Source organism: Chelonus insularis, unplaced genomic scaffold (genome assembly GCF_013357705.1).
Source record: "Chelonus insularis isolate UGA/USDA-ARS -01 unplaced genomic scaffold, ASM1335770v1 contig_130_pilon, whole genome shotgun sequence".
Lineage (NCBI taxonomy): Eukaryota > Metazoa > Arthropoda > Insecta > Hymenoptera > Braconidae > Chelonus > Chelonus insularis.
In genome coordinates, this window is record NW_023276371.1 from 104034 (window position 1) to 223838 (window position 119805).

General features: G+C 28.7%; 20 protein-coding genes across 44 annotated transcripts; 11 read left to right on the plus strand and 9 right to left on the minus strand.

Moving 5' to 3' along the window:
• Window positions 1-2151: 2151 nt before the first annotated feature.
• On the minus strand, window positions 2152-16779 carry LOC118071506 (homeobox protein PKNOX2-like). 3 transcript variants are annotated; one of them, XM_035090714.1, is made up of 6 exons: window positions 16358-16779; window positions 6336-6765; window positions 5564-5764; window positions 4858-5149; window positions 3836-4008; window positions 2152-3432 (listed from the first exon to the last, which is right to left on the minus strand). In XM_035090714.1, exons 2-6 carry the CDS (start codon window positions 6642-6644, stop codon window positions 3085-3087), a joined length of 1323 nt encoding a protein of 440 aa, XP_034946605.1. In that variant the 5' UTR covers window positions 6645-6765; window positions 16358-16779; the 3' UTR covers window positions 2152-3084. The 3 variants fall into 3 exon arrangements, with proteins under 3 accessions (XP_034946605.1, XP_034946590.1, XP_034946597.1); XM_035090699.1 differs by having other exon boundaries at window positions 3836-4017; window positions 16358-16778; XM_035090706.1 differs by lacking the exon at window positions 16358-16779 and adding an exon at window positions 12954-13871 and having other exon boundaries at window positions 3836-4017.
• A 406-nt stretch (window positions 16780-17185) lies between these two features.
• LOC118071501 (tsukushin-like) lies at window positions 17186-19556 on the plus strand. Its single transcript, XM_035090685.1, has 6 exons — window positions 17186-17519; window positions 17690-17961; window positions 18161-18420; window positions 18518-18812; window positions 18910-19071; window positions 19198-19556. Exons 1-6 carry the CDS (start codon window positions 17363-17365, stop codon window positions 19519-19521), a joined length of 1470 nt encoding a protein of 489 aa, XP_034946576.1. The 5' UTR covers window positions 17186-17362; the 3' UTR covers window positions 19522-19556.
• Window positions 19557-22087: 2531 nt separating this feature from the next.
• LOC118071084 (brain-specific homeobox protein homolog) lies at window positions 22088-26301 on the plus strand. The gene is made up of 3 exons (XM_035090042.1): window positions 22088-22837; window positions 23011-23260; window positions 25774-26301. Exons 1-3 carry the CDS (start codon window positions 22493-22495, stop codon window positions 26022-26024), a joined length of 846 nt encoding a protein of 281 aa, XP_034945933.1. The 5' UTR covers window positions 22088-22492; the 3' UTR covers window positions 26025-26301.
• A 7959-nt stretch (window positions 26302-34260) lies between these two features.
• CdGAPr (GTPase-activating protein CdGAPr) lies at window positions 34261-54973 on the minus strand. 3 transcript variants are annotated; one of them, XM_035089509.1, is made up of 7 exons: window positions 54559-54973; window positions 49768-50010; window positions 40230-40367; window positions 39611-40012; window positions 38362-38692; window positions 37922-38255; window positions 34261-37778 (listed from the first exon to the last, which is right to left on the minus strand). In XM_035089509.1, the coding sequence occupies exons 2-7, from the start codon at window positions 49837-49839 to the stop codon at window positions 34535-34537; spliced, it is 4521 nt and encodes a 1506-aa protein (XP_034945400.1). In that variant the 5' UTR covers window positions 49840-50010; window positions 54559-54973; the 3' UTR covers window positions 34261-34534. The 3 variants fall into 3 exon arrangements, with proteins under 3 accessions (XP_034945400.1, XP_034945409.1, XP_034945416.1); XM_035089518.1 differs by lacking the exons at window positions 49768-50010; window positions 54559-54973 and adding an exon at window positions 44534-45513; XM_035089525.1 differs by lacking the exons at window positions 49768-50010; window positions 54559-54973 and adding an exon at window positions 42995-43476.
• A 1730-nt stretch (window positions 54974-56703) lies between these two features.
• On the plus strand, window positions 56704-65624 carry LOC118071188 (peptidyl-tRNA hydrolase 2, mitochondrial-like). 3 transcript variants are annotated; one of them, XM_035090213.1, is made up of 4 exons: window positions 56704-56916; window positions 56996-57187; window positions 57257-57450; window positions 65458-65624. In XM_035090213.1, exons 1-3 carry the CDS (start codon window positions 56770-56772, stop codon window positions 57437-57439), a joined length of 522 nt encoding a protein of 173 aa, XP_034946104.1. In that variant the 5' UTR covers window positions 56704-56769; the 3' UTR covers window positions 57440-57450; window positions 65458-65624. The 3 variants fall into 3 exon arrangements, with proteins under 3 accessions (XP_034946104.1, XP_034946094.1, XP_034946084.1); XM_035090203.1 differs by lacking the exon at window positions 65458-65624 and adding an exon at window positions 60525-60629; XM_035090193.1 differs by lacking the exon at window positions 65458-65624 and having other exon boundaries at window positions 57257-57521.
• LOC118071182 (tetratricopeptide repeat protein 28) lies at window positions 57682-65585 on the minus strand. Its single transcript, XM_035090180.1, has 9 exons — window positions 65204-65585; window positions 64324-64984; window positions 62457-64184; window positions 61238-62393; window positions 60477-61150; window positions 59445-60313; window positions 59116-59353; window positions 58818-59033; window positions 57682-58745 (listed from the first exon to the last, which is right to left on the minus strand). Exons 1-9 carry the CDS (start codon window positions 65225-65227, stop codon window positions 58102-58104), a joined length of 6210 nt encoding a protein of 2069 aa, XP_034946071.1. The 5' UTR covers window positions 65228-65585; the 3' UTR covers window positions 57682-58101.
• Window positions 65625-66193: 569 nt separating the features above from the next.
• On the minus strand, window positions 66194-68599 carry sea (scheggia). Its single transcript, XM_035090662.1, has 4 exons — window positions 68363-68599; window positions 67757-68191; window positions 66715-66935; window positions 66194-66621 (listed from the first exon to the last, which is right to left on the minus strand). Exons 1-4 carry the CDS (start codon window positions 68508-68510, stop codon window positions 66439-66441), a joined length of 987 nt encoding a protein of 328 aa, XP_034946553.1. The 5' UTR covers window positions 68511-68599; the 3' UTR covers window positions 66194-66438.
• A 955-nt stretch (window positions 68600-69554) lies between these two features.
• Window positions 69555-71475, minus strand: Snr1 (SWI/SNF related, matrix associated, actin dependent regulator of chromatin, subfamily b, member 1). Its single transcript, XM_035089940.1, has 6 exons — window positions 71367-71475; window positions 70536-71008; window positions 70332-70459; window positions 69945-70257; window positions 69680-69856; window positions 69555-69601 (listed from the first exon to the last, which is right to left on the minus strand). Exons 2-6 carry the CDS (start codon window positions 70985-70987, stop codon window positions 69562-69564), a joined length of 1110 nt encoding a protein of 369 aa, XP_034945831.1. The 5' UTR covers window positions 70988-71008; window positions 71367-71475; the 3' UTR covers window positions 69555-69561.
• Window positions 71476-72013: 538 nt separating this feature from the next.
• Window positions 72014-80439, plus strand: SppL (signal peptide peptidase-like protein). Of its 3 annotated transcripts, XR_004690831.1 has the most exons (8): window positions 72014-72309; window positions 72976-73039; window positions 73119-73285; window positions 73405-73712; window positions 73783-74126; window positions 74619-75044; window positions 75106-75284; window positions 80369-80439. XR_004690831.1 is itself a non-coding variant. In XM_035089918.1 (7 exons), the coding sequence occupies exons 3-7, from the start codon at window positions 73257-73259 to the stop codon at window positions 75172-75174; spliced, it is 1176 nt and encodes a 391-aa protein (XP_034945809.1). In that variant the 5' UTR covers window positions 72014-72309; window positions 72976-73039; window positions 73119-73256; the 3' UTR covers window positions 75175-76054. The 3 variants fall into 3 exon arrangements, 2 of the variants coding, with proteins under 2 accessions (XP_034945809.1, XP_034945819.1); XM_035089918.1 differs by lacking the exon at window positions 80369-80439 and having other exon boundaries at window positions 75106-76054; XM_035089928.1 differs by lacking the exons at window positions 72976-73039; window positions 80369-80439 and having other exon boundaries at window positions 75106-76054.
• LOC118071015 (protein orai-2-like) lies at window positions 77443-79893 on the minus strand. Its single transcript, XM_035089952.1, has 2 exons — window positions 78609-79893; window positions 77443-78110 (listed from the first exon to the last, which is right to left on the minus strand). Exons 1-2 carry the CDS (start codon window positions 79218-79220, stop codon window positions 77619-77621), a joined length of 1104 nt encoding a protein of 367 aa, XP_034945843.1. The 5' UTR covers window positions 79221-79893; the 3' UTR covers window positions 77443-77618.
• Window positions 80440-81126: 687 nt separating the features above from the next.
• On the plus strand, window positions 81127-87881 carry Osbp (oxysterol binding protein). 4 transcript variants are annotated; one of them, XM_035089815.1, is made up of 11 exons: window positions 81127-81421; window positions 82480-82545; window positions 83770-83975; window positions 84126-84379; window positions 84558-84750; window positions 85827-86134; window positions 86220-86452; window positions 86533-86809; window positions 86884-87266; window positions 87343-87563; window positions 87645-87881. In XM_035089815.1, exons 1-11 carry the CDS (start codon window positions 81294-81296, stop codon window positions 87785-87787), a joined length of 2412 nt encoding a protein of 803 aa, XP_034945706.1. In that variant the 5' UTR covers window positions 81127-81293; the 3' UTR covers window positions 87788-87881. The 4 variants fall into 4 exon arrangements, with proteins under 4 accessions (XP_034945706.1, XP_034945715.1, XP_034945731.1 ...); XM_035089824.1 differs by having other exon boundaries at window positions 84129-84379; XM_035089832.1 differs by having other exon boundaries at window positions 81129-81421; window positions 85845-86134.
• A 1472-nt stretch (window positions 87882-89353) lies between these two features.
• 14-3-3epsilon (tyrosine 3-monooxygenase/tryptophan 5-monooxygenase activation protein epsilon) lies at window positions 89354-92836 on the plus strand. The gene is made up of 5 exons (XM_035089625.1): window positions 89354-89533; window positions 89623-89985; window positions 91569-91875; window positions 91963-92306; window positions 92502-92836. Exons 2-5 carry the CDS (start codon window positions 89922-89924, stop codon window positions 92555-92557), a joined length of 771 nt encoding a protein of 256 aa, XP_034945516.1. The 5' UTR covers window positions 89354-89533; window positions 89623-89921; the 3' UTR covers window positions 92558-92836.
• A 2182-nt stretch (window positions 92837-95018) lies between these two features.
• LOC118070413 (arp2/3 complex-activating protein rickA-like) lies at window positions 95019-97381 on the minus strand. Its single transcript, XM_035089004.1, has 6 exons — window positions 96879-97381; window positions 96575-96810; window positions 96387-96518; window positions 96142-96303; window positions 95691-96077; window positions 95019-95612 (listed from the first exon to the last, which is right to left on the minus strand). Exons 1-6 carry the CDS (start codon window positions 97051-97053, stop codon window positions 95454-95456), a joined length of 1251 nt encoding a protein of 416 aa, XP_034944895.1. The 5' UTR covers window positions 97054-97381; the 3' UTR covers window positions 95019-95453.
• Window positions 97382-97523: 142 nt separating this feature from the next.
• On the minus strand, window positions 97524-99741 carry Mdh2 (malate dehydrogenase 2). Its single transcript, XM_035089017.1, has 5 exons — window positions 99481-99741; window positions 98859-99074; window positions 98505-98777; window positions 97785-98114; window positions 97524-97703 (listed from the first exon to the last, which is right to left on the minus strand). Exons 1-5 carry the CDS (start codon window positions 99553-99555, stop codon window positions 97575-97577), a joined length of 1023 nt encoding a protein of 340 aa, XP_034944908.1. The 5' UTR covers window positions 99556-99741; the 3' UTR covers window positions 97524-97574.
• Window positions 99742-99872: 131 nt separating this feature from the next.
• LOC118070377 (dnaJ homolog dnj-5) lies at window positions 99873-103701 on the plus strand. Of its 4 annotated transcripts, none has more exons than XM_035088961.1 (6): window positions 99910-100082; window positions 100624-100989; window positions 101059-102683; window positions 102760-102975; window positions 103081-103313; window positions 103390-103701. In XM_035088961.1, exons 2-6 carry the CDS (start codon window positions 100638-100640, stop codon window positions 103502-103504), a joined length of 2541 nt encoding a protein of 846 aa, XP_034944852.1. In that variant the 5' UTR covers window positions 99910-100082; window positions 100624-100637; the 3' UTR covers window positions 103505-103701. The 4 variants fall into 4 exon arrangements, with proteins under 4 accessions (XP_034944848.1, XP_034944852.1, XP_034944857.1 ...); XM_035088966.1 differs by having other exon boundaries at window positions 100624-100962; XM_035088957.1 differs by lacking the exon at window positions 99910-100082 and adding an exon at window positions 99873-99899 and having other exon boundaries at window positions 100624-102683.
• Window positions 103687-104448, minus strand: LOC118070425 (DNA polymerase epsilon subunit 4). Its single transcript, XM_035089027.1, has 2 exons — window positions 104013-104448; window positions 103687-103939 (listed from the first exon to the last, which is right to left on the minus strand). Exons 1-2 carry the CDS (start codon window positions 104247-104249, stop codon window positions 103790-103792), a joined length of 387 nt encoding a protein of 128 aa, XP_034944918.1. The 5' UTR covers window positions 104250-104448; the 3' UTR covers window positions 103687-103789.
• A 63-nt stretch (window positions 104449-104511) lies between these two features.
• Lkb1 (Lkb1 kinase) lies at window positions 104512-106833 on the plus strand. Of its 3 annotated transcripts, none has more exons than XM_035088989.1 (7): window positions 104512-104649; window positions 104704-105211; window positions 105300-105420; window positions 105491-105676; window positions 105756-105892; window positions 105978-106321; window positions 106450-106833. In XM_035088989.1, the coding sequence occupies exons 2-7, from the start codon at window positions 104856-104858 to the stop codon at window positions 106608-106610; spliced, it is 1305 nt and encodes a 434-aa protein (XP_034944880.1). In that variant the 5' UTR covers window positions 104512-104649; window positions 104704-104855; the 3' UTR covers window positions 106611-106833. The 3 variants fall into 3 exon arrangements, with proteins under 3 accessions (XP_034944880.1, XP_034944886.1, XP_034944871.1); XM_035088995.1 differs by having other exon boundaries at window positions 104513-104649; window positions 104760-105211; XM_035088980.1 differs by lacking the exon at window positions 104512-104649 and having other exon boundaries at window positions 104656-105211.
• A 589-nt stretch (window positions 106834-107422) lies between these two features.
• On the plus strand, window positions 107423-110823 carry LOC118070829 (excitatory amino acid transporter 1-like). 2 transcript variants are annotated; one of them, XM_035089663.1, is made up of 9 exons: window positions 107423-108489; window positions 108562-108571; window positions 108665-108707; window positions 108775-108814; window positions 108896-109076; window positions 109154-109387; window positions 109512-109703; window positions 109837-109971; window positions 110061-110823. In XM_035089663.1, the coding sequence occupies exons 1-9, from the start codon at window positions 108168-108170 to the stop codon at window positions 110197-110199; spliced, it is 1296 nt and encodes a 431-aa protein (XP_034945554.1). In that variant the 5' UTR covers window positions 107423-108167; the 3' UTR covers window positions 110200-110823. The 2 variants fall into 2 exon arrangements, with proteins under 2 accessions (XP_034945554.1, XP_034945552.1); XM_035089661.1 differs by having other exon boundaries at window positions 107423-108571.
• LOC118070881 (uncharacterized) lies at window positions 110511-111863 on the plus strand. The gene is made up of 3 exons (XM_035089736.1): window positions 110511-110823; window positions 110895-111216; window positions 111353-111863. Exons 2-3 carry the CDS (start codon window positions 110908-110910, stop codon window positions 111632-111634), a joined length of 591 nt encoding a protein of 196 aa, XP_034945627.1. The 5' UTR covers window positions 110511-110823; window positions 110895-110907; the 3' UTR covers window positions 111635-111863.
• Window positions 111864-112774: 911 nt separating this feature from the next.
• Window positions 112775-119605, plus strand: LOC118070844 (sex-lethal homolog). 8 transcript variants are annotated; one of them, XM_035089695.1, is made up of 7 exons: window positions 112775-112875; window positions 113317-113476; window positions 114147-114474; window positions 114548-114723; window positions 114793-114906; window positions 115326-115486; window positions 119186-119605. In XM_035089695.1, exons 3-7 carry the CDS (start codon window positions 114310-114312, stop codon window positions 119425-119427), a joined length of 858 nt encoding a protein of 285 aa, XP_034945586.1. In that variant the 5' UTR covers window positions 112775-112875; window positions 113317-113476; window positions 114147-114309; the 3' UTR covers window positions 119428-119605. The 8 variants fall into 8 exon arrangements, with proteins under 8 accessions (XP_034945586.1, XP_034945616.1, XP_034945591.1 ...); XM_035089700.1 differs by lacking the exon at window positions 112775-112875 and adding an exon at window positions 113013-113152 and having other exon boundaries at window positions 113948-114474; XM_035089677.1 differs by lacking the exon at window positions 112775-112875 and adding an exon at window positions 113013-113152.
• Window positions 119606-119805: the final 200 nt, after the last annotated feature.

Below are 119805 nucleotides of genomic sequence, written 5' to 3' on the forward strand. Positions count from 1 at the left end.
CTTATCTCTAAATTTTTTTTTTTATTTCCAATCAAAGTGGGAATGATACGAGCATTTTTTCAAGCACCTGCTGTCACTTTAACAACATATGAATTAATGCATAGCATAATAGGAAGACAAATGTAATAATAAATATTTTAATAATTAAATAATGTAACAATTCATTCGAATTAAATCTAAACTACTTTTCAAAAAAAAAAAAAAATATCATTTAATGGCTAATTGTTACAAAAACATAAATAATGTATTTAGTATATAACCATCATTCCAACTTTGATTTGACATTATCAACATCCTCGCAAAATTAAACAATTTCTATTGAAATAATGCACGCTTAGTTAATTATTTATTCCACATTATTTAAAAGTTAAAGTACGCGTACCCAAAGGCAAATATTTTGAAATTTAAATTTAAGATTTAGAAGTTAAAATTTTTCCTTTTTTTTTTTTTCTATGCGTGCGTTAATTGGATACATTTTTTTGTAACATTGTTATTTTTTTATATCAGTCAACGCCGTGCATGCGACGTGCATTGTACGATTCTACTTAAACAATGAATGTTTTATTTTATTATACATTCATCTACGCGTTTTTTTTTGTAATTTGTCAGTGTTCATAATTTGTTCTATTTTGTATCAAGTGTCTTGCAGATATTTCTTATTCTTTTTTGATGTATGCAAGTTATGAATTTAATTGGGAGGCTGGGCACCGCCCACCGAGCTATCACAGTCGTCTGGTGCCGCAGCACATACGTATACGTGAATCAGCCTTAAAAACTACATTTCTTACACATTAACATTTGCTATTAATTGCAAAATTCACTTGAGCTCAGTACAGACACGCCACAGGTTTTACCTATTATTTATTTTTTTTTCTTCATAACTTAATTTACAAAAGATCAAACAAATAAAATTTCGTTGTCATTATACAGTTTATCATCTTTTATTTGTCATTTTATGAAACACTACAAAGTAGCTGCCTTTAATTAAAAAATAGTATTTTATTTATTATGAAAGAAATTTACCTTTTTTTTTTCTAACGTAAAATACTCTAATCATTGCACAACTTTATTTTCTATTTAATTTCAAATACATTTATTGGAAGTTTAATTTCTAATAGTACTCCAAAACCTAGATGAAGGTAAAATTGTTTAATTGAACCAATCAAATATTGAGAACTAAATAATTGTTTTTTATCAAAAGTTTCAATAATGATAATCAATATTACATTAATTAAAGATCATCCACTCAAAACAATAAACCATAATTTGGAATTAATTGAAATTCGAATAATTATGAACTGAATTTTCATCTTAATTATATGGATTTCAATTGACTATGAATAATTAATTAATTTTATAATAAATTTATAAATAATATTATGTTAACGATCATAGAATATTCATTTGTATTAATGAACAACATTTATTTAATATCTTTAAAATATTTTACATAAACGAAAAAAAAGAATAATTATCATTTGAAATAATAATGTTTCAATTAATAAGTGAATAAGGTTAATAACAAAATTATAACTACTAATAGTAATTATAAATTACCATTAGGTAAAAATTAAATGAAAAAAATTATAATTAATTATTAACACGTAAGAGGTTTGTATTTATTGGTCCAATTAAGACAACTTTCCCGAACAAATGAATCTTACAAATGAATAATGCATTAATTTTATTTCCATTCAATCTTTATCGGCTTTAATAATGAGTTTAAACTCTTATCAGAGGAAGATTGTAAATTGCAAGCGCACTCGAGTTGAGTAGTGAACGGAAGTGAAATCATGTGTTGGACGGAACTCTCATATATATGCGAAGACAAAATGAATAGTTTTAGCATGGAAGCTCTCTACTCCATTAAAACACTCGAGTGTTGATAGTTGTTATGGTAAAATATTCACCAAGTATCTGAGATTATCGTATGGTAAGAAATTAACGTAATAAAACATAACGATCGTATGCAGACAGCAGTTTCTATATAAGATGTACGTAAATATTATTAATTCTTATACTCTACAAGTGGCGTGTACGTATGTCATGTCAAAAAGATGTTGAATTACAAGGAAGAAGGTAATATATTATATAATAAATGTGTATGTAATTTGTCATTTATGTTAATCATTTTGTTTTTTTTTTTTTTCCTTTTTAGTCTTAAAAATCATTATTAATAAGTTTTATTTTATTATTTTTTTTTAAATATAATTTTAATAACTGCTCAGTATAGTATATGTACAGCAGTACCGAGGCCCATTAGCTGCGGCACATGCACAGAGACGACACTTAGAGTTTAAAAATATAATCGTTATATATTTTAATTTAAGAAGTGTTATATTATTAATATTATTATTATCATTATCGTTAATAATTAATATTAATATTATTATTAATTTTATTGTTATTATCATTATCTTGGAGGGACAGCACTTTGCGTCACGACGATGCAGAGCTGAAAAAGACTACGTGTAAAAGTTACCACACTCTCTGATGGCACATTGTATTATTTATCACTTATGTTATTTATATTTATAAATTCAATCCATTTTACTCCAACAAATCTCATTATTTATAATTAATTATTCAATTATCTCACACTATTTCAAAAGAATTATTTATAAAATCATTAATTGACGTAATTTAGATAATAAATTTCATGAAAATTGATATACAATTTAATAATGTTTTCTTTTTTTTTTGTATTAATTGATAAATTAATAAAAATATTGAGAATAATGAAAGTAATTTAGTCAATGATTTGATGATAACTGGTAATTTATCATCATATAAGAGAATTTGTTTTTAAGTAAAACATGAATTTTTGACTGATATTTGATTAACTAAATAATTATGACTCGTTTCAGTCTGTAAAAAAAATTTAATAAACTTTGATTTAAGTGTCATTGACAGCCGGCACGAGAGCGTGATAACTCCAAGCCACGTATCCCTGATATTCGCGTGATTAATTACGTATTTGACAGTTAAAGCGTTATCTAACCTCGGAAACCTTAATACTGTAGTGAGCAACTGGGTTCGAAGGTACCGTAGAGAGGTTGTCGACATAATAATTAACGGCAAAGGTCAGTGGAGATCATCCTCATCACTTTCATTGCCGTCTTTAGATCTGTCAGCACCTCCATCACCGTCGCTAGAACCTGAGTCGCTTCCTGAATCTTCTGACTGCCAACCGCCTGGTTGTGGTTGTGACTGCTGATGCTGCTGTTGCTGCATTTGATGTTGCGGTTGTACAACGTGTTTCATCACTTTATGTCTTTTACTACTACGAGGTAGTGCTTCAGCACCTGCTCCATCCAACATTGGTTGTAAAATTCGCCGACGTGCGTTGATGAACCAGTTATTCACTTGAAGTAACGTTAAATTTGTTTGAGTGGCAATCTGACGCTTTTCATCATCTGTTGGATACGGGTGCTAAAAGTAATTAATTTATCATTAATAGTTAACCGAAAAATTCTTAAGAATATTAAATAACCAATGCTTCTTTAAATCAGTTCAAGTATTTGAAACATTTCACTTTTATCTCTGCATAAATTAATTATCTTACTTAGAATAATTAATGACGTTGCTCATCTACCAACCGGTAAAAAATTGTAAGCATTTATTTAACAGAAAAAAAAACCCGTTGTGATAATAATTAAAAGGAATGACTTGAAAAATTGGTTAAGATCTTAATTAAAGGCCGTAGTTAAATGAAGTACCATTGAGTTGAATAAATTGAGTAAAATTTTTTAAATGAAATAAAAGCTAGTGAGCTAATTAAATAGAACAAAAAATAATACAAATAAAATGAATGAGAAAATTTTTGTTTACTTACGACTATGTGTTGAAAGAGCCATGCGCGCATTATGCTTGTGGCTTGTTTCGGTAGCACACCCCTTTTTTGTCTTCCTTTACGAATCCCGCCATTACCACTGTTGTGACTTGAAGGAGCTGTTCCACATCCCTCATCTTCATCCTCACTAGGGGCTGGTGAAGGCGAGCCTGGAACTGTAATATCTACAAAACATTATCCCATTGACAACATAGAAATATTAGTTTCTTAATAATTATTTGATAATAAAAAATCAACAATGATTAATAAAGTAAAACTTTTCGATATTAAAAAGTCAGTAATAAAGCTGAGGATTTTTTTTTTAATACGAATGACAAATTTTTAGAAAAAAGGAAGGATCTCTAACCAAGATATTTTTCATAATTTGTATGACAAACGTCTCCATATTCATTTTCGCGTTCTTGTAAAGGTATGAGTCCCCAATATCCAACGTCTTCGACGTATATTCTATCACCAAGGTACACATCATTATCAATTAGGGGATCTGATAAAGGATCAGTGAGTGGATCTAGGGAAATTTAACAAAATTAAGTTAAAAAGGAGGTTTGAAGTCGTTATAAAAAAACAGAATCATCAAGAAAAAATATAAAATTATTTAACCAAATAATTCAATTTATTTTAAGTCATTAAAAAGAATTTATCACTTTTATAAGATCACTTTACTATATTTGATATCCAAGTGAACAGTAAACTTTTTTATTATCCTAATAAAAATTAGCAGCAATAAAATTTTATAAATATTTGTTCATTAAAAAATTCTTTCTTTAAAAAATTAATTCTCTCAGCAATTTATAATTATTACTACGAATAAACGTATTAATTGCAATTAAGTAATAAATAAAATCAATTAAACCATCATTAAACCCAAATTTAGAAAAATTGTGTTGCTTACAACATACTTAAATTAATTAACCATCAGTTATCCTGCACTTTCAAATTCACATTCTCCAGTGCAGCAATAAATCAGGCTCTTTCCAATAAATAATGAAAAAACATGATCTCACCTTGACCAAGATAAATATCATTAACAGATGCACAAGGATGCGCTCCAATTTGTGAAAGAGGTGTGCTGCCATGAATATTAGACGGTGACAGAGGATCATCTTGATCCTGACTGTCGGATCGAATGGAACGTTGAGCAACAGAGGATGATCTAGCTGAAGAAGGCCTCTCGACAATTCCTTCAACCTGGACCATATCCTGGCTCGTGCTGCCGTTGTCCGACAGCGTATCTCCTCTGCTCACTCCGAGTCCGTTAGTTCCCGGCTCAACATCATTGCCTGTAGATGACAGCACCTGGCAAATATATGTCGTATCTAACCGTCAGAGAGCAGGGGTGGGATTCTATTGTATCTTAAGAGGTGTACAAGTACCTACTCTATTAATGTAACTTTAAATTCAATCTCCTTGTAATCCATTCACTTTCAATCTACGATTATTAGTTAATTAATCAACCACTAAATACTTGGGTTAATAATTGACAAATCACCGAAACTAATTACCCCCCCGATAAATTGACAGGAATGTTGAATGAAGTGATAATAAAATACACAGATTAAGCAAAAGGTGAAAAGAGATAAGCTACAAATGTTAGATCTGAATAGTTGAATAATTACTTTAGGCTTTCATACACCTCTTTGCACTAGAGGGATGTCTAAATAGGTTTAAAGGATCAAAGGTTTGTACCCCGAGCAAGATAAAACAGCTAACCTGTAATGGGCTGCTGCCATTGCTTCCACTTGATGGACCCATATCGTGCCCATGATGACTGTAGTCGCTTCGTAATAAATTTTCGCTCTGCATTTTCCCCTTTAGACAACCAATATACCTGTTGCAAAAGTCTTTGCACAATTCCTGAACCTTTTCCAACTCCAATAAATGAATTCTCAGAACTTGAATAGCCTTTATCATCTAAAACAAATAGTTTGTTTTATCGTTAGCCAGTTGTTTTCTGAATACCGTTTTCATTTGTTTCCTTTATATTTTATTTCTACAAGTTTCAAATTCAATACAAAATTCTATTTTATATTTGATTGTTTTTAAAATTGTTTGATAGTAACTTCTATTGAAAATTTTCATGAATAAATTTATCATAATAACATCTTTATAATAATAATCTACTATTGTATTCTATGTGATGAACAGTTTCATATAATAATGATTGCTCTCTAATTGACTTTTCATAAAACTAATTAGAAACCCTGATGAATATAAACTATTGTCATCAATTAATTAAAGTCTGTTTTCAATTTAATTAGATTGAAATATCCAAGTTGATTGCAATAATTGAAATATTTAATTATGATACTTCTAAAAAATCTTTTTAGGAAATTAATCAAAAAATGAATTTGAAAAATAATCAATTGAATAAACCTGTTAGAGCGAAAACTTGAATTAATCACTCATTTAGAGTTTCATTATTTTGTATTAAAAAAGGCATTCATTTAAGTAATCAACAAAGTTTAGTTGATTTGCTGCTTACCAAACCGTCAATCTCTGGGTCATTTATTAAGAAAGGTTTTCGGTCTCTTTCTTGGTGTTGGACAAAAGCCTGAATATCCATGTTGAAACTTTCGGACGTTGAATTGTCGGAACTTTGCGTTGCTTGTTCGCATCTTTCAAAAAGTAACGCCAGCAAGGGAAAAAGTGGATGTTTATAAACAGCTCTTTTATCAGCTTCAAATTGTGCTTGGTCTTGGTGAGTTGTATAGTCGGCTACCCCGCTTGCAGGGTCCTGATCATAGCCAGGAGTCACCATTGCTAGCGCCACGGCGGTGCTACCCTCTTGCATCCTATCATTCCTCCGTTACAGACTCCATCGTGTTTTACCAGCCACCACTTGAGAGGCTTTAGCTTGAGTTCGAGACTCTCCCTCACAATCTACTGCTCCTTCACTGCCTTATCCCTCTTTCCTAGAAAATATAAAAGTATATAAAACATCAGATCAATACACTCTAAAAGTATCTACATTCATATTTTACAATGTACATAGCAGAGTTTTTTGCTTTGATTACATTTTTGTTGAATAAAAAGTTTTCTTGAAATATGAGATGAAAAGATTGATGGAGGTGAGGATTTTTTAAACAAATTAATTTGAAATAACCATAGCTTTTTCTAATTCAGTAAAAAAGTACTTGGATATATAATGAAATATTTTGTTGTTAATTAATTGATAATGGAAGGACAAAGTTTGTTAGTTAAAATATAAAAAGAGAATATTTTATTTAAATAATTCAAATTCATTTTGGTTTCAATTATTAACTATTTCCTACAATAAAAATATATTTTATTGGTTGAAATAAATTTCATTTCGAAAAGCAGTTATTTGTAAACTCTAGGATTATAAAATTTTATTTGCTGTTTTATCTTTTTCCAAATACTTCAATAATCTATATTTCTATTTTTTCATTAAGCTATACTGAAATATCCAGATGTCACAAGTTCAACTTTAGTTTAAAATTAATTTTACCAAAAAAATATTTTTATTTCTCTTTCTATGTCTGAAGTATATCATGTAATATTCCGTAAATACATCCTCTATATGAATCTCTAACCCAAGCAATACATAAAGCAATATTTTATTTATCTTAGTTTTACTGCCAATAAAAATACATCAACATAAGACTACATTTACGTAGGTCATAATGTCTAACAACTATTGCTTTTTTCCCGGGCATTTTCGTTGCGAAAGTGGCCTTAACTTTCAGAACAAGGATCGGCATACCGCGAAGCACCCGAACAAGCGCCACTGCATTTAAATGTCATCATTAGGCGGCCTTCGCCAGTATAACGCGACTGGCGTCGTCGACTTGCTTCTTCTTTCCTTTTTCCTCACGCGTCATACTGCATGTCGAGCAATTCTTCGTGTCGTCTCTTTGAATTTCCAAACCCCTGGGAATACTATCCGACCTCGTTGCCTTCACCACCACCACCACCACCACCACCATCACCACCCTCTAGCTTTACACACACTCTATAGGGATCTGAACTCGCGCGATTCTACATGAATAAATAAAATACTGCGGTATGAAGCAAAAAAATTTCATAAATAATAATTAAATAAAAAATAAATGAAAAAATCAATCATAGAAAAGATAATGAATTATTCAGTTGAGTGCAGTTACTAAAAATGCAGAATGTCATTCAAAGTATCTGAGTAATTTTAGTTTTTTTTTTTTTCACTTTAAGTATATTGTATGATAAAGTGCAGTTATTACTTACATGAAATTTTATTTTAATTTATTATGATTATATTTATTCATTACTTTTTCAATCTTAGCTGAAAATAGAATTTTACTCCAAAATCTGCTTCAATTTCATTTTATCAGCAAAATCGTTTTTAGTGTAATTTAATTTTTTTTTGCTACAAAAGATTATGATTTTAACTACTTTATTTATCTTTTTATAATCAATTAAATCTTTTTTTATCCATTAAATGATTTAATTATAAATAGATACATGGATAATAAATATTTAAAAATAATTGTAACCTTCAAATAATACAAAAGTACAATTTTATTTAAAATACTTTCGATAATCAGCTTAACTAATTATTCCTAAGCAATCGAGTTTTTTATAAATTATAAAAAAAATCTTGACACTAAAAAATTACCTTTACTTTATTCTTTTAATTTTTGGAGTACTTTTATTTTATCCTAATTTTCCCGAAATTTTGATTAAAAAATTATTTTATTTAATATCGAAAACCCATGAAAATATTCACGTAATGGAAAAAAATTAAAATAATAATTACCATAAAAAAGAAAGAAAATTTTTTTAGCCTGCATCACTTGCAAGTCAAACGCGAAATAGAGACTCGGAGTAAATGCGATCAACATTCTTTTCTATGCATAATCATTGTCGAAACGGAGCGGAACGGTGCGATTTACTTAATCGTTCCCTCGACGTGTTTCATTAACATTTCAAAACTCTCACAAACACGGTCATTATCATTTTATAGGGATGATCGGTTCTTGTTTTCGTTATTCGACAGGTAGACTATCATATAGAAGCCATCAAAAAATAAAGCCTATTGGAGACTCATTAATTGAGCCACTTATCGATCTAAAAGTTGAAAACTTTGAGTATCTAAAATTACATAAAAGTTATGTAATTACTTGTTATTAGCAATTAATTAAGTGGCGGTATCGATGAAATTCCTATTAATCATAAAGATGTCGGTATAGTTTGAGTATCACAAAATCATGGTTAATATTACTTGCACGAACTTGAGGTCACGGTTTGTAGGAAAGTCATTTTTCTACGGGCAACAAACTTCTTTGCAAGCGTGCGAGAGTACTTGTTCCTTTATCGGGTTGTACCCGCTGCAACTCGCATTAATGAAACGCCTGGCGCGCGACGTGGTTACAAAGAACGATTAACTTATTCCAGTGATTAAACTTGCTTAACTTGCAACTCTCAAAATACGATAACAACTTTCGTCATTTTTAATACATACATATCAACTTTTTACCTTCAATTCTTTCATTTACTCAAATTACCATTTTTTATTATACCATTCTATATTAACAACAATATCTTATCAACAAACAAAAATAATTCGTTTGTGTACAAAAAAAAACAATCACTAAAATAAAATATTATTTTTATTATCAATTATAAAATATTTAAATTATTTATTACTTATTAATATTAATGATAAATAAACAAGAATAATAATAATAATAAAAATGAGAATTTTATTTGTATTTTTCTTTTTATTATAAAAAATAAATGAGCAAGATATTTATTTATTAACATTGAAGTTCCTAGAGTACTTGTGGTAAGTAATAGTGGGTTTAACATAATGCTCTACGTACAATGAACTCAATTTTAATAATAATAATAATAATTTATTAATTGTATACCCAACTGAGCTTTCAGAGAGTAAATAATATAAGTAAAGTACAAACCTTAATTTTAATAACTCAAATAATTAAAATGAAAGTTTTAAATGATCATTAATAAATATTTAAATGACTTTTTTTGTTTAGCACATGTATAATGCATGATTTACATTATTAATGTTAATAAATCAAATTTAACTTGTTCGTTAAAATAATTTTATTTAATAATACTTCTTTATAAATACAGTAAAAATAATAAATTCTATTAATCTAATCAAAATAATTAATAATAATTTTTACCTAATATCTAATATACTTTTTAATTAAAATAAATTAAAGTAATTATTACTGCGATTTATTCATCATTTATATAAAAAGTCAGTTATTTTTTATACTATAAACACAATATTTATTTTGTTTATATAAAAAAAGAATCATTAGTAAAAAAATCAATATAAATGAAAAATCTACGTAATAAATTGTTTATTATCAAATGAATGATTATTAATAAAATAGTTATTTCAAATCATTAGTACCACACTGTAAATTTCAGTTTTCCAAAATGCATTATTTTAATGTGGATAAGTGTGTTAAATATGACGTCATTCATTTAATTAACATTGTAGTCACTTTTTACACACTTAAATTTGCGTTAAAAGTGACTACAATTTTAATCAAATGGGTGACGTCATATTTAACACACTTATCCACATTAAAATAATGCATTTTGGAAAACTGAGATTTACAATGATTGAAAGAAAAAAAAAACTCAATCATCTATAAAATTTAAATAAAATTCGTAAGTTATTGAAAGATGAAAAAATTGCAGAGTCAAGTGAAAAGGACATTATGAACTAGAGAAAGAGGAAGGATATATATGTATATGTATGTATGTATATAAAAGGAAAGGGTGTACGACGCCATTACTCGCAAGTGGCGCTTGCCGAGCACATCTTTCCGACGAACCCGATATTTATCGTCGCAACGTCGCATGCCGGTTCGCCGTTTTCATTTAAAAATATTATCGCTGACGGCAAGGATACTTTGGTCAGTTTTTTGCTTCCATACGCTGTATCTACTTCTTTGACTTTTCGTACTTTAATACGAAAGAAGAGAGAAAAGCATACGGTAACATATAGAAGTATAAAATATATATAGAGAAAATGAAAAACCATACATACACTCGAAAGAAACTTTTCGCTTGAATCTCTTTTCTCTCTCTCTCTCTTATCCTTTCCACCTCTTTTTATACTCTTTATTCTCTCTTTTTTGGCTTCAACTGTTCACCCATAGACCACGTAGTCCACCCCATTCCACCACATATAATATTGCTTTTGGATTCTTCGAGACCGCGGGTATTTTGACGCAGCTGTTGCCGAAAGAACTAACGAACTAAGAGATTTTCTACGACCATTAAATTAAGGCTTTACCATTTTTAAATACAAGATTAACGTAATGGCAAAGATTAACTATTAAATGCAAGTCTATAGAAAATTACTTTTTAAACTTTCTATCCATTTTGATAGATAAAATTTTCTTTTATTATTTTACTTCTTTCTTTTTACAAATGATTTATAGAAAATCATTATCATATGATTTATCTTGTAGTTAATAAAATTATAAAGCTATTTTTATTCAATTTCAACATCTGAAAACTTAAACGTTAAAAATAGCAAAAATTACTAATAATAACTTTCCTGCATGATAATTTTAGAATTAATAAAGTTCATGTTGAAGATATAATATAATTTTAAAATAATTAAATTTAATTTTTTTTCGAAAAAAGTTTATATTTAAAAAGGGGATTTAATTTAATCAAAAGAAACTTTAGATTTATTTTTAAAATCAAAATATTCTTTTGTTCAAATAAGAAGAAAAATAAAATCATCAATAACTCATTTAAATAATTAATATAATCAATAGAATACTTATATTACTGTTAGTAAAGATATTCTTTCAACTTTAAAACTTTCAATTTTTATTCTTACACGTTTTATTTCGTCTTCAAAAATAAAAGAAATATTTCTGGTTTAAAAACGAGTTGTAATATAACAAATTGAATGACAAAAACTTATTATATTAAACCGGAATCATTGAAAGATTGAATAAAAGACTATTGTATTAAATTATAAATATTTATTTAATAATTCTCTGTATCTCATTTAATTGTATTTTATTTCAACTTAATTTAAAATTGAAAAATTTTATTTAAAAAATATATAAAAAATAATAATAAATAAATAAACTCTTTAAAAGGTATCACTAATATAAAAATGTTTAAAAAAAAGTCATCAACTATTATAAATTATCCCTGGACACACGCGACAACAGTCTAATAATGAGTATCACCGGTGTGGGAAACACCTGTCTGATTAGATTGTCCTGAGCACGCACGTTAAAAGTCAATACTTATAATTGCTGATCAAGTGATCAACTTGTATTGTATCCACTTTTTCAAACAAATATCAAGTCATTAAAATAAAAACGGTTGAATTACTGGCAATAATAATAATACGATAAAATTTTTATAAATAAGAACAGTAATAACACCAATAATTAAATTGAAATATGATTGAATAATGAGAATTATTTAACATTTAAAATGCAACATGAGATAAAATGATATAAAATTATTTCATTAAAACCTGTAAAGTGATAACAGTACTTTTATTACATAAAAAATACTCAACATTTATTGTCGAGTATTAAATGGTTTTAAATTCAATATAATTCTTTATGAATTGTTTTTTTTTTTTTTTAATCCTTATAGTTTTTTTTAATAAACTTTAAAATTATTTTATTTATTCTTAAGTATAAATTTTCATTGATAGAAACTTTTTTTTTTTCGTTCGTTTAAAATTTTGATTAAATTAAAATATAAACTATTTTAGAATTTAATCTTGATTAAAACCAGTAAAACTTTTATCTGCCTAAATAAAAAGTTTCCAGAATACTGTATTAAACTCTCTAGCCAGAAACATTGATTCTGCAAACCTTAGTCACTAGATTTCTCTTCATAATATGTATCACAATATCCTTATAAAAATCGTTTACAAAATAAATCTATACTCAATTGAAACTCTCATTTACATAATAATTCAGAACTCTCTTACTAATAAAAGTTGAATTAAATCCAAGAGATTGGAATCAACTATTACATTTATCTATAACCTAAAAATCCAAACTCAAGGATAACAATTTTCAATCTAGTTCTACGAGACAGAAAGATTAATTTGATTGATCGAGACACTTACCATATAACTCATAATACTTAATTTTTTTTTTTTGCAATAAATATAAAAAGTATTATTTATTGTCAGTATATTAATCAAACTCTACTATTTCACAACTATATCACCATAATAATATTCAATTATTTCACATTACATCAACGGTTGATTTTTATTTTTTTGACTCCAAATTTTCCAAAGTATTTTTCGTTTTATTTTTTTGATAGATGTGACTTTTGATAAATATAATTAGAGAAGAATTGATGTGACTGAGTATTAAGAAAGTCGATCGATAGTTAACCACGTGCTGTGTAATTTGAACTGAAGATACACACGACGCGATGAAGAACGTGAACAATGGTGTTTACGATCTGTCAGACTCGTCCAACTCGTCGGATCCTCCCCCCAAATTCCACCACTACTTCACAGAACACCTTCAATACTACACACCACCACTACTACTATTGTAACTGGAAAACTACCACTACTGGAGAACATATAGCAGGTACTAGTACGTGATGTTGAATGCGTGAACACTCCCCCACGAATGGCTGTCGATTTTTCACACTGCCCGTTGGCCTGTCACTCGCACGTCAATAATGCTTACACATTTCGTCCTGGTATCTCTTTCTGTCTCGCCGCTGATGCTTCACTTTATTCCCCCTCTATATCTGCCGCACTGCTATCTCTTTCACGCCAGGACAATCATTTTTGCGGGGACGATAGGGAGGCGCCGTCAAACTGGACGGGGTCACACATACATTCTTACACTTTTGCTTCAACTCACTAGTATCGATACTTTTGCCTTCACTAACACTTTTACCAACTCAATTTTCGTGTGTTCTCGCTTTCACGATCTGCGCAGTCTCGCTACTGAAATTTATATTTCACTCGAAACGAAAGAATTTCGTACAAAAAAAATTACGTATTCTCTTTTTATTTTGGCAATCATTATTTTTGATGATTTACTTATTGTATAACTTTATTTATTTTATTTGGAGTCGTTTTTTTTTTTTTTCTTTTTTTGTTGGAGCAGTAATTACTGATAAATATTTCAGAGAGTATTTATTCTCAGAAATTAATCAGAAAAATTTATATTTGATTTTTTTGATGATAATTTTCAAGTACAAAAACTATTCTATCGTTTGAGAGTAATATAATTTATGTTTATTGGTGATTTTATTTATTTATTATTAGTTTAAAACTTTATTTGAATTACAAATGATTTAAGAAGAATCTCTAAAATTTAATGATAATCAGAAAGAAAAAAATTCTTTAAAATGACCTAAAAATTCTATATTTCATTTGCTCACATATTTTTCTATTTACGTATATATTTTTATCACATCAATCAATAAATATATATTCTTCATGAATAATAATAATCTTCCTTTATTTTCACAACAACAACAACAACTGAAATGTTAGGAAATTAATCAATTAATTCCATTAAGAATTGAAGAAGAAATTATTCCTTAATGAAATTTCTTTGTCAGAAATATTCGAAATATTTTTCTTTCAGATGTAGTTCAGTTGTTGATGGTAATATCCAAGTACTAAACATTTGGAGGGGATTAAGATAAGAAATTTTATTGACGAAAAATTAATTCACAAAAAATATTCAGTCAATATACCCGAAACCCATACCAAAATAAACTCAATCAATATTGATAATTCGATTGTGCTCGGAAAAATATTGAATCATAAATTCACGAGAAAATTTTTCGTAATTTTATTACGTTAACTCATTGTGATGAATAATGGAGATATGAAACAATAAATGATGTCACAATGAATACTACAGTTAACGGAATTTTAATCAGAGGAATCATTTTTTGTCGCTAAATTAATCCCATTCAATATAATTAATTGATTAACAATAACAATTTATTTCAACATTAATCAAAAAAAAAACGTTATTACTTGTATTATTAATTGTTTGAATTTTAAAAAATTATTACACGAAATTTATGGCTTTTTTAACCTCATATTTTTCTTATAAATTTCATTTTAAAATAATAAATCATTAATTATTGAAAGATATTTGCTTTTTTTAGTAGTATGATTGAAAGACTTTAAATAAATAATAATATAAATTATCAGAGTCAATATTTATATAACATTATTTACTTTGTCTTTAATTTCACACTTTTGATATATAAATCAAAATTTCATCACAACTATGATCTATTCGATATGATTCATTACGTTAGAAAGCGCAAGCTCAATGAATTTACGCATCCTCGTGAGTAATCTGTGAATTTCAGACAAGCGGCGCTTAATTACCCAATTGACTGTGTAGAATGCATAAACCTAAATTAGTAAATATGTATAATAGATACATACGTAGACGATGCGCAACGAGTCGCGCAATCGTTGCTTCAATTTTCCCCGGTCCGAATTGCATTATCGATTGCGAATCACAAGCTTCATCTCACAACGCTTTCATACGTTTATTTATCACGTTCAAATATTTATATATTCATTACCATGATTTACTATTTATTTTTTTTTTCCAATCTTTCGATTTATATTCCATTTTTTCTCGATCAAATCTTATCGATACACAACAAGTCTTGATATTTTTCTATGACAACATAAATAATTGAATAATATTATAATAAATTTTAAGAATATGTCAACTAATGTATTAATTTTACTGATAAAAATTCATTAAAATACATGAATGAAAAATATCTTTCTGTTTACATTAAATATAAAGCATACCAATATGAATAACTCAAAGTCTATATGTTAGGTATCGAAAAGATAAGTAAGACCTGAAAAAACAAACAACTTAAAACTGCACCAGATACCATAGAAGTGTTCATCAATCCTATTTATCTAATCTTTTTATAGTTAAATGGTATCAGTTCTTCATGTCGCGTCATCACTTTTGGTGATAGACAATAGATCAAATTACATTGATATTATACAACAACGTATATGTAATAACTAAAGGCTAACTCAAAGTTATAATTGTTTACAATTATGTTGATTGTTAATAAGTAGCCATGTGTTTATTTTGTACAATTTTAATTTTCTCTTATTCTTATAATTTTATAATTATTGAGCTTATTTCTTGTTGATAACATAATAAGCTCATGCCTCGAGGACTTCTTAAGCTTATTTGAACTTTTTGTAACAATAACAAACTCCAAGTCCGATAACCTCTAAAACTTGCCAACTTCGTAATATTCACGTTGAATTATAATCTAAATTTAATTGAAATTATGACTATTTAATACTTTGTTATACATTTGGTGACATAAAACTTCTAAAATGATGTACAGATAGAAAGTTTTTCACTCATATCTGCACATGAGAAAAAGCTCCTCAAGACCTAACCTCAACATCTAATGAATTGATGGTAAGATCTCGTGTTATTGGTACGAATATCAAGGAAGCCGGGAATCATTCATATTTACCTGAATGTTGTTATTTTGGAGTATCAAATAGAAGCTATTGAATCTCTTCAATCACCGATATTTACTTTACAAAAAAATTTGTTTAATTCAATCTTTTAATTCTTCTCTTACTTTAATTCTACAGATCTGTGGATTCTCAACTCCTCCCAAATATATACGCAATCGTTTTACTTGGAATCACTTATATTTTATATCTGGAAACAACCACGTGTAGACGAATGAGATAATGAGAAGGCAGATAAACAATAAGCGTGTCACGAGATCAGCAGTTGAATCACGTTCGCGTCTTTACAACTCAACTCTATTTACGTCGACAATAAATTAATATAATTGCAACATTTTTCAACGCGCGGCCTCCGTACAACCCGACCAACCTCTCCTTCTACTGTCTCATCTTTTGTGACGTCACCGATTCAATACTTTTCGTATCTGAGCTTATAATACGCAACATGCTGAATTGAAAAAACAAGATGGCGACACTTACATTAATTATTACCGTCGGTAATATCAATGCATTCCCCAAAAAAAATCCTTTTTACCGACAGTGAATTTGTTGTTTATCAACAGTAAGTACAAACGCGGGAAAGTGAATATTTTTTCTAAACAATTGTTGTGAAATATTTTGTTATTTAAATTATGTCTAAATTTAAAGGTTTTTAAATTTTTTCCTATTTTTAAATAGTTATCTGTAAGTTATTAAATCTAGACTAATTAAATTTGAAGAAAGTTCGAAAATATCTGAGACATACAATTTATTTTTAATTGTAATTTCTTGGAAATCATTAATCATTTGATTCTAGATAATCTCTTATAAAGGACTAAAGCATTGTTTCGGAGTACATAAATCACCTTTATGTGGCCACCTTTATGACTAATTCTTAATCATTCAGTATCTTATCACGGAGTAACGTTATCTTTCGTCAACTACGATATGAGTGAATCTGTTCACACTCACGAGGATACATTAGAAGAAAAGTTGTACAAAAATAGTAGACTTTAAAAAAAATGTACCGTTGTTTTCTTATTGCAGTCGTGATTCTTTTCACAACTGCGTTTTGTGATGCTTTAAGTGTAAATAGTGGAAGTGTAAGTAGTCCTAATGATACATCTACTTCTGGAGATACCCCAAAACTTCACATTTGTGATATTTGTCAGTGTACAGGTATGTTTTCATGTCAAAAAATATTTACATGTCTTTCTCTACCAAATAACTGTTGAATGTTTTTCTTATTGACTTGAAAAAATGAATTGTTGGCATGAGAAGCTATTGAATCAGTTTATAAGGTATTTATTGATTGATACTTGTACCTATGACAATATCTTTTGCTTCAGCTGACACAGTAAACTGTTCCGGTCGTCAATTAGGCCATCACTTTGAGAACAGTTTGTGGCCTGTAACTCCATTGCAGCTCGTAACTTTTGAAGACAATTCTATTGTGCACCTCAAACCTTTCCCTAATGTCACCATCAATAAACTAATCCTGCGTTACAATAAAATTAATAAAATTGATGATAAAATTTTCAAGGAAATACGAAATTTATCTCAAATTGATTTAAGCCATAATCTTATTTCTTCTGATGTACTTAAACCAGAAACTTTTCAGGTATTTATGATGATAATTTTTTGTCTTTTTATTTAATGATAAATTTAAGTCAACAGAAACTGCTTTCATAAGATTAGTTTAGCGATTCTTTCATGTTGATATTTGTACGTGGAAAAAAATATTGATAACGAATGTATTTTAAAATACATGATAGCTCAATTACTGTACTTTCAATTAATTGATAAATCTATTTTTTTAGGGAAGTTTTTCAGAAACAGAGTGGAATCCACTACCAAATTTAAAAGTACTAAATCTGGGACATAATGAACTTCACTCTTTGAATCAAGATTTATTTGTTCACATACGTGATCTAGAAGTTTTAATACTCAACGGCAATCCTCTTCAAGTTATTGATCATCCTACTTTGAGTGCATTGAGCAGTCTAACTTATCTGAAAGAACTTTGTCTTGAATCCTGTGGTCTTGATTCGCTTCCACATTATATGCTTCATACCCATAAGTACTTATCTGATTTGATGAGTCTTGAAATAATTTCTTTTTCAAAAGTATTTATCAACAAATAAATAATAATAATAAATTTGTTAATCTTATTCTAGACCATTCTTAAAAAAATTGTATCTAAATGGTAATCGATTTTCATCTATACCTACTACGTTAGAAGAAGCTACTGCATTGGAATATTTAAATCTTGATGAAAATCCTTTTGTCATTATTGATCAATCAAATGGATTTCCTAAACTTCCAGCACTTAAACAGCTTAGAATATGTTCTACACAAGACTTGATTGAAATTGGTCCTGGTGCCTTCTCTAAATTGATTTCACTCGAAGAATTGTATTTATGTAATAATCCAAGACTGAAACACATTGATGAAGATGCTCTTGTTTTTCACGTAAACTTTTTAATACATTTTTAATTTATCTATTTATCAGAATAAATACCATGTATGATCTTTTTTTGGATAAAAAATACAATGTATGATTTTGTAGGGTCCCAATGGTGCAATTTGGCCACCGATAAAAAAGCTTGACATCTCCAACAATGCTTTGAAATACCTTCCAGCGAATCTGCTTCTAGGACGTTGGGGCAAGTTGGAAAAATTATCTCTCACCAATAACGACTGGTCTTGTGACTGTGAAAATCAATATTTGGTAAATATTCATCCATCATTTTTATACAAAAAAAAAAGCAAAACATTTTTTTTAATGAAATAAAAAGACATTTATTCGACAAGTTGGATGTTTAAAGAAAAAGTATTAATAATTTGTCACTTACAGATAGGAACACTTATTCCAAACCTCGGCAAAACTTTAATGCCGGACGATTTGGGTAAATTATTCTGCTCAGCTCCTCCAGAGCATGCTGGTAAAAATCTGACATCATTAAGCCACAGAAAATTACGATGCCTTGACCTTTATGGAGCACGTCCTGAACGTGATGCTGCTATTCTCGTTGGTGTTTTAATCGGTCTTCTACTTGCTCTTCCTCTTGGGCTTATTCTCTTTCTACTTTGGAGACGAGGATTTTTCTTTTGTGGCCCACAAACTCCTGCTAGCTTTTCAAGAGCTTTTTACAAACGAACTGCTAATGATGAGAGCTAAAATAGTCAATTTTTTAATATATTAAATTTAATATAGTTGGAATAAATTAAAGTTCCCTTCAATTGATCATGATTCAAACAAATCCTTAACTTTATCTGTTGAGTATGATGTACTTACTGTTTTTATACCTTTTTATTAGAATAATAATTTGTAATGAACAAATAAATTTACGGAAAATTGATTTAAACAATAAGGTCTTAAGACATTAAAAGGTCGATTAAAAATTATTGAAAAATAAATTCAACTCTAAATTAAATCCTTGATAACTTGGAAAGTTGAGGAAAAAAGTTGACTCGTTAGCGTCTGGTTTTTCAACTTTATCCTCAGATATCTAGGTATTAACGCTTCTCAGCGTCGGCGATTTGTCGAGTTATATCGTTGACAGGATATTGTAAGTACAAAAGAGCTTGCAGACGAGGATAAAAAAATGACCCTCAATCCAGGGAATAAAACTGTGCATCTACAATCTATCAAGACAAGTAGACAGGTTTTACTAACGAGTCTCAAGGGGGTGCGGCTTTCCTTCCCGAAGTGGAAATTCGAAGCCAACTCTACAAACCTTGGGACGCATGCAGGATACCAAATTAAAGGGGAGACTTATATAGAAGACTAAAGACGATGATGTCTCGAGCTGTTAATGTAGACACGCGCCAATAACGCAATTATACTCCATTATTTACTCAATAATCACTGTTGCAATTGCTCGTTTATTGCTGACACGCGGCATCCTGGTAAATATTTTTGTCCACAGGTTTTTGTAGCATTCATAGTGAAATTCAATTTATCTCCTTGCTGACCTGTAATCAAAGTTAATTTATCCGTTGATAAAAGTTGTATTAAACTATACAATAGAATGTATGGAAATAATAATTACATGAATTTAAATTATTAGTCATAATTTTCGTTAATATTAAACATTTTATGAAATAACTTGGTTGCAATTAAGTGCTTCAATAAATTTTTGACGTAATATTTCATTATTAATATCAAAAGAATTTTAATATACACTTTATATAAATGTGAAACAATTTCACAATAATGAAGATGTTCAAAAGGATAAAAGATAAATTCCAACTCAATAATGAAGCAAATGTAAAAAAAAAAACTAAATTAATTTTTTAATTACATAAATAATACCTCTTCTTATTATTTCAATGCTGTATTCTGTAAACTATCTGAAGTAATGAAACTATCATTGGATAAAGTAAATTCTCCAAAGAGCAAGTATTCCATTAAACATTGATCCAATTGCTTGAATAATAATTAGCCAATTAGTAGTTTTCCTAGTTATTAGATCAAAAACCGAAATTTGTAATAAATAAATTGACGAATCACATAATTTGTAACAGCTTTGATAGTTTGTAAAGCGGCTTCACTGATCAATCTTGCGGAATGACCTCCTATAATTTGCATCACCACAACGGCAACCAACGTTTCTATATGGACTAAAGGGTTGAGTGCGGGTTAGCAAGGAGCATACAATACATAACACTGTGGTAACGTAGTTCATCTCTCATGCATCGTGCATAAACTGCATCTGTACGTAAACATGTAGGTATATCACTTTAGATCACAGGAAATGTTCTGTATACTATGCCATAAGCAACAGTAATCTAATCCTTCGTTTCCATCCTTGTTCACATGCTTGTGTATTTTTATTTAAAGCTTTTCTTGTAAGATATTCTCTTTAACAACGATGATAAATTATATCTATAAAATTAAATACAAATTATTATATTGGAAGATTACTTGGAAGATTATAATTGAAAGATAAACTTACCTGTCAAATTGTTTCATTTTAAAATGAATCATCAATGTTACAGATTTATTTTTGAGAACACTTTACTAAAAATAAATAAAATGCACTAAAAAGTTATAAAATTAAAAAAAAGTTCATGAAAGCAATAAACAATGAATTAAAATCAATTGTGTCGATAGAAAAAATTAAAATTCTTTGAAACATTCATCAATTAATCAGATATTGAAATTATAATGAGGTTACTTAACCTAATTTTTTTGTGAGCAGTATCATATTGTTGAATGTAACGCTGATTAGGGCATAATAAAATTTCTCGCTTATATAAATGCTAATAATCAATCAATAATTAAACAACTCTCTCTGCATATAAAAATTTGATCAACAATAAAATATGAATGATAAAACAGCATCGAATCAGGCAACAATATATCGTAGGCATCATATAAACAAACAATTGTTAAAGGAATCCACATTCTTGTATACTCGTTCTATGTGTAGATTTATCAGTTTGTGCTACTGGACCAGAAAGGAAAAGAAATTCATGAGGATTTCATACACATACACATAGCTTCTTCTCGAATCCGCGAGCATGGAATTTCACAACGGGTTGAGTTTCTATGGAAACGGGAATTAAATGTTCCCGCCTATTGGGAGGTAGTGAGCCAATGGGAATGAAGCGCGGCGTTGCAGTGCCAACGAATCAACACGAGGCGTCGCGACTACCCACTTGGCTCATGAAAAAGCACAGGGTGAAAAGGACCAAGTGAGAGAGAGATGATATGAAAGCACAAGGGGAAGAGGAAACAGACGAGCTCAATCGGCAGGTTGACGGACCGATAGGGGGTTAAATGATGCCAGTGGCTTACATTACTCTGCCAACGTTAACACGTGTTGTCAACATCTTTAGTTGAAAAGGAAACAAACGAGTGATACAAGTGCTTATTAGGTCATCTATTGTTTAAACCAAAAATTGTCAACACTTTTTAATGAGATTTATCATGAGATTAATATTACTTACGTGAACCAATTGGTGTGCTTTTTTATTGAGATCTGTCTAGTGAATTTATCAATAATGAAACGTATAATTGCGTTGTGCAAGTGACTTAATGGTTAATTTCAGGTTGTGAATACGAACATGAAATTGTAAAAGATACTGTAAAATAATTATTGTAATGACTACGTAAGTTATTATTAATATATTCGAGTATCAATATGATGCAGTCAACGTGCCAACCACATCAACCTCAACAACAAAATGCAACTTCTGCAAGTCGAACATCTTTCTTGATTGAGGATATTTTAAGTCGTAGTACTGTTGATGCTGCTGGACATACTCATCACGGACAGTTGCATCACCAACTTGCACCAACGCATACTCCTCATCATCAACAGTATCAACAATTTTCTAGTCTTTTGCCCGGTTATCCGACGGGTCCTCCAGCTGCTGCGTTTTTTCTTGGACCTTTGTTTGGAACTACTAGCATGGGTGTTGGTGTTGTTCCTGGTGTCAGTGAACTTGCAGCTTTAAAACACTGCCGCCGTCGGAAAGCCAGAACTGTAAGTATTCATCATAATATTTTTTTCGTACATTTAAAAAAAAAATTCCAATAAAAGCCAAAATAACCTAAAAAAAGTTGTTTTCAGTAATTTCTTTCATTATGTTATCATCATAAAGTAATAATCGGTATTTATTACAGTCAATTAGAAGTAATGATTGATTTTTTCTTTAGGTATTCAGTGACCAGCAATTAGCAGGTCTTGAAGCCAGGTTTGAAGCCCAAAGATACCTGAGTACCCCAGAGAGAGTCGAGCTTGCGGCTGCCCTTCATTTGTCAGAAACACAGGTCAAAACTTGGTTCCAAAACCGACGGATGAAGCATAAGAAACAACTGAGAAAGATGAACAATGGAAACAATAATAATAATATTACCAATACGCAACAATGTGGAGGACAATCGTCTTCAGTCACTTCTCCTGCAGGTTATTCATTATTTACATTTATTGCTCATTTATTGACATCTATAATATCTTGAAAACTTCAACTCAATAATTCTAAAGTAATATTCCAAGCTCAAAAAGAAAAATCAACCAGTAAATTTATGATTTTATTTATTTATAAAAATTGAAATGAAGAATATTAATTTTTTTTTTGTTTTTTTAGCAGAAATGGTTGAATTAGCATTTCTAATTGGTGATAAAGTTAATAAAATTTCTACTGATCCTGATTAATTGAGCAAAATGATTAGTTAATCATTAGGTAGTGAATGAAATCCTTCAGTTGAGTTAGAAAATGTTTCATCTATGTCATCCTGTCGTTAGAAAGTTGGTCATATACATTGGATAGGATAATATATGGGAATATACGTCGTCCGATCTATTTCTCCGGCCAAACTAACCACTGAGTCCTCCGACATCGTTAACCACTTTGCACCTTCGACAATAAACCTTTCTCCTCCGTATTTCACTCACGAGCCTCAACATGTGTGACCTGTTAGAACCATCTACCAAAACTAAATGAAAAAAAAAACAGAAAAGTATTTTTATTAAACTTTAATTTAATCAATTTGACTATTGAATTATCGAAGTATTGGCATGTAATACTCTGTCCCTTCAATACCTTTCATCTAGTCAATGTTTTTTATAAATAGTTAACCTATGATAACTATGATTCAACTTTTTAGCATTTATTACTTCTTTTACATTAAATATCATTAAAATTTGATAGTATATATGATTCTGTCATAAAATGTCTGAAAGTTTGTAAATATCCTTCTATGGATAACTTTGGAGAATACCAATAAGTTAAATAACAAATGCCACTCACCAAAAAAGGACATTTAGACATTGATGATCAATGTCTATATCTTCATTAATAAAAGCAGTTCTACTTTTATCATGATATTTAACTTTCATATTAGAATTTTAATTGTCATTTTTATGAAGATTGTGTCATAGTTATGAGAGAATAGTTAGAACTTTATTCTTAGCAAATTATTGAAGATAGGACTTTTTTTATTGTTATATTAATTAAAATAAGTTTTAAAAGAACTAGATGATAAAATGAAAATGTTAACAGCCAATATTTAACAGTAATTTTTCATCATTTAGATGATAAAAATAGATAACTGTAATATGATTAGCCTCTTCTAGAAAGCAAGAAATAATTTCTCTTGGCTCTTTTGCATCCATCGCGTTTGATAATTGCAGATAACTACGCGTCTCTTCAGAATACTTGTCACGATCTGAAGTCACCACATCGCATCTGTCTAACCCCATTTACTTGCTCGTAGCCAAGATGGCTTCGTTCTCCTTCACTGGGGGTGGCTAACGAAGTTACCCTGAGACATCTTCCTTGGCAAGAAGACCAAGAAGACATTGAGGGAGGGAGAGTGAGAGAGGTTGCAACAGAGTTAAGAAGGACTCGTCTATCTAAGGAAGATATCAAGTCTTGAGACTCAAACCTTGAGCAAGAAAGAGAGGGAGAGGAGTGAGAGTACCTTCTGCAACTTTCAAGTGGGGAAGTCAAGCAAGCTCCTTTTCGTCTTTTGCATCTTCTCACTCTTGCTCATGTATAGTTCAACATACTCCACGCCTCCTTATATTCCATGATTTCTCGTCCCGATTCGCGGCTCCTTCAAGAAAATTAGTCAATTATCGGCTAAGTGCTCGGCTACACCTACCTTCACAATTACAAGAATATTTAACTCGTAACCGTGTACATTAAAATGAATTCTTTTTCTTTTGACTATTCATCAATGATATTATTTCGTTATCAACTTTAGTCATACATTCAGAAAAGGTCATTTTAATATTTAAAAAATAATAATAATTTCTTTTTCAAAAGTCAGGACAGAATATTATTTCATCTAAATGTATTGTAATATGATGGAATATTTGAGAATAATCATCGAAGTAGATATGATATTGGCTTAGTCAGACAACGCTGCAAGTGTCTAGTGATAAATCATTTAAAGTGTTTAATAATTGAACCCCTAAGTGTTAACAATGTTGAACAGCATGTACAAACTATAGCATTTTGGTAAACAGCAAAAAGCGTTTTAAAGTCGTCTACGAAATTGCCATAGTTCGTTTATGATGTTTAACATTGTAACCACTTTAAGTGTTTTGTTTCTAAACACTTGGATTTGCTGTAGATTGCAGCAAATGAACTTGTTATGTTGAATTCAATAAAGCCTATAATCTACTAATACTTGCTCTTTCATTACATAAAATAATCATTTTAATATTAATTATCTATATTAAACATGATATTACAATTTATAGAGAAACAGCTTTTAATTATTTATTCTTAATTAACGGATTAATATCAAATATCAATTATTTAAATGCTTCAATTTCGAATTTTTTGCTTTTATATGAATAAAATGATTCATTTATGTACATGAAAATAGTTATTTTATTACATTTATTGTAAAATTATAATTAACAGAATGATTGGATAATTGGTAATAAAAATCTGTTTGTTGTTTCAGAAAGACCAGTTGACTTTTCATTGAATGGCGGTCGTGAATCCCGGGCAAGTAGTGATGCAGCGGCGGATTCAGACTCTGATGAAATTGATGTCCTTGGTGATGAAGCTCCATCGCCTGTTCAATCATCTACACACAATATATCTCTAAGACGTTCATCATCATCACCTGGTAGTTTTATTCGGCCTTCACATTCAACAAATTTGTCATTTGCATCACATCAAAATCAAGCTCTTCAACGTCAACATCGCTGAGAAATAATTCACTACTTATTATCCAAAGTTCATTTATTATTCTTGAAGACTTTACAAATAATCTATGTATTATTTTATCATTTATTCATGATTATCATACTGAAATTTGATGATAAAACTTAAAAAAGTTTCATTAATTTGCGTCCAATGAATTTGGAAAAATTGAATAAAACATAATTTTAACTTGAAGAAAATGGAAGAAAGCATATTGAAAGTGTTGCAATGCAAAGAGCTGAACATTTTTAGTATTTCAAGTGAATATAGTTGTTTTTAGAGAAGTGTAGAGTGTAATCTGTGATTTAGTTCTCTGTAGCTAATGAAAGAATAGTTCAAAAGAAGTTTATCATTTGATATTAATGAATCATTTTAAGTTACTTTTAATTATTGAAGATAAATAAATTAAAAAAGTAAGTGAAAAAAACACTAGGATATTAATCCGCATTATTAAATTGGTAAATTAATTATTTAATTCTTAATTAAAAGATGATAAATTCTTGGTCTACGTTACTGTGCTAAAAAGATCAAGAATATATTGTTTCATAAAGATTAGTTATTTATTATTTATAAACTGGGATTACCGATATTTCATGTGAAATTTTTGTTGATAAAGTTTTTTCTTTTTATTATTAAAAGAGTTTATAAATATATCTATTAATCATTTAATTTATTACGAAACGAACTGATGTAAAAAATAAGTATTTTTGCAATTTTGGCAAATATTGAAATTGCAGTTGGAGTTAGAATGAGATTTAAGAAAAAAAAGAATAATTATTTCATTAAATAAAAAATTATATATTAACTAAACTTTACTACTATTTCGTAGAACAAAAAAATGATTTTAGAACAAAAAAGTGCACATAAATATTTCTTACGACATTGTAAATAATCAGTCACGACTGACACATGTCAGAATCACTTAAAATGCTGTAAAAAATAAAAAAAATGATAATAATACTCATAAAGTTTGAATAAATTAAAATTAATATTATTTTACTTTTTTTATTTAATAAAAATACGATATCATTGATAATTATTTATTACTTTTAATTAATAAAATATAATAATTTTATTTTTTTTGTCTATTAACATGGAAAATGTTTATTCGAAATCTGATTATATTTTTTCTCTCAATTAATGTCAGAATTATTTAAAATATAAAAAATTATAAAACTGTATAAACAGTATAATTAACAAAACAATTTATTTTATAAATTCTTAACAAGTTATTTGATTATATATAATCTGCGATTGAGTAAAACATTTCATTACATACACTTCAAATTTAATAGAAATTTAATCTTTTCTTTTGCGAAATAAATTGTAAAGCTATAGGCTGTTAGATAGAATGAACTTAAAAAAATGTAAATAGTGAAAAATATGAAAGAAAAAAAGTAGTAAATCAAGATGGAAGTGCCGACGGAACCTGTTGCGGCAAGTAACAAAACCACGATAATTTTCGTGAGGGTTACGGAGGGATCTCGAGTCGGCCCTGATGGCGCCTGGATTGCGGGGGTGGAGTCATGAAGAATACGTCATGCTTGCAGTTGGAGGGTGAATCCTAATACCCAGATAATGGGAAGTAATTGCGAGGGATCAGAGCTACCTACTACACTACTACATAATTCTCATGAATGTACACATGTATGTTCTGTTCTGTTGTAGTCCATGATGATGTGTGGAGGAAATAGGAACGTGAGTGTACACTGAATATGATGTTAGAGGGTACAAGAGGAGGGAATGAAAAGCGCTAGAAGAGGAGAGAGGGTTCTCGTAATCGCGTTATCGGGACGAAATCACGGGGCACGTTCTCAAATGCGAGATATATCGCTGGAGCATGGAACCATTGAGCGTATGGAATATATACATGTATCACAGAGGATATATCATGAATAACGTTGAAAAAAAATTTTGAAAGAATAATTCAACTCATCATTCGTGTTGAAAGCACTTCAGTTATATCTAGCAAAAGTAATAAACAGTGTAAATTTGTTAAATAAAAAAAACCATTTTTTTTCTTGCTGCCAATTGATTTTCAACTAAACTGAATATGTGAAGTTTGAGGATAGAAAAATATTCAATGAGAAATCGTATCTTTTGTGTGATTTTTATATTTATATTTTAAATAAAAGAGGTCATTTGGAAAATGATAAATTATTTAAAAGCTAATAATGTAATGATATTATAATTATTTAGAGATTGATAATAATTATATTGAATAAACATCAAATGATTTTTAAATCTTAACATTGAATGAGTTTTTAGAAAATATTAATAAAACAATAAATCTGAAGCGTTTGCAAAAGCTAATTGAATAATATGAAGCTAATAAAAAGGACGAAAAAAAAAAATGTCAAGCATTTTTGATAAGACGAAAAAAATTCAAACAATATACTTTTATCTAAAATCTCCTAAGGTCTTTTATTATTTGAAGACTCATCTCACCCAGTGAGCTTTTGAAGTCTCCGACTCGTTGGTATATCTTTTATCTTGCTTACCCGTCGATTGTAGAATGAAACTCTGGTCTGTATATATAGTTACTCATAAATTAATGAGATCACGGGCCATTTATGATGTTTATTAGATTTAGTTAAGACGCCTATTATTACAGTACGTAAATAAAGGGGAGAAATAGCGTACCCCCTTCATTTGCTTATAGCATGGAATGCGGCAAAAATAATCAAATAAAGGACAATGAAGTGACTGGTACTACAATAGCTCAAACGCGTAGAGAAAGACAGGTAAACGCGCTGGAGGATCAAGGGAGAAAAAATGTGAGAATAAAGTTGAGGAAAAAAGAAACGATAGAGAAAAGCTCGAGGGGATGCGCAGACTAAATGCAGTGGGCGTGTTCTCCATTACTTTCATTATTTTCTCGCAGGAGGGTTGTTCGACCGATATGCACTCACATAATGTGAGTGAGCGAGGGTTATTTCTATAATAAAGTCGAAGGGGTCAGGATCACAGGTCCCGAAAGGGATCACACCATGGGTGACATGTACACAGGTATACCTTAATAATCTAATCATTGAATTCCAACGTCAATTATGGGGAGAAAAGTGGACAACAATTGTCAAAAATCCAATAAGATAACTAATGAAATAATTAAAATACACTCAAAGTATTATTATGTCTAGTTAATCTTTTTTTTTTCCAACAAAAAGTGGTAAATAGAAAAATTTATAGTGAGGTTTATTAATTAAATAATTTTTTTCAATGTTATTTTATTTGAATATTTAATATTTTTAATGTTAACCATTTTTGAGTTACATTCAAACTATTGGAATAATTTTTTTTTTCATTGGAAATAATTTAAACTGTAATCAAAATAAATTCACTGCTAAAATTAATTTAAATGAAGGCATTTTATTTTGTTATTGATTATTAACTGATGAAATATTTTTTGTTTAATAATGAAAGTAAATTATAGAAGTTTATAAAATATAAAAACATATTAAAAAGTTTAAATACACAGATAAAAATAAATAGTTAAGTCTTAGCTGAATAATTGATGATTTTATTGACATATTGAGTATTGAAATTTTAGTGAATTGAAATCACTCAACTTATTTATGTTGTTTGAATGAACATCAGTAGAATGTTACTGAATTTTTGAATCAATGAAATGGTAATTCATTTAAATAAGTTAATAGTTTCTTAATGATTTACAAATTCCCTTGAGGAATCAGCAAAAATATCACTGATTCAATTTCAATTTTATGAAAAGTCTAAATATTTTCTTTAAAAATAACTTTCTCTATTTCAATTAGAAAGAAAGTGATCCAAAAATTTTCCATCATCCAATAATATTTATCTAAAGCAAAGACAATACACTAATCATCTGGATAATAAGGAAATGGATCTTCCAATTGTGCTATTACCTTATTGGACTTCAAGACAAGTGTACTTCCGTACTGAAGATACGAGGATTGCTTAAAAAAATATCAAGAGATTCAGAAGCAAGACGAGCTGTCAGAATAAAGACTAAAGACTAAATAGTCGAATGGCATATAGACGTAACACAGAGAACAACAATGTAAAGCCCCGTTAACTTAACAAGCTGTCAAGACGTCGGCGCGTGTCACTCGACTTCTCATCCGTTTGATAAATCCTGCAGTTCTTTGTATCAACTCTCTTTCTTTTTTTTCCTACTCCAATTGCTTGGATAATTTGTTGTACTTTGGTTGAGTATTATATTCTCCAGCAAGCTGGTATGGTAAGTGATCAAGGATAAAAGAAGAGGCGGAGAAAAAAGGGAGAATTTTATACTCTATCTACAGCTTTACTTGGGCCACGTGCCGCTTAACTTGATCACCAAGCAATCTGGCCTCGTTTCAACCTTCGGTTACTTCAATACTTCCACTAACAAATAACATTGTCGACGACATACGAGGGTGGTACTGATTCGATTTGCCTGTTGTCAAAGTGGAAATGTTGGAGCCACCGAGTGACCAGAAGACGTGACGATTCAACTGTCAGAGCAAAGAATTGGATAAATTATATCTGGAAACAATCAACAAAAGGTGAGATACTTTTTTTCCTTTATTAACCTTTAGATCATATTTCAAGTTCATTAATTGTCTTTATCTATCCCCTATAATCTTTTTTGCTATCAATTCCCTTGATATTATAAATAATAAATACTTTCTTCGTAATTTTGTTATATTTTTTGAACACAAATGAACATCTAGGCTATTGATATTCAACTCAAATATTTTATGATGAAATTTTCAATTTAAATATAACATATTGAAGAGTATTTTTAGATATTTTATTTTTATCATAAATAGAAGAAAATTGTTTAAATGGAATGATGGAAATTTTTATTACTAGTTTGGTATTTAAAAAAATGCAATAATTGATATTGAAAAGTATAATGAACCTTCAATGCCTGATCAAAATGTCATAGTACTACTGAATGAGAATGGAATTGATTAACACAAAGTGCTAAATTAAATAAATAAAAACAAACTAAATTAATTAACGAAATTAGAAAAAAAATCAGTACTATTAATTTAATATTTAAATAAGAACCATTTTCTGCAAACCAAAATTTAAAAAAAGTTTTCTGAAATTATTTATAATGTTATTAAATCAAAGAAGACGAGAACCCCATATTCTAAATAAGTAAAAGAATTAAAATAATTTATTCATTAAAGTAAATCTTTTTTTTTTCAGGTTGAAAAATTTATTTTTATTAGAAAATTTATTTTCCTAACGATTAAACGTACTAATTATAATGTCTACAACAAAGTAAGCTAGCTTTTGATAAAGAAGGTATACACTCTAGGGATAATTTGAAGATATACGTGCCATAACGTGAGAGAAGCAAGTCGCGACAGAGCGTTGACGAGGCGAGAACTTCCAATTAGTCGCTGGTTATTTAGTTACAACCGGCCACGAGATATCATCAAGAGTTCAGAGCTGTTTCGTGCCCTTGTAGGATAAAGAGGAGGATGAGGACCAACACAGAGAGTGAGAAAAACTCCGACAATGGGTAAGATTCATATCTACACGGCGTGTTTAAAAATAATTACTGTGGAAGATTCAACGATAGTCACGGAGTCGCCTTCACCTATGAACCTAAACCCCCTGATCTCCTGAAGAGGCCCTCGTTTTGCGGCATAAAGGCGAGCTCAAACCATCCCCCTCTCGTTCATTGCTAGAACTCTAACACTACGGGAACAAGCCTACACCCTTTCCATTTTCTTTCCTCTTCTGCTCTTCCGGCACTTGTCGAGTGGTACTCACCTTTCAACCACTCTATCACCAACGTTTAAAGAAGTAAAGACTGGAGACTCACTCGATTTCTCCTTTTTTTGTCTTCAGTATATTTTTCTTCGTACATACTCTAAGGGTGACAGGGTGAAAAAAGTTGACTCTTGATCACAATGTGTCGTAGCTTTTTCAAATCACTAGTAGTGTTCTCATTTTTGCTCTTATGCTTGATAGAATAGCCAACGAGACAAAGTGAAATTTAATATCAGATAAAAAAATTATCAGTGAAGCTGCGTTGAAGATGAAATAAGTTATTTAAAGTCTTGGTTACATTTCATTTTATCAAAATATCACAATCTGATAAAACAATGGGCGAAAATACATCTAATAACAAAATATTTTGTCATGGAATATCAACATTAATGGTTTTTGGCGATTAATTATTTAGCGGAAAATTATTCGTAACTTTTTCTTCCTTGCCGGTGGAAATAAAGCTCGTTAATCACTAGCTTTGAATTAGTTGTTTTCGAGTATCGCCAGAACAATTATAAATTGAATTTTAAATTATTATGATACCTAATACACAAATAATCTACTTTAACTGCTAGTTAGATGAGTAAAAAGAACCAATAAATATCAATATGTTACATTTCGATTTTATGAATCAATTAGGCAATTTCGCCCCTTCTGATGTAAGTGGTCTTTTGAAGCTTTCTATCAATCTTCAATAAAATCATTTGATTCTTTGTATACAACTTTGTCTTTTCATTAACATCAGTCCTATTTACTTTCACTACAATATTATCAACATTTAATATAAAATTTAAATATTATTTGAAATAACATTTCAGTATATATGTTTTGTTATAGTATATTTTTAGTTTTCGAGTTAAATATTTAAAAAAAAAATTATTTATATTTATAGACATCAGAAAATTATTTATACATTGTTAAACTTTCTTTAGAATTCATTGTAACTCACAGTTCAAATTTATTATTCGATATTTCTCATAATACATAACATTCTGAATAAAACTAAATAGGGAAAATACTGGATAATAAAGAATTATTGAAATACAACAAGTAATACTAATAATAATAAAGTTTATTATTTATTTATTATCATCCACTATTGAAGACGATCTTAAATCATTGTCTAAAGCTTCATCATACCTAAATATTTGTATACTGTGTAATTATTTCACTAAGCATGCATTAGGTATGTCACAATCAAATAATTAAATATAACGTTATTCTTTTATTAATCAATTAATTAGTTTAACTTTATCATTATTAATTAATAAATTACTTAATTAATAAACTTCATAATGTCACAGATAATACGTTTGAACGTCAATATAATGATTGAGAAATCTTCAACTCTTATTTCATTTTTTTTAAATAATTATTAATCTAAAAAAAAAAAGTCAGAATAATTGAATAATTAAATGCCAAGATAATATTTTCTTTAAGGTTGATAAATTTTATCAGTTAGTACGAAACAAAAAGCGCTTTTGGCTTTAGCTTGTATAACACAATATATATTTTAGCTAGAATAACTTTTTCACATTTCTTTTAATTTTATTCTTATTTAAAAATCAACGAGCACAACTTTATTATTATTTTGTTTTTTTTTTGTTATGTCGTTTACAAATTTCTCTAGTTTGTTTATAATTGTTTTTAACAATTAGGATCACTTAAGCTTTACTCCATACAAATTTTTGGGATCTTCATTGGCGATCTAAGCAGTGTGTGAAACTTAATATATTATGTATCAGCCTTAAAATTAAATCATAATATTTTTAATAATAATAATAATATAAACAATAAGATTAAAAAAGATCTTTTTAATCTTAACGGTGGACCTGTCCTACCGCTAAACAACAATCTATTTTTTTTTAATATGAAAAACATTTATTTCAACTTTATTAATTTCAAATAATGTATTGTTTATTGATCATATTAATTAATTAATAAGTAATTATGATAATAATAAAATGCTGCTTTTTACTTATGATATTTAATGATAAACAAAATTAAAATAAAATTGAATGAAAGGCCAAAATTGGCAAAGCGTATTAGGCCGAATACAACAGTAAGACAATGTTTGTTGTTGCTTAACATGACATGTCTTTAATTATTATCTTATTATTTTTAATAATCTCATAAGCTATACAAGCTTTAATGCGTATTAAATGGTAATTATTGGTAGGATCATGAAATATATAGCAACTATAAATGGTTGTTGTCAAAGAAAAAAAGAAATCTTTTTCATTGATAAATTGATTTAAAATGGGTATTTTAAATCTATGGTCCATTGGATAATGACATTTCAAAATTTAAATCTCATTATATGTGCGTCTTATTGTTTAATAAATGCATTAATATAATTAAAGGTCAAAACACATTGTAAGAATTAAAATTTAATTCTAAAAAAAGTTTATAATCTTTATAAGATTAAGAAGAAAAACTACAATACAAACTCAACATTTTGAAAAGATATTTTTTATGTATTTTTCTTTAGTAAACAAACCAAATGAATATCTTATCCTCTTTACATAACAGAAAAATCGTTAAGGTTATTCTTAAAGGAATGTAAAAATTTCCTCTAACATCAATGATAAACAATTTATAGTAACTTGAAATCAACAATATCGCACATACGTTATATCTCTAGCCTTCAAATAGTTAGTGACAATTGATAATTTTTTTTTTTACTTGTCAATTAATACAGATTTAAATTTGTGGTGTCAACTGATTTAGTATAAATCTATTTTAATTTTCTTTAATTAAAATTAATGAAGAGAAGGTCTGGAAGCACGCTGTTTCAGTCGAGCTAGCAGTGCTTGTTCTCCATCATCCTCGTTCCTTGAACTTGAACCTCGAAAACTCTCACTTCTATATTTATCTCTAAGAAACATTCGTCTTTCCTCTTTGTACCTTTCGATTCTTTCTCGGCATCTAGGATCACCAAGATCTAATCCTAAATTTCTAGATTGCAATTTATCTGTACTTTGTGAGGAAGACAATAAATCAACACCAACATTGGGAGTTGAATTGTGTTGAGAATCATCAGACATTTGCTTTGGCGGCATTCGTGTTGATTCACTGGTCATACGATTAAATTTATCTTCATCTAATGAACGGCTTAATGCTGCTCGTGTAGACCGAGCATGACGAGCACGCAAACATGGTGGTAAATATTGAACTCCATTGTTTGATTCATCAGACTTTCCTCTACAATTATCATTTTCATTCCGCATTTTCTTTTCTCTCATGTCACGATTTATTTCTGATTCAAAACTTCTTCGATCTCTTGCTGCATCAGTCTCATATTTTCGTCTAGAGTGGATGGGAGTTTCGCTTCCAACACCACCAGACAGTCTTTGCAGTGCCAACTCTTGGAGTATTGCTGCTGTATCTCTTAACACCACTGACTCATCAATAGGTGAGCTTGCATTTGAAAACGAGTACGAAGAATCAAGTGAGTTGGTTTCAGATGCACCTTCTGGATCGTGAGCTATTTCGCAAGCTTCTGCTGCGTGTTCTGAAGGGATCACAACCTCATCATTATCACGAATTTGAGTATTAGCGTTTCTTTTTAAACTCTCTTGCACAAGTTTAGGTAAATACAATCTATTTAATGGTTGAGAGTTTCTTGAACTTTGACTAAAACTATTTCTTGTATTTTGTCCTCTATCGAAACATTCATTTCTATCATCAGAAATATTCCTTCTTTCCATATTAAGATAATTACTTGTGCGATTGCACTCGTTGTCTTTCTCTGGATTTATTGATTTGTAATTCAGAAGGTTATCCTCCATATTAGCCTTTGAAAACATTACTTCTGTCGATTCATTCAAGTTATGTCGGTAGACATTATCATTATCTAATCTTAAACTATAGCTGCAACATTCATGCTCGTGTTCCATTCTTCCAGGATCCATATGTGACGTTGAATTTATTACACTATCCGTACAGGGTCTATCATTACCATTTCTACGATCACTTCCACATCTTCTTTCATCCAAGCTTGACATTTGGGAGTTTTCATCTTGATCAGATACTTTATTGTCTTTATTTTCTACATCGAATGACATTTCGCCAGACTCTTGTACCAATACAGGGCTTTCAGTCAGTTCACTTACACCAATACAAGATGTATCAGTATCTACAGTTGATCCCATTGTAAGATCTAGAGATGTTCTTGATATATTATCAGACGTAGATCTTTGTCTAGGTGGATCAGTAGCAATGGCAGGATTTAAAGTACCTTCAAGAGGATCTTTAGGACTACTTGCTTCACTCGTCGGTGTTGTAACAGATTCTGTTGTTCTTTCAATCATTACCCATTCACCTGAATCATTCGTATTTGATGCTAATGGCTGTGTATCAGTACTTGTGAACATTTTGTCAGAACTGTCGCATATAACAAAACCAGAATCAGGCAAGTCTTCAATTGTTTGTTCGCAAGACATTGGAGAATCCAAATCAGTTGCACTGGAAGACGGTAAACCTGCAGGCTCATTTCTACAATGAATTATTGAGTTACCAATAATAGCATCGTTTCCTGAATTTGATCCATCAGGAAGACTTTGGTTAGTATCGCAAATTGATTTATCATCATCTTGGAAGCTCATAGCAGATGTATTAGAAAAATTATCTTTTTGAGCTGTACACTGAAGATCAAGTGCATCACAAGACGTCATTTCTTGATCCTGAGATGTTTCAATTAAATTTTCTGATGACTTTTCTACATTATTATCAATTGTTGATTCATGACTTTTATAAGTATCTATTCTCTCGCACGATTTAACATTAATAGTATTTAAATTAACAGACAATCTTTGACTAGGATCTAGAGATAATTCTTCAGCAGAAACACCTCTTTTCGACACGTCAGTATCACAGGTTTGATCATCTAAGTCAAGTGGCAGAGTAAAACTTCGGAAACTTATTCTCGGACTGTTCCCGTTTCTAGGAGATATCGAAAGAGGTGTTGTTTGTAATGTAGATGGGCTAAGGGGCGTGGAAGCTTCAGATAACAACGGAAGATAACCTGGAGTTGCTAATGATGACGGTGATTCCATTCCATGTACATCCGCTGATACCATTACTTGATCTGGACTTTGGCTATCAATGAATCTTAATTCAACATCACAATGAAGTCGTTCTTCAAGTCGTGATCGTTTCCTTTTAGATCCACCACTTGCAGCGATACAGGAAGGAATTTCGTTCCTTTGTCGACGTGGTGATGCTTCAACTGACGCAACACCTCCACTCTCTTCCTCAGAAAACATTCTCATTTCACGTTCTTCTAAGTCGAAGTTCAATTGAATTTCTGAGAGGTCAAGTGGTGATGCAGAACTTGGAGCGTCTGCTAAATGATCAAAGTAAGAGTCATGAGAAACTGATCGACTATGACCACAAGGTCTATTTGGTGGTGGACCCATCAAAGGACCTATACTATCTTCACCATCTAGACTGTCTGCACTCTTGACTGGTCTTAATCTTCTCATTGCATTAAGAGAATTAGATAAATTTTCACTCTGAGGTGGAGTACCAACTTGTCGAGTTTTTCCACGAGTTCCAAACCCACCTCGACTAAAGATTGCTCTCCAGTTCAATGATGGCGAACGTTTAGAACCATTTCTCTTTCTTGGCAGTTCAATTACTGTGTGATAGTGAGCTGGTAGTCCCGCAGGACCAGCACCAACCTCAATATATTCTGAATCATTCCGCAAAGTTCTATTTCTCGCTTCCTCTAGGCTAAGTAATCGTGCTGGTGTTGTAATAGCTAAAGATTTAGGTCGACCTACTGGACCATCTCCAAATATTAATTCAGCATAACACACGAGGAATTCTGTTACTACGGCTTGGACTCCAACTCCTTGGAGAGCTGCTACACCTCCAACTTCAAGTTCTTTGCATCTAAGAAGATTTGGAGCCCAAACAATAGCAACGTTGCGAGGTGTCATGCCTGTTTCTGCTCCACGAGCTGCTACTCTCACTAAATGACGCATTAAATACTCCAAAGTCCTAAAAAAGTTGAATACTTATAGTAAAATAATTCAACTTTTATGAATATCAATAAGACTATTGAAACAAAAAACAACATTCTCTTTTTGAATGCAAAAAAAAATTGTTGCCCTTTTCTACTTCAGGATATTAGCAATGCTTACCTATAATGTGGAGGCGGTAACTTTCTAACAGCGTCCCTCATTCTCCTCAACCTTTCAGCATCAGTATTAGCTTGAACAGCATTGACAAAGGTGGAGTAAAGCTGATAAGTGCATAATGGATTAGGTAGCTCTCTAAAGTACATTTTTAATAAGGATGCAACTGAATGGATATCTTGAAGTATACTCTCATCTGAATGCAAAGCAGGCACCCGATCTTCATCGAATGCATGCCGTAGTCGTTGAATATTTGAGGTCACACCACTTAGACGATAAATTCCATCAACCAAACCATGGGTTTCAATAAATTCAGCACAGCACGTCAATACAGCTGGCACTGAAACATAGTTTTTTTTAATGAGTAACAATTACCTTTTTAATCAAAACCTGAATACTTTTACTCCACTAATTGTTACTATTTTTGATTCATTGAAATAAATTACCTTCTTGGCCAGAGTTTAAGAGATGTTCACCAAGATCACATCCAAAGACTCGTTCTTTGAGAATTCCAGACTGTTTTAATCGCCTCCTAGACGGTCTGTTGAGAATAAAAGACCTAAAGAAGGCAATAAGCTTGCCGTGTTTCCTGAGGACTGGCTTAACAGGCAGTTTTGAACGAACAGTTGTAGATACAGTCAAATGACGAGGTACTTTATCACCAATCACTGCTACACATTCAGCTGGGAAAAAACCCACCGCAAAACCTTTTTTGCCTCTCCACCAGTTACTTTCTCCCGGTGGTGGCATGTCTATCACTGATATCATGTCTCCGACCTAAAAAAATTTATGAGCGAATGAATGTTACGTATTATGTACTGCAAAAAGTGTTGTGTTGATTCACTTAACATAAACTTTTTACGAAAGAAATGGGCCATGAAGTATTTTTATTGAATTCTAAAAAAATACTTAACATAAATAAATGAACTAGTATTGTATTTTAACTTCAATAAAAAAATAAATCCTATTGATTTAATTTTCTTTTTTTGCACCAATTTTCAAATGAACCCACATGAGTGGTTCAGTAGAAAAGTACTTAGCTTTTAATACCCAAGTACTTCTCCGAGTCTGGGTTCATTCAACAATACAACTTCTAATGACCAAGTCTTTATTACTTATTTAGAAAAAAAAGAAAAAAATTCGTTAATTAAATATTTTTATTTCAGCAAGTATTGAATCAACTTTAAAATGGCAATTATTTTCTTTAACTTGTAAATTCGATTTAATCACGTTTAATAGTCTATGATTACTGTTCTTCCAAAAAGACTCTTACAACTCAATATTCAGTAGTCTAATTACCGCAAGAAGTGTTTAAACTTAACACACAAAGTTTCAAAAAGTATAGAGTAGTTGAAAGACTTGAAAATTAAGATTGAGGATGTTGAAGCGTTCATCTTGGTGATACAGATTAATTTAAGAGGTTGGTCATTGATTTTAATTAAATGTTAGCAGACACTTCTTCGTGTCGAACAATACATTGTCACTAGTTGTCACAATCGGTAGAGATGATTGTTATTGGCTAACGCAAGCCACCATTTCCCACGCATATATTGGGCAATGAACGCCTAACGTGCTTTCGCTTATGGAATGTCTGATTATAGCTTAAGTAAGTGACCACCCAGTTGCAAATCGCATCATCATTCATGACCCAATTCCTCGAATAATTCGTCTGGAATTTCTAATGAGTGTTGTTACCTGAAAGGATATCTCATCCTGTGCTTGAGCTGTATAAGGTTTTACTGCGTAAGCAGCCGCAACAGCAGGTGTATTGATTGGACATGAGTCTGATTCAGGAACTAAAATTCTACGTCCACGATTATCAAGTTGTAGCCAATTTAATACAGGTCCACAGTTCAATCCTTCATGATTTAACTGAGAAAAATGATCTAGATAAGCTGCTAACAATTCTTGAGCATTCTCTGGTTGACTGTCCGGCAGCTTTGCCAATGATGAAAACTTGCGATCGAAGATACAACGATGCAGTTGTCTGTCAAACATAACAAAGTTCTCATAAGAACGTTGAAGTGTCCAACATATATCTCCAGAAGTCACTCGGACTGCAAATGTTGAATCATTTGGCACTTCAGTTACCGAGACCTATGAATAGAATATGTAAATGAGTTTATGGATGTTTTGAATAGATGATTACTCAACGACAATATTTTTGTTGTGAATTTATGAAAACATTTATCTGAATGCTACACAATTTTTTTTTTTTTTAATTATATAAATACAAACTCTAATTTAAATAAATGTAAATAAATGTTTTCACTATAACACAACATCAATTACAAGAAATGATAAATAAACAAACCTCAAGACCACCAAGCTCAACATGCTCATAGTGAAAATGAGCACACTCATCTAGCTTTGGAAACCTTGCTACACTACCCATGTTGCTACCCGAGCTGACCGGAGTATCAAAGTCCTCTGTCCGATTACATCCTAGGCCCTGTAAATTAAAATAAAATTCTTTATTAGTTTGATATATATAAAAATAAGAATAATAAATGTATTAATTAAATGAGTATGTTAAATATAGAAATTCATATTTTTGTTTCTATTCGTAATGATCGAGTTACTTAATTACGCCTATAATAATAAAAGACGTTAAACTTTGCGGTAGCAATTGAAGTCAGTGAATGATGAATCATCATGTCTGGTGAATTCCCTACTTGAAATACACTTGAATATTTTTTTCATCTTATCTGGTTAATCTCTTCAATGAGTTTTATTTATCCTCGGCAACTTAATGACCATTTAAGATTAACAAATTACTCAATGACAGTATGTTGTTTGTATAACAATGAATTCCAGTGTATAAATACCATCTTTTAAATAAGAAAAGCTTATTTATCTGATTTTCTTTTTAATTATCCAAGAAAATTCTTTCTACCAAGATTATTTTTTTATTTATCTAATTATTATTGGTAACCTAGACTATAAATTTGATCAATAGTTTGTCCTTTATTTATCCTCGATAAAAAAGAGTAAAATAAAAGTATTAGTGGATGTGTGTTAAAAGATTGTTTCATTAAAAATAAAAGTTTTGTAGTCTAGAACAGTTTAATGTCAAATTATGGAGACTCCTGGATCTGTAAAAAATGACCTATACAACTTGATAATGGTGAAAGACGAAAATAGGATAGAAAGGAAATAAGAAAGTTTAATGAAGAGATAGATTATAAAGAAAAAAATAAAGAATGAAGGTCTTTTGTCAAATATTATGCGGGTCGACCACACGATCTGGAGTCTGCGCAGCTTTAGTGCATGACAGGGAAGAATTTATCGCTCGAAATTCGTTTTAGGAAACATTCAGAAGCCTGATTATTCAAGGCTAACATCTTTAATTCAAGAAGTAAATAATGATGATGATGATGATGGTGATGATTTTAACTTTTTCTGTCCACGTCATTCGTTTTCTTTTTCTTTCATTTATTCACATAATATTTTCCGCTCAATTAGCAATTAAAATTATTCAGGTCAATGAGTTGCATTAGCGAACTGTCCAGCTTCGTATTGAGTTGTTACTGTTGGTACCATTAAATCGAAAGGAAAGTGTCTCAGTTGAAAACTCTTTCAACCGAGACCAGTTGGTACTTCCTTCTCAACTAACAAACAATACACTCAGGGAGAGGCGAATGAAGACGAGTCGCTAAAGAGAAGCAGTAGCAACAGCTTTCAATTGCGGAAACCCTCTCTTTGCAATCTCAGAACACTTCTTTTCTTGTTGTTCACCCAACTATACGTCTTTTCAAGCTTTCAAATTCTCTTGTGAATATTTTTCGCGTTCTTTCTTTTTTGATTCCTTCAAGTAATTGTCAATTAAAAGCACATCATTATTTTTCAATATCATTCAATAAACTTCCTTCAATACTTATTTTTTCTTGATACTTTAAGTTTTTATTGCTTCTGTTTTTTTCCCCTTGATGAAGCACAATTTTTTTTTAGGTCCAAATTGATTATTGTGATTTTCTATCCACTTGATTTTTCTTGGCCTATTTTTTTTTGTACTGTAATTGATCACTAGAGTATGATGTTATCTGCTAAATGTCAATAAAGTCCAATTTTCGTTATCAAGTTATAATTCTATTTTTTTTCTAATAATTCTTGGGGTACGTTGTTATTTTTTATTAGAATTAACTGATCCAACTCTAAAAATAGTGAAGCATGTTTTATTTTTAAAAACGTTTATCTTTATTGTTGGAAAAATAAATGATGATTGGAAATGCAACATTTACACCAGTAGTAATTAAAAGATTGTATTGATTCTCACTATATGAATATAAATCACTTTCAATTATCAATTCAATATTCAATTAAATATTTGACACCACAAAAATGTTTTTCAATCTTTTTATTTTTATCAATTTGATCTTTTTTCATTTGTTAAAATAATCATTAGTCAAAATATCTTTCATTTTTATCCAATGTTTCATTTACAAACTTCTATTTTCAACTTGACAACACAAGTGATAATTAAAATTTTTTGCTGACTATTCATCACAACTTATTCATTCATTCATAAAAAAAACTTCAACAATGTTCACTAATAATATCAAATTTCATTACATTGCATTATTTGAACAATTAATTTCATTTTTTTTTTCTTAAATCTTGACAAAGCTTGGCAATTAAATTCCTTTTAGTGTTTCTTGTTTGCATCCATTTTATCTCTATCATGTTGAACAATCAAGACCGAACAAGAATCTTTATGTAATTCAAAAGACTAAAGTCTTCGTTACGTTACAAAAAACATATCCGTCATGCCAGATTGAATATTATAAGAGCTAACTGCATTACGTGTGTAAACATTTAAATACATTCATACCCAAGTTCATTATATATTTTTTTAAACTCCACATAATTATCATAATTATTGAATATCTTCTGTTTTGCCATCTGCAATCACAACTTCTTCTGAGTGGACTTGGACACTTGTTGATTATGAAGATGACTTGGAGAACGAATGAAAAATGAATGAAAGAAGTAAGCAAATGTCAGTAATGTAGTATCTTAACATGTCTAGATGTAACGTAAAAAATATCAAGATTTATCTTATGAATGCAGTGTACGTACGATGCACGGAAACATGACTACCTCATCCGCAATGAGAGATTCACGTTGCCACCTGGCACATCATCAATGCAACACAGCACAACGCCAAAGAGCATCAGCGCTCCAGGGAATACCCGGGTGTCACTGGATCGCTGGTCATATCATCGCATCTCTTCCTCCACGCCTTGTAATCTTTCATCCTTTACACGCAGTAATATTCCTACTCTCTTTTTCTCTCTTTTTTCTCTGTCTACCTTTCCCCTTTTCCTCATGGGCATCGCGACGACGCAGTGCACGTCGTGCCGCATGCGTAAACGTCTGGCTTAGCTTCAGGCATTGATGGTCTATTCCACTTTAGGATTACATATAAACACTATGCTACTTTATACTCACGTCAAATGAATAATTATATTTTTATGCGTAACACATACCAACAGACGTCACGTTTCGTATGTCATCAAGGAAGAAAGCTATATTGCTTAAATTAAGTTTATTTTCTAATCTAACACTTTTTTTTATTCAATCCTTAACTTCCTGTGCTTCTCTATCTATTCATTTATACACCTGCAGGATATGAAAGTTAACTATTTTTTATTTTTTTCTATTTTTAGAAAATTCAGTCTTTTCTTTTATCATTTTTCATCTTGGAAATCCAATTTTTATTTATTATGTTTTAAAATTGAACATAAATTGGAGAAATAATAAAAATTTTTGACAAATTTAATTTTAAAAAGTACTAATTGCTGTTATTTAAAAAATGATTATTTCTGTCACAATTGTTGAACATTTTTCCTATTTTTTCATCTATATAATCCTCAAATTTCAAAATCACACTCAATTTTTTGTACCATTTGCTCACTTCTATTTTTAAAAATAATTGTCAATAAAAAAAAAACATATCTCTCTAACACAGTTTGAAAATATTTTATGTCATGTTATCTATCTAGTATTTTTAAATTTGTTATTTCATCACTTAATACTATTCTTGATTTCATTCATTAACTTTTCAATAATTTTATCTTCATTTATGATCATTCATTAAAAATTTTCAAAAAAACATTTTATTTTAAATCCATATCTATCTTTATTAATCGAATCATTAGTTAAGTAGAAAATTAATTTATGCTTCAACCTATAAGTTTATCAGAGTAAACATTTAAATATTTAAATGATTTCTCGATTCTATTTTCTATCAGTTTATATTATAAATATTTATGCATATTAACGTGCTCTAATAGTTTTTTCTTTCAAATATTGATTGATGTTTGAACTTTAAAGATCATTGTTTTTTAAACTTCTTCCTCTTTATAATAATTTTCTACCAACAACAATTCACCGAAAGAAAAACATCTAATAAAATCATTTCCAATCATCATAATTCAACAAAAATATGAATTTTGATGAAAAATATTTATCTTAGACGAAAGAATTTCTTTTATACATAAAAATCCTTAACATCATGTATAATTCTTCCATTTGATGTCCTACATCTACAAAGACATATTCCTGCACTCAACTTTTGTATAAATTTATCGTGGATGTATGAAAACATCTGTATACCTCAAACTGACTTGAACAGCTGCTGCAACTGCTGAGTACACGGCGCATCATCAAGAAAAACTATTCCAATTTCCCACTTCTTCAAGCAGTAGACACGCCATCTCTTAATCTTCTCACGATTACATATAATTCTTAAATAAATTCAATCTCCATAATACATTTCACATATCACTTTTATTTTATTTCTCATCACTTCCACATCTTCTTTAGCTTCCTTTCCTCAACTTTTTTCCCTCTACTTCTTCTTTCATACTCTATTTTTATTTATTCTTTTATTTAAACAAAAAAAAAATGAATACTCCAAGTAGTACGGTCATGAAGTAGGCGTGCGTGAAATAAGAATAAAACTAATTTTATTTTATAACTCAAGCAAGTTTGACGCCAAGAGCCAAAAGAGTAAAAGAGTGTGGGCGCTTCCGTGTCACCGATATTTCATTCCCAGTCCTCCTCTTGTGTCCTTGTTGTTACGACTACGATTCTCATGTTCGTATGTACGATGCCAACAGCAGCAATGTCCTAAGAGAATTGCGGTTTAAAGAGCAATGGAATTGGGTCATTCTTCGAACTTCACTCCAGGAATCAAGTCTGGTATATTCACGGTCGTATGAGCTAGAATCATACGTCAATATGTGACCTGCGCTTGCTCTTCTTGTTTATTTAGCTCACTTCTATCAACTCGATATTGTTGTTGATCAACTTTGTTCCACCAAGTTAGATTATCCATATGCTTTGATGCTCTGTTACATATAACTTCGTATAAATTACAATCTTGTTGGCAAAGCTGACACTAACATAGCTTGTTTGAATTATCTCAGTATAATTTTTATTTATTCTTCTTATTTTTCTTTATCTGTTGCTGCTCCTTATTCATCTTCATCTTCATGAAGTGTTGATTCCTTTCGACATTTGTCATCAGTCTCTTCATCTTCATTTATGTCTGGCTAATTTTTTTTCCACTGTGTTGATCCAACTGATTTACATTTTATCCCATTTTTGCTATAACATTTTAACATCTTTCATATTCATCCATTATTTTATATATTATTATTATTTTTTTAATTTAATTTGCAGCTTTTCATTGTTATCAAAATATTTTTAAACATTAACATTATGTAATTTTAAGTGAAAAAATTTTGTAAGAAAAAAATCAACTTGAAACAAACCATCATGATCATCATCATCATCATGAGATTGCTATCATTATCTTCAAGATCCTTAAAAGGATTTCACAAACTTTCATTAATTAACAAAAGTAACAATATTAAATTCTTTTTTATGTTTAATAAAATTAATTAATAATCTCATAATGACATATAACAGCAAGAGAAGATGAAAAAAATAAGTTCGAAAAGTGACAAAATATTTATTTTTTAACACGATTCAAATGTTTGCTTAAAAGCGAATATGCAAATACTCCTGAGGCATTCGTATGAAAATGAAAACGACTATTAGTAAGAGCGCGCACAGACGACTTACGTGAGTGTGACAGTTTCAGTGGGCGAATATGTAACCAGGGAACGAGCAAGAGAGCTGTCTCCAAATGAGCGAGACAGAATTCCTGAACCGTGTGCTAGTGCGCGCGAGATTCTATCGATTTTCTCTCGCGAAGCAGCATGGAAGAGCGCCTAAAGCTAATAAGTAACAGTCTTCAGCTAGTAGTTGTCTAGTACACCATGTAGCTAAAAGACAATAGATGCTTCCGTACTCCATAGAATTTCATTCAACTATCGAGAAAAGGATCCAAGCTATCGTCGATAGGAAATCGGTGTAATTTAAATAAAACGCGGAAGTCGTCTGATCGGCCGGATGTTCACTGTGTATCATCGTTACATGCTCTTCAGGCCAATGCCCGATAGATTAAATAGAATGCTCGTTATTCCACTCATCATCATCATGTTGGAGGGTACCACAATTTACCACCAAGATAACTTTCCAATCAGCTGATCTAATATGCAAGTATTCAATCATCAATTTCATTTTCAATCAATCCAACATCTTCATATACCTATAGACATAACATCATCACCATCAAGACTAAAAGCTATAAAATTATTCATCTGTATTCCACGAGGAATTGTTGGAAACTCTATTATTAAACGGAAGAAGACGCGACAGCAATAAGAAAAAGTACTGGAGTACACAAATCAAATAAGAAATTCAATTTTACTATACCTCGACTCTGGAATATGATATAAAAAGAGTTTCAAGGACCGTTATGATTTTAAAAAATTTTTTCAACAGTATTTTTGTTTGGATATTAGATACTACACATTGTATATGGTTTACAGAAAAGATATTGCTTTGGAGATACACTGTAAGGTCGCCTTCTTCGTCAATGTAACATAGTTTTATCAGGTTTTTATACTTCTATCGTATTTCTATTTGATAACTCTCTACGACCCTTTGTATTCTGTCATCATTATCCTTTTATTTGAAGATACTCCCTGGATAAAAGTACTGAAAAATCTGAACAATGTATTCAATTATTTAAGTTTATGCAATTATATTCTAATTGAACTATTTTTAAAGAATTTAGGGTTCTATTTAGTTCATCAAGTAAATGGAAATAAATTTGTTGCATAATTTAACTATCAAATATTTATTTATTAATTAAGATCTCTAATATTCTTAATAATTGTATTTTTTCTAATAAGTTTCCATATTATTATCAAACTAAAAAAATTGTTCAAGCAAACAATATTTAGTTCTATGATCTCTTCAAAAATAACTCTTGATAAAATTAACTTTTATTTCTGAATGAAATAATTTCTTTCTATAAATAATTTTATATTTTCAGATCAATTATTCACAACAATAACAGATCAATTAAAACTTATTTTTACTCTAAATTATTTTTTATCAAAATAAAAATGCTTCTAAAGTAAGTAGGAAGATTGAAACTCTATTTCCAATATTTTTTATGTCAATACAAAGAATTGAAAATTATTTATAAATATTTTTGATATAAATGGAAGAAGTTAAAGCTTGTCATAGTATTTAGCATAGTAAATTTAACCTATTGAGGCTTTTATATTTTACTTTTTATTCCAAAAAAAAAAAAATATAAAAAAGAACAACATCTTCTGATACAATGTTAAGTATAATTCTGGCAGAGAATCCAAAGCTAGTATAATACTTTAAATCTGAAAAATTGACTGAGCATCAAATCCCTAAAGATTTAGAACGATAACCGCAGTTGACCCGGAAATAATTCGCAAATGCCAAACTACCGAATAGTTTATATATACAAACACCGAATGATTTCAAGTTGTTTCGTCTAAAAATAATTTTGTTTTACTTACAAGTAAACCTTTACGACTAAACTTTCACGATAATCTATAGTCTGTAAATCTGCTCGTGATCATAGTTTCTGCTTCATACATAACTGCCACAAAGTTTACAATGTTTTATATTTTCATTTAGCTAAAATAAACTGGAAACGTATTCTGTCAATATATAATAGGTTTCAAAGCACTCCAGTTCTCTAAAATGTTCTAAAAAAAAAATTCCTTCACTCTTTGTTTATCATTAAAATAACCAATAACAACTTGGAGACCTAATTGTCATCACCAAATAGCACTCCTGTTGTTAAATATTGAAGCTGATGAATTCCATCCTGTTGATGAAAACAATCTATTTAAAAACTCAGATTATTCTGTGTTAGTATTTTTTAAAATACAATTTTCTATGTTAAATGATATCCTCTCTACCCTACTGCCTGCAAGAAAAAAACGAGTTTTCGTTGATGACATTTCCTCCAAGCATTCCAAGGGAAGATGGTAGGAAGGAAAAGCCCGCATGTTAATCTCCTGAAACGATTACATCCTATCTTGCTTTCAATTAAAGTATCATTTATACAACAATGATTTAATCTTTTCTTGATAGAATTAAGACGTTGATAGAAACTCTTTTTGGTTGTTCTCTACGAGAAGGCATAACAGGATCCTGTGGAACTTCCTCTTATTACAACATAGAATAATAAAACGAGCACTAATCGATGCTGGTAAAGCTCAGGAAGTGTGTAAATTACTGCTAATCTAAATTCATAATCTTGTATATAAAACAATAATTTATTATTTAAGCTCAGCAGTTATCAGATTAATTCTTATTTATTTGTTACACTCAGTGTCATAATTTTTGTATCATTTCAAGCACTCCTATATCACCATGATGATCATTCCATTTGCAGCTGTCTTGAAAATGTAAAATGTAAGCTACCATGGAGACAAATATTCAACTTTCTTAAATATTTAATGAGCTTGTAAAATGTAGAATTGAATGAATGACCTTTTCTAATCTAAATTTTATTACGAAATACCTTTTCAATTATCACCAATCCATCAAAGCTAAACCTGATCTCAGACTTATGTGTTATTTATAACAAATTCGTTGATTAATTATTCAAAAAGTTTGATTAATATTTCAGTCTGTAACCCGTCTTTTTCTCCCTAAAAGTCAATAAATGTAAATAAGTAGTAAAATTTTGATTCAAGTTTTTTTATAATAACAAAAAATCTATAAATTATGCATTTTTGCTCTTTTATTAAACATGAAAACCTGGCTTTTATTTTTTCTCTAAAATTTCTGATAAAATCGTGCAAGAATTCAATTACTTTTTTTTTTCTATGTTTGATAAAAGTAGAAAATAAATTAATATCAATAACTTTTCAACAAGATCCAGATATACCTTTTCCCCTATTATTGTCCATTTGTTTTATGAGTCTAGCCACCTGTCTATTGGTCTAGTTACCCTAGATAATAAATCATACTAGGATTTTCGATGCTTATAGATTTCAGGTATTCATTAAATTATATTTTTTATGAAGTGTTTCGGTTATCAATTTAATATAAACTAAAAAATATATTCCACAAAAATGAAAAGCTGAAAAATATTATCTAATACTACAAAACAGTAATTGAACCTATTTATCTTTTTCATCATAAAAAATATGTTATCAATCATGTAAAATTTGTTCAACTATAGTTATCACTGATACTTTTTTATCAAAATATTAGAAAAAAACGATCATAAATTATTATTTGTTTTTTGATTTAGCTAGCCTAGATTAAAATTAAAATTGATATGCAATGATATAAATTATCCAAAGTTAAATGAATAAATGAAAGGTCAAAGTAGTTAATGTTTAGCATAAACATTATATCGATATTTATGGGTAATCATCGGCTATTATATTGTGTATTGCTTTTATTACTAATCGATATAAGGCACTCACTTTTGCGGTGTGTTGCTCGATGTCGTTAAGCCTCTGCGCACGAGGTTTCTCGGGCGTTGGTCCCGGCATCATTGCCAGCCTCCTTGACGACGTGGATTAACGACAACGTGGTTGTAAAAGAAGACGATGGCTGGACCGCTGCTGGCCCAGTTTCCCACGCGCCAGGTTGACGCCAATATAATCAACACAGTGTTGGAGTTTATACACAATAACTTACTACTCTATTTCTTCTTCCATTCTTAGCTGAAATAAATAGTAATAAATAATTATCCTTTTTTGTTTGTATCTAATTAATTCATTGATTACTCAATTAATTAACTCATTCATAAAATTATCAACTTTTTTTGTTCATTTTAGTTGAGTGTCATTTAATATCAAACATAAGCTAAAAATCATGTTTTTATAAAAGCTCATGGAGATCAAGTTTGGTAGCTTAAATTTATAGCAAGAGAGTAATCAAAAGAGATTTCCAAGGTTCGACTCTCCAATCTACACACCGACCTTGAGTCACTCGTCGTTACTCGTGAAACCATTGGCCATTTATCTTGGTGACTTGTGATATACATACTCAGTATATATGTTATGCATGTGTTCTTGAATGATAAATCGAAGGAATGATTGAAATTGATATGCTGATAAGAGTCCAGATTTGTGGTATAGTAAAAATAAAATTTTTAAAATATAAATAATTTGACAAATTTTATTTAAACTGTTCATTCAATCAATTGACATTATCAAACATTACTTCATCCAACATTCACCAGAATCATTTTATTCTTTATTTTAAAAAATGTAATTAAATGTAGTTCTGGTAAAGATTTTTAAAAAATAAATTGAACACTTATTTCACCAACTGAACATCAAAACACACACAAACTGATGACAGTAAAAAAAAGGTGCTCCAATTCTACAGATTTATCTTGGAACGTGATCAATAAATTTTTCAAGTATCCAAATATTTAAAAAAAAAATTTATCTAATCATTTTCAATAAGATAGAGAGAAAGTACAAAATAACTCTAGATGTAGTAAGCAAATAAATTGTTTTAATTTTTAAAACTTATAGTCAGCAATTTTGACATCACGCCAGAAGTGTTACTGAGTGGTTAACCAATACCATTACTGCAACGAATATCGAAAATCGATAGCCACTAACGTTTGGCAAAAAAAAAAAGGAGATTATCTTAATGCACTTAGTGCAGTATACTCAGCTTCTCCAAAATACTTCTAAAAAAGATTTAAGCATTTCACCTTCTATTTACATTAAATACATATTTTCATTTCATTCTGTTCACTTTTCACTCATTTCTTTCAACAGGAGAACACAACATTGCCGCCGACAAGGCGCCAAATTATGTGCAGTTTACGTCGACACACTCGTTAGGCTTTTTCTCATTCTCTTGAAAACATTGAATTGAAGTATATATAAGAGAAGAGATACTGCAAGAAGAATGATACTAAAAGAAATGAAAAAAGGATTAAAATGAAAGAATAACATAGAATAAGAATAAAAAATTAAAAAAAAAAAAACAAACTTACTTCAAAATAAGAATGAAATAAAAATGAAAAAGATAAAAAGTATTGAGTACATCCGTTCCACAGCTGTGCAATGCTTTTAAAATGCATGAAAAATGATACTAAAAAAAATATTTTATTCGCAATTAAAACTAATTAAATTTATTATAAACTCAGATCTCAACATTAGAATGAGATTGAATAGACCAATTATCCTATTTCAACTATACACATTGTTTTAAAAAATAGCAGGAAAATATAAATATATATATGTAGTAGCTTATAATGAGATTCAATGATTACTAGGATCCAAAGAGAAGCCAAGTGGTAATTGTTGCAGCTCTCTTATTTCCGGCGCGACGACCAACATTGAGAAACCGTTCGAGTTTTACAGTCCCCTCTTTCATTGTCGGCACTTGTGCAGTTGCAACTTAGTCTCACATCGTCCACCAGTGATAGAATCAATCGATTGTTCACGGGAAACCGTAAAAGTTACACATCCACCTGGTTTTTTGAATTATTTCTGTCTTCAATGAGTCATAGTTCTAACTAAGGAGAAAGCTAATCCTATCTCAATAGGCTTTTTTATGATTTTTTATTACATTTGTTCTTATAAGCTTTATCGACATTCATTTACTTTACATTTACTTTTTATTCTTGTTTAAACTTCGCGATTACTCAAAGGTTATTGACATCTCTTTATTTATGTTTATTTGTTTCTAAAAAGAACAGCTGCTATAATCAATGCTAAAATGATGGAAAAAGTAAAAATAGGTTAATAGGAAGGTTTTTTTAATTTTTTTTTTTTTTTTAGATTTGTTGGATACTGATGAATGTAGCTTTGTTTGATATTTGTTTTTTTTTTTTTAATTTGTACTTGTAATTAACATTACCTCATTTTTCTGAATTAGAAATAAAGTTTTTGTTTAGTAGACTTTAATGAATTCAGTTTTTTTTTATTTTAGGAATGACTAAAGAGAAAAATAGAATGAGGATTTTAAATGAGCTGATAAATTATAATTGATGCAATTTTTAAAAAAATTTAAAAATAAAATAAATATTTTAAATGACAAATTATAAATTCCAACATGACCTAATTTTATTAATTGTAATGAAAAGAAAATGTATTAATTTAAAAATGAAATTTTAGTTATGATTTAAGTACTTTCTTTTTTACCTCAACGCTCTGGTTTCTACAAAGGATTAAATTTATATTTTGTTTAGAAACTCGTTTTCAACAACTAATTCAACAAAAGAAAAACAGGAAGAAGATTGTAATGAGATAAACTGAAAATATTTATCATATCTTCAAGTGAAAATAGGCATTTAAATTAAAAGATAGTGTCAGAAATTCACACTTGAGATGTCAAAAAATGACAGTGTCTGAATGATGAATGCAGATAGTACACAGAGCTAATATATTCATGAAAGAAAAATAAAACTTTTAAAAAAACGACCATACTAACAACAACATTTTTATGCCTCTAAGATATAAATATTCCTCTTACGTGACTGTCTCTAATTAGCGAGTAGTTAAAGATTTTTACTGTGGTATTGGAAACATATCATTAGTAAAGAAATCATTTTAAAAATGACAAAATATGCATAGCACTGCAGTGAGTTCTTAAACTCTAAGGTTTAAAATATAATTTTTCACCATTAATTTAATTAAATAAAAAATAGTTTAGTCTAATAAAATGAATCATTCTAAGCACCATACATTTATTCACATTAATTAGTAAACTAGATTTGAGTAATGAAATTAGCAATGGTTCTTCCATCAAGACAATGATGACTACAGTCATAGAGCTGTCTTAATCTATAAATTTTTTTTTTTTTTACAAATCTACTGAACAGCATTCATTATAGTAAATCCTGATAAATCAATTGCTAGCCTATGAAATATTTTAGTCAGGAAATGAGATTATTTAATATGTTCTAAATGACACTACATGAAAGAACAATTTTATTTCAAGTCAGAAGGGAATTAGAACATCCTCTACACTCTCTATACTACAGCTGATTATTACGCTGGACATGATCAGCAATTGTGAGAGCTTTACTCCCAATCCTTATGAATTTTTTATGACTATCAACCGCTTGAATAGTCCCGTAATCTTAGCCTCGATTCAAACACATATTTAATCTTTGAATCTTTAATCTATCTCCAATGAAAGTAGCATCGATCACACTGGTTATCTTGTATACTTCTCTTGATAAATGGCATGCCAGCAAATTGTTCACACATCCGGATAATATTTTAGTTTAGATAAACTTTTTAATAAGCCTATGTTATTTTGTTTTAACAGATAACATTCCTGAGATTCCTTTGTAAGTGATCTATGAGCTGGTGAATAGAATCGACACCAGATGTTGTCAAGAGCAAACAAATGTGGATTGCAAAAAACTCTAAGCAGAGAGTGTTGCAGATGCCGGGGAATGACCGCAGTAAATCGCGCGCGCTTTATCATCCTCTTATCAATCCCGGAATATGACCAGGCGTCAAACCTTCTCTATGTCAGAAACAAATCCATCCTGTTTATCACAATTATGTCACTCTGATATAAAGCACAACACTTCAACCTTCACACAAACATTGAAAAAAAAATATTTTCACACTATTGTTCTTTGTATGTTGGATGATCGCTACATTCCCATGTTCTTCTTTATTATAATGCGTGTATAATGCTCTGATACATTCATTTATACTCCCGGAAAAATGTAATTGGATACATAGTAAACATTTGTCGTCTCTCCAAGTACTGCTACCACATTCAGTAATTCGATAACAAATCAAAGGATACATACTTGGAATTGCTTTTTTAGAATTATTAGAGGAATAATTATATTTACAAACCTGTAAACTAAAGAAATTTTCAATTATTTTGAATAATTTTATTCATAGATTTCAATTAAACATAATATTTTTAGAATAATATTTTCAAATTAAAAGATTACTAACCTAAAATTTTCCCATTTCCATTTTCGTCTCTAATGAATATTCAACTGGAACTTATTTAGATTCAATTTATCACACTATTACACTCAAAATACATAACAATGAACAATAAAAATTTACAGAATGTTTAAAGCTTTAATTCTTGGAGTTTATTGATCAATTAATTGAGTAATTAAACCTTAAATTAACCCTGAACTTCACCACTTAATTTTGAGGTTTGTTAGATACGAAATAGCTCAAATATATTTTAAGAATAAAAATATGAAATAATTCATATTAAACTATTATTATAAAAATAATGAAATAATGAAAACTTACTTATAATCAGCTGCATGTATCCGAGATACCTCTGAGGTTGAGAATCTCTGTTTCATCCAACTTCAAAACGAAAATACTACTTTTGCCGGACACAGTAATGAATGTCGCTGGTACACAATACAATGCACAAGAACTACTGATGATTTTGGCATCACAACCGACATTTCAACAATTGTTTTATTATATTTAAATCACTAACTAGCAATTGAAATTGTTGCCAATAATTAGCGGTATGAATGAAAAAGCATATAATGCTAAGACGTTAATGTTTTTGGCGTACTGTCAGTCGCAGACACAACCTGCTCGACCTGCCCAACCTGACTTCCACCCCGAACGAGTGGGGAATGAAATGCACCGCGCTGCAGAACACCGACTACGCATCAAGTAGTGCGCAGAATGTTTAGAGATGCGTGCGCTGAAGCGGGAAAATTTAAATTTATCATAAAATCGATGAACTTTTAGATCTGTTTACATTTAAATTATCTCAGAATTTTTATAAATATTGTATTGCTTTTGAAATAGTGAGAATAGCTTCATCGTGCTTGCATCTGCTGCTTTTCCTGGATCTTCGATATTCAATTCTTCACAGGATTTGTTAATGAAATCGAAATTTAAACTCAACGTGATTATTTCGGACATTGCCGAGCCTAATAGTGTACACTTATTAAAAATCTCGTCTACTTTAGTTTGATTTTTATAAATAACTTGTCCATCATAGTAGAAAGCATATTTAGTACAAAATTTGATAGTACTTAATTTTTGTAAATGTTCAATAATAGTGTTTCTAAATTTTTCAAAGCTTTCTGATGATAATTGTTGCTAGAATTCATAACAATGATAATAAGAGTATAAATTGTGGAGAAAAAATTCATTTAATATTATTAAGTATTATTAATAAATATTCAAACCTTAATTTTCATTGCTAAATACTCATTTAAATGTGGATAATGAATTTGCTGTGAAACAGTTGAACCGTTAAGCTCTTTAGAACAATCAAGTATAAACTCATTATTGTTATTTGATTCTTTTAAGATAACTGAAATTATTTTATCATCATTTTGTGGTAACGATCTTTTTATTAAATTCAAAAAATCTGTAATGCAACCCCAATAATCTATGTTTTTTAGATTACAATGTGCTATTAAAATCACATAATAATCATTTCCCTTTGTAACTTCAATATTTATGTGTTTAAAGTTATTCTCACGAAAACTTTCTTTATCTTTTGATACAGAGAATTTATCTATAATCTGTAATATTAAAAAAGTAAATAATTAAAATTATTATCAAATTATAAAAAAATATTTGAATAAAAAAAAATAATTTTACAATGTGTGTACCTTTACAACATCATCAATCAATTGTTCTACCATTTCATAAGAATTACAAATTATCGTAACTCCTATTCGGCGCTTTAAAGGAAAAATGATATTTAATTATCATTCAAATACAGAATTAATTTAATTATTATACTTAATATGTTTAAACAATTTTGTAAAAACTACCAGATATAAAATTTAAAATGCTTCTATAACTTTATTTCTCTTTTTCTTTACTCTCTTTCTTTCTTGATTACTTTGAAGGTGATTTTTATAGGTTATTTGGATTGAAACCTTAATTTTTTCAAAATATTAACATAAACATTGGATGAGAGTACTGAATTTTATTAAAAATTAAATTCAGTTACGAATAGAGCATTTTATTATGCCTTGCAAACCATTTTTATTCTCATAAAATGATATTACTTCAATTTTGTCGAACAAACAAAATCCGCTTGATGAAAAACTTGGATTTGTGTTATTAGGTTGGTGCTATAATGAAGTTGCCGCCAATAAATACATGTAGGTTGGTAAAGGTGTATGTTTTGGCGCGAATTGACAGAGCAATCGAAAGTTTATTTTATCAAGTAGAAAAAAATATAAAATTATAGAACTTATAATTGCTGATAAGAATTAACATTAATATGAACATAACAAATATAATGAATCTTAATTATCATCTATTGGACATGTTATTATTTATATTATTAACATTGAATGCTCATTACAGATTTTTTTTATTCACTTGAGTTTACAAGACTACCAACATTATCCTCGTATTCTCTCTCAAGCATACCAATTTTTTATTTAACAGTTTGCTGACACGTTCACTCATAAATTGGTTCAAATTTTATTATTTATTTGATTCTTTTGAGATTATTTTTTAATTATAATGAGTTTATGGGAGATATTCTTAAATGCGATCAATGATGTTAAGCTTGGATTTCTCATTTCAATGGTAGTGGGTTATAGTTTTTATCGACTATCTAAAAAAAATACTGCTCCTGCTAGTCAACCAAAACTTCCAATAGATCATGTGGTTAGTAAGAATATCATAAACATCACAAATAATTTGAAGAACAATGACGATAAATTTAATAAATTTTTTTTAATTTCAGGTTATTCAAGAAAATAGTGATGATGGTGAATATAAGATGGTACTTGTTGTCAGAACTGACTTAAAAATGGGCAAAGGAAAAATTGCAGCTCAATGTTGTCATGCTGCAGTTAGTAATTATAAATCAGCTCGAAAATATAAAGATCTCTTAGCTGGATGGGAGGATTGTGGTCAAAAGAAAATTGCAGTCAAAGTAAATCATTAATTTATTTTCTTTTATATTAGTTGAGTTTTTTTTTTAATTATTCTAAATTTTCAACAGGTTGATTCTCTTGAAGATTTACACACTGTAGCAAGTTGTGCACGATCTCGTGGTCTTATCGTAAACGTGATAGCAGACGCTGGACACACCCAAGTAGCTGCTGGCTCACATACCGTATGTGGTATCGGTCCAGGTCCATCTAATCTTATAGATGAAGTTACTGGGCATCTGAAATTATACTAATTACGTGACAGGTATCAATATATATAATTATATATCCATTTCTTAAATAGATATAAGTAAGACAATAAAGGAATAAGATTTATAAAATTTTATTTATTTGTTAATGCTATCGAAACTACATTTAAAGTCATAGGTACTCGATAAATATTGCTCAAAATACAATATCTCTACATCATGCTATTCTCTACAGTTATACAAATGTGTAGAAAAAAGTAAACTGTAAAAGTATCATCAATTTCAATTCAGTCTTATACATGTAAATAAAAAGAATATTATTTATCAAAGAACATAATTAATTAATAAATCAGTTAGAATTTTCAAGAGAATTATTTGAATGTGCAATTTTTTAATATAACAAAGATATTATGTGAGTAAGATTAATTTAACACAAAGAGTACAAGAGCAAAATAAAAAATGTCATTTAAAAGTTTAAAATGGATCCTATATTACAAATTGATAGTGATTTTTCATTTTTATATCAATTAAAATTTATAGAGATTATAAAATTTAAATTCTGGTGTAGAAGAAATGTCAATACCAGATATTGATAGTTATAATGACAAAGTAATTAATTTATTCTTCTAACAACTCTTGTTTTGCATTTGTACCCTTCAAGTTGAGTATATTCGGAATGAAATTATTGGAGAGTTTTAGTGTAAACTTTATACAGTTGGAGGGAGAACTTTTTTGTGTGTTTTATTTAAGCTAGTTGCACTGCACTGAGATTCAGCAATGGATCTACCATCAGCTTCATCTCTTCGACATAGTTCAGGTTCATTTTGAAGCCAATTTTGTGTTTGGCTTTGTTCTGATCTGGATAACTGACGTTGTTCACTTTCCGTGACATTTTCTACTTCTTCAAGAAGCTTTGATAAAGATGGTGCTAATCCTAAACCAAGATTTCTTTCGTGATAAACTTCAGACATAGTTGGTGTCAATTCTCGCGTTAAGCTAGTTAAAGAAGTAGCTAAATTTCTCATATTATGTGAAATACTTCCGTTTGTTTGTGATGATTCAGCTTGATGATTAAGTTCTTCATTATTAGTTGGCAAGCGTAATTTTCTGGATGTGCTTGAAGTAATTTCTGTTCGAACACTAAGTCTATCAAGAACTGCTGGTGATAAAGTTGATACTGGTTGACGTCTTAAAATGGTATTATGACCGTTTTCCCAATCGGTAATTGAGCTACTGGAGCTTGACTCTGGACGTACTGTTGTTTGTTCATGATACAAATTTCTTATGCGAGTTTGATGGTTTAAATTAAGTGCTACTGGTGGACTTGGTGTGAAAGCTACATCTGATTCACCTGCAATAATAATAATATTTATATAAAATATCTTTTTAAAGTTATAGAAAAATTAAGAAACAACAAATTTACCTCTTTCATTAGGATAAGTTTGACGAGATATAGATACATTTGGCGTTTCTGTAGTTTTTCCATCAGGCTCACCACGATGTCTGACATAATTAGCGAACGCTCCACCCATTCTAGATCTTTCTAAAATTTTGGTTTTCTCCGGTTGCGTTACAGAAACAAGACTTTCCATAGAACTTCCAGAATCTAAACTTAAGCTTTTCGGCGCTTCTTGCGTATCTAAAAGAATTAATGAAAAAAATAATTTCATTCATTTATTTGTTAAAACATTTTTTAGTAGTAAAAAAGAATGTTAATTTACCAAATAATGCAAGTAAAGCTTGAAGAGCAAATTGAACTGCACGTCGAGAAGCTTGTTTTCCACTTCTAAGGGTTACTTCAGATTGACCAACTTCCATTAAATCGAATCCCAAACTTGCGAATAATTCATGAGATCCTGATGCTCGCCAAATTTTTACTGGTAATGTTACTTCTTGACCTTCTGTGATAGAACTAGCTTTTTTCATAGCGGTAATTACATCATCAACAGCTTCTGGTGCCTGTTTAAGAAATAATTAAAATCAGAATAATAACAAAAGCAATTACAAAGGTATACATGCATGGATAAAAGTAATGATATTGAAATATTACTTGTAAAAGTCTAACAAGAGCATGTAAAGAAGCCGGTCCCAATCCTAAAAGTGCTTGTAAACTAGCACTACATCTTGTTAATCTTTCTTCTGGATCACTTTGTGGGAAAAATACTGATGAAGGAATACCATTACCCGCTGGTTCAAATCTAAAGCCTACAGACATCAATAATTCTTTCCATCCAGTAGTTGAACCAACTTTATTTTCAATACTTCGTTGAGTTGTGTACATAGCATTCTTTTGACCTCGATGAATACGTTGAAGTGATTTTTCAACTAAATGTAGGGTTACTCTGAGAGCATCACGGCTAATTTCTGGTCCGTTACGGAGTAATTCAGCAAGAGCTTGACCCATTAATGCAACTTTATTAGATAATCTCGTATCTCCGCCAAGTAAAAGCCAACCAGCCCAATTAGCTGGATGAGCAAAGTGTCTTGTATGCTGAACAGTTTGCATAGCTTCTGCTAAAGCTCGTGATGCACAAGCACCTTGAAGCATTGCGCTGTAAAATGCACGCAATAGAATGCTTCCTGCTGTTGAAGGAACAGGCCACATTGCAACCAGAACACATTGTGCTCCTGAATTTAGAAATGATTTTGCTACAACTTCGATTGCATCTGAACTTATTTTAATTGTACTTTCATCACTATTCCAACAGTGGCCACATGATAAAACAACTAAACGAGCAGTTAACCGTTGCCTTAGAATATCAGAACAGGATAATAAAAATTCATTCTGTTCTGACGTTTCTTCATTTTGGTCTGGAGAAAATACCAAGTTACCAGTGTTCCATAAGACTGGAATAGTTAAGTGGATACACTCAGCATCCGGTAATGATCTTAATACAGTTGATCTTGTTGCTTCCGCACCTGAAATAAAAAATTAAAGTGGTAGATGGAAAACTAATATCATTAACAAATTCCATCCATTTAACAATAACAAAAACATCAGTTTGAATCGATTCGAGACTATTTTGTGTAACTGTTATTAAATAGAATATGAAATACTCTAGATTAATAGTTTCCAAAATACCTGTCAATGGTCTTGATTCTAATAATTCTGCAACAATTGCTGCTTCAGATTCAGCCGAGGAAGCACTTTCTGGCCAACCATGTTCTTCTCGTAATTCTTCAGGAATCGACGGATTCCCAATCACAAGTGCAGCCACGGTAGCTCCATTCTCAGGCATTGGTGTTCGTGATCTCTTCTTTAATGCAGCGAGGGACGGCACAACTAACAATGAAAATCTTTCACACAGATAATCTTCACCAGGCGCAGCTTGAAGGGCGGGAAGAGGTGCAAGATAAAGAGATTTTTCAACAACAAGAATAAGTTCTTTTCTTGCTGGTGGGAATAAATCTTCAAAAGGTGCTAAAAGAATATCATAAAGTGATTGTATTGAAGCAGGTGCTTGCCAAGTTGGTCCTTTAGAACCACGGCCCCAACGTACACTTCCAGTTCGAGAACTTGCTGAACCGACACTAAAGAGACTACTTAAACTATAAGAGCTGGCATTAAGGTGATGTCCACGAGTCGGTATTTTGGTATTATCATCAATGTGGTCTGATGATTCTCCTAAAAGTGCTTCTCTAGCTTGAATAGCCTGTTGTTCAAGACTTGTTCCGTCTATTAAAGTTGTGGAATGAAATCTTAAAAGCCCTCGACTTGGAGCCAGACACCATATGTGAAGTTCATTGTCAACTTCACTGTAATAAATATAATTATAAAGAATTATTGTTAAAGAAACATTAAAGAAAAAAATAAAAAATCATTTCTTAAAAAAATAAACATACCTATAATATAAAACAATTCCCTTCTGTCGATCAACAATATCTGAGTAATGTGTGATATCTTCAAGATCATGATTTTTCGATCTTCTCGATCTTTCTGCCCAATTAAGAGCTTCTTCAGCTCGATTTAAACCAACTAATATTTTTTGTAAAATACCATAAGTTTCTGCTAACAAATTAGATTTCTTCATCTGACATGTCAAAATACTAGAAGATCCTTCCAATGATTCTAGCAAACTTGCTACTTTTTCCAACTGTTCAACAGCTGCTGTTGCATCGCCTGCTTGCCAATGAACAAGTCCTAATCTATGACGAAGTCTAGCAACTTCTTCCCGTCTTCCTAGCCCTTCTAATAGCAATAATCCAGATTGCAAATAACTCAGGGCACGTGACAAGTCACCACGTAAGTGATGAAGTCTTCCAAGGCTAGAAAATGCTGTAGCTCTTGCTGCTTGATCTCCAGCAGCTGCTGCCAAACTTAATGATTGTTCTTGGAGTCTTATTGCTTCTTCGTATTGACCAAGTGCTTCTTGTGTAGCACCAAGATTACCATAGGCTCGTGCTTGGAGTCCAGCAGCATCTAAGTCTTGAGCTAAAGATAATTCTAATTGATGATATTTTAATGCAGAATCTGGATCATCCATTAATAGATGGACAGCACCTAAACCACTTGCAGCTTCAGCTTCAGCTGTTTTATCATTCAAACTTCTAGACAACGATAATTGATGTGATAAACAGCTCAATGCTTGTTCATGATTCCCTAAAGCTGCATGAACTCTACCTAAATCACCGTAAGCAGCACCTTTCGCTTCTGAACTATCAACTTCATGTGCAGCAACTAGACGTTTTTCAAAACATACCAGAGCTTCTTGTAAGTTTCCTGATGCTTCGCGAGCTCTACCAAGTCCTCTGTATGCTTTTTCTTGATCAGAAATACTTCTTATACGTATTGCTGCAGTTAACTGTTGCTCATGACATTTTATAGCTTCTTCTGGATCTCCCAAAGCTTCGTAACAATCTCCTAGATTTCCTAAAGCTCTTGCTTTATCTAATAGAGCTGTTCCAGTCGTAAGTGGCTCTAAAGTTGCTAATTGTTGTTCAAAATATCCTATTGCATCTTCATAGTGTGCCATATTTAATCGAGCTATTCCCAAATTTCCTATAAAATAAAACAAATGTTAATGTAAGATGTAGCAATAATTAAAAAATCAATCGTACATACCTAATGCTTGAGCTTCAATTCCAGAATCAACTAACTCTCTAGCCCTATCTAATTGTTCCTGATAACACTTGACAGCATGCGTATATTGACCTAAAGCCATATGAACTGCTCCAAGGTTTCCATGAGCTCGACATTCACCTCTAAGATCTCCAGCTTCTTGGCGTAAAGTAAGTTCTTGTGTATGAAATCCTAAAGCTTTATCAAAATTTTTTGTAAATCGATGAGCAACACCTAAAGCTCCGTAAGCTGTTGCTTCTAAACATCGATCAGATGATTGTCTAGCTAAATTTAACTGACGTTGATGCATTTTTATAGCTTCATCTGTTTCGCCAAGTTTTAATAAGCAATCACCAATATTGCCTAAGGCACGAAATTTACCGGATAAATGTTTCATCATATGTGCAATAGCTAAATAATATTTCTGACACTCTAGTGCAGTGTCTAAATTTCCAAGAGCAAGATGTGCAAGACCAAGATTACAATAAGCACGTCCCATACCCGATTTGTCCTGCAAATCTTTTGCTAGTGCTAAATCTTGATCATAATATCTCACAGCTTCACGATGATTACCCAGACAATAATGAGCATATCCTAAAAAATGACAAGCTTTAGCTTCACCTTCAACATCATGAAGTTCTTGTGAAAGCATTAAATAATTTTCATAAAAAGGTACTGCTTCTTCAAAACGTCCCCGAGATGATAAACAATTAGCTAAATTTAAAAGAGCACACGCTTCACCAGCAGTATCCTTAAGTTCTCTGGCAATAGTTAAATGAGCTCTATAATGTCTTAGTGCTGCTTCGTGTCCTTGTACAGCTTGATAAGCTACAGCTAAATTACCATGAGTACTAGCCTCTGAACTCCTATCATTAACTTCTTTACTAATAGTTAATTCTTGTTTGTGATACTTAATAGCTTGTTCATAATAGCCAAGTGCATTATACGCATTACCAATATTTCCAAAAGCTCTTCCCATACCAGCTTTATCTCCAAGTGCTCGAGCAATACCCAAATGAGCTTGATGTAATTTTAAAGCAGCATCATGTTCTCCAAGAAGTTGATAAACAATACCAAGATTAGAACACGCTCGTCCTTCAGCTACTTTATCTTTAGTTGTCAATGCAACATCAAGTTGACGTTGATGCCAGAGTTTAGCTTGCGCAAGATCACCAGCACATCGAGCTGCATGACCCAGACCGGCATACGCTCGAGTTTCGATAGCTTTATCTCCAAGTTCTTGTGCAATTTTCAACACGTTTTCATGATAAGTCATAGCTTGACTAAAATTACGTCGATAATGATGAGAAGAACCGAGATTACTAAAAGCTCTTGCTTCTTCTACTTTATCACCAAGCCTTCTAGCTATTCGTAAATGTTGCGTATGACAATCAACAGCACTTTCGAATTCTCCCATTGCAAGATAAACGGCTCCGACATTGCCAATTTCTCTAGCCTCTTGCAGACGATCACCCATTTGTTTAACAAGTTGCACACATTGTTTATGCGATGCTAAAGCATTCGGTAAATCACCAATTGCTGTGTAAACGTGTCCTAAACTAGTCAAAGCGGATGCTGCAGCTTGTGCATCTTTACATTTCATAGCTAAAACAAGTTGATATCGATGAGCTGTGAGGGCTTCTTTATATGTTCCTTTGCTGAAATAAGCAGAGCCTAAATTGCCATGAGCTCGACATTCTCCTTGTGTGTCACCTAATGATCGAGCAACACCTGAAAATTCATTTATACATAAATAAAGACAAAAACCACTTTTAAATAATTTTTTATCAAATCATTAAAATTATAAAATTATTTCTTCATTTTTTAGTTTTGATTAATTTATTTATCACTTATTGATATGAATACAAACCTAAATCTTGTTGCATATAACTGATAGCTTTATCTAGTGAATTCAGAGCCCAATAAGCACTTGATAAAGCTGAAAATACTGATCCTCTAAGTTTTAAACTGCATGTACCAATAGCTAATGCTGCTTCAAGTACTCCAGCTGCTGCTTTATATTGTCCAGCTCCAAGTAATTCTTGACCAACAACCGAAATTACAACGAATGGAGATTCATCAAGTTTCATAGCTCTTAATTGTTGAAATGTTGGCTCTAGAGTTGCACGAAGTGGTGACTTGAGAGAAGCTTCTACAAGGCCAGATAATAATTGAGTATTGGATGAATCTCGTGCTAAGCCTGTGGCAAAAGCCACTAATGCTTCTCCGTGACGTCCTAGACATTGTAAAGCTACTCCTTGACGATAATATGCTTTTGGCCATTGGGGAAGTAATTCTGTAGCTTGCACAGCATCTTGTAGGGCCAGTGCAAACAGGCCCATTTTAAGACGTGCTGCTGATCTATTTGAATATAAAACATGACTAAGAGGATCTAATGCTAAAGCTTCAGTATATAATTTAGCAGCTAATGCGTAATCTCCGTTTTGACAAGCAGCATTACTTTTACGAACTGTTTCTAGAAATAATGTACGGGATCCAGCGGCCAAGGCCGACGTACCTTCGGGTTCCACCTGTTTTTAATTAATTTTCTAATTATTATTATTAATTTCAAAATTTTTTTAAAATGAAATTATTAAACTATATTTTATTTTTGATGAATTATATTTATAAGTCTATGTGTTTAGTACATAAATGATTATAAATATAAATGTTTAGTATAAAAAAAAAAATTAACAAGACATCAAAATAAAGAATTAATTTTTTATTATAAATAATTTTAAAACAATTACCTCAGAGATATCCCGATGAGACATTTTTTAAAACGAGCCGGTAGCATTGTCTTGCATAAGCATTACTATCATCTACTTTACAAATACTCACTTGATTTTCACACCTTAGCGTCTTTTACAATTTTTTTATGCCTACATATGTGAAAAATAATAACTTTTTTTAACTAATCACAATTTAAATAATAATTTAAATATAAATAAATACTTTTTAAGTATTAACAAAATAAGGCAATTTGATTAATAAAAAACGAAAGAGTAAAGTGTTTCAGGGGGGTATCCACTGCATTCCTCAGGTACAGCCATCTTGGAATGTGACCCCTGATCCAATCCTTGGGCCTGGTATATTATCGGGCCTGTTAAGAGTGGGGCCAACTGGGCCTGATAGTTACATGTTACATCAACAGAACAGCTGAAGTGAACTAAACATTCACCTACTACTACATTCTCTGGTACTTTCAACAAGTGTGATACTTACACTCATATGTCTGAAATACCCATTTGCTAATTGCTTTTGCATCCTACATTCTACTCATGCAATATAATATTATTTTTTTTGAATTTAAATTAATTTATTAGTTAAATGTTACAAAATGGTGATTAAATTTAATATAAAATTTATAATCATTTTTAAAATTAATACAAATACAGAAATGTATAAATAATACCTTTGTTTTTATTGTAATTTTAATATGTATTACATTATAAAGATTTATATACATAATTTTCTGCAAATATTGTAACAATATACGTTAGCCATATATGTTTATCAAAATTACTTACAATTTTACTATTGCCTTGGAATGATAATATGTATATAATCATTGTAATTATTGGAATGTATACAAGTTTAAAATATTTCAATTTATAAATTAATTACATTTGTAACAGCTTTATAATATTTAGATTCCACAACACATAATACAGTAATATAATAATCAAAATATTTTTTAAAATAAATACCATCTAATAAATATATCCGATAAATATTAAGCTCAAGCACAATTATTATCATTATTAATATTTTGTATAGATATTTGTCAATTTTAAAATCTACTGTTACTGTATAAATTATTTTACGTATAAAAATCATTGTATTTACATCGAGAATTTCATTTTCTACTATTTCAAAAAATATCAATTTCTTTCATTATTTAATAAATCTATATATAATATGACACCAATATATCTATGCTGAATTGCGACAATTTATGATTTATAAAATGCTTCATATGAACTTAGGGCCATACTTTGTTGAAGAGTTCCATGAATGAATCGTAAATCATAAAAGTGATTGCAACATCTAAACATACTCTACCTAATCTAGGAACAGTTCCTTTATAAAATGCACTAGGTCCTTCTTTTTTCCATACTTGAACGGCACAATCTAAACTTCCTTTATACTTAGAAGCTTCCAAACCCTGTTATTTTTTAAAATAAGTTTTATAAGAGAAAATTTAAATTTAAAATAAAATCTATAATTTAATAGTTTTCTTTTTAAAATAATAATTTACCTGCATTCGCGTTTTTACAACATCAATTGGAGTATTTCCAAAAACTGAAGCGGCGCCAGCGCAAGCTCCAAACACTCCAACAATCATCTTTGGAACTGGTTTATTATTATCACCACCACGATACCAATCCTTCATTGTTTCCATTACAAAAAATCTTATTGCTTGATTAGAACCTTGTTTCATTATTGTCGGCACAACTCCTTGATAAACTCCTTTAAAACCTGTTTAATTAACACCATTAATAAAATATTCTTTAACTTCTGGATGAAAAAAATTTTCTAGACCCAAACCACTTAATGGAATAAATATAGAATTACATCATATCTTATTAATAATTCGTACAAGCTCTTTTAAAGTAAAAATAAATATTTACATTCAAAATAATATTTCTTTTCATTATTAAACTAAATAATATTTTAATTTATTTTTAAATTCCATATTTCATTTTATAAAAATATTCTAAAAATATATTGAATCAGCAGATCATATTTTATTCAATTTTACGAGCACATCAAAAAACCTTGTATACTTTATCAAATCTATTTTTAATTGTGTTATACTTTTCTCATAGACCATTAAACTGTTTTAAAATTAAATTTCCTGTGTAATGATTGATGTATTGTCTTTAATAAATATTCATTTAACACAAAAAAATGAGAACTTTAAAAAAAGTCTGAGCTTTTTTAAATCTAAAGTATGAATTAAAATCATAACATGAATTATTCATTAATGTTTCTTATCACGTTAGCTGTACTATTAAAGATTAATTTAAATTAAATTGTCTTATACATATTTGAATATTAACTAAATAAAAATTATGATCAATTTCATAATACTGCATTGATGCAATAATGAATGAAATTGATCATTTTTGTTTTGTCATAATCATGATAATAAGTTTGACGAAATAGTATTCAAAAGATGATAATATTTTATCAATTTTAAGATTAATTATCAATAAATAATCCAAACAGAAAAGTAGAACTCAATTATCTTAGATATGTTAATGAATAAAAGTAGTGATATGTAATGAATATTTTACCATGTTCTTTTACTATAAGACGAACACCGTGGAAAAAGCCACGGAATTGTGGATTTGCAGACCGTTGGTCATTAATAAATTTGACTTTAATTGTTTCCATTGGTGTTACAGCAAATATTGCTTCACAAATGCCGGCACAAAGTCCAGCTAAAAGTCGTCGTTGAGCATTAAGTTTACCATCGGCATCGACTAGTTGTTTTTTCACGGATTCAAATGCACCAAAACGCACTGCTGATTTTGGTATTGAGCCATAAAGAAGTACAGACAAACCACGATATAACCCAAGAAATCCATTTGTTTTGATTGTCTTCGTAATACAATCGTATATTCCTGCATATTGTTTGCCGGCACCTGCTTTTCCATCCAATTGCAACTGCGTTTTAACATATTCCGTTGGATAAGTTATACAGATTTCTATGCCACCTGTTATTCCACCTATAAGCAGACATAAATAGATTAATAAAACTTTCAATTTTATTTAAATAATTAAGTACCCATTTAAAATAGTTGATTATTTCTCAGATGAGTAATTTTTTGTCTCATATAATTAGAAAACATGATGATTAAAAATTATATTTATTTATAAAATTAATTTCAAAAACATACCGGCAATGATTCCTTTGACACCAATATTGCCAGAAGCCGGAGCAGCTAAAGCTTTATCCTGTGACCATGGTCTTAAAAAAAAAGGATTATTGTTTTTTTTTTCAATTTTAGCATTATATATTTGTCTGATCAATGAAATCGAATCCATGTTTATTAATGAAATAGAAATTTAAAAAAAAAAATTTTTTTTTAACCTCCAACTCTCGTGACTGCTGGAGGACAACTGAATTTACTGAAATTAACAAGAAGCAAGTCATAGTTGAATTTTATTTGTCGTTCCATGAGAATTCCTCCTACATACTCACATGCACTTGTATATATACGCATGCCTTTTATCAATAACACCACACATCGTTAAATCTTTACATGTATTATGTAGCAAATAATTTCTCTCTTGCTTGTTTATTTTATTCTATTGACATTATCCATTAATTTGATCTAATAGCGACATGATTAAATTTTGTTTGATAAAATCATCATTAATTTCTATTTCTTTCCGTTATAAAAACGAAACAATTTATAAACAATTGTTAATGTTTATAAAAAATTTATTAAATTTTATCCATTTTATAAAATGAAATAACAATTTCATATCACAATAAAAAGGTTAAGTAAATATGTAATTCATTGACGGCATTGATAGAATTAGTAAGAGATATCTTAAGTAATCACTATACGACTTATCGTATTATAATACTATGATGTTCATTATGAAATGTGATAAAAACAAATGACTTTATTTGACAATAACATATTAATTTATTTAAAACACATTTGGATGTTTATAACAGTTCCTGGACAATGTTTAATTTTTTTTTTTTTGTAAAATTAGTCTTGTAAAAAAAGTATTTAAATATTGTTAAATACTGTAAAAGTTGATGTACAATTAAACAAATACAATTATTCATTTATATAAAATATAATAACAATAGTAAAAAGCACACTATATTTTATAAAGTAGACTTTGTAAAAATTTTATTGTAAGAAATTGAAAATATAATTTTTAATACATTATATTTATGATGTTGAGTTTAAAATATCGATAATTATTCTACTTTTTAATACTATTGATCTTAAAATGTTCAAAAATAATAATTTTCTAGCAATGAAACATAAAAAATGATGCTTATATCTATTTTATGATATTTATGATTTATATTATCGATATTGATTATTGTTTACATGTTTTTTGGCAAAATTTACCATCCTGGTGTTGTGTTAGCTAATCGTCTCATACGTCTAAAAGTAATAAATAACATTAATTTAGCAAAATAATTAAATGACTAAATAATTTATACAATTTAATTAATTACATACCTAGTATTTCTGTCTTGATCTCGTATTTTCTTTTCCATTTCTGCATCTGTGAGAGTCTCTAAGAAAGGTGCCCATTGGTCTGCTTCAGAAGGTGGCCTGAATGGTACTTCTACAGTAGGTAATGGAGCTTCAGAAAATGCATACGTTCTTTGATGCCACGATAATTGTCCTCGTACACTAAAAAATTTTTATCATTCTTAACTTTTTCGAAATCCAAATTGATATAAATAAAATTGAAATTGCAGGATGTCAGAATAGACTTTACCTGTAAGCAATGGCCGTAACAAATTCTCCACCAAGACCTAATTCAGCACAAAGTTTCATTGCGAACTTTTCCGGATTATTTTCTTTCTCAGACATATCCCATTCAACCTGATCCACCAAAGACGTATTACCCACGTGAATATTTAATTTAATAATTACACGTTGATCACATTGATCTTCTATTAAAGTTTCTTGGGGAAAAGCATCTATTTGTTGCCTAATTGCTTGAGCTATTGCTGGTACAAACGTCAGTGGATTTAAATCTAAATCATCACATAAGACTTCAGCAAATTGTTCCGGAGTAATTAAACTTTCTGAAAAATAGAATTTTTATGAATTAATAATTTGACATGGCAAACTAGTTCAACTAAATAAACAAATAATTTACCATTTTTATTCCAGGTGAATGTATCACGTAATTTTTGTCCTTCAATTTCCATGTCTAAACGTATGGGAACAAGCATTTCTTGTTGTGCAGAATTTTCAAGATTCACTGTTGGATCAGTATCATCAAAACTGCAATTTAAAATAGATTAAATAGAAACATATTCTCAATTATTCATTTTTGGAGTAAATATTGAATATTTTTTACCATAATGGGAATGTCCGAACTTTCTTATTATGCACTCGATTCCGATTGATAGGAGTAGCTTGTGGTACAGCATCTAAATGTGAGCTATTTGGTAAACTTGGCACCCAAGCCATCGATTTTTTAGTCTTCCCTTCTCTAGGTGCTGGTGGTTCGGTCGAATGCACCGAGACAGCTTTATATTTTTCATCATTACCCTCGATAATATCTTCAACTTCACTAGCTCTTAATAGAGAAACACTTGATGCTAATACATGTTGACTTAATCCAAGTTCAACAAGTTTTTTTCTTTCATCATTTGTAATTGATCTTCTGTACATTCCAGGGTAACGTTTATACAGTGAACCCCGGAAAAGCCGTAAATAATTACCAACTTCTGATCCAATACAGTAATATTCTCCATTTTCTTCTACTTGGAAGCTTATAGGTTTATCACCGTATGTACGGAGTGCCATGCTGTCTTATTTTTTCAAAACCTGAAAGCTCAATAAACATTATATACACCTCTATCACGTTGATGAGGTTATTAAACTCTTATTCATCCATCAAATACACCACCGTTTTTTACAAATAATTTTAACAGCTATATTATATAGAATCTTTATTAAAATAAGCTTGTTTAATATATTCAGAAAAATTAAAGTTTAATTGTAAGTCAATAATTATAATTAAATTTATGTCAATAAATGTAAGCGGATTTGAAGGCTTTGATGCACAATTAATTGAAAGATAAAATATCATTGGAGTGTATTTAAGTGGATTTACTATAAAAGAAATGAAGATTACATATAAAAATGAATCTTCATATCTCAATAAAAGTTTGATAATAATCACCTTTTGTTGTAATTTAATTCAATTTAGGAAAAAATATTTGAATTTCTATAAAACTTTATATGCAAACAATATAGACGAGTTTTTCTTCGTTTATCAATTTACTGTAGAGTTAACACGGAATATAGTCAATTCTAATACACAAACTATAGCATATTAACGATGTGTAACACAACTTACACAACCAATGGTCAATTTCCCTCATTTTTTTAAATGTAGAAATTTGCTGACTGAGATCAAAAATTCCAATTATTCGCAATATCACTTAAAATTTTACATATTCATTACATTTTTAGGTTAGAATGCTTGCAAAAATTAGGCACAAGTCAAAAAGTACATCAGATAATATCATTTCGTTACAGTAAAATTTATTTTATTACCTAGATTACATAAGATTAACGAATGCCTTAAGGCTTAAATGATCAGAGCATAAGTTATCATTTTAATTACTTTGCTCAACGGATGATTATTTAAATGAAACAAATTATAAAAACTTGTTTGTAATAAAATCTGTAAATAATATTCAGACATTACATATTATATTACATGTATGTATATCAACTATCGATGCATTTCTCATATTTTTAAACAACCAATCAAAAAATACGCAAGCGCAGTAGATATTTGATTTTAATTCACCTCATTCACTTTACTCTACTTGCCTCCCACACTGGCTATAAAATTCTTCTGTTCTCTTTCTACCTTCTTAGTTGCAGTGTATGAGTAGTGTTAAATAGTATGCGTTAATATACATTTACATTGATGTACTATGTATACATGTACATATAATAGTTGACCGATTATACGACAAGATTTTTTACTGTGCAGTAATAGACGCGGATCGCCATTTTTTGGAGCATTGATCGTGTAAAAAATAGGTTCTAAAGTGGAAAAAATAGGTGATGAATTTAACTGTAGTAAGTTTAAACCTCGGACCACCTAATAGGTAAGTGTGATTCTTTGGAATTGGATTTCTATATCTTCAAGTTTCACTGTGTCAGGATATTTCGCTTGCCACTTTCAAGGGCCATCAGTAAAAAGTCACGTGATCTCTGTTTACTAAAATGGTGACCCATGATATTTGACAAATTATTTTGCACTTATATTCTTTTACATATTTTATTTTATGGCATTTATATTTATAACAATCAATTTATTTTTATCATCAATCACAAGGTTTAATCTTTCTCTATTCTTTACGTAATTCTTAGTATGTCACATATCAATACCTTGAAAATTTCTCTTTCTGTAGATCAAATAGAAAAAGTACTAATTATACATTTATACTTATATTCGATTTTATAAATATTATATGTTTTGGATAATACTTCTCTAAGTCATATGTTGTTGGTATAAAACCGATATAAATGTTTAAAATCTCTAGTTAAAGTTCATTGGTTTCAGTAATTATTTACTCTCAAATGTTATTGAACGTGGTATATGTACTACTAATTACTTGTTAAATATTATTGCACTATAAGTCATCATAAAGAAATGAAAGTTGAAGTTTTCATTGATGTGTTATCATTTGAATGGATACTCAATATTATATCAGTACAGGTGTTGAGATTGCTTACTGTAATAAATTAAACTGATGATTATTTAATTACAGGTGGTAACCTGAAGATATAAAGCATTAACCTATCAAATGATATGCTCAATAATGAAGTAGTAAGGTAGTTAATGTAAACTTGATATATATTCTTTTACTTATAGAACACACAGTTGTATAAAATACATGAATATCTATTTCAGGCTAATAAGCAGATGATTCTGGATTAAACTAGAGCTTCTGGATTATCAATGGAAGTAAATTAAGAAAAACACACCTAAATGCCATTCATTAATCTTGCATAGCACCTGCAAAAACTTGCGGCCAACAATTGATAAAAAATGGCCACTAATCAAGTCGATTATCAGTGGTTAGAGGATATATTAATATGCTCCTGATGATTCGGTCCGGACCGAAATTATTGCATATATGTATTATAGTAAGTTAGAATAAGTTTTATACAGATATTTCACCATTTTACCATTTCAGGGCCTATTCCATTATGGATTCGTCCAGGGTTTCTACTTTTTTAATATCAATTTTGTTAATTGTTTATGGAAGTTTTCGATCATTGAATATGGAACAAGAGGCAAGAGAAAGGGAAAAAGAAAAAGAGCGAAAAAATTTACTTACGGGATTGACAAGTGGTACCAATAGTACAGATAGCAGTAATAATGGTGTTCAAACCCTGGATACTATGCACGCTCTTTGTCTACCTCTTGGTGCTTCCATATCCCTTCTTATTATGTTTTTCTTCTTCGACAGTATGCAAATGTTATTTGCTATTTGTACAGCAAGTAAGGCTATATGAAATAAGGTATGGAAATATAATTTTAAAATGAAAATATTTATTTGGTGATATTACAGTTATAGCGACAGTTGCATTGGCATTTCTCCTCTTGCCAATGTGCCAGTATATCATACGACCATGCTCAGACGGAAACAAAATTTCATTCGGCGTTTGCGGCAGGTTTACTGGTGCTGAACTGTTATCATTCTCACTTAGTGTGAGCATAGTTTGTATTTGGGTACTAACCGGTCACTGGTTACTGATGGACGCAATGGGTATGGGTCTTTGTGTTGCCTTCATAGCATTTGTACGATTACCTAGCCTAAAGGTATCCACACTTTTACTCACTGGACTACTTATATATGATGTCTTTTGGGTCTTTTTTTCATCTTATATATTTAGTACAAATGTTATGGTTAAAGTAAGTATTTAAAAAATTACTAGCATATCGATGACTGTAATTTAACTTGGTACATAGAATAGATCACAAATTATTAGTAAGGTTGAAAAATTTTTATGGCTTATTAAGTTTAAATAACTAGGTCAAAAGATAAGAACTAAAATTAAAATTCTAATAAAAAATCGAATTCATTATAACGAAATTTTTCAACTGAAGAACCCTTTATGCTTCATCAAGCAATATCATTTTTAATGATTCTTTTTTTGACTTGACACAATTTTCATCAAAGAACTACAGTCTAGACTTTTATTTTTAATTTATAAAATTTGATTTTTCGGAGAAAAAGTGTTCATTTAATACTTTGTTTACCCTGTAATTGATAGCGTATAATACGCTTTTAAGACAAATTACCAAATTCCAACAAAAATATATCAGTCATATCCAATTCAATTACGTCATCGATATTATTTAAGTTTATTAAGAGTATATTTAATAGAATTATCAATATTTCAGGTGGCCACGAGACCAGCAGATAATCCAGTAGGTTTAGTAGCACGACGACTACACCTTGGCGGTGTAGCTCGTGAAGCCCCAAAGCTCTCTTTACCAGGGAAACTAGTTTTTCCATCAATACATCAAGCTGGGCATTTTTCAATGCTTGGTCTTGGAGATGTAGTTATGCCTGGACTATTGCTTTGTTTTGTTCTACGATATGATGCTTACAAAAAAAGTCAGCTCATTCCTGGCGGCTGTGAGGCTGGTGTACCACCTCCAAGACATTTAAGTCGTATTAGTTACTTCCATTGCTCACTTATTGGTTATTTTCTCGGTTTACTCACTGCCACTGTTAGCTCCGAGGTTTTTAAAGCAGCACAACCCGCCTTACTTTATCTTGTACCATTTACGCTTTTACCATTACTTACCATGGCATACCTTAAGGTAAGTTTACGGAATATATGTGATAAACAATCATATATACTAGTAAAGTTTATTATTGTAGGGAGATTTACGGCGTATGTGGAGCGAACCATTTATAACACACGTACCATCAAAGCATTTGGAGGTCTGACGAATATCTTAGAATTGCACATTTCAAGTATTTCGCTATAAGAACAAAAATAATGAATGCGTGTTTAACGTCATGTTACAAATACTCCAATTATTCATTGGTACCATTGTGTAAGTAAATTCGTTGATCATTTTATTTTCTGTTATTTTTCGCTCTAAAAACAATATATATATATATAATATAGTTAGTATACTATATATATATATATATATCTATTAATTTTATTGTCTTTTCATCTTGTCATATTACATTTACATTCTTTCTTATTCCCTCTTTCATCACCGTTTCTTCGTTTAAATATTGTGAAAATGCACTACAAAATCGGACTGCGTAGAGAATTTAGATGTAAAAAAAAATAATATATATTATTGATTTTTAATTTAAATACTTCGTGTAGTTGACAGAGAAGTATGGCCGACTGAAAACGTATTGCAATTTACTCTTGTTTTTTATTATTAGTATTTTTATCTATATTATTATTATATAAATGTTTAGTAGAATTAGAATATGACTTTAACCTAATGTCACAAAAAAATAAAATGAAATATTGAAGACGTTTATTAATTTAGCGGTATAATTAATTTATCGTATTATAATAATAATTATTTACCTAATTATTACGTAAAAAAAAAACATATTAGTAGATGAATATTTTTTTTAATATGTTTAACATTATACTGACCAATATTTCTATAAAATTTAAACGTGCCGGTGTAATGCAAATTGAAAATATGAAAAGACACGCGTGTTGGTTGTGACTTCATTTAATGAAATAATTCCTTTCTAATTGAAATAAATGAAGATATTATGTACATAAATATATATTAAAGTATGATTTTCAAAAATTAAAAAAAGTGCTAAAATGATAGAAAAAGTTATATTTTCTTTTCATTTAGTAAAATTATGGGCAACTTTAAAAGAAAAAAATAAATATATAACGAAAAAATGTCACGGACATATATACATACATATAATATATATATTTATATTTATATAAAAATTAAAAGACTGATTGCAATTTAAATATAGAAAAATTTATATTAATAAACAATTTTAACTACTTAATTTTATAACGCACATTTTGGATAATTAATTTTGAGATTAACAATATTATTTTATTAATTTATATTTTCTCCATCGAATAACTGTATTTTAAATGATTATTAGTAGATATAATTGATTAAAAATCAACCTAAAGTTTTTACAATTATTAATTTTCATCTAACTTTTTATCAATAAATCTAAATAATCTGTCCGTGACAATTATAATGATATCGTAATTCTTAAATATATTTTATGAACATTTGTTGTCCATTATTGTATATTGTTTCATTTATGTTATAATATTTTTTTTAAAAATAATTCGCTTTTTATAAATATTTTTGAAAAGAATAAATGTTATATTAGTGATGACTGAAGAACGTGATTTATGTTATAATGAGAAAATTTTCGTAAATTTTTATGATTCTCTTCAATTAATTTATAATGTATATATGCAATATATAATCAAGAGATGTATGTTTAAGAAAGTAATGACATAAATATAAATAAATACTAAGAATTTCTTGGATAATATATGTTACATTTGAAAAAATTTGCGATTGTGAAAAATAAAGTAATTATAAAGTTATAAAATACGATGAAAAAACGACAAAATTAATACAAGTCTACATTGTTCATTCCTTTTTCTTATTAAAATCTACTACATATTAGAAAATATTTTCATTTTTATTATCTTTTCTTTATGTATAATTCAAAATTTTTCAAAAAATGGACTCTTTTATTTAAAAAAAAGAAAAAAATTATTTTCAGCACAGCAGCACATAGTAAATATATTTTTTATTTCAATTTTTTAATTTTACGATACTATCATGACATCATACTTAAATACTAATTTTTTTATTTTCTTATAAGTACGGTGACTAATCTATTGAAAATTTATACACTTGCAGTACATAAAATATACAATAATATTGTATAAATATATGATTATTTTTTTACTTTAACTTTAAAAATATTCTTCTACTCTAATATCAATAAAATAAAATATTAGACATCGTCATTAATAAATTAATCAAAAATAAAGACCATCTAACTATTAATTAGCTAATGATTTGTAATTTTTTATTTCTTTATTACTTCAATTGTTGTTCTTATATTAAAATGATTCTTACTAAAAGTTTAAATAAATAAGCCATATTTTAAAAAATAACTATATAATAAATATAAAAATAAATTTAATCCTTTGCTGTGCATATTTATTTAATTCAATTTAAAATTGTAGACATCTCAGAAAAAATTATAAACAAATAATGTTGTATTCAATAATTATCAAATACTGATCAACATGACTGAAAAGTATGCAACAGTAAAGGATTAATAATGAAAATTTAACAAATAAAGATGTTAAATAACGATAAAATTTAATCATGACTTAATGTTTGTCAAACAGTACTTTGATTAACAGCAACGTTATCTAAATGTTTTTTAATACTTTCCAATTCTTCCATATCAGTGGTAGAAGTTTCGCATTTATAGACAACTAGTGAATGATAAAAATGTACAGCAAATGCAACAAATACAATGAGTACTGGAATAACAATGATTGTACTGGCCATGGCTGCCATGAATGAATAATCCCAAAACTTTACCCAGCTTAGTATAGCAATTTCAACGAGAAATAGAAAGAGTCCAAGAACAGTGGAAAATGCCCATGCAAGCTCAATAAATCCTCTCATACGTTCGTGCGGTGATTCCGTAATAAGTCGAGATATTTGAAGTTTACTAATCGCTTCAACATTTGGTAATAAATATGTGCTTATCATTAAAGCAAAAATATGAACAGATACCAATACCGTTGTACAAACGGCAAACATAACAAAAAGCCACTCCGGAACAGCGGTTGGTTCATTTATTTGAAGCTCGACCATTGCCACCTGAAATGAATATTAAACATGGAATATTTCATCAATGATGAGTCAGTATCTTCATCGTAGAATTATTACTTGAAATGATAATAATTAAAGAAAATTTGATGCTATTAATAAGAAGAAGTATGCGAATAAAGTAATTTGTCTGTGCCTTGTATAATCATTGATATTATCATCAGTTTATTATTATTATGAATTGTCCTCGGCCATCATATTTAATTGGATAATGTAAAAACACCTCTTATAGTTTTCGCGACATATCCTTACTCACAACATTTTTTCTCTTCATCATTTCCAGAACTATTTATTTTCTTTTATTCTTATTTCATTGTGTATTAAATTTAATGATAATCGTTATTCTAATTATTTCCATTATAAAACTCACAACAAAGTATCAAATACTTTTTCAATGTACTTTTAATAATTGATGTATATTTATATGATTCAATATTACCTAGAAGTTATAAGCAAACATGAGAAAGAAATCAAAAGAAGGACAGTTACCATGGCAAATCCACTGAGTAATTCTGAAGTAGTAGCTGTAGCTTTGAGTTTGGCTCGGCTCATATGAAGTCTTCTCCAAGATAATCCTTGTGGACCTTCAGGTTCATTTTGTTTTAATGAATGTCCTGATTGACTGTTATTGCAGTTGCAGTTGCAATATGTGCAACAAGAGTTATTGCCTGATAAATTATTAACAGAAACAGAAGTAAGAGGTAGAACTGGTACAGTTTTAGCAATATCTAAAGCAACGAATTTTCCAATATTAGCACGTGGATTCTTTGTTCTTGATAAAGCTACCTCGCTTTGAGATGAATGTAAGAGACTTCGAGAACTGTTGGTAATGGAATAATTACTGTTATTAAATGGATTTGACTTTGAAGCAAAACCCGCTGATAGTGGTCTTATTTTTGATGAACTGGTCTCTGGTCGAAAGTTTATTTTCCAAAAATCTATTTGAGTTGATTTACTGCATTTCTCTACTGTTTCATCGTTTTTATAATCTCGTAATGGAGTCATTGTTATTCTAGATTCAGAATTATTTGGACTCATTTTAGCAGTATTTATTTGATCCTTATTGCTTTGATTACTTGAATGATCGTTCGACATGTTCATGGCATTAATTCTTTTTTCTATCAAAATACTTTTATAAAATTGTATATTGTTTTAAGTTTCATAAATTTTATAATTGTTTTAATCATCGAGATTTCATTGAACTGATAATCATTCTAAGATAAGATACATTATATTTCTTATTAAGATTATTGTTGAATTAACCAGTAGAATTTGATATTAAAAATTTTCATAAATTTGAAGTAATATTAATTGATCACTGATGAATTTTGGTTCAACAATCACAATACAAATAAACTTATAAAAAAAAGAAAACTTCAATAATGTCAAGTGATCATTGAAGACTCTTTTAGTAACAATATAGATTGTATAACTATCATAAGAACTCTTTTATCAGCAAATAACAGATAATAATAACAGAAAATTATTTGATAACTTTGCACAATCACAGAGTTTGAAAAATGCTTATCTTCTTAATAAACTAAATTATTGTAGGTAAAAAATTGTGAAATAAAAATTTCACAATTAATTTTATTATAAATTATTGAAATGTTCATGTGAAATTAATGTATAGTTTATTTTATAAATTAGCATTATTATTAATGTTTAACAAATAATATGCACTGACATCGTCAAAGACTCAAGACACTGCACAGGAATATGTGAGAAAGCGTTTAGTGTCTGTAAACTCGTAAAACTGACTGTCGTTAGTATGAAGAGTTGCACATCGTGCCCCTACCTACGAATAATCATAATAATAGCATTAATTGCCTTGGAGTCATATTGGCCGCATAATAACTGACTTTATATATCTTTTTAGTTCTGAGTGAGTGTTTTTCTTACTCATGTACATAATTTTAAAAACGAATCTCAGGTGTTATGGGTTTTTCAATAATTTATTCTAAATTTAATCTAATGCTTTTAACTTTATCAACTTATGTCCTACAGTAAAAGGTCAAATGTCATGATGAAATCATCTATGAAGGTATCAAATGTACTTGAAGTCATCATTAATATTTTTTCTATTACTATTTATTTTGGTGTTTGAAAAAATAATTTACATATGTTATGTAAATATTTTCTATAATTGGTTAAACAATTTATCATGTTATGGAATGAACTTTATTATTTATTCTTATGATTGAAAAAAAATTGAAATAATTATATGCAAAATAATGAATATTTTTCAGGTATTGGAAAAATTAAAAATAGTTTTTTTCTTAGCAGGAAGTAATACATTACACCGAACAAAAGGAAAATTCAAAACGTGATATTTTTTATTTATATTTGTTATGTACATTAATAAAAAAAACTAAAATATATAACAAAATAAGACTTATTTATAATTAAATTGAAATAGTTGAAAATTTTTACAATTTTGTGTAATTTTCTATTTACATATCAATAATAGGTTAAGATTTATTTGTTTTTCACTGATTGTTAGACAATTGTTGAATATTACTTTAGCATTCAATTCTGCTCTTATAAAGGGGGAAGTTTAAAAAAAAAATAACCGAAATGATTTATCTTACATAATCGTTGCATGCGATTTTTATGACGTCGATCAAATTCTCAGTAGCAAACATCCGGCTAAGAAGAAAGAATTTTCTTTTTTTTTTTATTAAATTTTATTAAATGCTTGTAATTTTTTAAAAAAGGAAAACAATCTTATCACAATTGATTTTCAAAATGAATTTCAAAAACCGTTATTTGCATATTTATCATCATTTTTAATTAGTGGTTATGTGACACAATAGAATTTACATAACTTCATAAAACTATGAAATAATTAGATGATTTCGAAGTATTCTGACAGTTCTAGTAAACCATTTAAACTCTCTCGAAATAATGGCGGTAAATATCAAATACATGATACATATATTTTATGCGTATGTATAATTATATTTATAACACATCACTGAATATAGTCACGATTACGAGCGACCAGTAGAGTGAGACAGCAAACTTTATAATCAAAATGGCGTTTCGATTGAGAAACGAGTGATGTCTACGTGGATGTTGTATAGACAGTGTGATAATAACGTCAAAACGTATTGTTGAGTATCGAGATAAATATCAAAAATTGATATAAAAATTAAGAAACAAACTAAAACAATGGGCGATCCGAAACCCCAACACGGCGCTCATGAAATGAAAGGTTGGCTTTTCAAGTGGACTAATTATCTAAAAGGTTACCAACGGAGATGGTTTGTTCTGTCAAATGGCCTTCTGTCATACTATAGGTATTTTCATTTATTATCAATAATTACATTATAATACGTAATTTATATAATATTATATTCCGTCATTACAAATAAATAATTATTGTTTATTTCTTGTTATACACTTTGAGAACATATGTAGAAATGATCAATGTCTGCATTACAAAATTGTGAATTTTTCACAAGATTTTATCGTTTATCATCAATAACTTTAAAAAGTACACATAAATAATTGTAACAACACAAATATTTACTACACTACTTTTATTTTTTTAACAATCAAATGTCAATATAATTTGATATAAATAAATGCTTATAATTTTGAACTTATTTTTTTATTATTATTAATCCGATGACGTGTCTTTATGTCGAATACATCATTGGAAACATCAATATTTCATTTATTTTTTTTTTCCGGACAATGCCATTACTCTCAATTACAAACATTTACAATATCAATAACTTGACACATTTGGTAATTTAGGATATTATTAAATAACTGCTTTGTCAAAAATGGAATAACATTACGATGATTGATATTATATTGGACTGCTTATTATTATTATCTATTAAAAAATAACAATTAAAGTACTATTGCCTATTAACTATTTTTAAAGCCTTTATTTTAATTTTTTTTGTTAAGTATTTTAGTTCCTTTGAACTGTATTTTTGTCATTTTCTTATTGGCCTCACTTGGCAGTAAATGAAATAATTATAAGCTCTGTTATGAAATTTATTTTATTTAATTAAGTTTCATTTCGATAAATTTATTTAATTGAACTAATTTTTTGTCAATATTATTTACTGAGATACAACACATAATTTAACAACAATCATACTCATAATTTAATTTAAAATATCATTATTATTATTTATTGAATTAATTAATGATGGAAAATGATGTATGTGCTTCTTATTATTTACTTATTTATTTTTAAAATGATATTAAAGTAATGAATAGATATATATTAATATTACTAATAATCTTCAAGCCTCAAGTTTTTCGAAGAACTGCAAAAAAATATTTAAAAAATTTGCCAAAAGTGAACGTGGGTGTATTTGTTTTGTGAATTGTTTAGGGCTGAACCGACAGGGGGGCCAAAGATATCAACGAGACGCAAGCGGAGAGCTGGCAATGCCTCCGAGTAAGTAGAAAAAAATTAAGGAAACAAAAACCGAAGAAAATGAAATAAAAATAATCAAATAAATTACCCAAGACATTTAAATAATATTATTCCAAAAAAATAAACAACATTCAATTTATCATTACATGAAATTGGATAATTTTATTCATTCTCTATAAAAATTGGTAATGGTCGTTGTTTTTATATTCTCCAATAATTCATCAATCATTGCTTGAATATTCATTATTTTACTGCCAATTTTTTTAATTTTTTCCTTCTACTTTATTTACTCCAGACATTGTCATCTTATTATTTATTTAATAGATATATATATTTTTTTTGTTAATTATACATCAATCAATTGTTACGCATCTTTATAGAAACAAAAACAAATATTTGGCATTCAAAGTAGTGATGAATTACATAACATTAAAACATTTATTATGTATAGGTTTCATCTATAGTAAATAAAGTTACATGTAGATTAATTTGGGGCTCAAGTTATTTTTGTCATTGTTGAATATGTTTATGAATTTCGCTTCAACATTATGTTATTTATTTAAACATCTGTTTAATTAATATATTCCTGCATTAATGTTTTATAGTAATCATATAGAATGTTTTATATATCAATGTTTCAACATTTTACATCAAGATTTTTCAAAATACAATATTTAACCATCTTAATACAATAAATATACGACAAAAATATAATTGACTAAAATACAATGACCAAAAATGAACAAAATAATCAGAACGAAGTTTCAAGTCTTGGACTTGTACATGACTTTAATTTGTTTCATTAAAAGTATTAATGACGTTAAAAGACTAGGCACAGATAGAGTTGTTATCATCATTGTAATAATTTGCATGTAATTATATTATAACAGCACTGTATTATTGCACAATTTAAACGACAGCACCAATAACATATGCACTAGTACAAGTACATATAAGTTTTAAATTAGAATTATTTAATATTTACCCTTAAATCCTTTTTGATATTATAATATTATCAATGACAAAGCTATCTATTATTCTTATTGAACCATTTATTTTTGTTACATGTGTTATTATCTGAAACAATTAAACACAGAAATATTATTTTAAATAATTTCAAAATCTAAAAAAGAACTTCTGTGTTAAATTGTTTTGTTAATTTTGTTGATTCCATTTAATTTATGGCCGGAAGTGTATTTCGGCGAATTGCATAGGGAAACTCGTGTATTCATATGGTTTGTTTAGAAATCCTGCGGAAATGGCCCACACTTGCAGAGGAGCCATATCACTTCATGGGGCCTTAATTCACACAGTCGATGCATGTACTTTTGTTGTAAGCAATGGTGGAACTCAAACATTTCACATCAAAGCATCAACAGAAGTTGAACGACAACAATGGGTGACTGCTTTGGAGCTTGCTAAAGCTAAGGCAATACAGGCAATGGAGTCAGGTTTGATAATGGACCATTTTTTTCATTTTTTTTTGAATTGAGATATTTCAACCACATTGTGATGAAATTAAAACTCGATAATAAATCTATAAATTAGTACCTAGCGGCGAAGGACAAGTGTCACTTCATGAGAGCATCGCTTCGTTTCAGAAGAAGAGGAGGATGAGTACCACGACAACGACAATCAGAAAGGAGAAAACACTTCAATAATCAAAGATTTGACGGAGCGATTAGAAGATTTACAATCGTGTAATGAGCTAATATCGAAGCGAGGGACTATGTTGACTCGTTCCCTGGTAGAGCTTGAATCACTTGAACCAACTAGTCCTGACATGGCTGCTAAAATCAAGACGGTCAGTGAACGTGCAGCGTTATTCCGTATTGCTGCTAATGCAATGATCAGTGTAAGCTTCATTTTTAATATTTATTAGGATAATTGATCTACTTATTGATATTATGCTAATCGTTGAAAATCTTCATGAAAATATAATGAAAGATAAAAAAGAATGAATATCTTTTATTGGATTAGGTATTTTACTTGAATATCTTAAGTTCTATTTACCATAAATTTTAATGTTTCAGACAAGTAATGACTATCTACAATTAGCACAGCAACAAGAGCCTAAATGGAAAAAAATGCTTCAACATGAAAGAGATCAAAAGGTACGAATAGAAAAGATGGTTGAACAACTTGCACGTCAACATTCTCATTTAGAAGAAGCGGCACAACATGCGATACCAACTGGAATGACTACAGGAAACCACCGAATATCACGTAACTATTTTATCTTTTACATTTATATCATCTTTTTTAAAATTCAAATATTTGTTCCATATAAGTTTACCATTTTATTCCAATATTTTTATAGCACTAAATTATATCAATTTCATTATTATTTGCACTAAATGTTTGTATAAATACATTATATAAACATATTTAATTAATATTTATCAAATAATTGCATCAAATAAGCTAGTTTATAAACAACAATAAAATAAACAAGCATGTCGACTATTACTCTGTTTATTATAACAAACTAAAATAAGTTTTGTTATTAAAAATATAATACTTAGTATATAGGATAAATTTTTGAATTATCGAGAATTAAATTAGCAATTATTTATTGATTGATTTTTATAAATTATATTGACATCATTAAAAATATCAAAGATTCAAATTTACGCGGGATTAGTGATAGTCGCCATTTTAGATTCATCAGATGACGCAAGTGACATTTTCTGATTTTTTTTTTTGCACTGAATATTTGTGACGATTATCTGATGCTTTTGTGTGATAATCAACTAGATTTTTTTAATTCGCATAGTGATTTATAATTCATTAGTTATAAATAACCTTTATAGTATAGAATATGATGAGTACTATAAAATAAATCTGTGGTTTGGATAACGAATGTAAGTTAACCATATATTAAAGCATATGTATATTTTCATCTTAATCGAGTACTTGATGCATTGCAGAAAGCTTTAAGAGCTTTGTTGAATTTTTAATCTATATGTTTGGTTAATTTTTTGAGTGTTTTTGTTTTTTATTAACGTGAGAAATTCAGGTGTATCAAAAGATTTCTAAATTTTTGGAGTTGAAATTTTTGTAAACAGAAAAAAAATATATAGATGCATCGTAGGATACAATTGTTCTTTATTAAAAATATTGAGGTTTGAATTATCAATGATGATATGTTAATTCTTGATACAATGATTTATAAAAAGTTCCATAGTAAGTCTATCTAAATTTTTAAAAATAATTTTATAATGGCAATAACAATGGTCATTGAGAATACAAACCTCTTCAATAATGATTTGAACTTAACTTTACTAAAAAAGTAAATGAAGAATTGGTTGTGTTAATAGATGCTGTAACAAATACTTCACCATCTGAGGACGAAGAAGATAACGTAGAATTTTACGATGCCCAAGAGTCAGATACATTTACATTAACCATACCAGGAAGTACATCAAATAATTCATTATCGCGGGAACGAACTAGAAACGATTCACAAGGAAGTGATGATGGTTCAAGCTCAGAAGGAGACCATGCACCTATGTCTAGTAATGATCCCTCTAGAGCTGATTCATTTCTTATTGTGACCGATTCATCAGCATCGCCACATACCTCAAGAATTTCTACAGAACTGGAGAATGTAAAATGACTTTCTTTTCATTTCATAGAATAAAATAAAAAGTGATATAAAATTTTTCGATTCTTCAATAATATTTTTATAATAGACTTGGAAAGCTAATGATGGCAGCAGCGGCACCGGGGTAACATCAGTAAGTAAACGGAAACGAAGAACTCGGGTACCAGAAAAGCCTAATTATCCACTAAATTTATGGAGTATTATGAAAAATTGTATTGGCAAAGAATTATCAAAAATTCCAATGCCAGTAAATTTTTCTGAACCTCTTAGTATGCTTCAACGTTTAACAGAAGACTATGAATATGCAGAAATCCTTGACAGGTAGTTTTATCACAGTGATTATTAAAATTGACTTTATCACTAAAGCCAATAAACATTTACATAAATGTGTCTAAATACAGAGCCGCAGAGTGTACAGACAGCTGTGAACAAATGGCATATATTGCAGCTTTTACAGTCTCCAGTTATTCAACTACTGCTTCTAGAACTGGAAAACCTTTCAATCCTCTTTTAGGTGAAACTTATGAGTGTGATAGAACAGATGATCTTGGCTGGCGTGCTATTTCAGAACAAGTTTCCCATCATCCGCCTATGGTTGCTCAATTTTGTGAGGGTCGAACGTGGCGATGTTGGCAAGAATTTACCATGGCTTCCAAATTCCGTGGAAAATACCTTCAAGTATGAATATTTTAGTTATATTAATTAATATTGTAGATATAATTAATATTACTTGTTCAATGTTTTCTAAACAGGTTATTCCTTTGGGTACAGCACATTTAGAATTTAATAACAGTAAAACTCATCATTATACGTGGCGAAAAGTTACAACTACAGTGCATAATATAATAGTGGGAAAATTATGGGTAGACCAAAGTGGTGATATGGATATTATTAACCACGGTGATGGAACTAAATGTCATCTCAAGTACATTCCATACTCTTATTTCTCACGAGATAGTCAACGAAAGGTAAAAGGCGTTGTAATGAATGCAAATAAAGAAGTCAAATGGGTTGTACAGGGTACATGGGATTCAAAAATTGAAATTGCACCTGTTATTAGTACCTCAGGTAGTCCAGATAATCCTGTATATAAAACTGGACCTTATACTCTCGCTTGGAAAAGGAAAATGCCTCCGTAAGGTTTCATTAATTACCACTTTTATTACAGTAGTTGAATGAATGTAAATTTAATTTTTATTAATTTATTATAGAGAGGATTGTGAGAAATATTACTCGTTTACGGAATTAGCATGTCAATTGAATGAACCAGAAGATGGTGTTGCTCCGACAGATTCTCGACTAAGACCAGATCAAAGGTTAATGGAAAATGGATTGTGGGATGAAGCAAATGCTGAAAAATTGCGTCTTGAAGAGAAACAAAGAGCTGTACGACGTGCACGCGAAAGTGAAGCAGAAAAAACTGCAGCACAGGGTATTTTATTTTTTGTCATTAAGATTTCTAATATGTTAAAATTTTTTTCGTTATTAAAAAAATAATATTTACTTTTATTAGGATTACCATATCATGGATATGAACCATTGTGGTTTACTAAGCAAGAAGATAAATTTACCGACAGCTTATGTCATGTATACAATCATGAATATTGGGAATGTAAGAATAAAGGTGACTGGTCACGTTGTCCGGATATATTCTAAATTATCAATAAACAGAGTTATCATGGATATTCAGAATTTTTATATAAATATCTCAAAAATAAATTCTATTAAAATATGTGACAATTAAGAAAAATTAGAAATTTTTTTATTGGCTTCACTTTGATATTCATTTTCAATTTTTAGTGTCAATAGACAGTTATTTATTTGTTGATTTGCTATTTAAGTTTTAATAGATTAAATATTCTCTTTTATCAATACTTAAAAACCAAATTACTGAAAAAGGCTCTATGAATAATGAAATAAAATAATTATGGATAATTTCATATTTTTTAAAAATATATTTCTGAATTCTTAAATAAATTAGAAAAAATACTGTAACTTAGAAAGAATGACATAAATCAATACAAGTATATTATATGGGCTTCCAAAATATTCATATATGGAAGCCTAATTGGAAAAGTTTCATATAAAATATGATTTACACCGCTATATTTTTTTCTTATATTTCATTGTTGATATTAAACGTTTAGAACAATGTACATAATCTGATAATATATCGGCATGTGTACATATCAGAAAGTAATATTTTTTTTTAATATTAACTCAATAAATAATATTGTACATTGTTCTTTATTTTGAAAAAAAAAAAAAAACTATGCAATTTTATTTATTTGATTACCGATATACTACCATAAAAATACTCGTTCGAAAAAAGCTACGATTTTAAATGATATATTGATATTAAAAAAAAAAAAAATATTAACAAGCTGTATAATATCTAAATAATCGGTTGCATATAATGAAATATATTATTTGTTCATATTATGAATAAAAAATTAATAACTGATAAATATTAAAGTAATAAATAAAATTGTTAATATTAAAAAATTTCACAAAATATTCAATTGACAGATATTAGTACTCAAAATAGTTTGATTAATGAATGCTTTGTAATATACGAAAAAACTTAATTTAATTTGCTACTGCAAGCCTGCGACAATTTATTTCCCAGTAATTTGTTATTAAAAAACGATAAACAATGTTTCAAATTAAAAAAATATTTATCTTATGCTTTTAATTATTAGTGGTGAGCACAATTATACCGCCAGTATTTAAATAAAATTTATGCTGAAAAATTTAGTTTATAATACAAAATATTTATTGTTGTATTTTGTAAAATTTCATTTAAATGAAGTAAATAATTCATAAGTGCCTATGATTTTCTTATAAATTTAATAAATAATTAAATATTATTATAAACATATTTTTAATCATTTGATATACAGTTTATCTATTAATTGAATCGCACATAAATTTTATATTAATATTGGTAATAATAATTATTCTTTCCCTAAATTGCAATCTTCATTTGTTATTAAACAACAAAAAATTATGTCAACTTTACAAGCAATAAAAAATGTTATTGAATTTTTTTAAATAAATTTAATAAAGATATATAAATACATATACATCATAATAAACATGTTATTTTACAATTAAAAAAAAATTTATTCAAATTTGGCGGATAATCATGATTGGCCATGGATATGGTCCAATAAGAAATGAATAGTTCCAGCGAGTGAAGCAAGTCGAAACAAGTCAAGTTTACCGGCGTTACAGTCATAAACGGTGACACTGGTGGTCATTGGTGTTCTTCCAAAAGAGCAGTTAAAGTGTTTCAATAAAACTATAATTTATATAGCATAAATAATTTTGCTATATTATTTAAAAACAATATTGAATAATAAGTTATTATAAATAAATAAACGTGACGGAAAATTTAAGGTATAATTCAAGTGAACGACATAAATCGACATAATACTGTATAAATCGATTCGATTGTATGGATATATGTATCTTCCTTGCATTGGCAGGTGTTATCCCGGGTTCTCCGGACAAAACGTGACGTCATACGACGCGGAGTAATACACCATCGTTGCTCGATACGAGTGGAGGGTCTGTCTGTGACGCTCAAACATTGGATTCTGCGCTTCATCAGGAACTGCTTTCGATTGTTGGCGGGCGCCGCCATCTTGGTCAGTGGAGTCACAAGCGGCAGTTCGAGAGGCTGATATTAACAATCCTTTGTGGCTAATACTCGTTGAATTAGTGTGTTTCTTCCACCTTATTTGCATCATTTCTTGGTTTAAATATCAGTCAATTATCATTTAGAATGGCTGAACGAGAAGATAACGTTTACAAGGCGAAGCTTGCCGAGCAGGCGGAGCGCTATGATGGTGAGCACACATTTTTATCTTTGCTGGATATGTCCGGTATTCATTTTCTATATTATATTCAATTCCATCTATATTACTTAAATATCAATGAATTATTCATGTATTTTATCTTCATTGTTATTTAATTTATTTGGTGTTGATCAATATTTTTCTATTACTCATTATTTAGTTAGTTTATCATTGCATCAGGTATATTGTCGTCAGGATACAACAGGAATGCCGGAAGTTAAAGCGTCTAATTAGGATAGACTATTGGGGTGCATGCTTGACATTTAAATAATCCATTTTGTAATTTTGATCAGAAAATATTCAAATTGATTTATAAAATATCATCATGTCATGACTTTTATTCGTGTGATGTATACCGGCAAGTGTATCCAATCATTATCTTTTGAGAAAATGGATTTTCAAATTATTCATTTACTGCTATTAAATGTTCATCGGATGAAAAAGAACCTTTTTCGGTATTCAAACTATAGTGTCTGACTCACTTGAACAGATATTGAAATAATGTACGTTTTGGAAATGAATAGATTGCTTCAAGGAAAATATTACTGGACCAAAAATTTAAATATAGTTCTTGTAAAATAATTTCATCTATTTTCTTAGTTCTGTAAAGACTAATTTAACCACTGGCATTCATCGGATCATCGAATTGGTTTCCTATGACATTTTGTAATACTGTGCTACCTTCATCTTTTTTCCTCTCTACTCTTGCTCTATCTTGCTTTACCTCTCCTGCTGACCTCGGCCTTGAGAAATCGACCATGAGAAAAATTAAACATCAATGTTAGAATATTTTTTCTTTACTAATTTTCGAATTTTCTTTTCCTATGTTTTAAATTCTCTTAGACAAATATATTATATTTTCTTATAAATTGGAGTAATTTAAGTATCGAATAATCATGAAATTATTTCTCGTGTTTTTCTTAATAAATGATTTTATTCTATAAATAAAATTTCAAAAAATCAATTGTAAAGATAGTAGAAAATTAATTTATAGGTGGACAAGGTTTTTAGGTCATAAAAAAATCAGAGAAAAGTAGAAAAAGAGCGAGAGAGTAGTAAGAGAGAAAAAGAGAGCAATATAGAGAAAGAGAAGTGAAAATGTGATATAAATGTAATAGATTTATTATGTAGGATAAAATATTATATGGTTAATTGAATAAAAAATAGCGTAATATTTCTATAATTTATTGATAAACGAGATGCAAAAGAGTAGGGATTCAATTTGAGAGTTGAGAAAAACTACGGAGGGTGCGCTTAAAATAGGGGTAAGAGAAGGGAGGTTATAGTTGAAGGAAAGTATTGATCTGAACTTGCTGTTCTATGTTCCTGTATACCACAAGTTTCTATACTAATTTTTTTACACTCATTTTTAAATTTATTTAATAAATGTTATCATGATTCCCCAATAATAATTTAGGGAATATTTTTTCTCATTTAGTAATGATTCTAGGTAATAATTAGGGCACATAAATATAATTTAGAATGAAAAATGAATGTAATTTTCTATATTTTTTACTTATTTATAATAATAATTATTATTATTATTAATAAAATGCTACATCAATATATTACAGAAATGGTCGAGGCAATGAAAAAAGTAGCTTCATTGGATGTTGAACTGACAGTAGAAGAAAGAAATCTACTCTCAGTTGCATATAAAAATGTTATTGGAGCTAGAAGAGCTTCTTGGCGGATAATTTCAAGTATTGAACAAAAAGAAGAAAATAAAGGTGCGGAAGAAAAATTGGAAATGATCCGTCAATACAGATCTCAAGTCGAGAAAGAACTACGAGATATTTGTGCAGACATACTCGAAGTACTCGATAAACATCTTATTCCCTGCGCTTCAACAGGCGAATCAAAAGTTTTCTATTATAAAATGTAAATAAATTTTTGATTTTCCACAAATTATTAATTAATTTCAAATTAATAAAATAAAAATTAACTTAAAATACATTGTTATTACAGGAAAGGTGACTATCACCGTTATTTGGCAGAATTTGCTATCGGAACTGATAGAAAGGAAGCCGCTGAAAAATCTTTAATAGCATATAAAGAAGCAAGTGAAATTGCAATGACAGAACTTCCTCCAACTCATCCTATTCGTTTAGGATTAGCTCTTAACTTCTCTGTCTTTTATTATGAAATTTTGAGTAGTCCTGACAGAGCATGTCGTCTAGCAAAAGCAGCTTTCGACGATGCTATTGCCGAACTTGATACCCTTTCTGAAGAGAGTTACAAAGATTCTACCCTTATTATGCAACTTCTCAGGGACAATCTTACTTTATGGACCTCAGATATGCAAGGAGATGGTAAGCAGATTTTTTCTTATCTAATCATTATACAAATAACTTATTTTTAACATTTTATTATTTCAAAACTGATATTCAATCGTGAATTTTACTTCAAATATTCATAGATACTTTGTGTTTATTTTTATTAAAAAAAAAAGAAAAATTAATTATTTTAATTATTAGTATTTATTAATATTAATTTGTATATTACAGGTGATGGCGAACAAAAGGAACAAACGCAAGATGTGGATGACCAGGATGTATCGTAACTTTAGTTCCAGTGAGTGTTAATTGCGCATGTAATTGAAATACAAGAAAACAACAAAATAACAATAAATAAACTCTTAATAATTAAGTATACAAAAAAATAAATAAATAAATAAATTTAATTCAAAAAGCGAAAAAGTCGCAGTGAAGAAGAAGATTAAAGGGAGGGTGTAAAAGGATATGAAAATATGAATTGAAAAAAAAAAGGGTATCTTAAATAATTGCGTGATAATTTTAAACACATCTGCATAAAATTAATTTCACAAATAATCAATTGAAAATATTTGAATTTAAATGAGAAAAAACAAAAATACTTACAGTAAAATAAAAAAATTTTTAACAATATTTACATATGCATAAGCATGAAAATATCATAAGCACACAGAGTATTATTGTACTGTGGCAGTTACTTTACTGTGAGAATTTGCGCGAAGAGACATTTAAACATTCTGACATATCGAAGATGAAATTACGATCTATTTTTCAACCAGTCTATGATATGGTGAAAAAAATTAAAATTGATTCTCTAAAAAAATGTAAAATATTTATATAAATTATTTCATTGGAATTATGATATTATTCAATTACATACTTACTTTTCTTTTATGTAATATTAAATTAAAAAATTATAAATTAAACCGAATAATTAAATAAAAACTGTATAACTGCAAAATCATTATTAAGAAAAAAAATTTTTCAAATATTATAAGTACAGAAAATATAAACCTGATTTTTTTTTCTTCGATTTACAAGTCTATAAATGTTAGAAATGTTCCCTCTCGCGACTCACTTTCTTATTATTACCTAAAGTCATTAAATACATGATAACTACGCTCTCCCTTTTTTGTTGAAGATTCTCTCTCGCAATTTCAAGTCATTTGTAAATGATACTAAAACTTTTAGTGATTTTATGTCGATAAAGAGAAACGGATAAAAAAAATAACAATCGTGGTAAAAATAAAATTAAAATAATTCAATAAATACAATTAAGGATCTCAAACTCATTGCAATAAATAAACAATTTCGTCGGTATTTGTTAGTCTAGCATCTGTAATCGGAATAAAAAAAGTATAGAGCTTATTATGGAGCAATTTATCCGCGTCAACGTCGTCTCTGCCACATATTCCAAATGGGATAATTAAGTTATTTTAGGTAAAAATTTGACATAATTTATATTAATAAATTGCAACGAATTAATTTTTTTCTCATTCATTACTTTACTTTAATGACAAATTTGAATGAAATTTTAATTAATTATAAATAATGTTGCGAAAAATGAAATAATGGTAAAATCTCCCATTTAATTAAGTTTTATTACTAATAATGGTTTTTTTTCTGTCGCGGTCATTTATAGTAAATCTACAATAAAAATTTAAAATATAAATTATCAATTGTCATATGAATATTGCTCATCCTTATCAAAAACAAAGCCAATTTAGGTACTTGTGTAATTTTTTTCAACAATAATTTAGATAAAAAATACTAAGTGATGAAAAAAAAGCTTATAGTAGAGTGTAATTCCAAATGTACTTTATTTACATACGTCCACTTATGTGAACTGTATTCCTGATAGCTGTGGTCTGAAGAAATGGTAACTGAATAAATGATTATATGTATTCTGGGTTATTAATATTATCTTCTTTTTCTTGCTACTTTTCACTCTCTCTTTTTCTTGTTCTTTCACTCTGTGTTGATCTCTTTCTATCTTTTTTTTTTAAATAATTTATATTTCAGTAATGTTAACTTTTTACATTGTACATTTGACGAAATTTTTTTGTAGTCATGAAATATAATTCATTTAATCACTTCTATGCTATGCTAGTTTTTGATTAAATTATCCCTTGCGACTAATAAAGATCTTTTTATTAAGTTAAAATAAAGAATATAATTAAAAAAGCCATTCTTAAATCGAAGAATATATATAGATTAATTAATTAACGATTCTTTAAAAATTCAATCAAGTATTATTCATTCTGGAATTGTCATTATTGTAAAAATTTATGTTTATTTTACAAATTTTATATATTATCCATTAAGTGTCAAATAAGACTAATTCTTACATAAACTATAAATTTTTCTGTAGAATATTCTGTCGTAAAAATTAAATATACTTTTTTCATTTAAAAAATTTGTCTTATCAACATTAAATTATTCAAATCAATACTTATGTTAAAATAGAATAGTAATCAATAAGTATGAATAAAAAAAAAATTATAATAAAATTTCACCAAAATAAAAAAAATTGTAATTGGAAATAAAAACAAAATTACATTATTAAGTTTTAAATACAAGCATCGTTTTATTATTTTATTATTTTAATATTATTTACTTAATTATAATTATAAAAATCAAAAACAAAAATTTCATATAAACAATTAACATATGATTTTAAATCAAATTTCAAATGACTTAATTTACTATAAACATTGAATGTAAACAGTAAATTAATAATTTGTATTCCTATGAATGGTTAAATTCTATTGTCATGTATAATTTAACGTGGGTTTTAGTAGCATTCCAAGAATAAATATTTCTTGACGTCATAAGTATTATTTATACCATCAATTTGATTCTTACGTACGTCATTACATGATTATATTTGTCAATGGCAATCGCAAAAATTTAAAAATATTTATACATCAATTTTAAGATTTCCATCTTTATGATAAAATCAATTTCTATAGGTTTTTAGAAGCGTCCAACGCAGTATGTTTAGTAAATACTACAATGCTTAGTAATTTTTTAAATTATTGATTTAGTTTGCATTGAGTATTTTATACATACTAATAATTCTTTGAATTTTAATGAGTTTTTTATGTCATGGCCATTCATTCACTTTTTTCAGCTCATTCAATTAAATAAACTCACTGTTTCTACTATAGTTCATGTGAATAATGATTAACTTTGATTATTATTTTCATTGTTCTTGAGTGTTCGAAGGGGTAATCTTACATTTTCATTGCTTTTACACTTGATAGATTTCAATTTAACTTTTTTCAACATGTCGATAGTAACTACTGGTCCAAAACGTTTTGCTTCACTTTTTTTCTCATTCTCCTATAAAATAATTGCATTGAATAATCTTATTTTAATTTCAGTTAAATAATTTAAAAAATAATATGCTAAAAAAAAAACCTTTTCATTTTTTGGAGGTGCTTTTTTCAACCTTACTTTGAGAAGATCTTCTACAGTAATTACTGGTCGTAGTTCTTCTGATGATTTTTTAGTCGGTGTACGACTGTTTTTATTCTTTTTCGTTAATTTCGGTATGGTGGACAATGAAAAACACGTAGGTAATGAAGGCATTGGTGGTGGTGGAGGTGGAGGTGGAGGAGGTATTAAAAATTCGGTAACAGGTATCGATTTCATGGGCTGTGATACAATTGATTTGATATTCATCGAAATATTTTCCAGTACATTTGATATATTCTCCATTTCTTTAGTTAATGTTTTATTATGATCTTGTAGTATTGTTATTTCTTGTTTCAATACGGATAAGGTTTCTTCATTTGCTTCACGAATCTATTTTATATCATTTGTAAGCAGTGATAAAAATATGTTAAGTTATCTTATTATCTAATATTACCTGGTGCAGTTCTTGCATTACATTAGTTATCTTATTTTCAATCATATTTAATGAATATTCGTTATTATTACGGCCAATCAACAATACACTATATAATTTTTCTTTTTTTTTTAAAGCTTCAGCATACATTAAACCAAATAGTTGATGAAATATCTTATAATTCTGTGAGTAAAAAAAATCTCATTATCAGATCATGTTTAATTAGAAGAATAATTATATATGAAGGTAAATAAGTTTATATTTACCTTTTTTATCCAGATAACAAATGCATTTTCAATCATCCATTTACGAACCACTGAAATTTGTCTTTGCAAATTTGTATAATACCATTGTCGATTAAATAAATAAGAATTTTTGCTGATATTTTTATCTATAGCCTTAATATTAATGATTGAATTTGATGTTGCTAATCTATATCTTCATGATCACTTACCTCTTTAAATGGAGCATACAAAATTGAATCAAACGGTAGTTGCATGGTTGTTGATGTATCTTTTGATGGATTTAATGAGTTAATTGGCATTTTATCTTCAATGGTCGGAATCCATGATTTTGGTTGAAAGATGAGAGTTAAATTGGATAATTCATTCATTACTTTTGAATGATCACAATTATTTTTTATTTCTGAATTCATTTGCTTATTTTTGTGAACTGTTGAGATTTTTTGATCTACAGAAATTAAATCGATTCACAAAGTAAATTTATTTTTATCTATATATTCATTTATGTTTCATTACCTATTTTTTGTAAATTATTCAAATTTAATTTCAAGCACTCCAATTGTAATATAGTTGTTGGATATACATTTGGATTGTAATTTTTTTCATAAAATTCTAACAATAACAATTGGGGAACATTCTTTTTAGATTGTAAAAAATTCATCGTTAGAAAAGAAAAAAAATAATAAAGCATTAATTTAGACAAGTAATGTTACAAAAAATTAATAAATTTCAATTTTCAAAAAAAATTTATATTGTAAATAAGTGAACTTAAATCAAACAGAATAACTTTAACACTACCATAAAATATTAGCGTCTCAATAAACTGATTAATTCAATTGCTAGCTCACTTCAGTTATTATGAATACACGTGTATGTAAGTATAAGTAAATGAAAATCTTGACTGTTGAATAGTCAAATATCGATTTTGAAATAATATAAATAATGATCTCTTCCGGATTTACTAAATAAACACAAACGATGAAACTATGAGTATTCAGAAGATATGTACATACGTCAATTAAATAGTGTATTTATATATATTTATTCATCATTCTATTTCACAGTTTATTAACATTTTTGATTCATACTAATTGCAATAAATGCCAGGAATTTTTAACTTTTAGTATGATGTAAAATGGGATCTTCAAGAAATTTTTATCATTTTGAAATGATCATTTTTCTATTATTTTCATACAGCTATAGAGTAGCTTTTTACTTTTTATTTACAAAGTCTTCTCCTTTTTGTATATTCTTCTTAAGCTCTGGAATTGCTGCTTGAAGTAGTTTTTCTTCAAAAGCACTCAATTTACCCAATCCAAGATTCTTCTCAACTCCATTTTTCTGTAAATAAATAATTGATCAATTATTAACAATAAAATTGATTGAATAAAATTAATATGATAAAGGACTATTTTTACATACACCAAGTAGAACAGGAGTGGAGAAATATTTAGCTTCAGTTACATTAGATCTGACATATGCACATTCAACGATATTCTGTTCACCATTAAGTGCTTTGATCAATGAAAATCCAAACCGTGCACCAGCATAAGCCATCGAAAGTGTGGCAGAACCAGTACCCGCTTTAGCTTTGACAACTTCTGTACCAGCTTCTTGGATCCTTTCAGTAAGAGCTTTAAGCTGATCATCTGGGAATGACACACTTGGTTTAGCTTGTGAAATAACAGGAATAATAGTAATACCACTGTGGCCACCGATTACTGGTACAGAAACTTTTTGGGGATCCAAACCCTAGAAACCATAAAATTTCTTTACATATGTTTGTTGCAATTTACTTGGTAAATGATAATCATATTCGAATAATATTAAAATAATCAGTTATAAAGTAATTATCTAATCAAAAGAAATTATATAAGGTATACTTTGTAACAAATAAGTTATTTTTAAATTTCATACAACAAGGTTATTGCACACATGATGATTCGTAACTAAAAAAATTCAGAATTGAAAATAAATATTAAAAAAAAATATACATATACCTATGTTGTTTTCACTTTAAAACTATTGAGTTTATAAATTCTTTGAAACAAAAATATTAAAAATTGCAAAGATGGTAAAAACTTAGAAAATAGTAGACCTAATTTCTTAATGCTAAATTAAACTTCTATTAATACATCTTACCTTGGCTTCGCCAATGAAAGCATTTGACCTAACAATATCAAGGGTAGTAACACCAAATACTCTATTGGGATCATATACACCAGCTTTTTGAAGAACTTCACTAGCGATCGGCACCGTACTATTTACAGGATTTGAAATAATCGCAACAAATGCTTTTGGTGCTACTTCAGCAATAGTCTGAGCTAGATCTCGTACTATCGAAGCATTGGTGTTAAAGAGATCATCACGTGTCATTCCTGGTTTACGTGGAACACCAGCAGGAATAATAACCACCTGAAATTAAACCATTTTTATTAATAATACTTTGATGACTGAAAAGTACTAATAGATAAGAAGATTGAAAAGGAAACTCACTTGAACACCTCTCAATGAGTCCTTCAATTGTTCAGGACCGGTGTATCCCTTGACTTTGGAATGAGTATCAATGTGAGATAAATCAGCAGCAACTCCAGGAGTATTAACAATATCATAAAGTGATAGCTCAGTTACGAGAGGTGATTGTTTAAGAAGAAGCGACAGTGGTTGACCGATACCACCACTGGCTCCCATAACAGCAACTTTGGCATTTCTCTGATGAATTAAAAATGAGATTAAGTTATCAGCATAAATTACAAATAATTAGTTAACGTTACAATAATCAATTATCATTTCTGCCATTAAAAGAATTATTTAAATATTACAAATAAATTATTAGGAAGAAAAAGTCTTGTTTATGATGAAAAAATTGTGAATTATGAACTTGTTCTTTATTCATCAATAACAGATTAACGAAATGTTCTTAGTTGCATAATCTATGTCATGCAATTCAAGTAAATGAGGTTTTTAACAGAAATCAATCGTAATATTCTAAACGTAGTAAAAATGATATTAAAATAGTTTGATTAAATATTTAAGAGCTATTAAAAATTACATAATTATCTCGAGCATGAATGAACTAAGTTCATTCATTGAAATAAATATTGCAAAAATTAATTACCTGAGTACTGGTTGACAATTGTTTAGCTCCTTGTTGAGCAATTAAACCAGTAGGTCTTAAAAGACGTGGCAACATTTTTATTTAATAAGTTGTTTAAAAATTTATCAAGAAATAATGTATAAATTTGTTAATTTTAATAGCCAATAACTTCTTAAAGACACCCGAATGACCTTATCTGTGATATGTACCGTCACAGACTCTCAATTTCAACTCACTCTGATTTGTCCATCAAACGAGATCACGTTTCGCTATTACAACGGAGTTTGTCAATTCTTCTTTATCGACTGTTGTAAAAAATCATTAATATTTCAAGATGGCGGAAAATTGTAAGTAACTTGTTATGATGTAAGTAGAACAGGGGGCGATATGTATGTCACTTTAGTTAAATGGACTTCTGTTTTCTCTCAGGTTTCTCTTTGGTAAGTTGTAAGTTGCAGTGAAAATTGTATTACTCATATAAGTAAAGCATTTAACTTATTGTCAAAATGTTTATAAAAATGCAATCATAAAGGATTTAATAAACAAACATTGACGTTTTTATTAGTGAAATCTTATTTATCATAAAGTAATGACTACATAATTTGATACTCACTTGCCGCATGGTTTGTTATTAATATTTCTTTACCTTTTTATGTATATATATTAATTTGGAAAATAAGTATTGTCAACTTGTTATTAATTAAGTTATTGTGATGAGTTATGATTTAAGTGTATACATTTGTAATAAACAGTTTAGAAACATCAAAATATCTCATACATATTTTGGTGTAAACATTGATGCACGTTTTACTGTTACATATCTCGATCATAATGATGAAATTTTTCCTTTCTTCAACAGTAGCATGTTACTTTCACATTATGCTGTATGAGATAATTCTAAAAATCATTACACAGTAAATCTTATCCGATGCTTATTAAATAAAAGATAATCTAACATACACGTGCTGGATAGAAAAATTTAAACAATGTATGATTAAGAAGGTGATTCAGTCTTAAAACAGCTGAAAGTATTATATTATTGATTTTTTTGTTTTATACTTAATCGTCCTAGTTGAATAATTAATTTATGCTTACTTAATAAAATAAGCTATTCAAATATAAACAAAATATTGGATTTTTATTAAGCTATTTTTTATGTTATAGAAGTAAGTGAAGAGATGGCAGAACGGCAACAAACGCCTTCTGACTTAAAATGTAGGCCACTGGACAAAATAATAGAAGCAATGACAGCAGGTTTAGAAAATTCAAGCGAAAATTATGTACAATTTGGTGTTAATCCATTACAAACAGTGTCACCACATTGGGGAGATTACTTAGCAAATCGTGAAAGAGATTATTTGATGAATCAACCATTACATCAAATTCCAAATTTACCATCAATGAATCCCGTATCAGCTCCAATTTATATGCAAGATATCGCAGCTTACAATACAAATACAGGGGATCCAATATATATTTCTCCTCAGTCAGTCAATCATTTAGGTATTAATGAAAATAACGATTTAATAGGTATGATTGATGTTGGTGGAGGAAAGTATATTAATGTTATATATGGAAATGCTTCACAAATCGTTACAGAACAATGTCAGGTTAATAATTTACCATCATTTATAAATCACCAAGGAGTAATAGACAGAGAATATGGGCTATTCAATGATCAACGAATAACAGTACAGCATAATAATTCTAATCAGAGTACAAATGGCAGACAAATTATTGATAATCTTGTGGGTAACTGGGTACCAAATCAATCTGGGACTTATACTCCTTTCGGTGGATCTTCTGATGTTCCTTCAATACATCCAACGAATCAAAACCATGAACCTGAAGAACTGTTAAAAAATACTCCGCCTGTTGATACTCAACAAAAAAAACATAGAATAGTTGCTGAAGTGAAACCCATGAGGCCGTCATATTCATCTGTTTTAACTAAAACTGCACCACCATCACCACCTCCTCCAATTCCCCCTTCTGCATCTCCTTTTAATATTATACTGCCTATGAGATCATCATCAGATCCTTTAAGTAAAAAAACTAATGGAAAAAATTCTAAGAATAAAAATAAATTAAGTTTACTCAAAAGACAAAACTCCTCAGGAAGTGATGATCATGGTTCACCGAAGATGCAAATTCCTAAAAAAATATTGGAAAAAAATTATTCCAATCTCTCAAGACGTTGGGTTTCATTAGATAATCTTGGCGTTCAAAGTGAATGTCATGAAATTGATGATTTTAATAAATCCGATCAGTTTGAGAAACGAAAGAATATTAAAGTATCGAAAAAGAATGAGAAAAATGATATTTTAAATAATAGTAAAGTTCAAAATGGTAATATTAAGGTAACTAATAATGTGTTAAAACGTTCATTTCAAGTGAATAATAATACTACTAATAACAATAACCACAACAATAATAATGGTAATAACAGCAATAATGGTAATTCAAATATTTCAAATCAGACAGTTACAACCGATAAAACAGACAAAAATCAACATGTAAATAATAAAAATAACAAAGAAGATAAGAGAGTATTTCGAGAGAAAACTTCAAAACGTTCTCATGCTGAAAAAACTCAACAAATAAAAAAAATTCAGAAAAACCGTAAACGAGACTGTAAAGAATCTCCGATGAAAGATTTATATAAAAATTTAAATAAATATGTTAATCGTTGGAGTAAAGTTGGTTTAAAAATTTTCCATTGGCTCTTACATTTAATATCAGATGTATTGAGTATGAGTATAAATCTTGTAATTCAATTTGTTAAGTATATATGGTTTTACACTTTGTTATATTTTAAATACTCATGTAACTATGTTGTATCTACATTCTCTAAAATGCATACTTTAAAAGCAATAGGAAAACGTATTGATAATTGGTTCGATAGTAGTAGTAAATTTGCATTTTGGCGTCGAATAAAATATACTAAGCCTGGTAAAGAGGAAAAAACAAATTGGATTCAAGGTGGATTAGAAGCAAACATTGCATTGCCAAGTACTGGAGAAGAAGCTATGAAAAGATTATTGGCTTGTAAAGGAAAAGATCCGTATAGCATATTAGGTGTTACTCCAACATGTCCTGATGATGATATTAAAAAGTATTATAAACGTCAAGCATTTTTAGTTCATCCAGATAAAAATAATCAACCAGGTGCTGAAGAAGCTTTTAAAATTCTCGTTCATGCTTTTGATATAATTGGAGAATCAGTAAGTTATTTTGACATTATTTATTCATTTATTATCATAAAGGTTTTTGTATTGATTTTATTTTATTTCTATTTAGGAGCGTAGGCAAGCTTTTGATCAAACTAGACAAGTGGAAGCAGCTTGGGGAGAATTAAGTGATCTTATATCTCAGTTACATCGAAAAATGGAGCAGGCGGCAAATACTATTAGATGTACAAATTGTGGCTTGAGACATAAACGAATTCCTACTCAGAGACCTTGTTATGCTGCAAGATTTTGCGCTCAGTGTAAAATTCGGCATAGTGCAAAAGAGGTTGACTATTTTTCATTATTTATTTTCATTATCATAATAAAAATTTTAATGGTATTTACACATGCATTGGTTAAATATTATTTTAACCATGTTATTTATTGATAGGGTGATATTTGGGCTGAATCACGAATTATGGGTTTTTTATGGCACTATTATGCATGTATGGAAGGTGCGATCTACGATGTAACAGACTGGGCTGCTTGTCAAGCAGGAAATCTTAAACATTTGAGAGCTAATACACATAGTGTTCAATATCGTATTGTTTTGGGTCAACGTCCTTCAACTCAAATGTCTAGTGGTAGTAATAAAAAGCGTCAACAAACGGATTCTAGTGCAACGTATGAATATTTTTTGCTTGATATTTACATTATTTCTATTAAAATGCTTTAATTTCATGGTATGTATTATTTTTAGTGATGCTGATCTGGAAGATTTCTTAAATAATTTATACAACCAGAATAAAACCAATTCAACAAAAGATCAAGCTTCGAAAACCGATAATCGTCGTCGTAAAACAAAGCGCAAATGAACTGTACGTTATTCCTGTTTTAGTAGAGCGCTTTACCGTATTAATGCCAGCTAAATTATCTGCTCATCTGTAAAATTATAACTTTTTTTTAATCCAAGGGCTTATAATTACTGAATAAATATTGAATATCTCATATTATTCTGTTATGTAAAGAAGTAAATGAATGAAAAAATTTTTTTTATATAAAATGTATTTATTATTTTTATCCTGAGAAAACTGAATATGATAATATCTTAAATAATATGATTAAATATGATAGAATTTTTATTATTTTCACTCAAATATTCATGTTATTTGTTCAAGCATTCCTTCTAAAAATGCTAAAGCATCGATATTATCTATTGCTTGATGTATATCTCTTTTTTGTAATATCTTCTTCCTTGCTTGTACTGTATACTTATAGGCTTCTTTGGCAAGTGAATCAATAAATAATTCCTAGAAATTTCAATCATGAAATCATAAATAACTAAACAATTAAAAGATTAATATGAGCATTATTTTAAATTACCGTTGATTTGGTAATTAAAAAAAGAGCTTCTTGATTAATCAAATTAACATCAGAATCCATTTTTGCAATGATTTTCACTCGACCAACAGGTAATTTTAAAAGTTTTTCTTTATGTTCTTCCTCAGCTCTCGGTGTTTCTTCATTTTCTTCCTGAGATTCATGGGATTGTTCTTCAACTAAACTACTGGAAAGATTTAATTCTTCTTGTTCCAATTCATCAGTTGAAGTGTTATCCATATTTATTATATTATTTATTCAGTTTAAAATGTGTTGAGTGTTTTTATCAATACTTAAAGGTTTATCAACATATGCATATTAATGATAATGAAAAAATAAAGATATACAACACATAAATGATGTATACGTATTTTGACAACAAATAAAAAAGTAATAATAAACGTGCAATAATTGGAGCTACTTTCTTGACTGTAGTATTAAGTATAGATTCTGTAACGTAGTAGGGTGTGTATACACCTTAAAGTTTACTGTTTACTTTGGTAGTTCTATATTTATAACAAAAATTTTGTATCTAAAATTTATACATATACATGCAAGCTGTAATACATATAATTAAATGATAATATCTTATATATGCTGTTATTGTACATCTTTTTAAATTTTAAGAAATCACATGTGTGTAAGTATTCTAAATGTCTATGTATAATACTTGAAAATTTATAATGTATATTAGTGTAATAGAGAATTTTCATACAATGTCATATGCACATAACAACACAAAAATGACAGAAATAGAGGTTACTGTCTATTGGTGCCGGTTGAATCTTAGGTTAAATAAAAAGGCTTCTCAATGAATTTATTTTGGTGCATAAAGTATTTATAAAAATGGACAATAATATTGGATATAACCAAGATCAGAATGAAATAGATGATAATGAAATCTTTGCTGATATCCCATCAGTAACGTGGATCAATGATGATGATGATGAACTCGAATTTGATCCTGATGATATCAACAATTTCTTCCATAGAGTTGATTCAGATCAAATAATTTATACTGAGAAAAGACGAAAATTCAAATTTATTGGTGAAAAATATGTTATGGGTGATTTATTAGGAGAAGGAAGTTATGGTAAAGTGAAGGAAGTTCTTGATTCAGAGACACTCTTTAGACGAGCTGTTAAAATATTGAAAAGAAAAAAACTCCGGAGAATACCTAATGGTGAACAAAATGTACAAAGGTTTGTTATTTAATTTGTTAGTTACTTAATTTTTTAAGTAGATAATAATACTTTTAATTCACTTAACATATGTAATTATTTTTTTCAGAGAAATACAATTGTTAAGACGATTAAAGCACAAAAATGTTATTGAACTAATAGATGTATTGTACAATGATGAGAAAGAAAAAATGTATTTAGTCATGGAGTTTTGTATTTGTGGGCTTCAGGTACAGTAAATAAACCTTAATTTTTTGTACCAAGTTTTAATAATTATTAATTAAATAAAATACATTATAGGATATGTTGGAAAGTTCATTTAATAAGAAATTTCCCATATGGCAAGCACATGGATATTTTACTCAACTTCTTGATGGATTGGAGTATCTTCATAGCAGAAGAATAATACATAAAGATATAAAACCTGGAAATTTATTACTTACTCTTGATGAAACTTTAAAGATTACTGATTTTGGTGTTGCAGAGGTATTCTATAGTTTTACTTATGCTATCATGTAATTATTATTACTCTAAAAAAAATAGAATGACCAACTATTAAAAATAGGCATTTGATATCTTTGCTAAAGATGATACCTGTACAATTGGACAAGGTACACCAGCTTTTCAACCTCCGGAAATAGCAAATGGCTGTGAATCATTTGCAGGCTTCAAAGTAGATATCTGGAGTAGTGGAGTAACTTTGTATGTAATGTTTTTTCAATGATCTTTATTATTTCATAACAATTGATGTAGTATTGTTTAACATATGGTTTTTTTTATGAAACAGATATAATATAACTACGGGAATTTACCCATTTGAAGGTGATAATATTTATAAATTATACGAAAATATTGGAAAAGGATATTATACAATACCTGAAGAAGTAGAAGATGATTTATCATCATTACTGCAAGGAATGTTGCAAAAAGAGCCTGAAAAACGATTTACTTTGCAAGAAGTGAAACATCATACATGGACTATCTTCCAACCAAAACGAACAATGGATAAGGTAGCAATTCCTCCTCTCAAAGGTGCTAAGGATCATAAAATGACTGTACTGCCATATTTGATGGATTATTATTATGGGATTGATGAAGAACCAATTTATTATACAGCAAGGCAACTTAGCGGTAATCTCACAATAATGTTCTTTCATTAAGAAATAATATTTTGTTAATCAAGTTCTTAATAAAAACATTATTATTATTATTTTACATTGTATATTAATATTATAAAATTAACAATAAAATATTTTTAGAAGAGAGACGACTTGCTGAGTATGATCAAAACAACGGAGATCAAAAGAGCTTATCAGGCAACAGTAATCCAACTAAATCATCGGGCAATATTAAACGTCGTTGGCGTAAATCGATCTCGAGTATTAATGTTAAAAAATTAACATCTTGTAAACCTTCATGATTTAGTACATTTCAATTTACTTTATTTATTCATTATCAATTCATTTTTGTGTTTAAATAGTGCTGAATATCTTGAAGGATATAAATAACTAATTAAATACTGCCATGTATCAAGTTTATATTATAAGAAAAATTATCAATTTGTACTTTAGAGTATTTATTCTCAATTTTTGTGATATTAATATTAAATAGTTTCAATAAGTATATAAACGAAAATGTCAGGTATTTGAGCGGATTATTAACATTAAATCCGTCTATTTTTTAATACAAAAAAAATATCAATCACTTTTTTTATATATGTTTATTTTAATTTTACATAATCATAATATTAATTTTATTTCATGTCTATTTCAAGTATTCAGCACTTTACTTATTTTCGTTTCATTATGATGAATAAATTCTAGTTTGTTTAATTTTTATAAGGATAAAATTGTTGGAATATTGTTAGATTCTATTAAATGTTTACATATAAAAATTCAATAAAATAAACAAAAAGTTTAAAGACGGAGATAAATTATATACATAAATGTATATAATGTGTGGGATATTTGGTGTATGTAATCAAGTTTTTTTTAGATTAATTATGGCCTCAAAATGAAAACGAGACTATAACAATCAGATGTAAAAAGTGTAAGAAAAGTAAAATAATAAAAGTTCGATAGTATATTTTATGTTATAAAAAAAGAAGTATTTGTACATTTTTTGACTAATTATCATGTATAATTGTATAAAAATTATATATACACAAATAATATCATTTAATTACTATAAGAACTTTTATTATTCTATAATTATTTTCTTAATATAAATTAAATATACATATTGAAGTATAAAATATTGCATAAATGTAGAAAATTTATTAAAATATAATTTGACTGCCTTTATGTGTAAAAGTAATATCGACTACATAAAGTAAATATTTTAAATTCAACTATAAAAAATACACTTACAATAATTTATAAGAAAATATGTTTACAACGTATAAATGAGATTTACAATGTCATTTCATTAGTAAACATACCAAGAAATTAATTGATTAATATGCAACCAACGTGCCACCAAGGATATTTTAAAGACTTACAGTTTATTTGTTAATAAATACATTTTGATTGCTTATTTGCTTGTACATTGTAAATATCGAATACGGTAAGATATTAATGATAATAATAATATGTATCTTTGAGTAAGCTGTAAAAAAAAAACAAAAATCCTGTTAACAATGCGAGTACAAAATATATTAATCAGTAGCAAACTAGTTTTTTGTCATCTTCATCACATAACGAAAAGAAAAAACATAAAAACTAAATCATGTATGAAGCATAAATTATCAATGCTTTATCAAGATATTTCTTCATCTTTATTTACAATTATGATAATATTTTCAGGTATTTACTTATCACGATTGATTATGATTAAAAGAAAATTATATCAAAGCATAAACGTCATAAAATTGATAAAACGATCTTCAGAGAGCAGAAAAAATAATAATTATAAAAAATTTTTCTAATTGTTTCGTTTTTATTGTGTTTGTGTTAGTAATTTATTGGTATTGTAAAAAATGTCTGAATGCACAAAACATAGGGACACGATTTTAACATTAACTAGTATTATTGTCGCGATTGTAATAGGAATTATGTTAAAAAATTTGACACCACAACCATGGTTTGATCGTGCAATAATGTATTATCAATTTCCTGGAGAAATTTTTCTTAGAATAATAAATTGCTTGATTTTACCGTTGATTGTGTCAAGTATCATAAGTGCAAGTTGTGATTTAAGTAAATCAGGAAGTATTGGGTTGAAAGCGTTATATTATTATAGTACGACAACGATTCTTGGTATTATTTTAGCTGTTGTACTTACAGAAACTATTCGCCCTGGTGAATTTTATTCTAATTCTGATTCTACTTTAATTTTAAACAGAAAGTTTTTAACAGTTGATACATTTTTAGATATTTTACGGTATGTTTAAAAGGTGTTGATGACTTAATTTATTAATTTCATTTATTTCTTTGATTAGTTAATAAATATATTTACATTAAATTGTTTAAACAGGAATTTATTTTCTGATAATATTGTAAAGACTTGTCTGAGTCAGGTACGTTATTAAATAAGTATTCAATATAAGTTTATTAAAAATAATCTTGTATTATTTATTTCATCAGTACCAAACTATTCTGCTACCATCCGAAAATATTACTGAAGGTATATAATGAATTACATTTTATTAAATTTGTTGATTAAAAATGAAAAAATCAATGAAATTTAAAATTATTATGATTTTAGATATACATTATTGGAAAATTTCTCATCAATATAATGATGGAGTCAATGTCTTAGGACTCGTAGGTTTTAGTTTAATTGTTGGAATAGCTATTGGATGTTTAAATGATGATGGAAAATATTTGGCTGATTGTTTTAAAGCTCTCTCTCAAGCTACTATGATGATGATGAATGGTGTTATAAGGTTCTCTTAATTTGCATCATAAAATTTTTAAATTTAATATTCTTTTTACAAATTTATTGATTTAGATATTTTTTTAGGATTGTTCCATTAAGTATTTTATTTTTAATACCTGGGAAATTATTACAAACAGAAAATATCCAAACTATGTTATCGAATTTAGGAATGCTCGTTATCACAGTAATTGTTGGATTGCTAACTCATAGTTTTATTGTATTACCTCTTTTATATTTTATTTGTACACGAAAATCACCTTTAAATATTTTCTCAAAAATAGGGCCAGCTATAATTACTGCTATTGGAACTTCTTCTAGGTACTTTAACAAATAATTCTAATTTTACTATAATGTCCACAATCATCAAAGTGACTATTTATTTAAACTGTTTTATCTCGGTGACTTGTATTGAATGAATTATTTCCAATCATTTGCTTTATAGCACAGCAACTGTTCCTATGACTATTAAGTGTCTCGATGATATTGGTGTAAATCCAAGAGTATCAAGATTTACGGTTCCAATTGGTGCAACAATAAATATGGATGGTGTTGCATTGTATGAAACGATTGGAGCAATATTTTTAGTTCAACAACGAGGATTGCATTTTTCATTATTACAAGTCATTGCTCTAGCGTAAGTTTACATTTATTTATTCATGATAAAATACTTTACAAATTTTACATGAACGACTTATATAAACAAATCAATAGAAAAGCTTATAATAGATTATGCACATTAACCTGATAATGTTTATAAATGATTTCAGTATTACCTGTACAGTATCCTGTATTGGAGCAGCAGGATTACCAAATGGTGGTTATGCAATGTTGATTGTTGTACTAGAATCTATTGGAATTCCTGCAGAAGATGTTACATTCATTATTATCATCGATTGTTTTGTGTGGGTTGCAATATAAATATTCTATTAATTCCTCACCTACGTATTATAAAACTTGTAATAAATTCTTTTACTAAATTTATTTTATACAGGGATCGACTAAGAACAACAGTAAATATTGTAACAGACACATTTGGTGCAACAATCATCAATCATTTGATAGAAAACAAACCTGATATCGAGTTAAATGAAGTGGAAGTTAACACTAAGATGCTAGCAGAACAAGATTAATTAATATATTTAAGATACTATCTGTTTTTTAATTCATCAATATATTTAAATGAGTATTTTTTGATGAAATTTTAAAAAAGTAATCTGACTTCAAACAGTTGTTTGGAGTAAATAATAAACATGTTTGTATACATAACTCAGCTGGACATTTTTAAGCTGTAATTTCATGAAACTGCAGTTTATCAATTTTTACTATAGTTTGTATATATATTATTTTTTGTATGCGTTTAGCTTCTGCGCATCCAAACACAAAAGAAAGGACTTTAATATACAATGCGGTGTTCTAGTAAGTTTTGACGGTTTGACTAGTTTTAAACCGTCAAAAATAGGGGTAGGTTATAGGACAAACTTTAGATCTGTAACGTAGTCATCAATTTAGCACCGATTAGTATTAATATAAATGGACCAATTTAAAATATAAAAGTAAATAAGTTTACAATACAATTGTAATCTACGCATATATATAAAATATATTAACATTGGTTGAGTATTGAATTGATAGAAGTAATTTAAACAGCATTTTAACGGTTTGTGTACGTTAATAATTGTTCAGTCTACTGTTACATTGATGGTAAATCATCTTTTTACGAAGAAATAAATCGTAAAATTTACATTTCTATACAGGTAATTATATTTTGATAAATTATTTTTCTACAATTTAAAAAAATTTATATTTTTTTATTTTTTTTTTGTAGCAAAAAAGACAAAATGCGTCCTGACACACGAAGCATCTCATTTACTTTTCATCGGCAAGCATTAACTGATCATAATTCTCCACAAATATCACGAGGACGAAGAAATTTTCGTCAAAGACTGCAAGATCGATTTGATAAAGAAAAAAATTATGAAAATACAAAAGAAAGAACAGTGGTTACTAAAAAAAGCAGTAAACACAGCTGGAATAACATTAATTTAAGTTCTGTTTCGGCTGATTCAAGACGTGTTTTACGTAATGGAGCAGAAAAATTGTCTAAAACTATTTTGTCGGTTCGAACAACATTTGGGACCATTTCTCAAGTACAGTAACATTTATTTTATTTATTACACAACTAATAATTAAAAGAAAAATGATCAAGTTACAGTTTTTGATATCCTTTAGTCATTATGAATATAAAAATCAATATTTATTTATTTATGATTTTTTTATTTATAGAAATTCCGTAGTTCAACACGTCGAAGGCAAATTCTAGATGAACAACAATCACCAACAGCTTGTAATTCTTTTACACCACAAACTCGATCAAAGCATCTATTAGGACGTACTCCAACCAAGCTATATAGCCCATTTGGTATTGAATCACCAGCATCACCTGCGTGGAATAAAGAAAACAAAGATATCACTTCATCATCCGCTTCATCCAAATCAAACCGTACACGCGAACCTTCTCGATCATTTTGTTTCATAAAAACACGAGGTTTCACCAGTTTAAGATAAACATCTATACATGGATTAATAATGCTCACACTGATACTATCGTGTATTAATAAGCTTGCCTATTATTTTTAAATATTATCATAATGCCTTCATCGACAAATAATTTTACATTTGTCAATTATTTATTTATAGTTGTTAAATCATTTACTTCAACTATTTATCACTGACTGTTGAAAGTAGACAATTAAAAATCATTTAAACTATTTATTATGTACATTCAAATGTATGAATACATTTTTTAAATCATTTGTATCATCAATATGAATTATATTTTTTCATCTTACATTTTTTTTTTTTTACTTTTATATGTGTAAAGTATTTTTTTGTAATTTTAATATGAGTGAATTTATTTTTTTAAGTATACAATAAGATAAATAAATAATTCAATTAAAAAAAACCTGAAAAAACAAATTATGAGTACTTAGAAAATCAATTTTATATAATAAATCAAATGAATTCTTTCAAAATGTATAAATGTTCGCATTTCAAGTTTCAATTTTACAGAAGGAAGTTCATTTTTATGTGATAACCTTTTTTTTACATCTTTGTTTGCATAAGTTTCAATCAATTTTTATGTATACACTAACTTTATTCAAATAAAACTATATTGCTTCCAGGTTGAACAAAAAAAACAAATCTATTTTAATCGACATTTTTATTTTATTTAAACTCCAGTTTGATAGAAATATAACATTTCTACGTAGTTATTGATTGACGTCTAGAATAATTAGCATCAAAATTTACTTCATATAGAATAGATTTTTAAATCTTTTGCAGAATATTTGATAGTCAATTGTTTTCACTTTATCAATGAGAATGTGAATAAATTAATAAATATAAATATATACACTGATGAAATAAATATGTACTCAACTATTATTACAAACACTGGATTCCGCTGAAATCTAGATTTCAGATTCTTCTATTTTGCCAAAAAGTAATCTATGTCACTGATTATTCAATTTCAGATTATCTTGTTATCAAAATAATTTATCTTTGACTTTAATGAATTATTTTTAGTTTGTGACGAAGATTTGAAAAAAAGAATAGAGTTGCTTGAATAAATGATTATTATTGTAAAGTAAATAGTTGGATAAGGTAGCTTGTAAGGGGGTGTTTGCGTAGATTACTAGAGGCAGGTCAGGGCTGGGGCTCGCGTTTACGGTGAGCTCTGATGATTCTGTTCAGTTTTGCTGGTCATATTATACCGTATAGTACTGCATCGTACGTTTGCGTACATTGTAAGTAGTAGACAATCGGTTAGCATTATTTCATGTGATTTTTAGCAAGTGTACGTGCGACATCTCAAGTCTAACTGGTATAATTCATCTATGTTGCGTAGTGTTTATACATTTATTTGCGTCTACAAGAGTGGATTGTATGACTAAAAATTGGTCAGTAATTTAGTGAATGTGAAAGAAAACTTGACAACAAATGTACTGTCACAATATGAATAAATGCTTATATAATAATATTGTTCGAATGAATTAGCTCGTGTACACTTGAATTCGCGGTAATGTGAGTGAGTTTTGTGTTATTTTTCAAATTATTTTCTTATTCATACTCTTACTGATATCTTTCTCTTTATTTACCATCATAAATTTTCGTTGTTTTTTTTGTTTTTAGTCATTCTATCTTTTTCTTTCTCCAATTTTATAGCTAAAATTTCCCCTTCTTTATAGTTTCTCTCTCATTTTACCCCCACTTTGGCTGTTCTCTTTCTGTCGCGTTCAGTCGCGTTGCTTCTTCTCCCACCAGCGTCTGACAGCTTGGTCGATTCACGAGTTTGCCTGGATACACCCGCGTTTTCCCGGGTCTTTGCGCCGTGATTCATGTCTATAAGTGAGTTTTTATTTGAGTTTTAATCATTTTCTTTCCTTATTTATTTATTATATTTCATAATGATATTACAAAACGTGTGGTTGTAAATATTATAGTGATAATATCAAACTATGCCTAATAAATATATTATATTCCATTTACGTGAATTGGTCATAATCATTTCATTCAGAAACATTTATACAATTACTAAATCGTATATATGTAGCTAAATAATTAATTAATTCATGTTTTATTTTTTCATAATAACATTTTTAGTGAGCTAAAATATTTATAATACGTATCAATGAATTAGCTGCTAAAAATTTCGAAGCAATCAAATTTTTAAATTAATATTTATTGAAAGATTTAAATGGCTATATTGACAAGCATAACCTAAGATCTACTTTTTGTTGATTGTGTCATTATTAGACTTTGTGAATTTACTCATTTTTTATCCTTACTTGCATTTGTTTGTTTGTTTCTGATATCCAGGTCTGACGTCATGTATTATGCATTTTTATTTTATATTAATTTTCAACTGCTTTAAAAAAATAAATCAATCAAAAAAAAGAATCAAACAGATTCAATGACCACTCTACCGCAATCCGGGAAAAAAAAGTAGTAATGCATTTGTTTATATTTTTTGTATTTGCCGACCTTGTCGATGGTTACTACACTGGTACAATCACAGTTGGGCCATTCAGTCATCATCATCATTATCACAACCATCACTGTATCAATAGCATCAAACTACATTGGATCTCAACGTGGGAGTAACTTAAACTCTTTAGGATATACCAAAGTTCCATCTACTTAGTGGATATACAGATTGTTCGGTCCAATATTATTTCAAGATGAGCGAACAAAATGACCAACAACAAAATACACAATCAAAAGAAGAACCACGGACAAATCTTATTATCAATTATTTACCTCAAAGTATGACAGAAAAAGAACTTTATAGTATGTTTGTTACTATTGGACCTGTCGAATCTTGTCGTGTAATGAAAGATTACAAAGTTAGTATTCAAATATTTTATTTATTTTTTCACTCATTATTTTATATACAAACGTCTTTTTATGTTGTTACAGACTGGATATAGTTATGGTTTTGGTTTTGTTAATTATGCAAAAGCTGAAGATGCAGCCACTGCAATAAATACACTTAATGGACTGCAGGTTCAAAACAAACGTTTAAAAGTTTCGTTTGCTCGACCTTCTGGAGAAGAAATAAAAGAAACTAATCTTTATGTTACAAATCTTCCTAGGTATAAAATGAGAATATAAAATTTAACAAACATTGGTATTCTTTACTAATATAAGTTAATACTTTGTAGAAATATAACGGAAAGTCAGATAGAAGAGATATTCAGTAAATTTGGTAATATTGTACAGAAGAATATTCTTAAAGATAAATTAACTGGTTTACCCCGAGGTGTTGCGTTTGTCAGGTAGGTTGTTCATATCTTTCATCACCATGTATATAAATTCTATTATTCTTATACTAATCTTAAAGAAATTGGATAAAAGTCAAAAAGTGACCAACAGCTGCGTGTCGAGAAATTAAATTCAACCTTTATACTATTCCAACTAGCTGTGTTCATAGAGCACATATATTTATTGCACGAACTTGTTCGGTGCCAGAGTATTTCTGCCAGATTACCTGGCTTAAATATCCCCGTACTCAATTTTCATTTTACATTTGTACTATAAGTGACCTAGATTTCCTCAAAAAGCTAATTGATCAAATCTGTAACGAACACTTACTGAAAACATTCTATTACAACATCAGATGAAATTTAATTCACGCCACAGAGAAGCATATTTTCATATTTATTAATTTTTTTCTTATTTGTTTTTATTATTGTAGATATGATAAGCGTGAAGAAGCACAAGAAGCTATAAATCACTTACACGGGACAATACCAGAAGGAGGTTCAGAACCACTTAGTGTTAAAATAGCTGAAGAACATGGAAAGCAAAAAGCTGCATATTATGCTGGATGGCAAGCTGGATATAATCAAAGCCGTGGTGAGTATTCATAAATTTAATTATTATTTAATTACATAAACACATCAACAAATCTAATAATTCATTTATTTATTATTTGTTATCTGAATAAATAATAAAAATATGTTAAAAAAAAAGAAAGTTACGATATTACCATATTATATTCAGGATTGTTATAATGTTTAACATTTATTATAAATACAAATATTAATATTTATTAATTAAATGTTTGTGTATAAACTACATCAGATAACTTGATTAATTGATGTCAAATGTCGTGCATTAATTATAATCAAACAATGCAGAATCTGAATCCAATTTGTTGTAGCTTTTAATACTAATGATAGTCAGTACTGATCACTACAAATATGATACTAAAATAATTGATGCAGCTGCAATATACGGAGGACAATTTTTATGTTTATTATTTTTATATTATTCATGAATTTAATTTTTAGTTATCTTATAAAAATATACATAAAACTCGCGTACTCAATTAATAGAAGACAAAAACTAATTAATTTGTTACATTTAAGTAAAAAGTAATGAAAGGGAAAAATATCAAAGATTATTTGTCAAAAGTATTCTATTTAATTGCTGATTCAAAGTGTTTGTGTTGTGTTAAATAATGGAAAATGAAGGCGCTGGAATTGCTTATCCATGTCAACAATGGCAACATTTTGAACGGACAGAATGAAATGGTCTAAACATTTTTCTTCAGTAACAGGATTTTTTATTTTATTATAATACTTCTCAATAGTTGGATTTACTTACCATAATTCGCGACTATTTGAATAATTAAGATAACATTAAGTTACTTAATTGGCTCTAATTATTTTTTTTTCTTTTTCATTTTCAATTGTTAATTTCAAAGTAAATGTTTATAATGTTGAGATCAATATATTTTTTTTCTACGTTATAAAATATGTTTTTGTATGTTATGTTGTAAATTATTCAAATAAGTGTACGGTTAAATACAAATGTTCTTTGTAAGTTATGACAGCGCTTTCCTTCACCTTATTCAATTATTTCCTGTTATAATGTCCTATTATTATCATTATCATTATTATTTTTATTTTTTTATTATAATTAGCCAATTATGATAATATTGTGATTTATTATGTTAAATGTGTTATATTATTGAAAAAGTTAATTAATAAATTATGTTATGGAAAATTGTGAAAGAATGAGAAAAATGATATCAAATGAAGACTAAAATTTGATATTTATGTATGTATGCATATAAATCATCTGTAAGATTATTTTAATCTGCTATTTCTATTTCATTGCTTACCATTCGGCGAAGGAGAGTGTCTGTATGCAACAAGGAAAAAATATCAACAATATTCAAATAATTATAACAATTAAACAAAATCTAATATATTAAATATTAAAGTGATAATGATGCTGATTGTTTAAATGAACTTTTAGGATCGTTTGTTTTAACAATTAGTCAATATGTATAGATATACTAATTTTTATAGTCGAATTTTTGAACACTTATTGTAATGATTGCTTGCACAAATACTTGATACACGCGTTGATCCGTATTTTTTTTTTAATTTTATTTAAATCATAAACCTATTGACTTACTGAATCAAGTTTAGGGAAAAATAATCGCTTCAAATAAGCTGTTATACAATTTTACAATTTTTACTGCATGTATAATTCATATGAAATTTAATAAGCTCCTACTTCCGCGTTATATAGCTAATAAAAAATTTTTAATCATTGATATTTCCAAATATACAAATTGAATATTCAAGAACTTTTCAAATTTTTATAATAGAAAAATTGTTCATTGTCGTTGACAACTGTTTTAAGGAAAGCCTTTTGTTTCCTATATATACTATTTACATTTGTATTTACTTAGAATAATTATACCATTCTGAGAGCTATAATCAAACTCTTACTCTTGTGTGCTAAGACAGCTTCCTGTGTTTGGAAAGTAATATTTATACAATTATTCCAAGATTTCTGCAACAACATGATTTCAACTTAGAAAGATTCTTTTATTGATAATGATATAGTGATAAAAAATACCAACTTTTTAAATGGAATATTATACATTTATTAATTATCTGAATCGATATTTATATTTTTTTTTATTTTGGCTCCACTTGTATTGTTTTAAATGTTATTAAATGTTATAAAAATATTTATAACATTTTTCATATTAATGTGTTTCATGTCTAATCAATTTAACATTCATCGATTCTTAAAAAAAGTATTTACGTTTTGAAACGTTAATAGAATGTATCACTTTTTCTTATCAATTGAAGAATCTTCATAGGAAAAGTGAATTAAAAAATTTATCTTGCTCTAATATTTTAGGAATATTTGTAAAATAATTAAATTAAATTAATTGATCCAATTCTTTAAAACAATGCTTGTTAGAAACGAATATGTATATAAAGATATATACATTCTACAAGTGTAGAGTTACCGTCGAGTAGAATAATTAAAATAATAAGCTCAAATAAGTTTAAGGAATCAAATGAAATAAATTCAATTCCATTTTTTTTCTAAATAAATAAGAAATTAAAAAAACAAAAAAAAAAAAACAAAAAAATTTATCAATTATTAGATAGAAAACTGTAATTGTTGAATGACAGTAATTTTTCTTTATAAGTAAAACGAAGAATGTCAAAGATCTCAGAGAAGAAAAATTCTATAGAAAAGTTTGGTAGTGTATTTGATAATGGCTGTGATAAAAGGATTAATCAAGAAAAATTGTTAATAATTCTTTAAAAACTAAAATAATAGTTAATTACTATTAATAATAAAAAACGAATTAAAAATTCATATAACAACATATTTACATGCTTTTATCTTAATATAATTAAGAAATTAGATTTTACAATCTACTGTTCACTTGAACGAGATACTCCAATTCTATATGTAACACAATATAAAAACAATTATAATTATTGTTACACAATAGATTTAAGTTGTTCATAAAAAATTATAATTATCACTATGTAATAATGCTACTATATTGTATTGTATACTATGTCTACTGAATTGATAGTAGATGTTAGATAGTGTTAAAAAGTACAATGTTGCATATGAATATTTTTTTCTAGTTAAATTATTTGTATATTTATAATTATTAATTGTTATTAATTATGATGAATTATTGTGAGATTATTAACATGGTCATTATATTAATTAAAAAAATTCTAATTTATAGTATGATTATTATGATTGACATAATGTGTAGTTTTATGAACATGTTTTGATATAAATTGGATTAAATTGAAATGAAAAAAAAAAGAAAATCATTATTATAAATTAATTGTTGAAAAATTTTTTAGAAAAATATTACAATATATAACAAATTTAAAGTGAAATAATATAATATAATGAAACATATTAATTAGTTGTAATTATTATTATGGAATAAGTAGTGGATTTCTCAATTTTTTTAACAAAAAAATGTCCTTCGTAATAAACGTCAAATAATCTACACATAAATTTGCGTTATTCTGGACAGGAGGTAATGTCTTCCTCACCATCTACCAAAACTTGATATAATCTTATTTTTAATATAATTTTTCTATAAACTTTGCAGCTCGCATTAAGTTTATGTTATTATTAGAGAATTGAAACTTTATGCAGATGATATATATATTTTGCTTTAATTTTTGCTTAAATGGCTAAATACTAATAAATTTTTATGATCACTATTTATTGATTAAATTATTATATGTCTTGCAGGTGGAGGAGGTCGTGGACGTGGCGGTATAAATGGAGGTAATGGAATTAATGTCGGTAATCCTGGAATAGGCAGAGCTATTTCAATTGGAGCTCGTGGTGGTCATCATGGGAATTTTATTGGAAACGGAGGCGGAGGAGGTGGAGGTGGCGGTCCAGGAGCTATGAGAATGGAAAAAATTCATCCACATCGTTTTAATCCAATAGGAATGGGTGGTGGTTACGTTCAATCTCATTTTTGGTGACCATTAATTAACACCTTAAATCTACTACGTGTTTAAACATTTGTTTTACAATTATTTGAAAATTTAAAATTTTAAAATGGATATTCACAACATCAATTTATTTATTCATTAGTATTTCTTTTAAAATTAGGCCATTATTTATTATTTATATCAACTGAGTTTTATTAAACAATGTTGAGGAAAATATATAAATATTTTTACAGTTATCTCGACTTCGTATTAAGTTCCGTCCGAGAAATAAAAAAATGTGCGCCGTATGATTCTTAATTATCTAGCCTGTATGTATGAATGGATGCGTGCATTGCTGATAAAAGGAAAAATATTATTTCATAATATTTTTCACATCATTAAATAGCTGCATTATCTTTACTGTATGTT

Bases quoted from the DNA above. Each gene is read 5' to 3' on its own strand.
- LOC118071506 (XM_035090699.1), bottom strand. From the start codon at position 6,644: ATGCAAGAGGGTAGCACCGCCGTGGCGCTAGCAATGGTGACTCCTGGC. The intron at 5,150-5,563 runs GTTAGCTGTTTT...TATATTTGCCAG, and splicing joins ATGGCAGCAGCCCATTACAG to GTGCTGTCATCTACAGGCAA. The intron at 3,433-3,835 runs GTAAGTAAACAA...AATTACTTTTAG, and splicing joins GGCTCTTTCAACACATAGTC to CACCCGTATCCAACAGATGA.
- LOC118071501 (XM_035090685.1), top strand. From the start codon at position 17,363: ATGTACCGTTGTTTTCTTATTGCAGTCGTGATTCTTTTCACAACTGCG. The intron at 18,421-18,517 runs GTACTTATCTGA...ATCTTATTCTAG, and splicing joins TATATGCTTCATACCCATAA to ACCATTCTTAAAAAAATTGT. The intron at 19,072-19,197 runs GTAAATATTCAT...TGTCACTTACAG, and splicing joins ACTGTGAAAATCAATATTTG to ATAGGAACACTTATTCCAAA.
- LOC118071084 (XM_035090042.1), top strand. From the start codon at position 22,493: ATGATGCAGTCAACGTGCCAACCACATCAACCTCAACAACAAAATGCA. The intron at 22,838-23,010 runs GTAAGTATTCAT...TTTTTTCTTTAG, and splicing joins GCCGTCGGAAAGCCAGAACT to GTATTCAGTGACCAGCAATT. The intron at 23,261-25,773 runs GTTATTCATTAT...TTGTTGTTTCAG, and splicing joins TTCAGTCACTTCTCCTGCAG to AAAGACCAGTTGACTTTTCA.
- CdGAPr (XM_035089509.1), bottom strand. From the start codon at position 49,839: ATGATGCCGGGACCAACGCCCGAGAAACCTCGTGCGCAGAGGCTTAAC. The intron at 38,256-38,361 runs GTAATTTATTTC...ACTATGTTTCAG, and splicing joins CTTAAACTCTGGCCAAGAAG to TGCCAGCTGTATTGACGTGC. The intron at 37,779-37,921 runs GTAAGCATTGCT...CAACTTTTTTAG, and splicing joins TTACCGCCTCCACATTATAG to GACTTTGGAGTATTTAATGC.
- LOC118071188 (XM_035090213.1), top strand. From the start codon at position 56,770: ATGAGTTTATGGGAGATATTCTTAAATGCGATCAATGATGTTAAGCTT. The intron at 56,917-56,995 runs GTTAGTAAGAAT...TTTTAATTTCAG, and splicing joins AACTTCCAATAGATCATGTG to GTTATTCAAGAAAATAGTGA. The intron at 57,188-57,256 runs GTAAATCATTAA...AATTTTCAACAG, and splicing joins AAAAGAAAATTGCAGTCAAA to GTTGATTCTCTTGAAGATTT.
- LOC118071182 (XM_035090180.1), bottom strand. From the start codon at position 65,227: ATGTCTCATCGGGATATCTCTGAG. The intron at 64,185-64,323 runs GTTTGTATTCAT...ATGAATTTTCAG, and splicing joins TTATATGCAACAAGATTTAG to GTGTTGCTCGATCATTAGGT. The intron at 59,354-59,444 runs GTAATATTTCAA...TTTCTTAAACAG, and splicing joins CTCTTGTTAGACTTTTACAA to GCACCAGAAGCTGTTGATGA.
- sea (XM_035090662.1), bottom strand. From the start codon at position 68,510: ATGGATTCGATTTCATTGATCAGACAAATATATAATGCTAAAATTGAA. The intron at 68,192-68,362 runs GTATGTTTTTGA...GTCTGCTTATAG, and splicing joins TGTCAAAGGAATCATTGCCG to GTGGAATAACAGGTGGCATA. The intron at 66,936-67,756 runs GTAAAATATTCA...TTAATTAAACAG, and splicing joins TCTTATAGTAAAAGAACATG to GTTTTAAAGGAGTTTATCAA.
- Snr1 (XM_035089940.1), bottom strand. From the start codon at position 70,987: ATGGCACTCCGTACATACGGTGATAAACCTATAAGCTTCCAAGTAGAA. The intron at 70,460-70,535 runs GTAAAAAATATT...TTTAAATTGCAG, and splicing joins GTTCGGACATTCCCATTATG to TTTTGATGATACTGATCCAA. The intron at 69,602-69,679 runs GTATGTAATTAA...TATTACTTTTAG, and splicing joins GATCAAGACAGAAATACTAG to ACGTATGAGACGATTAGCTA.
- SppL (XM_035089918.1), top strand. From the start codon at position 73,257: ATGGCCACTAATCAAGTCGATTATCAGTG. The intron at 73,713-73,782 runs GTAAGGCTATAT...GTGATATTACAG, and splicing joins ATTTGCTATTTGTACAGCAA to TTATAGCGACAGTTGCATTG. The intron at 74,127-74,618 runs GTAAGTATTTAA...TCAATATTTCAG, and splicing joins GTACAAATGTTATGGTTAAA to GTGGCCACGAGACCAGCAGA.
- LOC118071015 (XM_035089952.1), bottom strand. From the start codon at position 79,220: ATGAACATGTCGAACGATCATTCAAGTAATCAAAGCAATAAGGATCAA. The intron at 78,111-78,608 runs GTAACTGTCCTT...TATTCATTTCAG, and splicing joins TACTCAGTGGATTTGCCATG to GTGGCAATGGTCGAGCTTCA.
- Osbp (XM_035089815.1), top strand. From the start codon at position 81,294: ATGGGCGATCCGAAACCCCAACACGGCGCTCATGAAATGAAAGGTTGG. The intron at 86,135-86,219 runs GTAAAATGACTT...TTTTTATAATAG, and splicing joins TTTCTACAGAACTGGAGAAT to ACTTGGAAAGCTAATGATGG. The intron at 87,267-87,342 runs GTAAGGTTTCAT...AATTTATTATAG, and splicing joins TGGAAAAGGAAAATGCCTCC to AGAGGATTGTGAGAAATATT.
- 14-3-3epsilon (XM_035089625.1), top strand. From the start codon at position 89,922: ATGGCTGAACGAGAAGATAACGTTTACAAGGCGAAGCTTGCCGAGCAG. The intron at 89,986-91,568 runs GTGAGCACACAT...AATATATTACAG, and splicing joins GCAGGCGGAGCGCTATGATG to AAATGGTCGAGGCAATGAAA. The intron at 92,307-92,501 runs GTAAGCAGATTT...TGTATATTACAG, and splicing joins CTCAGATATGCAAGGAGATG to GTGATGGCGAACAAAAGGAA.
- LOC118070413 (XM_035089004.1), bottom strand. From the start codon at position 97,053: ATGCTTTATTATTTTTTTTCTTTTCTAACGATGAATTTTTTACAATCT. The intron at 96,811-96,878 runs GTAATGAAACAT...TAATTTCTGTAG, and splicing joins GAATAATTTACAAAAAATAG to ATCAAAAAATCTCAACAGTT. The intron at 95,613-95,690 runs GTTTTTTTTTTA...ATTATTTTATAG, and splicing joins CACCTCCAAAAAATGAAAAG to GAGAATGAGAAAAAAAGTGA.
- Mdh2 (XM_035089017.1), bottom strand. From the start codon at position 99,555: ATGTTGCCACGTCTTTTAAGACCTACTGGTTTAATTGCTCAACAAGGA. The intron at 98,115-98,504 runs GTAAGATGTATT...TATGGTTTCTAG, and splicing joins CTTTCATTGGCGAAGCCAAG to GGTTTGGATCCCCAAAAAGT. The intron at 97,704-97,784 runs GTATGTAAAAAT...ATTTATTTACAG, and splicing joins CCACTCCTGTTCTACTTGGT to AAAAATGGAGTTGAGAAGAA.
- LOC118070377 (XM_035088957.1), top strand. From the start codon at position 100,638: ATGGCAGAACGGCAACAAACGCCTTCTGACTTAAAATGTAGGCCACTG. The intron at 102,684-102,759 runs GTAAGTTATTTT...ATTTCTATTTAG, and splicing joins TTGATATAATTGGAGAATCA to GAGCGTAGGCAAGCTTTTGA. The intron at 103,314-103,389 runs GTATGAATATTT...TATTATTTTTAG, and splicing joins CAAACGGATTCTAGTGCAAC to TGATGCTGATCTGGAAGATT.
- LOC118070425 (XM_035089027.1), bottom strand. From the start codon at position 104,249: ATGGATAACACTTCAACTGATGAATTGGAACAAGAAGAATTAAATCTT. The intron at 103,940-104,012 runs GTAATTTAAAAT...TGAAATTTCTAG, and splicing joins TTTTAATTACCAAATCAACG to GAATTATTTATTGATTCACT.
- Lkb1 (XM_035088989.1), top strand. From the start codon at position 104,856: ATGGACAATAATATTGGATATAACCAAGATCAGAATGAAATAGATGAT. The intron at 105,212-105,299 runs GTTTGTTATTTA...TATTTTTTTCAG, and splicing joins GGTGAACAAAATGTACAAAG to AGAAATACAATTGTTAAGAC. The intron at 106,322-106,449 runs GTAATCTCACAA...AAATATTTTTAG, and splicing joins TACAGCAAGGCAACTTAGCG to AAGAGAGACGACTTGCTGAG.
- LOC118070829 (XM_035089661.1), top strand. From the start codon at position 108,168: ATGTCTGAATGCACAAAACATAGGGACACGATTTTAACATTAACTAGT. The intron at 108,815-108,895 runs GTATATAATGAA...TTATGATTTTAG, and splicing joins ATCCGAAAATATTACTGAAG to ATATACATTATTGGAAAATT. The intron at 109,388-109,511 runs GTACTTTAACAA...TTTGCTTTATAG, and splicing joins GCTATTGGAACTTCTTCTAG to CACAGCAACTGTTCCTATGA.
- LOC118070881 (XM_035089736.1), top strand. From the start codon at position 110,908: ATGCGTCCTGACACACGAAGCATCTCATTTACTTTTCATCGGCAAGCA. The intron at 111,217-111,352 runs GTACAGTAACAT...TTTTATTTATAG, and splicing joins CATTTGGGACCATTTCTCAA to AAATTCCGTAGTTCAACACG.
- LOC118070844 (XM_035089695.1), top strand. From the start codon at position 114,310: ATGAGCGAACAAAATGACCAACAACAAAATACACAATCAAAAGAAGAA. The intron at 114,475-114,547 runs GTTAGTATTCAA...ATGTTGTTACAG, and splicing joins GTGTAATGAAAGATTACAAA to ACTGGATATAGTTATGGTTT. The intron at 115,487-119,185 runs GTGAGTATTCAT...TATGTCTTGCAG, and splicing joins TGGATATAATCAAAGCCGTG to GTGGAGGAGGTCGTGGACGT.